Here is a 144,179-nt window from a genome sequence, read left to right as displayed (position 1 = left end):
GATGCGTCTGTGTTTTCTGCGGGCTGCCTACCCGCACAGGGATGCGTCCGTGTTTTCTGCGGGCTGCCTACCCGCACAGGGATGCGTCTGTGTTTTCTGCGGGCTGCCTACCCGCACTGGGATGCGTCTGTGTTTTCTTCGGGCTGACTACCCGCACAGGGATGCATCTGTGTTTTCTGCGGGATGCCTACCCGCACAGTGATGCGTCTGTGTTTTCTGCGGGCTGCCTACCCGCACAGGGATGCATCTGTGTTTTCTGCGGGCTGCATACCCGCACAGGGATGCATCTGTGTTTTCTGCGGGCTGCATACCCGCACAGGGATGCGTCTGTGTTTTCTGCGGGCTGCCTACCCGCACAGTGATGCGTGTGTGTTTTCTTCGGGCTGCCTACCCGCACAGGGATGCGTCTGTGTTTTCTGCGGGCTGCCTACCCGCACAGACACGCATCTGTGGTTTCTGCGGGCTGCCTACCCGCACAGGGATGCGTCTGTGTTTTCTTCGGGCTGCCTACCCGCACAGGGATGCGTCTGTGTTTTCTGCTGGCTGCCTACCCGCACAGGGATGCGTCTGTGTTTTCTGCGGGCTGCCTACCCGCACAGGGATGCGTCTGTGTTTTCTGCGGGCTGCCTACCCGCACAGGGATGCGTCTGTGTTTTCTTCGGGCTGCCTACCCGCACAGGGATGCATCTGTGTTTTCTGCGGGCTGCCTACCCGCACAGGGATTCGTCTGTGTTTTCTGCGGGCTGCCTACCCGCTCAGGGATGCGTCTATGTTTTCTGCGGGCTGCCTACCCGCACAGGGATGCGTCTGTGTTTTCTGCGGGCTGCCTACCCGCACAGGAATGCGTCTGTGTTTTCTGCGGGCTGCCTACCCGCACAGGGATGCATCTGTGTTTTCTGCGGGCTGCCTACCCGCACAGAGATGCGTCTGAGTTTTCTTCGGGCTGCCTACCCGCACAGGGATGCGTCTGTGTTTTCTGCGGGCTGCCTACCCGCACAGGGATGCGTCTGTGTTTTCTGCGGGCTGTCTACCCGCACAGGGATGCGTCTGTGTTTTCTGCGGGCTGCCTACCCGCACAGGGATGCGTCTGTGTTTTCTGCGGGCTTCCTACCCGCACAGGGATGCGTCTGTGTTTTCTGCGGGCTGCCTACCCGCACAGGGATGCGTCTGTGTTTTCTGCGGGCTGCCTACCCGCACAGAGATGCGTCTGTGTTTTCTTCGGGCTGCCTACCCGCACAGGGATGCATCTGTGTTTTCAGCGGGCTGCCTACCATCACAGTGATGCGTCTGTGTTTTCTGCTGGCTGCCTACCCGCACAGGGATGCATCTGTGTTTTCTGCGGGCTGCCTACCCGCACAGGGATGCATCTGTGTTTTCTGCGGGCTGCCTACCCGCACAGGGATGCGTCTGTGTTTTCTTCGGGCTGCCTACCCGCACAGGGATTTATCTGTGTTTTCTGCGGGCTGCCTACCCGCACAGGGATGCGTCTGTGTTTTCTGCGGGCTGCCTACCCGCACAAGGATGCGTCTGTGTTTTCTGCGGGCTGCCTACCCGCACAGGGATGCGTCTGTATTTTCTGCGGGCTGCCTACCCGCACAGGGATGCATCTGTGTTTTCTGCGGGCTGCCTACCCGCACAGGGATGCGTCTGTGTTTTCTTCGGGCTGCCTACCCGCACAGGGATGCATCTGTGTTTTCTGCGGGCTGCCTACCCGCACAGGGATGCGTCTGTGTTTTCTGCGGGCTGCCTACCTGCACAGGGATGCGTCTGTGTTTTCTGCGGGCTGCCTACCCGCACAGGGATGCATCTGTGTTTTCTGCGGGCAGCCTACCCGCACAGGGATGCATCTGTGTTTTCTGCGGGCTGCCTACCCGCACAGGGATGCGTCTGTTTTTTCTTCGGGCTGCCTACCCGCACAGGGATGCGTCTGTGTTTTCTGCGGTCTGCCTACCCGCACAGGGATGCGTCTGTGTTTTCTGCGGGCTGCCTACCCGCATTGGGATGCGTCTGTGTCTTCTGCGGGCTGCCTACCCGCACAGGGATGCGTCTGTGTTTTCTGCGGGCTGCCTACCCGCACAGGGATGCATCTGTGTTTTCTGCGACCTGCCTACCCGCACAGAGATGCGTCTGTGTTTTCTTCGGGCTGCCTACCCGCACAGGGATGCATCTGTGTTTTCTGCGGGCTGCCTACCCGCACAGGGATGCATCTGTGTTTTCTGCGGGCTGCCTACCCGCACAATGATGCGTCTGTGTTTTCTTCGGGCTGCCTACCCGCACAGGGATTTATCTGTGTTTTCTGCGGGCTGCCTACCCGCACAGGGATGCGTCTGTGTTTTCTGCGGGCTGCCTACCCGCACAGGGATGCGTCTGTGTTTTCTGCGGGCTGCCTACCCGCGCAGGGATGCGTCTGTGTTTTCTGCGGGCTGCCTACCCGCACAGGGATGCATCTGTGTTTTCTGCGGGCTGCCTACCCGCACAGGGATGCGTCTGTGTGTTCTGCGGGCTGCCTTCCCGCACAGGATGCGTCTGTGTTTTCTGCGGGCTGCCTACCCGCATTGGGATGCGTCTGTGTCTTCTGCGGGCTGCCTACCCGCACAGAGATGCGTTTGTGTTTTCTGCGGGCTGCCTACCCGCACAGGGATGCATCTGTGTTTTCTGCGGGCTGCCTACCCGCACAGAGATGCGTTTGTGTTTTCTTCGGGCTGCCTACCCGCACAGGGATGCGTCTGTGTTTTCTGCGGGCTGCCTACCCGCACAGGGATGCGTCTGTGTTTTCTGCGGGCTGCCTACCCGCACAGGGATGCGTCTGTGTTTTCTGCGGGCTGCCTACCCGCACAGGGATGCGTCTGTGTTTTCTGCGGGCTGCCTACCCGCACAGGGATGCGTCTGTGTTTTCTGCGGGCTGCCTACCCGCACAGGGATGCGTCTGTGTTTTCTGCGGGCTGCCTACCCGCACAGGGATGCATCTGTGTTTTCTGCGGGCTGCCTACCCGCACAGAGATGCGTCTGTGTTTTCTTCGGGCTGCCTACCCGCACAGGGATGCATCTGTGTTTTCTGCGGGCTGCCTACCCGCACAGTGATGCGTCTGTGTTTTCTGCGGGCTGCCTACCCGCACAGGGATGCATCTGTGTTTTCTGCGGGCTGCCTACCCGCACAGGGATGCATCTGTGTTTTCTGCGGGCTGCCTACCCGCACAGGGATGCGTCTGTGTTTTCTTCGGGCTGCCTACCCGCACAGTGATGCGTCTGTGTTTTCTGCGGGCTGCCTACCCGCACAGGGATGCGTCTGTGTTTTCTTCGGGCTGCCTACCCGCACAGGGATGCATCTGTGTTTTCTGCGGGCTGCCTACCCGCACAGGGATGAGGCGCGTTAAGACACGAGTTTCGCGATAACACGTGTCTCTGTGACTGTTTTCAGAACTAGGGAACTTAACATCACAATCATCTGTCTTAGGAAATAATAAAGCTAAAATATTTAACTTGGTTTCTGCCTATATCTATCTTATCCGTATTGATGGTGAGGCTGGCTGCCTTGAGACATTGAAACATGTGTTTCAACCGTTCTAATTTTAGTGGAAGTATGATCTGTACACGATTATATCATCAATGTAATTTAAAAAATAATTTAAACTTGACGTCGCTCAAGGCATGCTACATCACTGTACTCTAAGCCCGCCTACCAAAAATCACACCCATGGGAATTATATTGAAATAAAAATTCCCCTATGGGGTGGAGAAGGCTCTGTGTGTTTATACACTTGTTATTTCCACCTCTTGCAGTAATGGTTTGTTATTATAAAAAATTGTTTCAGATAAAGGTTTTAGACAAAAATTATATGATTTACAAAATATCCGAACTAATTTGATATTGATTTATTTTGGACAAATGTTTAAGGTAACATTAAGATGGTTATTAATAAATTTCGACGAATTTGATAGCAAACAAGTTTTAATTATTTTTAAATTTAAAATTTTTTTTACGGTTATAGTTTGTTCAGTTAAAAATTGTTTAAGCCAAAGGTTTTAGATAAAGTTGGGGTATTTTACAATAAATTATAATGGATTCGATAGTTATTTTTTTAAAACTAATTACATTTAGTATTTCTACATTTATTTCCACCCCTTGTAGTAATGGTTTTTGTAATAAAAATAGTTTCAGGCATAACTTTTAGGTAAAAATTATAAGATTTACAAACAAATTGAACTGATTTGATAGTATACATACTAGGCTACTAAGCAAGTTATAATTTTTCTTTAAAATTCTACCCCTTATTTTTTAACCCATTGCAGCATTGGTTCGTTTAATCAAAAATTGTTTCAGACAAAAGTTTTAGATAAAAATTATACCATTAATACATAATTTGTACGAATTCGATGTTTTACTAAGGAAGGTATGATTGTTTTTTGTCCTCCAACCCTTGTTTTTTCCACCCCTTGCAGTTATGGTTGGTCGTATCAAAAAATTTTTTAGACAAAAGATTTTGTTATTACTCCTGCGAGTTATAATACGTTCAAACGGATGTGTTATTTTCCACATTATGGGAGTTTCACAAAAAAAAAAAACCTTTCTTTTTTCTTTGATCGGATAGTGACCATTAACGAACTCGACCGAAATGTTCCACTACTTGATTTTATGTATCAGTTTGGAAGTGATTTGTGAAATATTGCTACAGTTAATTTGTCCACAAAAATTGAACTTTTGAGTTGACTATGGTTTTGTGGTCTTTGGACCATGAAACAAAAATTATATAAAATTTTTCTGAAAGTCGCACCATGGTAACGGCTACAATAGGTAGTATTTCTTTGAAATCTATTAAACAGGACGCACATTTACACGAACATTCGAAAAAAAATGATGCATATTTGGACGAACATTTAACATGATAGGATACGATCAGTGGGATACGATCACAGGATACCATTGGCCAGATACTTTAGGATCTGGCTACAATAGTTTAAACTACTGCAACTGACTACAAATGCTCCAGTTGATTTAAATTGCATTTTGCTCTAACTGGTTCCAATGGCTCGAATCGCTTTATTATTACTCTCTATTTTGATAGTCATTGGCAATGATTTTTACTTCTTTAAGCTAGAAATTTCATACATGCAATCAGTCCTAAGATAGAAATTAAATTACATGAAATAATATGTAGTTGTTTGAAGCACATTTCATATTATTTCAAGGTCATGCTGGCTATTATTTCTCTCAGTTCTTATAAATGCATGAGCGCACTTATTTGTAAATGATCTCAAAATATTAGCTTGAATGAATCCTGCTGAGTAGTTTACAGGTGTATACTTAAAAAGAAAACCTATTTTGAAGAGAACGAAATAATTTTGTTACCTATAGTAATTAAAAAAAAATGTTTTCACTCAAACTGTTCTTGAGAACTTGTTTCCAATTCCACTTTCAGCCGATTATTATTCAGTAATATTCTCTGACTAACGAGCAGTTACAACGTGAACTGTGCAAATGAATAACCAGACTTGCACCACACCAAGCACAACACGCTGAACGATAAAACGAAAATTACTAAACGTCCTTGAGCTGAAGACTAATTGCGAACAACAAGCTAATCGCTGACATCCGCATCATTACTTGTGGAGACCTCGTCTAGAGCTGCTCGGCTGCGTCACTGCGCTGGTGTACTTATCAGTTTCCCGCGACGACCGCCGGCCTCTTCAAGCGCGCATCAGAAAAGCAAGGAAGATAAAGAGTCGCAACTCAGTGCTATGACCAGAGATCAGGGAAATATACAAATGGGGCACAAGGTCCGATCCTGGGCGTGGAGGGGTGTGAAGTCAAAAGGGGAGGGGGATTTCATTGTACTACACGTACCAATGTGGTGGCCGTTTGTTTACAAATGTAACAGCTCTACCCGACGAAGTAGAGATATAGAGACTGCTAGTGGGAAACCATCTTTGATCCCAACTGAACCATCCCTGGCAGCCATGTTGATGACGCAGTTTGACAAGACGATGCTCTGGCTTACGCATGTTGCTCACGTAAATATTAAACAGTACAGGGCCTAGAATGCTGCCTTCTGGCACGCCTACTTGTATAGGTTTCAGGTCGGATTTAGAGCCTTCTGTTGTGAATCTAAATGTTCCGTTAGTAATGAGATAACTAGCTTTATATAAAACTCAGGGATGCCTATTTGGTTCAGTTTATATAGTAAGTATGCATGACAAATTCTTTTGAAGGCCTTTTCTACCTCTAGGCATGTAGCCACTACATAATCCTGGACAACAAACACGCTCGTTGTTTCCTCTGTAGGGCGAACCAGCGATTGCATAGTGGTCAAACTACTCGTTAGGTAGATAATTGTGTTCTCATATGTGCCTGTTGTTCCAATGTAGCAGTATACCCTCAGCTACTTTAGAAATTATATTGAGTAGGCTGATCAGCCTATAGTTTTGTGGCAGTGTTTTATTTTCCCCTGGTTTTTGAAAGACTATGGCATTAGCTTCTTTCCACTGGGAAGGAAAGCAGTGAAGTGTTAGTATTGAATTAATAGAGACAGGTAATACTCCAGTGCTTCTTCTGGCAGTTGTTTGAGAAAGGCAGCCTGAATGCCATCGTTCCCTGGGGCCATTCTGGTCTTCATGTGTTCAATTACACGCTTTATTTCTTGTGCTTGTGTTGGGAACGGCTCTAACACGACTGGCTGGTGTAATTTAATACGCAATTTCCTGTATATATGTGTGCATGAATTGTCCGTCACGCGGCTGGTTGTTCGGCTGGAATGCAGTTTCTAGCGTGTTTTCGAAGGCTTGTGTCTTGTCGCGGGGCTGGAAAGATATTCCAGTGTCAGTTTGAAGTGCGGGAATTTTTCCCGACTTGTTCAGTAGACGTCTAGTCATGGTCCAGGCACTGTTGTCCTGGATCTTGAGTCTAGCTATTATTGACTCCCATGTGTTTGCTCACCAAAGCGCAAGTTGATTACAGACTGTAGTTCTTTAATTGGTCGCTTGGTGTCACCTTGCCTATGCCGTGTATATTCGCGGCGTAGGCGGGTTCTTTGTGTGATTTAACTACGTATCCAAGATAGCCGCCGTGACGTCACAATCCAAGATGGGGACACAATCCCAATCCTCAAGTCTGAAGCTTGGCGCAGACGAAACTATTATATACTACTCCTGTGTTGGTGGTGCATTACGGAGTAAGGGTGCATCAAATAATATAGACAATAGATATCCCTGTAACTTCTGTGAAAAGCCTTTTTGTGTTCTCTCGAGGTGCACGAAGGCATGAAAAAAGAGAATGTGCGAAGAACCCATTACGCTTAGCGTTTCGTTGTGATGAGTGTCATGCATGGTTTACTCGTATTGACAATTTAAGACGACATGCGAAAAACTGCAAAGGTGAAGTCCGCCCAGCTACTGCGGACCAGCTACTGTTGCAGTCTGCTCCGCAAGCTAAGGTTGAGACTCGTACGCGCAATGCCGCTAACAGTAATTTGGTTCCGCAACAATAAGCTCCAATATCAAGCCAGCATGCAACACAACCTACGATTCTTGGTGCATTCAGACCGAATGAAAATTGATTCTACTTGGCAAATTCAGCATTACGTGGAATGTGTAAAGATTTTTACTAATTGAACAGTTGTCTTGCACCAAGAGATGTTTATACATTTCTAATTGATTCCAAGACGGATGTTGTTAATCAGCTTGAAGAAGTATTGGAACACGATCGGTCAGTGAAGTCTAATTTGTGCCTGGAATGTACTTATGGTGTAACACCCCTCGTGCCTCAAAATTAAATTATTTTAGATTAATTAAAAAGAGCCTTGGAAACTTGCTGGGTAAGAATAATAAGAAAAATAAAGTTATTGACCAGAGGTGGCACGAGGTGGAGAACAAGACAATTCGGAACTCCCTGACACAAGCAACTTGGGAACTGATGGATCGTTTAAGGGAAGAAGGTATATCATAAATAAATTAACACTACACAAGTAGCTTGGTCTATAGGTTCCCTGTTTTATTTAAAAATGTAAATAATGAATTCTGTGTTCCATTTGATTTGGCATTTGAAAGTTTCCCATTTAATGATATTAACAATATATTTAAGTTTTCTGAGAATGGGCCGGCCCGATATTATTATAACAACACATACTCAACTTTAACAACAAACAATTACATAAACAAAATTTATAAGTATTACACCAAAATTTTATTCGTCCAATGATTACATCGATAATTAGTTTTATTCATTCTACATGTTCTTGAGGAAAGCACTGTTCGCTGGTAGGCTATTCATTCGATTAATGAAGTTCGTAGCTAGAAAGGGGGGGGGTGTGTGTTGATTTTACATTACCACCCGGGTCTTCAAAAGATAACGTCGGGTCGCGGAAACATCTCTTCTAACGTGACCCGCAGTGGAGGTGCAGGACCACGAGCTGGGAGCAATTTGTCTCTCCAGCACTTCGACCCTGTCTGAAACCCAAGTCAAATTCAAAACGAATTAGACCTGCTTCCAGACAGTCATACACCGTCGGCGCAAAAGGACAACGAACGGGAATGTGGGGGAAAAGGCCGGATTACTCACCAAACAGGGTGAGAGTTCGGAGCTCACTAGGTGTCTCGCGCCGACATCAGGATGCCGCGGACCGAGAAGTCGCGGATGCGCGAACGAAACCAAAAATTTAGGAAAAAAAAAAAAAATTCTTAAACTTTCAATAGAAACATAACTTGAACTAATTTCTACTACTGACCGACTACTGAACAAATGGGATCACATCCCTTAGAGAAACTGACTACATCTCTTCTGCACACGAATTCGCAATTCCCGCGAAAAGCCTCCTAGCGCAGAGGACGCCGAGAAGACGTGGTCAGTAGCCGAGGTCAGAGGACTGAGTGCCGCAATGGTGGACAAAGCTCCTAATTAAATCGGGCGGTGAGGCCTTAGGTCAAAGGAGGGGGAAGGTTCGGTTCTAGGCCGAAAATTTCCGAAGGTGCCCGAGTGATTGTACGCACGACTTCAGTAGTTCGCGCCAAAGAGCGACTGCTGCGGTCTCTACTGGCAGGTACAGGAAGCAACAAACAATCGACTTCTACAGGTCGCGAGGAAGAAGCATAGGGCCATAAGGCGTAGCGGCGCTGCGCTCTGGCGGCGTAAAGGGAAACTAACGGAGGTGGTGAACTGACTCGCCGCCAGGTGTCACGAGCGTAGTCTCAGCTCGCTGGCCACCATGGGTGAAGTTGTTTTTTTCTGCCGCTAGGTGTCGCGGAGGTATCTTTAGGACCAGGGAGAAGGTCCTTGAAATAGGCCATCGTCTTTGCTAAGTTCATGTCAGGTCACTGCTCCTGGATTTCTCAGTCAGAACTAAGGGGGTAGGGCGGGGGAAACATAAGGCGCAACGAAGCTGGGAACAACCGTCCATGGGATACCCATTCGTGACAAGACTTACTACTCTCAGCAGGTCTCTGAAAAGTAGCAGCTTGCAGCCCAGAAGCTGCTCTATGCAGTTTTGGTCATGAAGAGAAATAATAATTACAAACTCGGGACGTGACTGCAGGCGAGAGAAATTTTAAGCTGGTTGCCAGCCAAGTGTTAGATCTGCAAAATATCAGATACGTCTCTGGGAAAGGTGCTTCAGACTACTGGCACAAAGTTTAAACACGAGGCGTACACCGGCCTAACAAAAAGTAAATCGCCCCCTTGTAACCAAATAAATTTAGAAAAATAAATTTTCCAAAATTAATTTAAAATTATAGTAAAAATTTAAAAGGGTGTCGAAATGCCTAATTTCCGGCACAACGGTGAACATCAGCCATTTCAAGACGAGGCTTATAAAAGAGCATTCAAGACAATGAATACTGCTCTTTACCTTTCGCACGACGTAGAAGAGTCTGTAAATTATGCTATTTGATAAAATATGTCACGAAAAGGAAGAATATCAGGGAAAGGTAGCGGATGGACACTTAGCCACATGGATCGATTGCAACTGAAAACAGACTCTGCTCACTGAAAAAAAAAAAAAATTATTATTTGGTCGTATCTTGTAGGCAACTTGAAGTAGAGTATAAATTAAGTAATATTTTTATTTGCTATTCTGTTGTTTTATTTCTTGAACCTGTTACTTTTTTGGTAATTTTAGTTTTAAAAATTAAGTTATGTTTCAGTCAAGAATCTAACCGAGGACATGTATCAATCGCATAAATCATTATTTTGACAAGTGAATTATTTGACGATTTTTTGGAAATTTTTAGCTTAAAAATTACAGATTTTCAAGATGACGGACAAAGATGGCGGACGCCCTGGCAAAAAATAATTTCTGCACTCTAGTGGGAAAATAATAAACTAATATGATGACAGCGCCCTCTATAAGGCGAAAACCATATTCGGATCCAAGATGGTGGCCTCCAACAGACGAAAACAAGATGGCGGACGTGAAATCATACTATATGGCGATATATCTACTTGGCATTAGTGATGTGAGGTCAGTCTGCTGGTAGCTTCCATGGAGAAAGGATCCGTCGCCATTTTAAATCAAATAACCTCACATGGTTTGAGCCAAGTACGTTTTTAGAAATTTTATTTACAAAATTTAATTATTAATTTTTTATGAATTTAAAAAAAAAAATCTGATTTTTAGCATAAGATTTACGGATTTAGAATATGGTGGATGTGATGTCATCCAAGATGACTGGTGTGATGTAAAAATTGTTTTATTAAAATTTTACTTAAATTGTAATGAAGTATATTTTTATTTTTATAAATAAATTACATACTTACTTTTGCCGGGAATCGAGCAGAGGGACGAAATCTATTAAGTAACTAAACATTTGTATTCAGCAACGTTTTGATATTTATTGGAATTTTTCGGATTTTTTGGTCGATAATTAAAGCTTTCGTTTTTACGGTCAGGGTCATGACCTCTGATAGAGCTTGAGGAAGATTGCCCCTCTCCGAGGAATTTTGGCATATCTAGATTTTTGAAGGATAAAATGGGAAATATTCCCTAAAGAGGGAGAATTAGTCCCTCAAAAGAGGAAAATTTCTAGGAATTTTGAGTTATTTTGGAGAAATTTTGAGGAAATTTGACACCAAGATGGTATTTGCGACGTCACAATCCAAGATGGCGGCCGGCACCTCACGCACCTCAACCAGGAACCAGTGCCAGTACCTACCTATTATTATATACTACTCTTGAATAAAACTTTCTTTTTTTCAATTTGTACTGAAAATTAATTAGCTTTCACACATTTAAAAACAAGAAATTGAAATTATTTTTTTGTTGTATTCTAATTAAAGAATTATTTAAAGTAATTAAAATTAAATATCTAATATAAAACTAATGGACTACCAAAATAATTTGATTATTTATATTAAATAGTTTAGGACATACATCGCATATTCACGTCAAGTTTTTAACACGGCATCTGATAAATAATGTGAAACGAAAATACGCAAGTAATAATCTACAACCTAACTGTCCTTGTCTTTCACTAAAAAAAACGGAATCATTTATGTGCCTTGTGAACTGTTCCACGCATTCGGACAGCCCGTGTATGCACATTTCTTATCCTTTAAAATGTTTGACATTCTAAAATTAACAATGCTAAATGAAGTATGAATAAGTATTTCACTTTTAATAATTAAAACACATTTTAAACTCAAATTTGACATTTGGCTCGAAATAAAGTTTTTAGGAGCTAATTTTCACTTTAATCAGGTACAAAATCCTTCCATTCAAAGATTCCAGTGTCTGGCTTCTCCTGGTGTCTCATCTTACTCAAGACAGAGGTAAGGAAAGCTTCTATTAAAGGTCACATAACGGTGTGATTTTTTCTAAACTAACCAAAAATAAGTGTATTTGGGATGGGTGCGGGTTATGGGAGCCTGTACGCATAGTCATGCTGGGATTAACCATGCAGGGAAATGGTATCATGCATCGTGTGCCATGGCAGCGATTGATGCCATGACTAAACCCCTCACTTGTAATTCTAGACTATAACTACTAGATAGGGTGGGCCCAGGTAAAACCTGCATAAACACAAGGAAAACCCTGGGCACTGTCATGCGGAGTGCAAGTTTGCATGCATTAAGTGTAGGAGAATACAGGCGACAGGGGATGGTATGGATAAAGAGTTGGACACAGTAGAAAGAGTTTACCATGCGGAGGTTGGGCACTTGTACTCGTGGTTCGCTTTGATTTTCAATCCAGGAGTGGATTTGAAGCCAGGGACGCGAGCGCCTCTGGTGGTGAGTGGCTACACCAGGCCACCCACTCAGCTGCCAGACAGCACTTACAACTATAAAAGAAGAAAATTCGTCCAATTTACTAACTAATATTTTTTATAAATATGCAGTATATCCAGCAGAGGGATGGGTGTGCAGTGCTTAAGGTAAGGCTTAATATAGTAACTAAAACTATTATGTTTGTGTTTTGTTTTTATACATATTTTTGTTTATTTTGTATTTTATTCTTAAGCTTGGTGTACACTACCTATTCTAATACGCTACCAGTGCTCTCCTGCTGGCCGACTCCCTAAGGCCGGAGTTGTGACTCACCTGCATGAGCAGCATGTCATCTAGACTAAGTGGAAGTGCTTAATCTAATATGTCATACAGTACCTACCCATTTTTTACAGGGAGCACTGCACAACATATAATGTTAATAGCAATGCTGGTAAGCGCTGCCGGAATATTTGACACAGCGGGGTGTGGGGGGAGGAGAAGGATGGTGGCATGACTTGGCTGGTACCTAGTACGCCCTAAGACGCTAGGGGCCTACACTTCGATACCCAGCGATTGAAGCGATCACTGCGACGGAACTTCCTACTACAACAATTCTTCTGCGAAACCGACCAGAACATTTAACCTGGGCTCACGAATTCTATACATTATATATATTCAACGTCTGTACTGACTTCTTTAAATTTAATATCAGCAATTAAGTATCCCTCACCCCCCTCACCCAACCCTTTGCATACACAGTGCCTGCCACCATCTCCATTGCCTTCGTCGTAGTAAGATGTATATGCGGAGGCAGCCACTTAAAATTTAATATAATGTATCGTACTTCCGACGTCTACGCGTCAACACAAGAACATGTAACACTTGAATGTTCGCAAAGGTGAGGGGTTCGGTTGGACAGAAAATTGCGTCACCTCTTCGTTACGCGTATCGTGAGTGCGATGCGCACTCCCAAAACCACTCACACTCTTACCTCTTGCATTACGATAAGTGTTACGCACATTTATATAGAAGAAAAAACGTTGATTTGTCTCCTGCAAAAAATATTTTGGTCCGAAAAACGATGCAGAACCCTTATTCACATGCAAACGAATTTGTCGTAAACTGACTAATCACGATAGAGAAAGGTCACTAAGGGAACTGGCCAACGTATCTCTACCTTTAATACCACCGGTTTTTTCTCATTACGTTCCCCTATATACGATTACATTCGAGATAGTAGCTGGAAATAATAATAATAATCGTAAAGTGACGAGCTGTGGACCAAGATTTTTTTTTATAAAAGGGACAGAGGGTGAACGACCGGAGGGTTTTGGATGACATGGAATACTTCGCAATTAAATGGGAAGTCCGGGACTTCGCAGACGTCTTCACAAGGAATTATAAAAGTTTTGGTTTATAAAAATTGCATACATTATAGTAGCACTAAACTTAATACATTTTAACTAAACAAAATCGAATCAACTTCTAAGGCCAGGCGCAGCCTGTAGTTTTTTTGCTATCCCTCCAGTTTTGGGTAGATTTCAAATAAATACTACCTATTGTAGCCGTTACCATGGTGCGACTAGCGTTTTTTAATATATTTTTTCGTTTCATGTTCCAAAGACCCCAAAACGATCGTCAACTCAAAAGTATAGACATATATATATATATATATATATATATATATATATATATATATATATATATATCACAGTTTTGTGTACATGATAGCTGTCGCAAGTTTTCACAAATCACTTCCAAACAGATACAACAAATCTAGTAGTGGATAATCTCGGTCGAGTTCGTTAATGGGCAATATCCGACCAAAGGGGTAGAAATGGGGAAGATTTATGAAGAAAAAAAAACATAAAAATAACAGTAATTCCCATAATATGGAAAATATCACTTCCGTTTGACCGTATTATAGTCCAACCATAACTGCAAGGGGTTGAAAAAACAAGGGTTGGAGGACAAAAAAAAATCATAACTCCCTTCGTAGCTACAACGTACAATTCGTATGAATTGTGTATTAATCTTATAATTTTTATCTAAAACTTTTGTCTGAAACACATTTTGATAAGACGAACCATTGCTGCAGGGGTTTGAAAAAATAAAGGTGTAGAGTATTAAGAAAAATTCATAATTTACTCACAATGAACACTGTTAAATACTTTCTTTTTTATTGTAAAACCTTAAATTATCATCTACAACTTTCGTCTGAAATAATTATTTACACTTCCAACCATTACTGCAAAGGGGAGAAAAAACAAGGGTTGGAGGACAAAAAAAAGTCATAACTCCCTTCGTAGACACAACATCGAATTCGTTCGAATATTTTGTAAAGCTTATAATCTACACCCAAAACTTTTGTCTGAAACAATTTTTTACTATAAAAACCATTACTGCAAGGGGTGGAAACAAGGGCAGAAAGACAAAATGGCAATCCTTTTTTTAATAGATATACCATCAAATCAATTATAATTTATTTAAAACGCCTAAACTTTATCTAAAACCTTTGACCTAACCAATTTTTGATAAAAGGAACTATTGCCATAAAAACAGGGGTTTACTTTAAAAAAAAATTCCTTTCGGCACAGCCTACAGGCGTAGGTAGATTTAAAAGTACGTATTTCTTCTGGAATTGTTTTGGAAACTTCTTTAACCTCCTGGAACCTTTTAAGAACTTAATTTAGCCTACATAACATCCTATATGTTCGCCAGTATTTAAAAAAAATCGCAGACATTTGCACGTGTGTATTTTTTGCAATTAAAACTGAAGTTACTATTTTAAAACTATTGGTACTTTGAGGATATGAAGGTTCGAAAAAAAAAAAAAAAAAAAAAAAGAGAAAGCACTTTAACATTGTGCTTTGGTTTTTCCGTACTGGAAAATAGCAATGAAACATTTATGTGAATATTCCTAGCAACGAACGACTAATAAATAAATAAATAAATAAGGTAGCCAATATTTCTTTCCCGAAAAGTTTATGTTGTTAGTTTGCTTATAAATACCGCATATTTCGCTGATTTCCAAAGAAAATAAGTACGTTAGTTAAAGCCAGAGATTAGGAAAGGATACAGATGGAGCATTAGCCGTCAGACGTGAAGCCTTTTTATCTCCATTTTTTTCTCTGTTTTTCACATACCAGTATGGCCGACGTTTGTTTATATTTGTATAAGTTTTTCTAGCCTGCTTGAAAGTAGATCTCTAGGCAAACAAAATGCATGCTGCAGGACTCCTCGGCATTGACGATGGTGATGGTGAATCCCACCCACATCATGATAGTGTAGATAAGACTATCCAACTCAGGAGTACGAGGGGGTGGTGTCGACCTCTCCATCATTGGTGATGGAGGCATTCAACTCCTCGTAAGATTCATCAGTTCCATCAGCAGTCTCATCAATAGAGATGAAGCCAGAGGAGGTGACACCTTCAGTACTGCTGATGGTTGCTGCTGTCCAGCGATCAGCAATAGTGAAGAGGGGCAGCGGTGGTCCACATGCTGACTGTTAAAATGTTATCATTCCAAAAACTAGCGGAAACTCCAGGGGTGAATGGTCTCTCTCGGGAATTTGAACTCATGGCTGCTCCTTTTGCGTCGAACGGTGACCCTGATGTCTGCAGTGCTCTATTTCTGACCAGTTGTGAAGATATGTTTATCCACCCTTCTTATCAAATGATAAATGTATTGTGGATATAGTGCTCCCTCAAATATCAATGCTCAACCAACAATGAACGAAATCACCCTCCTGAAGATCACCCTTCAGGAAAAAAGACATGTTACTGTGGACAAAATTACATCCTGTATAGTTCTCAAGCCGTTACCATCAAACTGAAATTTTCTTTCAAACATCTGCGGTATTTATGGCACAGTACACCCTCCCCAATCCTCTACCCCCTCTGTACCAGTCTTGTAAGGAGTGATGAATCTGATGCTGTCAGCATACATACACCCTCTTCCACCTTGACTCTTCCCCAACCCTAATAGCTGTGTGATTTGGTTCTGTCACAACATTTTCCAAATTCCTGATAGAATTTTAAGTACCTTCGATGAGCATACTGGCCTTGTAATTAGCAAAAAATTTCAAACAGCGCAAGAATAAATAAAAACAATATATTATTTAAGATGCATTTATAACCATTTATAACATAAAAATTTACAATACATCACACATAATTAAAATTTATTTAACATCAGCAGTTTTAATCATCATTTTTGACGTGACAACGTCTAAAAATCGATGAACGCCGACTGCATGCACGAAAAAGTGTCCCATAACGCACATTGTCCCACTACGGATGTGTCCCGTTACGCTCATTGTACGCATGCGCGCCATCTATCTTCCACTCGATTGGAACAACCATCGATTTGACTTTTCAATCATGGTTTCGTTGTTTGAATTATTAATATTATGTAATTTAACGATCGTCCACCGATTTTCAGAACAACCGGTACGGTTATTTAAAATTAGGTAATGTTGAATTTTCAAATACTTTTTTTGTACAAACAATGGTGTTTTACAGTTACACATAATTAAAATTACACCCGGGACCTTTTGCTCAATGTTTAAAAAAAATATTGTAACACATTATAAATAAGTTTGGTGTATTTGGGATGTGTATTTGTTATAAAATCGTATTATAAAAACGAAATAATATAATTCCCTATGGTGCTGCCATCTACCGTGACGGACGCGAACCGAATGAATCGCGCTATCTATTAGCTGCCACGGCAACCAGGCACTCGTTAATCAGAGGTGCCCACCCCCCCCCCCCCAAACACTATGACTCACCCCCCTAACCTAATGATGCGCCCCCCCCCCCCCCCGGAATTTTTTATGCCATTTTCTGAATGATTTACTCAATTATTTTATAATATTATACTTTTTTAGTATTATATTTTATAACATTTTGCAATAATTAAAACTGATTTTCTAATAATAATTTAGGTCATATCAGGTAATATTTCCATCCTGAACCGACAGATGCCAAACTGCTTTTGTTGAGGAAAGTGCGGGGTTGCCAATTTGATTTACAAGATCCCTTTCAATTATCAAAGCACCATAAACGTATTTTCACATTAGAAGATATAATTATGTAAATAATATATACATTTTTCTCGTCTTTTAACCACCCCCCCCCCTGAAATTTTAATGACACAGTCCCCCTTGTGGGCACCCCTGCGTTAATACATATTTTCCTTTGTTTATCGCGAGGGGCGTTATTATTAATGAATTATAAATACAATTTCGTGCCCGGGGCCACAATTGCATATCATTTTGAGCACTGGACGACATAAAAACGTAAATAATTCTCGACGAATTTTAATCTGTGGTTTTCATTGCTTATTACAACAACAATTTCGGCAATAAAGGTTAATTATTCTTGCATTTTAAAAATCTGATTACTAGTATAATTTCAAGTATTTATTCTTTTATTATTAAAAAAAGTAGCATCTGTCGGCGAGAGCAGTAATAATAGTTTATGTTAGATATTTTATTACAGTTATTTTATATTAAAACTTGATCATTATTATATTTAAACAAAAAGTTAATGTGGTTTTCATTGCTTATTACAACAATTTCGGCAATAAAAGTTAATTATTCTTGCATTTGAAAAATCTGATTTCTAGTATAATTTCAAGTATTTATTCTTTTATTATTAAAAAAGTAGCATCTGTCGGCGAGTGCAGTAATAATAGGTTATGTTACAAGTAGTATACAAATGTATGTCCGGGGACAGGCTTTAAGGCTGAGAAGCCCGAGGAGCCGACCGCCATCTTAAATCCTGACGTCACGGCGGCCATCTTGGATGGTTGTGACCTTGACCTTTGACCTTGAATTTGATCCTCAAAATGTGCCAAAATCGTCCAAAATTGTGCAAAATTTGCCCAAAATTGGGCAAAATTTGCCCAAAATTCCTCAAAATCCGCCAAAATATCAATTTTTTTAGAAAAAAATTCCGCCAAAAAATCTCAAAAAATTCCACAATTCAAAAATTAGAATTTCGAAAATTCTCAAAAGTCGTTTTGCCCTAGAAAGAACCCAAATTCCTAAATGTGGCTTAAAAGCCCTAAGAGCTAGCCGCTTTAAGCCGCCGAGGTCATGACCTTGAAAATTAGGATGCCATGCCAGCCATCTTGGATTATGACCTCATCGTTGCAATTATCGTTACGTCCGCCATCTTTAAAATCTTTATTTATTATCCGATTTTAATGGAAAAAAATAAAAATTATAAAAAAAATCATTTAATAAAATTTTAATAAAAAATATTTAAAAAACAAACATTTACGACACGGAACTCGGAGTCCTCGGTTCGAACCCGGTGAGGGCAAAAAAATAAAAATGACAACAGATCCTTTCTCCACGGTAGCCATCGACAGACTGACCGCGCCACTTATGTCAAAGTATATATATATCGTCACCTAGTATGATGTCATGTCCGCCATCTTGTCTTCATATGCTGGAAGCCACAATCTTGTTATCGACTACTAGAGTGCGCTGACGCCATGTTAGTTTAATTCTTACCCGCTAGAGTGCAGTAATAATTTATTATAACTGTGACACCTGCCATCTTGTCATATAGACGCCATCTTGGAATTGTGTAATTATTTAGCTAGAAATTCGGGAAAAATTCCAAAATTCATTAAATAAATTGGCAATAAATATACTGATTGAAACGATCGATTCATGTCCTTGGTTCGATCCCTGGATGATGCAAAACCTTTAATTTTATGTAAAAAATAATAATTTCAATAAACCATGTTCACAACTCTTATAGAGACTTTAAATCCTCTACTACCATCATTCTATAATCCTTTACGACCGTCATCTTGAAAATTCATAATAATTAACCTAGAAATTCAGGAAAAAGTTCAAAATTCATTAAATAAATGTGCAAACAATATACCGATTAATTAATTAGATCGACTAAGGTCCTTGGTACGAACCTGGAAGAAGCTAAAAATAATCTTAATTTTTAGGTAAAAAAAAAATGCCTCAAAAAATGACAGGTTCGAAAATAAAACACAAGTTCTTTTACAAACATAAAATTTATTCCATAATTTCTATTCTACTACAGGATCACTTGCGAAAGCCAGCAATCTTATAATCATTTAGCCCTGCATAGAAGCGAAATGACTACTTCTTAGCTCCAATCGGTTTATACTAGACAGAGACCAACCAGAACCGTTACTAACATAGTCCTCCTCTTCTTGACAGAGTTTCTGGGCACCGTGTTTAACAGTTTGCTTCTCATCGTCAGAACTGTAAATTGTAACAGCCGATGTCTTGAGAGAATTTCTACTCTAGGTCCTCGGAATGGATACGATTTAGCATATAAACAGTTCAGTCACAAGTTATCATTTAATTTCCGTACGTTGTTACTTCATAAGTAAGCTGATTGATTATGTTCTACCTGATATCCTCAAGAAAAATAAAAATGTCTTTAGCTCCAAATGATCAATCGACTCCAAATGCTCCAACAGGACCAAATGCTCCAAATGGTACCAACAGCTTCAAATGCTCCAAATGGCTCTAACAGCTCCAAATGGCTCCAAATGCTCCAAACGGCCTCCAAATGCTTGACAGCTCCAAATGGCTCCAACAGCTCCAAATGCTCCAAATGGCTCCAACAGCTCCAACAACCTCCAAATACTTAAGACAGCTCCAAATGCTCCAAAAGGCTCCAAATGCTACAACAGCCTCCAAATGCACCAAAAGGCTCCAAATGCTTCAAAAGGCTCCAAATGCTCCAACAGCCTCCAAATGCTTAACACAGCTCCAAATGCTCCAAATAGCTCCAACAGCTTCAAATGGCTCCAAATGCTCCATAAGGCTCCAAAAGCTACAACAGCCTCCAAATGCTCCAAAGGCTCCAAATGCTCCAAAAGGCTCCAAATGCTACAACAGCCTCCAAATGCTCCAAAGGCTCCAAATGCTCCAAAAGGCTCCAAATGCTTCAAAAGGCTCCAAATGCTCCAACAGCTCCAACTTCAATTGGTTCCAACTGATTCCAATTACTTTTCTTATCGAACTTGGCATGATTACTGACATGTATTTATTAGTATACATTTTAACTGGTTGTGGTAACGTTTTTACACCTTTAAGTTATAAGTTTTATTTAGAAATCAGATTTCAATAAATGGTAGATACTATCTGGAAAAAAAATATATTAATTTATCTACAAGTTTATACACATACAATTAATTTAAGCCATTATTGTATGTAGCCAGCTTCCCTCAGTTCTTTGAGTATGAAGGATATTTCTTTAATGTTCGAATAGTTTCCTGCACAAAGCGATCCATGTATTAGTCGTAGCCTGTCAACCAATATGTTAGGATCTTCCCATGAGGTATAATCAATCTCTTCTGCTGCTTTCATCATCCTTGCATGTTTATAATAAATATTATTATCTCTGGTGTCTATCGTTTTAACACCAACCACAAGGTCACTTTCGTCATCGTGCCAGTGATTATCACAAGCTTGATCAGGATAATTTATTTTATTACGACGTTTCCATCGTTTTGGTCTCAAGCCACCATCACAGTCTTCGCTCTTGCATGATTTTGGTGCTTCAGCACAGTACTCAATCATGTCAGCCTTAGATGTGTCAGCACAGTCTTCGTTCATGCCAGCTTCTGATGTGTCACCACAGTCTTCAATCATGTCAGCATCACAAACTTGATCAGGATAATTTATTTTATTACATCGTTTCCATCGTTTTGGTCTCAGACAGCCATCACAGTCTTCGATCTTGTCTGCTTTAGGTGCTTCAGTACAGTACTCATTCATGTCAGCCTCAGATGTGTCACCACAATCTTCAATCATGCCAGCTTCAGATGCTTCATCAAAGTCTTCGACCTTGTAAGCTTCAGGTGGTTCTCATCTTTCGCATTTTAATGGAGACGACTAGATATTGGAGTAAATATATTTTCATTTCTAATGTGGTTACAACTTACTTCGTTTGTTTTACATTCTAAATTATTATCTTTATCTAGATCAGTAATTTTAGCATTAGCTTTTTCGCCTTCGTTCCTCTTCCGCGATGTTGTAGCCCAGTCTTCGTCATCTTTATTCATCTTAATTGTACAGGTCTTGCAATGTCTATCCAAGTAATATCTTCTACCAAAGGATTTCTGACACTGACTGCAATTAAATGGTTTTTGACAAGGACCCAAATTACACTCGCTTCTCTCATGTCGTTTAGCATTCTTTCTCAAGGTAAACACCTTGCTACAGTATCTACAGTGATGACTTTTGATACAGCAACAAATCCCGAATCAGGATTCATATTAGTTACTGAGACTAATACCAGATGCAAACTATGAGTTTTAAATTAGATATATTACTTAAATATAATTTTTTTATTATTTCATCAGCGAGAATTAATTTATCTCATTCAAAGATACTTGTTGCAAGTAGTTCTGCTTTTCAACATCAGATGTCGCCACATGTTACTTGCAGATAAATAATATTTAGTTCTTTTATGCGGGATGCGGGATTTTCACTAACGATCGCAAAAGAAGGATGGCTTCGCTAGACTCCAAGGAGATGGAAGTTCGTCCTTCCTGTTAGTGCTTCTTAGATTTCTCAGAGATTATTATTTTTTGACTGAGTAATGATATTTTTTTTTTAATTTCCACCTGATAAAAATATTACAAGTGTTGATTAAGTAGCAGAAATTCACTAATTACATGTAACCTTGAATAAAATGACATGCCTCATTAAGTAAAAAAATCCTTCATGCAGAGATCAATTTCTCATCTGTAACCAGAAGCACTCGGAGAAAACCATAAGATTTCGAGTCAGGAATAATCAGAAGCACTCGGAGAAAACCATCAGATGTCTTGTCAGGAATAATCAGAAGCACTCGGAGAAAACCATCAAAATATTGTCAAGAATAATAAGGAGCACACGGAGAAAACCACAATAACTTTGACAAGAATAATTCGAAAGCACACGGAGAAACCACCAAAAGTTTTCTTAGATATCATAAAATTACAAAAAGAAATAATAAAAAATTTAAAATAAAAACTAAAAATACAAAAACAAAATCTGGCTTGTACTAGAACTCTAACTTTGCACTACAATGAGATGTTCACAAGCTAGCCGATTTTGTTTTTGTTTTTTTTAGTTTTTATTTTAAATTTTTTATTATTTCTTTTTGTAATTTTATGATATCTAAGAAAACTTTTGGTGGTTTCTCCGTGTGCTTTCGAATTATTCTTGTCAAAGTTATTGTGGTTTTCTCCGTGTGCTCCTTATTATTCTTGACAATATTTTGATGGTTTTCTCCGAGTGCTTCTGATTATTCCTGACAAGACATCTGATGGTTTTCTCCGAGTGCTTCTGATTATTCCTGACTCGAAATCTTATGGTTTTCTCCGAGTGCTTCTGGTTACAGATGAGAAATTGATCTCTGCATGAAGGATTTTTTTACTTAATGAGGCATGTCATTTTATTCAAGGTTACATGTAATTAGTGAATTTCTGCTACTTAATCAACACTTGTAATATTTTTATCAGGTGGAAATTAAAAAAAAATATCATTACTCAGTAAAAAAATAATAATCTCTGAGAAATCTAAGAAGCACTAACAGGAAGGACGAACTTCCATCTCCTTGGAGTCTAGCGAAGCCATCCTTCTTTTGCGATCGTTAGTGAAAATCCCGCATCCCGCATAAAAGAACTAAATATTATTTATCTGCAAGTAACATGTGGCGACATCTGATGTTGAAAAGCAGAACTACTTGCAACAAGTATCTTTGAATGATATAAATTAATTCTCGCTGATGAAATAATAAAAAAATTATATTTAAGTAATATATCTAATTTAAAACTCATAGTTTGCATCTGGTATTAGTCTCAGTAACTAATATGAATCCTGATTCGGGATTTGTTGCTGTATCAAAACGTCATCACTGTATATACTGTAGCAAGGTGTTTACCTTGAGAAAGAATGCTAAACGACATGAGAGAAGCGAGTGTAATTTGGGTCCTTGTCAAAAACCATTTAATTGCAGTCAGTGTCAGAAATCCTTTGGTAGAAGATATTACTTGGATAGACATTGCAAGACCTGTACAATTAAGATGAATAAAGATGACGAAGACTGGGCTACAACATCGCGGAAGAGGAACGAAGGCGAAAAAGCTAATGCTAAAATTACTGATCTAGATCAAGATAATAATTTAGAATGTAAAACAAACGAAGTAAGTTGTAACCACATTAGAAATGAAAATATATTTACTCCAATATCTAGTCGTCTCCATGAAAATGCGAAAGATGAGAACCACCTGAAGCTTACAAGGTCGAAGACTTTGATGAAGCATCTGAAGCTGGCATGATTGAAGATTGTGGTGACACATCTGAGGCTGACATGAATGAGTACTGTACTGAAGCACCTAAAGCAGACAAGATCGAAGACTGTGATGGCTGTCTGAGACCAAAACGATGGAAACGACGTAATAAAATAAATTATCCTGATCAAGTTTGTGATGCTGACATTATTGAAGAATGTGGTGACACATCAGAAGCTGGCATGAACGAAGACTGTGCTGACACATCTAAGGCTGACATGATTGAGTACTGTGCTGAAGCACCAAAAGCATGCAAGGGCGAAGACTGTGATGGTGGCTTGAGACCAAAACGATGGAAACGTCGTAATAAAATAAATTATCCTGATCAAGCTTGTGATAATCACTGGCACGATGACGAAAGTGACCTTGTGGTTGGTGTTAAAACGATAGACACCAGAGATAATAATATTTATTATCAACATGCAAGGATGATGAACGCAGCAGAAGAGATTGATTATACCTCATGGGAAGATCCTAACATATTGGTTGACAGGCTACGACTACTACATGGATCGCTTTGTGCAGGAAACTATTCGAACATTAAAGAAATATCCTTCATACTCAAAGAACTGAGGGAAGCTGGCTACATACAATAATGGCTTAAATTAAATATTTGTGTATAAACTTGTAGATAAATTAATATATTTTTTTCCAGATGGTATCTACCATTTATTGAAATCTGATTTCTAAATAAAACTTATAACTTAGAGGTGTAAAAACGTTACCACTGCCAGTCAAAAAGTATACTAATAAAGACATGTTAGTGATCATGTCAATTTCGATAAGAAAAGTAATTGGAATCAGTTGGAACCAATTGAAGTTGGAGCTGTTGGAGCATTTGGAGCCTTTTGAAGCATTTGGAGCCTTTTGGAGCATTTGGAGCCTTTGGAGCATTTGGAGGCTGTTGTAGCATTTGGAGCCTTTTGGAGCATTTGGAGCCTTTGGAGCATTTGGAGGCTGTTGTAGCTTTTGGAGCCTTATGGAGCATTTGGAGCCATTTGGAGCTGTTGGAGCTATTTGGAGCATTTGGAGCTGTGTTAAGCATTTGGAGGCTGTTGGAGCATTTGGAGCCTTTTGAAGCATTTGGAGCCTTTTGGTGCATTTGGAGGCTGTTGTAGCATTTGGAGCCTTTTGGAGCATTTGGAGCTGTCTTAAGTATTTGGAGGCTGTTTGAGCTGTTTGAGCCTTTTGGAGCATTTGGAGCTGTTGGAGCCATTTGGAGCTGTCAAGCATTTGGAGGCCGTTTGGAGCATTTGGAGCCATTTGGAGCTGTTAGAGCCATTTGGAGCATTTGGAGCTGTTGGTACCATTTGGAGCATTTGGTCCTGTTGGAGAATTTGGAGTCGCTTGATCATTTGGAGCTAAAGACATTTTTATTTTTCTTGAGGATATCAGGTAGAACATAATCAATCAGCTTACTTATGAAGTAACAACGTACGGAAATTAAATGATAACTTGTGACTGAACTGTTTATATGCTAAATCGTATCCATTCCGAGGACCTAGAGAAGAAATTCTCTCAAGACATCGGTTGTTACAATTTACAGTTCTGACGATGAGAAGCAGACTGTTAAACACGGTGCCCAGAAACTCTGTCAAGAAGAGGAGGACTATGTTAGTAACGGTTCTGGTTGGTCTCTGTCTAGTATAAACCGATTGGAGCTAAGAAGTAGTCATTTCGCTTCTATGCAGGGCTAAATGATTATAAGATTGCTGGCTTTCGCAAGTGATCCTGTAGTAGAATAGAAATTATGGAATAAATTTTATGTTTGTAAAAGAACTTGTGTTTTATTTTCGAACCTGTCATTTTTGAGGCATTTTTTTTACCTAAAAATTAAGATTATTTTTAGCTTCTTCCAGGTTCGTACCAAGGACCTTAGTCGATCTAATTAATTAATCGGTATATTGTTTGCAAATTTATTTAATGAATTTTGAAGATTTTCCTGAATTTCTAGGTTAATTATTACGAATTTCCAAGATGACGGTCGTAAAGGATTATAGAATAATGGTAGTAGATGATTTAAAGTCTCTATAAGAGTTGTGAACATGGTTTATTGAAATTATTATTTTTTACATAAAATTAAAGGTTTTGCATCATCCAGGGATCGAACCAAGGACATGAATCGATCGTTTCAATCAGTATATTTATTGCCAATTTATTTAATGAATTTTGGAATTTTTCCCGAATTTCTAGCTAAATAATTACACAATTCCAAGATGGCGTCTATATGACAAGATGGCGGGTGTCAGTTATAATAAATTATTACTGCACTCTAGCGGGTAAGAATTAAACTAACATGGCGTCAGCGCACTCTAGTAGTCGATAACAAGATTGTGGCTTCCAGCATATGAGGACAAGATGGCGGACATGACGTCATACTAGGTGACGATATATATATACTTTGACATAAGTGGTGGTTGTCAGTCTGTCGATGGCTACCGTGGAGGAAGGATCTGTTGTCATTTATATTTTTTTGCCCTCACCGGGTTCTAACCGAGGACTCCGAGTTCCGTGTCGTAAATGTTTGTTTTTTAAATATTTTCTATTAAAATTTTATTAAATGATTTTTTTATAATTTATAATTTTTTTTCTTTAAAATCGGATAATAAATAAAGATTTTAAAGATGGCGGACGTAACGATAATTGCAACGATGAGGTCATAATCCAAGATGGCTGGCATGGCATCCTAATTTTCAAGGTCATGACCTCGGCGGCTTAAAGCAGCTAGTTCTTAGGACTTTGAAGCCACTTTTAGGAATTTGGGTTCTTTTTAGGGCAAAACGACTTTTGAGAATTTTCGAAATTCTAATTTTTGAATTGTGGAATTTTTTGAGATTTTATGGCGTAATTTTTTTCTAAAAAATTTGATATTTTTGCGGATTTTGAGGAATTTTGGGCAAATGTTGCCCAATTTTGAACGATTTTGGCACATTTTGAGGATCAAATTCAAGGTTAAGGTCAAAGGTCAAGGTCACAACCATCCAAGATGGCCGCCGTGACGTCACGATTCAAGATGGCGGTCGGCTCCTCGGGCTTCTCAGCCTTAAAGACCTGTCCCCGGACATACATTTGTATACTACTGTTACAATTGACTAAAAAATTATGGTGATTCATATAATTGATGATAGATATTTGATTACAGTTTATTTATATGAAAACTTGTTCATAATTATATTTAAACTTTATAGCTAAACGCCAGTTTTTAAAATTAATTACAAGTCATCTACACGTGAACTGTTTCGTCGACTATTTATTAAGTGAAGTAAAAAGTTGATGTGGTTTTCATTTCTTATTACAACAATTTCGGCAATAAAGGTTAATTATTCTTGCATTTTAAAAATCTGATTACTAGTATAACTTCAAGTATTTATTCTTTTATTATTAAAATAAAAATGATTCATATTTATTCATAAAAGTATGCAATCATTTCATCAATGTTTTGTTATGACGTTGTCACGTTAAACTATCTTCCGTAAACCGACTTTACTGACAACCAATTTTTTTTTCTTCAGATTTGTCAAATCCTAACAAGATACTTGAACCTGCTATTTAATTTAGAATAAGGGATCATTTCAACAAATCTGCCTGGAATAAGTCTAAAAGACCGAACGTTATTTCTAGGAAAAGTATGTCTCGCCGGCTTAGATCAGTGGTTCCCAATTTATTTTCGGCCAGGAAACCCTATGATCCAATTTTCTTTTGGCAGAACCCCAACTCCTTCAAAGAAAGTTATTTGACAATAATTGTGCCTGCTTTATATGACATTTGTCCTGACTCACGGAACCCCTGTGACCCTGCCACGGAACCTAGGGTTCCGTGGAACACCTTTTTGGAACCGCTGGCTTAGATAACTAATTTGTAATAGCTTGATGGTTCATTTCGAGATGTATCCATCTTCCTGTAACATGTACTCCAATTATGGATATTATTTTATTTTTAACTGAATGATTCTCTTTCTCTTTAGAAACCATCAGCAAGTGAAATAGTTCTACAAGTTTATTCAGGTCATTATATTATGTGTACGACAGGCCCTTAGTATCGATTAATTTACTAAATAAACCAGATACCTTTTCAACATACATATCGTGAGGGGTAAAATGGCAGAAAGAGAGAGAAATAAGGCAATTTTATAAATAAACATGAACTACAAAAATATTACTGACTTAAAAATAAGCTCAAACTCCGTTGTGTTTCCCTCTGCCCAAATACTCCCTTACTAGATGCCAGCAAGTCGGGGTGGCGTCAGGCGCAGGCAGGTCCCTACCGCCGCGACCCGCCTATCCCTGCAGCACGGCGGGGTTCAACCTGAGCCGCACGCCGCCACGTGGCTCAAGGCATCGGGGCCCAACAATTTCTCTGCACTCTCTGCAACCTCTTCTCCGTCCTTTTCGCGCCAAAAATATTTACTAGCAATGTTTCATGAAAACGTTGCATTGAAATTCGGACTTTCAATTTCACCCTGATTGCGCCCAAAGAAGCTTCACTTCAAAAAGGTCGACCCCGGAGATGGTTGCTCGCATGTGGCCTCGAAGAGCGGCTGGCGGAGGGAGGACGCAGATAAGCTTCGAGCCAGGGTGAGTCCGGCGCCCCTCTCCTCGGAGGAGGGGTGACCCCTGACCCATGTGACGGCCGGATAAAGGCCGCCCCGCGCGGGGTCCACCCACTCCTGCAGGGACCGCGGCGAGCAGCTGACATGGCGAACCTCAAGACGCTGATGGTGCTGGCCCTGGTGGCCGCGGTGAGTCCATCTCGCTCGCCATCTTGGATTACTAGGGCCACTATCTTCTGGCAAATATCGTAACAGGACAACATGGGAAACTCTGGCCAATTAGCATTGGCGAAGCGCGAGACAATTTACTGCATTGCTTTCAAGCTATTTTACACTCCATGCCTCTAGATGCCACTACTGTAAACGTAGGTACACTCCACGTCTTCAGGTTCGCTGGCATCACCTGTCTCGAGTTTTTCTTAATATTTGCTTCTGGTTAGTGACCATGACGCAGAAAGCCGGCCAATGATTTTGTTTGGAATCATTTTCCTCGCGTTTTAAAACTAGCAGATAACGTGTTAAAAACTTCCACACTTTATATGCAATATTCATATAATGAGACATCGGATAGGAATCGCACAATCCAAAATGATAGAGTGTAGAAGATGTGCTGCAATATGGCGGTCGCAGCTGAGCCACAGGCCACGACGCAAGGTTTTGTCCGGTCTGCGGGTTACGACAGAGACTTGCACCAGCGCCGCTGCGCGCCTCTGCGCACGCGCCTGTTGCGCTCTAAAGCCTAGCACTGATTCACGTCAGCGAAACTCTTCACGAACTATTACTGACTTGTATATCATCTGGGAATATGTATTTCATGTAGTGGAACTCACTGGAAAAAAAAATATTAAAATAACACTGAAATAAACTGCATGGGCTCGCACCCAGTTCCCGAAACGTCGCAGCTGTTTTCTCGTAGGAAACTAACTGTGTTCGTCGGTGTTATCGTATCGTGTTGTCCATAATATCTGTGTTGTGTTCGTATATTTGCTGCGTTATCCAGGGTTTGTGTCTGCCTGCATTTGCTGTTATTGTTGAAATTTTCTCGTCGTTGCTAGCCCACTGTGTTCATCTGTGCTGATATAATTTTTTTCGCTACTAAATTTCTTCCACAGAATTCTTGTGCTGTCTGATATTTAAGTTAAAATATGTGTTCGTCTGTGCTGCCGTCGTTGTGTTGTTCATAATACCTTTTTAGATTCATCTTTGGGTTTATTTGTTTGAAATCTGATTTAGACTTGTTTTTTGGTTGTTTTTTTTTTTAATTTTTATTTATTAATCTGCGTTCTTGAATTTTTTCCATCACAAACAGTGTTAAACTTCATCGGTATATGTCTAAGAAATTTTACTGAATCAAAATTCCCCATTGCATGAATCATTTAAAGAACTGTCACTCGTATCTGACTGCCCCGGGGCACTCGGCATCTACGACGGCCCTTACTGGCCGTCCCCAAAAAAAAATTTCAGCTGCGATGGCGCGTGCTCATAGTGCTGTGGAGTTTGTTACTGAACACAGAAAAAAGGAGGGGAGTAGCTCAGCATAAGAAGCATAAGCAATGGCAGTAACTTTGCAAGTCGTCAACTATCTTTGAGAATTAACATGTTTTGTTTTCCTATTTTTAGAAAAAATGTTGACTGTCTTTAAAAAAAATTCTGAGAAGTGAATCTTGCTAACCACATCTTGGCGTCGTAGAGATCATCTGCAGGCTAAACAACCGTTGAATAACGCTAACTTTGATGCACGTCATGTATTTTCTATTTTTTTTAAACAATATCTCAATATAACAATATCTAACAATATCTCAATTTTAGTAACGAACGAAAAGTTTGTACTATTTATGTATAAACAATTAAAATATAGAAAAAAATTTTAACGCACAGCTTTTGAATGAAAAGGTTCTTAATCTGACAATTTATTGTTGGGCCTTCTTGCCTCATCACTTATGAACACGAGTTACACCCGGGTATCGACCTTTCGCCTTCTTTCCCACCATCCTTAATAAGAGCAAGGCTGGCAAACGTGGTGACCTAACTACTCTGCACAGCAGGGACATTAATGTTTTCAACCCTTGTCTTTTACTCATGGAAAAATATTATATTACCTTTAGAACGTCCAGTTGGCAACAGTTACACTATATTTAGGGTCTGATGCTTGTTTTTGAAATATAATTTTGATATTATTTAATAGCGCCACTTAATGAGAACAAAATCTTTGAGTTTAACTATCTCCATATTTAATATCTGAAGAAATAAATATGGTTGAATATCGGTTAGAAGGCACCAGGGTGATTTAATAAACCAATATAGAAAATTAAAAACGACGCTGGTAACCAGATAATACAAAAATTTAAACCAAAGTCTGGTAATATGACAAGGGGGTAAAATTTATTTGTGCCAATAATTTAAAAAGAAAAATGAACTACCTACCATGAACAAATCCAAATAAAGATTATCTCAAATATTGACACCTTGAATGAGTTGAAAATCTAGAATTATATACTCAAATATACCTTTTATAAGATAGTGTCAGTTTGGTTATTATCGTATTGAAACATTTTAATAGAATCTACTAAATATGACAACTGTCATTTTAATGTTCTGGAAATAAATCAAATAATTAAATTAATTTGGTTACAACAATCAAATATTAAAATTATATTTAAATGTGTAATAAACAAAACTAAAACTAAATTGAGGTCTGAACTTAATTTCTTTATTCAGAAATTACGACTAATTCTTAGGGCAACATTATTACATCGCGAATTTTCACTAATAAAATAATAGAATTTCAAATATATATTTTTTGAAATCTAAACGCGTTCCTCTATTTACCCTGAATACAGCATTTCTAAATTCCTACTGGTTTCTGAGAAATGTTTATTTATAATTCACATTAGATAGCGTATGCCGTGAAGCGGCCGTATACATGTTGTGCTTTAATTGCGTTGCCAATCCTGTGGTTTTACATAAATATAAGAAAGTGAATATTTGGTATTAAAATATTGTGACTCAATGGAACGAAATGTGAGTCACTATTGTGCATCCAAACCCAAGCGTCAATCCTTGACAGATATTTTTAACAGTAGACGTACAAAAATTAGTTATTACGTTTGATACACGTAATGACAATTCCTTTTATACGTCAGGTTACGTGCTATTGAAGGTAACCAATCAACGCTTCGCGCCTCTATAGAGAATCACGCAATTTTTTAAAAATTATTTTTTACTTTTTATTATAGCGAGTTCCAGGTACCTCTGGAATTGCAAGCAATCACAACTATTAATATTACGAGGAAAGATTTGTCACCATAGTTAAGAAAATATGGGATTATTAAATGGGGAAGATTGATATTATAAGATGTAAAGAATTAATAAAGTAAAACATATAGCCAATTTGATACTAAGACAAATTTTTCACTAACATATAACAAATAACAAATCAGTTGAGTATTACATCCAATTTAACGTTACAAATCGTTCTGGTCAGGAAGACTTCTTCCAGAGCATATCTCCCTCTGGGCTCATTACGGTTCCAGACGTCTGTCCCCGGCAGTAGCCAACTGGCGAAACTTGTCGAAACTCGGACACGACTCCTCAGCTCAACCCTCGAGAGCGAAATACAGTTCTTGAAATCTGCTCTATAGTACTAAGGTCGTAGGACACTGAATCGCATTTTACTACCTTACAGCTTCTAAAACATACTGAATCATACTATCATTTTTCATTCCAACTCCACTTCGTAAGAGATATTCAATACGTCAAACAACTCTAAATTATGTCTGTGGCATTATTAACCCATGCGTACGACGTTCGCCTAATTCTATTTTCCTTGTCGAAAATATGTACTTATGTACTTAATTACTTCATTCAATGTACATTTTCGCTTATAATTCAGTATTCACGAAGTTTCGATGTATTTTAGAAGTAGCAATTTTACGACATTCGAAGACAATGTCAGTACTACATTAACTGCCTCTGGCTGTGGCTAAGCTTCAACTGTTCTTTTCTAACAGCTGTCCAGGGATATATGCCGCACATGTTAACCACCCCTGAACAATCAAAAATATTCTCACAGATTCACCAATTTCGAAACACCATTATGTCGTAAGAAATACATAATTTTTCAAGAAATAAAACCTATTCTATTTTATTGTGTACAAAATGAAACCTCTTTGAGAATTATTACATTAATTGCAAAATTAGAAACAAGGTATTTTACAAAAATTTAAAGCATACTTACTATTGGTCTGTAGGAAAAAAAGCTAAAAATATCCAAGATCCAAAGGATATATCTGAAGTTAATATAAAGCAAAAAAAAAAAGTAACTATAACAAATTCATTGAGATAAAAACACGGAAATACAAGGAAGAAATTTCGAATAAATAATAAAACTTTAAATTCTTGACTAAACCACTACATAATATGATATGAGGAAAAATATTCCTCACAGAATTAATTAAAACACTTAAACAAATCACTATAATTCAGACAAAGTAGGGATACATGTAAAAAATAAAATAATTAATACAAATAAAACTTTACTGTAAGGCTTGTGCACGCCGTGGTTGAAGCAATCTTGACCCATAAGACGTTTTCTGGTTTTTTTCTAGCACCTTCTGCCTAATCGATTGCTTTTTCCTTATGTTGTGCAGGTTCCTCTTCGATAGCGCTATCGTTTCACTTGTGAGGAAGCACAGCTCCGAGTCACACGCGAATATTTGTTGCAGGAAGAGATCCCAGGCCGAGCTGTACTCGTGCGCGCAGTAGTGGTGGTAACACTGCCGCTGTAGTAAAGAGATATGCGGTTGCAGTAAGAAGTTTATCGCCGAGCTCTTGTTGAAGGAAGCGATGGCGTTGCGGCAAAAGATAATGGCTTGCGCAATAAACCCCGAGGAATAGTTCCCGTCACGTTTATTCGTGACGTTGGTGTGAAACAGCAGTCCTGTTCCTTGCTTCACGCACGAACTACAGTATGTCGTGAAGTACTACGGGTAGAGGCAAAGATGTCACACATGAACGGTTTCATTGAAAGTTATTGTGACGTTTAATTAAAAAAAAAAACATGTGTCGGAGTTTCACGTTCAAACATCACTGTAAAAATAATCGTTAAAATGTATATAGAAACATTTAATAATTTTACTTTTTGGGCATGAAGTTTTAAAAAGAGTATACACAAATCTGGTAATTTTACACAAAAGTTCCTCGAAAACCAAATGTTACTACTGCACTATATTAAATAATACGATTTAATATTTTAAATTACAGCAACTTATGTGTTTAATAGCACATTTTTGTGTATATGTGAAAATATGCATGCAATAAAATGTTGAAATAATTAATGTCCTATTTTTATTAATACACTAACAAAAATGCTCGGCCTGCATTGCTATGCCTATTTCATAATTTTTTGTAATATTTTTGAAGTAGGTCACATATACAAAGCATCTCTCTATCTTTCTATATCTCTATATATGTCCCTCTGTAAATCTCACTATATGTCAATAAATAAAAATATATCTATCCATCACTCTATATATCTGTATATATAAGTATATCTATATATATCTAACCACATAGCTACATTTCACTCTATCTCTCTCTATATATTTATATTTATCTTTGTTCCTATCTATATCTCAATCTATCTACCTATCTACATCTCACTACATCGTTCTATATATATATATACATCCCTCGATATCTCTCTATATATATCTATCTCGCTATCTCTATTTATTCAATATCTCTCTCTATTTCTCTATCTCTCTCTGTCTTTATCTTCCTATCTATATATTTATCTTTACAAAATAGAAGACGAACACACAAACATTCATTTATATATATTTTTACATATCTATAATGAAAAGGAAGTAGATATTTAGAAATATAATCTATTTAGAAAAATATTTCAATAAAATATAATTGTTGAAAATAATTTCTTTTTTCAATCTTCATCGTCATCCGAGGGATTATCGTCGTACTGCAAATCTACTGATTAAATTGTGTCGTCGATATTAACTGCGGTTTCCGTATTTGTAACAAGAAATCGTTATAACACTTAACAATATTTTATTTATTCCACAAAAAGCGTGCTATTAAAGTATTGAAAAGAAATATACCTCAATCAGAAGTATCTCCTAGAATAACTGGTGTTATGACAACATCTTCACAGGCTTCTGGTAGGTGATTACCAACGAACCAGGTGCGAGAGAGTCAGAGATAAGGAAAAAGTGAAAGTGAGTCGTGGAGTGGGGAATACATGCTTTACCCCAGCTGCACACACTAACTTTTTTAGACGATTTTGGTTACTTCGGCTTGTGGAATCGGTAGATTTTATTTTTCCCGTTATTTTTGCATTATTTACTTCAAACCACGCTCGAGAATGTCAAGACGACCTTTTGTTTTGCAAGTTTGTGACCCTCCCACTTCCTTACGTTACGCTCAAATTGTCAGACTATTGAAAAACATTCTTTTCAGCTATTAATTAACCCACCTTACCTTAATCTGACGCGCTTGAGTATTTCTGACGATCGATATTTTTTTTACTATTCTGATGGGTTGCCCTAGACGCAAGTTCCTATATAAAGGGCTTATATATGGTGGAGGTAGTCAACAATGCAAGGTATCCTCCTTTATGTTCATCTGCCGCGCTCGAGTAAATCCCAAAATCCCCTATTGGGCTCCCCTACTATTTTCTTTCGTAATGTGAACCATTCGAGTTGGTTAACTTTTAAAGTTACTCTGAAACTGAAAATAGTATTGTCTGACAGGATATATAACGCTCTTTCAAATGATATAGTCGTATTTGTAGTTGCCTAAGTATACCTGAAATTTTTAGCGTTCTTATACAGTAAAATTATGAAAATGAAAATAAAAATTATGAAATATCTCCTAAACAAAGGATTATTTGAAAAAAAATTCAAAATGATTTTTTTAACTGTACAATTGATTTATAGAATTCGGCCACAAGGGACAGAGGAGTTTGCTGCAATAAGGGCCTATGAGACCATGGGCCCTTTATGGGGAGAATACAAAAATTAATTCTATATATCTTAATCTCTATGGTCACCAAGTATTATCCAAAAAAAATTAATTTGTTTTGTTGGTATGAAAAGTTTTATGTGATGATGTTATGAGTCTTTTTTTAAAGACAACCATTTTAATTGTTGAAAGTATTCAGATAATTAGATTACCTATTATTTTTATGTGTTTTAATATTGAGAGATTAGAAAAAAAACATTTATTTATTTAGTTACAGTACTGTAACTGTGCTCCGACTTCATGTGTGCCACCAAGAAAACATTGCACCTTGATATCTTAGAAAATTGCTTTGGAGCATGGCCCCTTATTGCAGCAACCTCCTCAATTGAGATTTCATTAAAATCACTTTTTAACACATGTTATGCTTGTATAGTTCCTATTATTGAGATTATTACTCTACCTATGGTAGAGCAGTCAAGACGTTAGATTGGCATTAAGCCTACTTGATCGTAGAGGTGACGCCATCATGAGGTGCAATTTAGGTATTTATTTAACTACTAAACAGTGATGAAAATAAACATATCTTTAAAGAACACGGATGGTGGATAAACATAATTAATCATCAAATCGTTCCAATTGTTTGTAAATCTTATAATATACAATTTAAAACCATATTTTTTTCACATTTAACATTATGTCATTTAATACTTTTACTTTAGTAAACATGCGAATGCTTTGAATTAATAAAATGCAGCGAATTAAACTAAATTGCTAATACAATAGAATTATGTAATAATATTTACTGGAGCTTTGAAACAAAGGTAACAAAACTAAATAAGGCTATTTTTATTCTTAAAATATATCTTTATTTTTATTACATATATGTATAGCACAAAAATATACAAAAATAAATAGGTAAGGCGTATGCTATAAAGCTTATTTTTACCTAATACTGTTGTTCGAAACAAAGTTTGATAGTAGAGTACAAACCATTACTGCAAGGGGTGGAAATATCAATCGCAGAAAGACAAAATGTCATTATGCACTTTTTTAAATAGGTATACTATCAAATCCATTATTTTTTATTGCAAAACGCCTACATTTTATCTAAAACCTTTGGCCGAAACAATTTTTGATGAAACGAACTGTTACCATGAAAATATGAGTTGAAATTAAACAAGATGAAAACTTTCTTAATATCAAATTCGCCGGAATTTATTAATAACCATCTTAATGTTACCTTAAAAATTTGACCAAAAAAATTAATACGACCACGTATTAGTGCAAGGGATAAATAAAAGTGTTTTAAGATCAAAACTTATTGTATAACTACCTTAGTAGGCAAAATAAAATTCGTTAAGGCATTCAATGCTGGATGCATTAAGTTAAAAACATTAAAAATATTTTCATGGCATGGAATATGAGAAAATTTTAAACCGATTTTTTTTAAAAATATTTATGAACATATATGATGGACATGAACATGTAGGCTACATTTAATTCTTAAAATGTTCCAGGAGTTTATAGAATTTACCAAAATATTTCCAGAAGACATAGGTACTTTGAAATCTATCTAGGGTGTGCCAAAAGGGATATATATATATAAAAATGAAACCCGTTTTCCTTGGTCACGGCATCACGCGTGAACGGCTGGACCGATTTCACTAATTTTTTTTGTTGTGTTTGCTATGGTCAGGAGAAGGTTCTTATGAAAGAAAAAATTAAGAAAATTGTGCGGAAAATTAGAAAATTTAAGAATAATGAATTCTTATTTCCCTTGGTCACGCCATCACGCGTAAATGACTGAACCGATTTAACTAATTCTTTTTTTGTTGTGTTTGTTATTGTCACGAGAAGGTTCTTATGAAAGAAAAAATTTAACGGAAAATTAGAAAATTTAAGAATACTGAACCACCATATATAAAATTATTTCCAAACTAACCCAACACTTTGTACAATATAAATATTTTTAAAGTAACCTTATGACATTCAGCTTTAAGCGTTTACAGTTTCCAGTGCGGCTTGAATTTGCAATGTCAATAAATAAATCGCAAGGGCAGTCGCTAAGTGTATGTGGCATCAACCTAGAAAATCCATGTTTTTCACATGGCCAATTATATGTCGCCTGTTCCCGTGTCGGAAAACCATCAACATTATTTATTTACGCGCCAGAACATAAAACTAAAAATATAGTTTATCAAAAAGCATTAGAGTAGAGAGAAGCAGTGAGGGGTACAGAGACTATTAGTTGATTTATAGAGCGCGCGTGGTATTGAGCTCATTGTTTACTTAAAAATGCCAAGTTGTTCAATAGCAATTTGTAAAAACATTAGTGGAATTATTGAATCATATGGAATAAACATTATTTTGACAATATATATTTTGTTTTTTATTTAATTAAATTAGTAAGGTCCTTTTCAGTTATAGTGATACCAGGGAATTATGGATTCATTTTTATATGGAGGATATTATAGATTCCAGTTCAAATTGAATAGGTACTCATACCTAAGATAGGTCAGCTATACAAAATAAAGTAGTGCATCATTGCTACGCTAAGGCGGTACGAAGTTCACCGGGTCAGCTAGTATATATATATATATATATATATATATATATATATATATATATATATATATATATATATTAGAAAGTTCGTATACCTAGATTTGAACCTAATACTCCGAAAGTCTATGGCATTTGTACTTTTTTATTTAAATATTTTTTATATTTTTATTGCTGTTTTATTATAATGGTCTCATTTTTGAACTGAGGCAACTTAATGGCGAAGTTATATTTTTATTGCATACCTATGTTTTATAATTTCCAAAAGTTTTTTTTTTAATATTTCTTATTTTTTGTGGATATTTTCTTTCAAATGCCGTCGGTGGGGTAAAAATCGTAGACTCTGGATGCAATGAGGTAAAACATGTTTTATTGTGTTATTATTATATTTTTTTAAATAATAATGTGATATTTATTAGTTTTTTTAGCTTCATTAAAAAAAAATTCAAGATGGTTGCCAAGATGATGTCAGTTGCTTACTGACGGCATTTGTGTGGATTTTTAAGCCATTTTATGGACTTTTGGAATTTTTTAGACTTTGGTGGGAAATGTTTCCTTTATAAATGGAATTCTTCCCTTGAAATTGGGGCATTATGAGCTTTTAAGGGTACTTTTTAACTTGTATTTTGGGGACTACTTAAAGTGAAGGTCATCCCTTGGGGTCTTTCTGGAGAATTTAAAAGCCTTTTTGAGGATTTTCTCTTGTGGTGGCTGGCAAGAGGAGTCTTAAGCCATTTTGTGTATTTTTCAAGCCATCAAACATTTTGGGAAAATAATGGAAGGGATTATTTTCCATCCAAAATGAACCATTTTAGCTTTTCGAATGGCTGTTCATCAGCTTTGGGTGTCTGTTTAGACGATTATTTTTCCCTCGCTTTACTAATTAGCATAATCCTGAATCTTGCGCTTGATGTTGAATCGGCATTTTAATTCTACTAGAATTTTAGTATTTAAGTTATAAGCTAATAAGTGTCAGCTTCAGGAATTAACATCGCCTAAATAAACATAACTACCAAACCTTTTATTATAGCAAAACCTTTGGAGAAAATATTTTAGTTTGTAAAATAATTTTAGTTAAATCCATCTTTCAAACATGTAAAGCAAATTTTAATATTTATATTGTTCTTTTTATGTAAGCCAATTGTGTAGTTTTAATTATAATTGCAATACTTCAATTTTTTATAAAGTTGTTAATTATTAAAATTAGGTAGATTTTTCAAAAACTATCATTACAATCCATCCACAGTAGGTTATAAATGAGTTAGGATGGGTAATGGTGAAATAAGCAATGTCTGTAGGAGCAGTAAAATAATTTACTTGTTTTTCGAACAAAAACTTACCCCATAAAACATTAGTTAGGTCCTCGCATTGAATTCATAGCATTTCTGAAAAATCTTTCTTTCTTTACAGTTTCTAGTGGATGTGTGCCATTACGTCACATATTTTCAACAAAACTGCAATGTAATGTTTTATGTAAACTATTTGATTATAAATACAAACAGAATTGAGGGCCCAATCAAATGAATATGTGAAGTGTTCACACTGATCATGGCGAAGCATTATTTTCAATCTTAAAAGCACGTCCCATCCCCCCTCCACACCAAACAATTGATGAAAATCGCTGTTTAATTTTGCACAGATACGTATAGATACACACATATTTTCACTACACGCAAATACTTATTGGCGACTTTACGTCTTTGCTTTTCCTTCACCAGATCATTTTCATTCTATTTTATACTAGCTGTCCGACCCGGCTTCGCACGGCTATACTAATGGAAAATATTTAAGCCACATCTCCCATTTACAGTAATGGTAAATAAAAAAAAATCAGTGAAAATTTATTACAATGCTGTATAATGTACCAGAGAGAAAATGAATAGCACCGATGGTTTCCCGACTCGTGCACGCAACGTACAACTGATGTACCCGTACTTCGCTACGGCAGTCTACAGGCAGATCACTCTTGCGCCGCTCATTATACATGCCCCTCCTTGTGGGTACGCCACTGCCGCGCGATGCCCGTTGCCATGGAGACGCAGAAGGCATGAACAATGCCAAATTCTGTTCTCATGCAGGCAAAGTACCCACTGCTGCCTGGTTTTAACCACCCATGGGATCTAATTTTCGGAAAATGTCATCCTGCATAACATAAGGAACATTACTGTGAAGTTTCAAGTCTGTAAAATATACATACTTGAAAAAAGGGCAATAAAAACAAATTAAACACAGAGAGAGGAAAAAAACCATAGTTTAGGTTTGCGATTTAAAGTGATAAAAAGTATTTAAATACTATTGAACTCTTATGAGGGTACTGATTGCTTCGTTGTTAATATCACACGGGTGTTTTTTACTTGTATGGGAAAAATTAAGAATGATAAGACATCTAGTGCGTGGCAACAATGTTAATAGGCAGTAGGAAATAAACTTCTAGCGCCTGCGGCATTGTCAACACACACTTCGTACGTGTACTGCATGTTGTATCTAACCCTCTCTAACGTATTTGATTCTAAATTGGACTTTTAGTAAGGATCCCAAATGTTATTGATAATATAATATAGCCTATAGCCTTCCTCGATAAATGTACTATCCAACACTGAAATAAATTTTCAAATCGGACCAGTGGTTCCTGAGATTAGCGCGTTCAAACAAACAAACAAACAAACTAACTAACTCTTCAGCTTTATAATATTAGTATAGATACACCTATGGCACGCCGTAAAAATGATTTTATGGTAGGGCATTCCAGGTTTTGAACTTAATCATGCGATTTTTTTATAATACTCCGGAAGAGCACCTGAAATTCAGGCGCATTACTAAGATAATAAGACCCAAACAAAATTTCTCATATTTTTAATTAATGTCAGTTGTAAATAGATTTGTACTGTGTATAAAACAAACGCTATGTAACTTATATGCAAAAAAAATGAATTAAAGACTAACAAATAATATTGGAACTATGTATCATGTTACAGCATGAATCACGATATCGCAGGCTATGCTCACAGTGCCGCACGCCAGAGCAGCGCAGACTTCAGCGCAGAAACATTTCGCAACTTTCTAATAACTGTTTAAATTATTGTCTGTGCCTTATTATTCAACTTGTGTTTTAAAAATCTCCGTTGTAATATTACTTAATTAGCTGCCAAAGTCATGATTGTATAGTTTTGGGAACCTACACATAAGGAAAAATAATAGGATTACAAAACCTACACTTTTCTTGTTCAAGGATATCATTATGATATCTCTCGACTTGCTTTACTCTATTTTAATGGACCTTGAAACTTCCATACATTGTAAAATTGTTTATTTATTTGTACTGTATATATAATACACACACATATATATATATATATATATATATGTATATATATATATACACACACACACATAGATGAAGCAGTTCATCAGCGGCTTCATGTACATAGGTGTCATTGGAAACACGTGAACTGATTCACTGCAGGACTTCCAACTTTTCAAAAATGAAGCAAAGTTTTTTGAGCCATCATGTTCCGTTTTCTCGGGAAAGAGGAAAAACATGTCACTCTGGGTTCATGTGTTAATTTTTTATAATTGGTTACTGGTAATTGACTTTGAAAACAATTGGCAAATGTACTGGTGTTGAAGCAAGCTTGTGCATATGACCTACAAGCTCAAATTTTTTATACATATAGCTATTTTACAGATATTCTCCTTATCATTTTTATGTGTTTCGCTTGGTCACGCATTGTTATTTACTTTTCAATAGAAAAGCACGAAATACAAAAGAAGTAAATATCTCCAACTTCTGGGTTAAGCTGTGAATGATGCTATGGCGATAGGACGGAGTGCCCTTCGCTGAACTGTTTCACGTACACATTGTGAGAACAGAGAAAACTGACGATGGTACTTAAGATAATTTGTTCTCTTGAATATTGTCTTCCAAGCCACTGCATTATCAGTGGACTCAGCTGTTACATTTTAATTATTTTTACTTTAGGTAGGGTGGGGCTATTTGAGTACCCTAACATTAAAATCAAAAATTTTATATCTTAAATCGAATTTAAAAATTTATTTTTGCTAAACATTGTAATTGAACTTATTGAATTACATGTATCTCAGTTATAGAAGTCGTATATATCAAAATGCATACTACAGAAATAAAAGTCGAACCCATTGTAAAATATGTCAATAATAGAATATGTGGGGCTATTTGGGTTTCGCAAGGGGCTATTTGAGTCGTTAAAATTATATTTAATTCTGGAGTAAATGAGCTGTTAAATAACATAAATTGTGCTTCGAAGTTATCTGCAAGTCCCTTTAGGCAATCTTTCGCGTACAAATGTTTCCTACTAAATAAAATGTCAACTAAGACCATGTTTAAAAAGTAAACAGAAACACGAGTTTCCATAGGCATTAAATGCATTTCCCACAAACAAACATTTTCTGACCAACACAAACTTCATGATACCAGCGAGCACATTGCTAACAAGCTATCCAGTCACCTTTCTTCAGCGATTACAAGGAGTTATAACGTAGGCTACAAAAACTACACGGTATGTTATCAGTTCCTTCGCAGTGCATTGATACTTCGTTTGGATCATCCTCAGAAGATGAATTTGTAGATATTTCACGTAAATCTTCAGCTGGACAGTGAACACTTCTTGCACTGGAATTTTTCTTTAGTTTCTTGCATGGTTGTCCTTTCAATAGTTTTATTTGCCTCTTTTCTCTACAGTCAGAAATATTATCTTTTGTTGTCAAAAGTCGAGATTTTTGTTTTCTGCTTCCTTGTTTTTTGTTACTACTTGTTTTAACTGACCTTGAGAGAATCTGTGAAAAATCTGGAGACTTTGAAGACAACTGCTTTGTGGTTAAAGTTACAGTAGATATCTAGGAGGAATCACGATCTTTTTGTGTTGAAGCTGATTCTCCAGAAAGTGGAGTCGATGGAATAGAGCTCTCTATCCCAAGTGGTCTTGCTGTGTGTAGAATAGTGTCGATGGCAAAAATTTCTCTTCAGGGACTATTTCAGGATTGTATGGATGTATTCCTGTACATTGAAAACCTTTTTCTGCAAGAGCTGGCGTTGCAGTTCTGAGCCAGGCCTTTTTGAACAGTTCCCCAAAATTGAACTTGCTGATTTTTCCACCTGGTTGGCTATGGATATACTGCGTGGCTTCAGCATGATAGTGTGTTTTGAGAGTCTTAAACACAGTTCTGTCCATGGGTTGAAGCACATGAGTTGTGTGTGGGGGCAGACAAAGAAGTTCAATGTCATTTTGTTCACAAAACTCCAAGCATTCGAGGGAGCAGTGAGAAGAATGTCAATCCAGCACGAGAATACATTTTCCGGGAACCCTAAAAACATTTAAATGTTTTAACCAAAAGAGAAATAATTCCTCGTTTGTGTACCCATCAGACTCCGACATTTTAACTACCATTACTGATGGCATGTGTTCGTTATACTCTTGTCGGAAACGAACACCCTTAAATATCACCATTGGTGGAATATACTGACCTCTTGCACTGCATGCTGCAACTATTGTAACATTTTCCCCATGTTCTAAACTGGTGATAGATGTTACTTCTCTTTTACCTTTTAGAGCTACAACTTTGACTGGTCTATTGTTCATAGGTAGGCTACTTTCATCAACATTATAAATGTTCTGAGGTTTACAGTTGATTCCAATTTTAAGAGATGTAGTTTGAAGCAAAGAATAAAAGTCATTAACCGAACCTTTATTCACCTCTGCAGCACGAGCCTTTGAAAATCCTTCGGGTTTTCTCAACGATAATTCAAGATGTCTTTTCATAAATGAGAGGAACCAATCTTTCCCTGCGATTCCAGATACTCCCCATGGATGTTTTATACTATTTGACACAACATACTTGTAAACAGCACGACGCACTCCTTTAGAATCACATCCTAATCCTCGGTTGGATAAGTTTATCAGTCTCAAAACAAGTTCCTTCTCTTGTTCGTCACTTAACACTGTTGGGTGGCCAATTTTTTTCTTTCTTGAAAGATATTCTTGGAGGTTATGCTCACTGTACGATTGTTGAAGTCTTTCTGTATTCACAATTCTCCTCAAAGTTTCATATGGTATGCTGAAATGACTGCTGTCGCTCTCACGCTTAAACGGCACTCCAAGACAGCTTTGGATGCTAAATTAAGCTGCTCACTTGTCCACTTTAAATATGCACCTGTCCTTTTGTAAGTGCGAACCATCTGAAAAAAAAAACAGTGAGATAAAATACATAATAGGGTGTGCAACAAAACTTTTTCATATAAATGTAATGTAATATAATAATATTAGCAAAAACCATCTTTACATTTAATAAATATATCCTTGGTATTACAACAATCACTTTTGTGTTAACCGAAATAGCCCCATTGTTGACCCAAATAGCCCCAGAAAAACTACTCAAATAGCCCCAATTACTTTAAATCACAAAATTAGCAAAATATTCAATTCATTAAAAATAATTCTTGCTGTGAATATACTAAGAGACTCACAAATTCTTCTTCTTTCGTTTGACATATAACACTTACGATAAAGTTTCACGTTACACTTGGATATCACTATTTCCCCGGGTATTAAAGTTAGAGTTTAATATTTCAAGACAGCGCCATTTGCCGCCCGTCCGTAGCCTACACAAAATATCACATAAAATCCGCACACAACATGTCCGTCTGCTCAGCACAACCTTCTTCTCGCTTCTGAAGTCCAATCCGTGCCGATGATGCGCGGAGTTATTGCGCAGTAGCCGAAAGTCTTATTTCGACTCAAATAGCCCCACGGCCCAAATAGCCCCACGACCCAAATAGCCCCACCCTACATCTGCTTTGATCAAGTATTTTTTAAAGTAGATTTAATAAATGTTATTCACCTCCTATACCATCGGGATGAACACATGCATGGGACACATTACACACCGTATAGGTTGGGGCAATTTTTTTTTCTGCCGACATCTGGATTTTTGCTGATTATGTTACAGTTACATGTCTGTGATATCATTTTAACATCTATTCTTTCATATATTAACTCTTCTTTAAAATAATACCAATATTCTTTAATTCAAATTACAGTTTAAGCAGAGTCATTCGAGAAATTTGCTATCACTTATGATGTATTATTTTATCTAGAACATGTTCAACCTGAAAAAAAAATTAATGAGATAAATGAAGAAACTACGTTAATATTTCTCGTAAATAGTCGCATGCATGTCTGATTGCTGGTGCGGTCATTGTTGCTATTTATGCACAGTCGGTAACTACAACGATGTGCGGTCAGCTGACAGAAAATTTTCCCCTGTAAAACCATCGGCGTTCAGCATTAAATTCATTTTTAGGAATGAACAAAATTCCGTAGATATTATTTATAGTCACTATTTCACATTCATGAGAAAAATAACATTTAACTCCGAATTATCTCTGCATTAAAGTAGGCAAATTTACAATAACGATCGATTAAAAAAATTCTTATGGCTTTAAAACATTTGGATCTAACCGCCCTTCATTAAGGGGGCTCATTTACAATCATCTTAAACTACTCAAAATTACCTACAATTTAAATTTTGAGTTATTCATCCACATATTTGGCCTGACATGAAATAAATATTGTTGCAATTTACCGCGGGTTCGTAAAGGATAGCCCAATTAAATATTTTATTACACTACACAGTTTTATTTATTGTCACTACTTACGTCACTTACAAAAATCTTCTAAAATGACAAATAATTAATTACACTTAAAGAAAGGTCTATTCTCCAGTCACTCGTTCCACACACCTCGCTGGACCGCACCTCTGGCGCAACTCTCGCCACAGTACCCCTCGTGGGTCTCCACCGCGGGACTCCATCGCCACATTCCGCCGCCGCCGACGCACTTCCCCTTCGCCGAGGATCCACTCGATTCCACGCTCGCAACTTCGCTCGGGACTCCGCCGCGCCAGCGACTCTATTGCCCAGAAACTCTGCCGCGGGAAAGCTCCCGACTCAACTGAACTCACTCACTCCCTGCCCTGGAACCTTCGTCCAAGGACTTCGCCACTCTGCCGCACCCGCGGCACTATCGCCCGGAAACTCCGCCGCGGGAGAACTCCCGACAAAACTCTCCGAACTGACTCCCTGCCCTGACGTCCTCGGGCATATATATAGGCTCCGGCGCAATTCCAGAACTCACGAGAGCGGCCGGGGCCAGTCGCGTCATCGCGAGCCATCCCGACGGCAGAAATCTCTCGAAAACACGTATCGGCGGCTCACGCAACTCCCAGCTGTCAGGTTTCAGTTACGTGTCAAAGGCATGGCGCCGCGCGGGGAGTGTTGGGAAGGAGGGGGGGAAAGCGACAATCTTTGTTATCTTCCAGGCGCACGCGGCGCATATCATATTGCGGCTGTCGCCAGCCAGCTCTGCACCTACACGTGTCCCGGCCAATGTCATGTTCGTAACAATATATATTCCTAAAGTTTTAAACCTTATAATGTATGGTATTATATTATAATATATTCTAACAGGCTCCAGCCTGATACCACTAGGAAGTCATAACTCACGGCGACTACAAATGTCACACAAATAACTCTAGTTCACGAATATAGCCTTCAAAAAGTCCCCAAATGCAGGTCCTATGCCACGTCGAGCCATGACACATACTTAATACGGAAACCATGTCTTAAGGACTTTTCACACAGTCAAATATTGCTTCAAATCAAATCTTTATTTTATAGAATTCAATACCTTAATTTGCACATGATGACACGTATACATAGATGATCACTGTCATATTGTCATTCTAGAAATGATGACATGTTTTATGATTTCAGAATGGAATTTGCCATCCATATTTTACAATAGTTTTACTACATACATATGATACAATGTAATATGTGCCGTAAAATGGATATATATTAAATTTTATATTCATATTAAAAAAGTCAGAGTTAATAACTTATGATAATAACATAAATAATAAAAAAAAATTCCAATGAGCAAGATGTAGCTTCAACGCAGTATTGATTCTCTGAGGCTTAAATAAATAAAAATAAATTCACCTGTGAAATAAAATGTGTATTTTAATATGTAGTGTTAAGTTATGCAGCTCAGGTACTATCTTGGAAGTGCAAGTGTTTGTAACTCGACCCACCTGCGGGACCCGCCAGACTGCGCAGGCCAGCGCCGACACGAGCCCCGGCCCGATGGAGCAGGCGGCGAGCCTCGCGGACGAGCTGGTGCGCAACATCTCGTCGTGGTGGGGCGTCGAGGCGCCCAGCAGCAACGACGTGATGCGCCACATCACCACGCTGTCGGACACCATCGCCACCAAGCTGTCGGGCGTCGTGCGGACCATGCAGGACGAGGTACCCGCCGCTCGCGCCGCCCTCTCTTCCTCGTCACGTACAGAACAACACATAACCATTTAGAGAAGTAAGGATGCGGTCGTGATCTCAAAAAAAATTTGGTTGTCTGTAAAGTCGGTTTACGGACGATAGTTTAACGTGACAACGTCATAACAAAACATTGATCAAATGATTGATCCAGAAGAAAAGGAAATATCATATTCGGCCTGAGACTGAGCCATCAAACCAGTTAGGCATTAAAAATATTATATTCTTTGAGGAATATATTTTTTTTAATTTTTCTATCTTTTGTATGATAAAATCTACCTCTGCAAATTTTTATGAATAAAATTGAATCATTTTTATTGAATTATCACTATTTTGTATGGATTCAAAGGAGGAGTGAAATGAAATCTACAATTTCATTGATACATTTACTTTTATTTGCATTCATTAATTCAAATATATTTATTACCTACTACCTACTTTTCTTTTCAACATTTTCTTTATTGTTTGGATGTGACGTTCAATCAACCCATTAGACTGCGCATATATGGGGCTGGAATTTTTATGTTATAAGTTCCACGCCGTGACAAACTGTGTGAACTCAGCTGACCGGAATTGTGTACCATTGTCAGTATACAATACCTCTGGAATGCCATGTCTGGCAAAAATGGACTTCAACTGTGTAACGGTGTGGGCACTACTGAGGTCTTTCAATTACTAGCTCTGGGTATTTATAATACGAATCTACTACCAGGAGATAGTCACCGCCACCATAATGCATTATATCGGCTCCTAGGATCTGCCATGGCCTCTGTGGAATTTCTTTATTCATATGACTTTCTTTACTGTTCATATTTTGTGTTGCTCTACAGGCACTACAGTTACTCACTAAATCAATTAATTCCTTCATTAGAAAAGGCCAGAACACACATTCTCTAGCGCCAAGCTTACACTTTTTAATTCCCATGTGGTTATAATGAATACGCTGCAGAATATCTTTCCTCATTAGTGTAGGGATGACTACTTGTTTGTTTTTGAAAACTAAGCTACCTTGTACTACAAGCTCGTCCCTATATGCCCAAAATGGCTTGACTGACTGAGGTAATTTTTCTTTGGAAGGTGGCCACCTCTTTAAAACTAACTCTTTTACCTGACTGAGCGTTTCATCCTGCTGGGTATGCAATTGTATTTTGTTCATAGTGTCCTGTGTTGCCTGTATGTGATGTACTACCAAACCCTCCTGAACAGCTATTTCCTGTTCCATGATATTACATTTTCTATCCTGCAAACTAGCTCGGGACAGAGCATCGGCAACAATTAGCTCTTTGCCAGGTACATACTTTAGTGTAATCTCATAATTTTGTAGCTTGATTCGCATTCGCTGAAGACGCAGGGGGCATTTGTCTAAGGGTTTATTGAATATCGCCTGGAGTGGTTTATGATCAGTTTCTACAACTACGGGATTGCCATAGATGTACTGGTGAAATCTCTCGCAACCATACAATACTGCTAGTAACTCCTTCTCGATTTGAGCATAATTTTGTTGTTGTACTAAGTGTTTTTGATGCATAGGCTACTGGTCCCTTTGGTTGTAGTAATACTGCTCCTAACCCCTTACTGGATGCATCGACCGACAGCGTAAGTGGTTCCTTGGGGTTGTAATATTGCAAAATGGGAGTCTGTGTTAGCATCAACTTTAGGTCTTGAAAGGCTAGCTGATGCTTTTGTGTCCAATTCCACTGGGTCTCTAGTTTGCATAATTCTCTCAGGTCAGCACTGTGCTGAGCTAGCCTAGGAACAAATTTCCCTATATAGGTTAACATTCCTAAAAAACCTATTCAACTCTTTCTTATTAGTTGGCTCTGGGAATTCCTGTACAGCCGTCACTTTCTCCTTATTAATTTTAATCCCATCCCTACTTACGACATGACCAATGTACTTGACTTCACTTACCCCAAACTGACATTTGCCTCTATTAAATGTTACGTTATTCTCCCTTGCCCTAGTGAAGACTCGTTGTAGGGTCTCATCGTGCTCTTGCAAAGTCGTACCATGCACAATGATATCATCAATGTAAATTTCTACTCCAGGGATGTCACTGAACAGATCACTAAATATTTTGTGAAAAATTTCTGGCACGCAATCGAGTAAATCACATCCTACCATATGCAGGTGTGTCAAAAGTAGTCAACTTTGAACTCTCCTCTGACAGTTGTATTTGCCAGAAACCCCTATTAGCATCTAGTGTGCTAAAATATTTAGCGTTCAGCAATTCTACTGACACTTCCTCAAAAGTGGGTAATCTCTGATATTCCCTTTGAATAGCCCTGTTCAGTGGTTGAGGATCTAGGCACAACCGTATGTTTCCATTGGGCTTTCTAACCAGCACTATGGGGTTGAGCCATTCCGTGGCTTCGTTGACTATCTTTAACACTCCCATTTCAAGCATCCTATCTAGTTCCTCTTTTAGCTTTGCATGCAATGAGAAGGGAATTCCTATAAACCTACATGCTTGTGGCTGACACTTAAGCTTTATCTTTAGTTCACAAGGCTTTACCTTAATATTTCCAAGTCCCTCAAATACATCGGCAAACTTCTGAACTACAGTCTGTGTAGTTGTTGGAGTTTTGTCCTAACTAACCTCATCGACCCTATTCAGTATCCCTAACTGTTGAATTGCTACTAACCCAATAATAGGTGGAGAATTATTTACATTAGTAACATGAAATTCCAAGACTTTTGGAGCACTGTTTTCTGTTTTACAATACAAATAACATTTACCCAAAACTGTTATGTATGTCCCCGAATATGTTTTCAGTTTAGTGTTTGTTGCATGCAACGCATCTTTCTGTAAGTGTAACTTCCTATATATACACTCAGGAATTACATTCACCTGTGCTCCTGTGTCAATTTTAAATTTAATATAGCCATCCGGCTCTTTTAATTTAAGTTTACAAAACCATTCCGTATCCCAGAACCCTCTATCACTAGTTTCATTATTTTTTTTACATAGTGTACTGACTTCAGTTTCAGCTGTTTCACTAAGAACATTTGCAACACATTTGCATTCACAGTTTACATTATTGCAGGAGCATTTGCCATTAAGGACATCACAACTGATTGGGTTAACCGCTTGGGGTTTGTTTACTATGGGACGGTCCATGATGCTAGTTTCCTCTCCTGTAATACAACCCAACACTAGGTCTTGTGACCCAGTAACACTTGTTTCATTATGTGACTCTCCTACTTTTGAGACTAGTTGTACATTCTGTCTAGACTTACACATTCGAGCATAATGGTTTAATTTGTGACACTTGTGACACTCTACTTTGTAGGCAGGACACTTAAATTTATCATGGGTTAATCCACATTTACCACATGTATGTTCTGGAACGCGGCGTTGAAACTTAGTCTGATTATTAGAATGTTGGCCCATACCTTGCGTTTGGTGACTATTTTGATACCTATAATCCATTTTACCCTCGAACTGTTTTCTGCCTGGAGTCTTCTGCTGTGGCACTTGAAGTGCCGGTCCTCGTTCCGTAGTGTAGGTCTGCTTCGGTTTGCGGTAATCACTTCTTTCTTGACGCCACCCAAGCCTACCACTTGTTTCTTGCCGTGAAGCACTGCCTCTTGTTACCGCACCACCAGGTCTGTTCGAAGTGCAGTGCATTTCATGTACGACGTGTTCCCCTTCGATGGACTTGAGTAGCTGATGTGTTTGTTCCGCCGCCTTGCATACTTGAATAGCTTTGGTTAGTGTTAGATCTGTCTCTCGCAACAACCTGTCTTTTAGCCTAGATCCTGTAATGCCACCGTCGAGCAGAGTCTTGGCTCGAGGTGCAAGTTTTGCGGACAGCAGTTTCAGCATAGGATGTTGAGGGCTTGATAAATTAACCACACACACCTGTAGATCCAGCCATCTTTATTGTGTACCGGAAATCGACCACCACTGTGTCTTCCATAGACATGATATCAAAGACATACATAACATACATAACATTCTCTACTGGTTCTCCCACCACGTACCCTCATGCGATCGGAATTTTCGTAACGCTCGATAATAGTAGCCCACTCAACAAAGAAGTTTCATTTCAAAGTTGCGTTTTCTGGGAAATACTGAGGAAACAATAATCTCCCAATACTTCCTCGTTCCCCCCTCCTTCCTTCTAGAGCTTCTGCATCCAAGATTGATGACACATGACTGTAGGGGACTGGTTTAAATACACGAAAAGCTTCAGCAACATTAGCCTACTAGTGTTCGAACTTTATGTTTAAATATTACTCTAGGTGACTCAGAATCTTTTTCCAGGAAATTCTTTTCTTACGACTTTTCTACTTTTATTTATTATTTACAATGAGTTAAAATGTTAAGTCTCATTTTTATTTTCTTGTAGCCAATACTTTCATTCATTCGTAGAAACATACAGTGCTTAATTTTAAAGGCTCACCTTACAAATGTTCAGAAGTGCAGTAATGTATTAAATATGTATATTTTGTGTCCTGCTTGAGACAGGGGTGAAATGACTGACATGAGTGCTGTCTCATTTTACGATTCTCTACCGAAGAAACAAAAAGACTTGAGTAAAATTTTTATTCTAACACGTTTATTTCTTGTAACTATTTATGTTCAGATTTATTTAAGATGTTCAGAAATGTTTTGGATTCTCAAACATATATTTGCCTGTAGATGAGTCAGTAAATTAAAAAAAATCTTAATAAGTTATACATATCGAAAATATTAAAAATATGCAACCTTAGGTACACTCTTCTGCTCCTCAGATTCTCTCTGGAGCCTCAGAAATGGAGTGAACATGTATGACCGTGACACGCTGACGTGAATGGCAAGGCATGAATGTGCGCAGCGTTTTTAACTGCAAGGTCAGTTTAGGAATATTGGCTCAGAAACATCGCGCAGTGACGTAACCCCAGGCAATCAATGTCTGACCATCTTACCGGGTCATGAATATCGCCATAGCGAGCCACGCGGCTCGCATGCCGCATGTTGGCATCGACCCGAGGGCTCGCGAAGAGCCACTCACTACCTCTAGTAACAAGCTGCCTGATGAGGGTGTGCATGTGCAGTGTTTGCTGTTAGCCTACATGTGGGTGTTACATCTGAGGTTCCATCGGGGTTGGTGTAGGTTCTTTGTCATGGAATTGTTGATATGAATGAGAGTGCTTTGAGGCCCTCGCTCTTCCACCAGGGTACCAGGGGACCCGGCGCGCGCGACGGTCTCACGGCTGTGTGTTGCGGCTGACTTGCACTCATGGCGGGGGGAGGGGGTCGCCACTCACCTCTCGGGACAGCAGCGCTTCGGTCGGTCACACGGGTCACTCGCTCTCCGGTGGCTTCCCCTGCCCGCCATGCCCGATTGTCGAGTTTTCATATTCGCCCCTATGGGAGACGCAGTGCCTGTCCTGTTGTAATAATTTCTGGGTTGCTTCATTTCACCAAACCTGCAGCCCAGCTGGTGGTCGTTCTGATTAGATGTTGCTTGTGGTGTCCCCGACATTTTCCCTTAGGCCTGTATTCAGAGAGCGTGTTGGGATCCCACTCAGTCCGCTCTCACTGCTATGTCGTGTCGCTCAGGCGCTTGTTCTGAGCCAGTGGCGTGGCTTGACGGTCTGGTGCACGCATGGCAGGCATAGTTTTGAAGTGGCTGGCGGCTGGGGCTGTCTGTGGCATGTGTGTGTGTGTTGGAGGCAGGGGGTTGGGCGCACGCCTCCCTAGTGCACTCCCGTCCCGGGGTTATTGATCCGTAGGCATGGTCGGTGGTAGCTGATCCTCTGCTCCGGATTTTAGTCCCTCAGGGCGTTTGCATGTGTTCTGGAGGTTGCATAGAACTTAATGTTCGTACGTAGGATTAGTGTTGGAATGTTTTGGCAATGAGTGATTAGAGGGAGTGTGGTGATGCGTGTAAAGGTGTCTGTGCCGGTGATGATTCTCATAACTCTATTTCGGGCTGCTTGTAGCTTGCGGATCAGTTTGGCCCCAGACTTCAATTGCATGAAGCATGGCAGGCTAAATGACTGCCTTATAAATATGTACTCCGACTATGTGGGGGGCACTCGCCCCTTAAGAGGGGGTAGAGCATCACTACCCGGTTTCTGCAAGGGACAGTTCTGTCCTCTATTTGCTGCTGCCATTTGAGGGCAGTCTGTGGCTGCTTCTTTGTTAGCCTCTCAGCGTACAAGCGGAGGCATAGATGAACTCGAGAGGTCGTAGTTTAACGTCACGATCACACGTCTGAAAGACTGGAAACTCAGCGATGTGTTTATATACCTGCTTAAAATCACCGACTACACTGCAATAAATGAATCTACAAATTAAGTAATGTGGTCGAATGTGCTTGATGGTAGAATGTATTGAAAAAATCAATTGTCAGCTGTGTTTTTAAACTCTAACGGCGGCACTAGATAACTATCAGTCTCGCAAGGTAGAATATTAAGAAAAATAACATTAAAATCCTCAAAAAAAAAATTTTAATCGCCAGGATGCTCGATACACGTTCACTTTACATAATAGTCCACATTCTACCTGCTAATTTCATTTTCTTCAGTTATTATAGAAGCGATCAGGTGGTAACACATTAATGTATTCCTATGTTACACATAGTAATAACAGAGTAAAAAGTAAACCCAAGCTCTGTTACCATTTTGTCACACTCCACTCTCTCTTGATGACTTGTGTAACTGGTGGATCTTTTAATTTCAAAAGGCTAAAATATTGTTTATTTAACTTTTAATTACTTTCACATAGAATTATAATACTTGATAAATTGACTGACAAATATATTAAAATTATTAAATTATATTAACATGGATTTAAAATTACATTATCTAAAGAATGGTGAGGCCGTGATTAGAAAATTACCATTAATCATTGTACATAATTTAAATAGAATCAGAAACAATAAACAGGTTAAGTCCATGCAATCCCAGTGCTCTTAGAGCGATTAAAGTCACGAAAAAAACATTTCCGGTGTTCCGATCTTTTCAAAGTCGTGATTTAATGTTTATACCGAAGACATAAAAAAAAACTGGAGTACTGGAGGTTTGACGTTCGCTGGCCGAAGTTGAGCTGCTAACGAGACGTCTGGCTACCTTAGTAGTCCTGCTTGCTGGAGGAAGGGCTCGAGGGTGGTGTTATTAGGCCCGCATCCTGCCCTTGGACCCTGTCTGTAAACAGGTCCGAATAAAACATGATCAGAACATGATCACAGACAGTTAGCAAAATAGGCAGAACATCCCTACTATTAAAGGTGATTGTGGTCGGGGAATAAGGTTTGTCAAAAAAACTCACCATACAGGGAGATGGCTTCTAGTATCAGCCAGGGTGCCGAGCTCGCGAACACGTGGTTGTCGCGAACGTTTCCATGATTCAAAAAGATAGAAAATATTATGAAGTATTATTAACGAAGCTTGAATACTTCTGCGAGGTACGCAGACTGACTAATTACTAATTACTAAAGTTGTAGGGACCACATCCCTTGACTAGCTGATTACATCTTTAAACAACGACCGGAGTGAAGTCTTGATGTGCGGCTCGCCAACGATGCGGTGTGGTCAGTCTGCTGTCGCGGCGCGAAGTAAGTTTGGGGCGGCAGAAAGTTTGGGGCGGCAGTGACTCGTAATTAAAAGAAGAAGTCAAAATAAAAGGGGGAGGCTTCGGCTTCTGGACCGAAAGGTTCCGAAGATTTCCGAGGGAGTGGTCGAGAAATACTAACTTCGATATCTCGAAGTTGGTGGTACTGTGCGATGTCAGCGCGACCTACTGAGGGGTGTCCGAAACAAGGAGAGATAGACTAACACGAGGCGACAGCTAAATCATTGGGCTTATGGAGGGGACTAGTGCAGCGCTCTGGTGGCTTGGAAATGAACTACGGGGCACTGTTTGTTGCGTGAGGCGCCTGGGGGCAGGCGTTTAGCAGGCATTCAAACACCCAGGACAAATAACTCGCAACTCTGTCACGAGAGGTCAGGTGCGATACATTCTGAGACTGGTGTCGTGGCCTTGAAATTGGCTCGGGGTTGACGCCCGGCCATTGCACTGGCCCTGGCTCCCTGGAAAGGCCGTAGAGGGGTGAGGGGGGGGGGGTTTATAAGAAATGTGCTGCTGCCAGTGGGAAACTCTCTCAGCAGCGGCCGGCGACGTGTCGAGGGCTCGAGCAAAATGACCCGTGCTCGTGCCTGAAATCGCTCGCGTAAGGCTGGCTCTCAGAACCTAGCTGCTCTAATAGCTTGCAGGACATAGCACTTCTTGTCACGGCTCGGAGAAGAATTACAGGCGACGGACGTGTGCCAAAGCGGGGATAAGACGATAGCACTTGCTGGGTCATTCGATGGTAGGCAAAATTATAATTATGCTGGGAACGATTGAGGAGACAGGTGCATGGAAAATATTACGACAAAACTAATTTAACTGTACATATTTATATTTTATGCTTCTTTTTAAGACATAATATACCTAGGATATTTTTAATAAACTTTTTTTTACTGAGTTATGTCATTTTAAATGCATTTATTTTTATTCCAAGCCAGAATTATTTAGAAAACACATAATTATGTTAAACGTAAGTAAAGTTCAAGAAATGAGTGTACGAATAGGTTTCTGCACCTATAAAAGTAAAAAATTTTTTTTTTCATCGACAAAATTACAGTTTAATATTGACAATTTCCATTGATCACTGCTGGACTACTTCAGGAGCGATTTAAAGAATAAATTTAAATGAAAATGAAAACATAATTGGCAGAACACAATTGAGTTATGTATATATTTTCATATCCTTTTGTTTTTGATACGATCCGACTCAAAACACGCCCTCTGGAGTGACAGTTCTAGTGCTGCGTGGAAAACTCTCGCCGCCGGGAAGAATGTCCCCGCGACGTGGCGCTGAGGGCGGCGCTTGTCGGAACCAGGTAGTTCGGCGGAGCTCCGGCCGGCTGGCCCCAAGACTGGTAGAGGAGGAGGTTGGCCCGAGAGGGCCGGTTTGAGTAACGGTACTTCCAAGGGCTGCTCGTGACGTCACTGCGGCGCAGGAACCGGCCAGCTGAGCTCTCAGCTAAGGGCAAAACCTACATCTTTCACTCGTTTTCACGCCGATACAGCTACTGTGTTGGAACATATATCAAACAGTTTCTTTATATCTCACACAGTTATGTGGCTGTCACAATTTGGAGAGGAAAAATAAATAACTTTGTTACGAGTATATATACATAATAACAGTTTCATGCGCATCGTGTTTCATGCTCGTGCAAGCGATTCGTCGGACAAATTCTAATAATACCTACTCGTATTTGTTTTTTTGTTTGCAAGGTAATTATATTATATTATAATTATACTATGTATGTTTGAAACTTATTTTAAGGATACTCCTAAAGTGACTAAGTGAGCATTTCTGAAGACGGTCATACAAATACCAATAATCTAATAATTTACTATATTGTAGACTAAGACGTTCATTTTTAAGTAGTGTAGAAACTACACGCTGTGTTTATTACCAATTCGGCCTTACTGATATGAACACGAGACGGGAGTGCATAAATTGACTAGAAAAAGAAATAAACCATGGCTCGAAAAATGCGCATACCATTGTATATTGCTCATATGCATGCAGTTATAACATTTTGTCACTCAAACAAGCACATTGACGAATATTAATATATCAGTTACCTTAATTTCTGGTTTTCTGAACAAGCTGTGCAAGCTTCTTCTGCCTTTTCTTTTCCGTGCTTGCAATTTTTGCTTGACGATTTAAATGCCGAAGTCTAATAAAAGTTCTGGTTCTTGCAAACTTCATTAAAACTTTTTTGTTAACATCTGGAAAATGTTCTACTAGTTTCACGAAAAAGTTTCGCACAACACCTTTTCCGTTCTGTAATCCTAACCCGTGATGTGTTTTAAATATTTCTTCAGCATGCTGTACAGTTTTCACAAATTTTGATGACGGGACAGTCAATTTACCGCGACTCAGTATTTCTATCCATCCATCTATAAAAATCAAAACACACAATCCTACAGTAAACAGAGAATAAAATAAAATAAATCATAGCAACAAATAAAATTATGATAATTACCTTTGTTTTCTGTTTCTTCAATACTTTTTAGATTAGCGTCCTCGCTTGCATGAATCAAATATCCAGCTACATATCTTAATGCTTCATTCTCTTCCCATGACGTAGTCAAGGGCGTGAACAAATCATCTTGAACCGCCTCGTTTTCTTCGTTCTTGTTTTCTGGAATGTTTAAATTCAATTCGGTGAACATCTGGCTGGTCAGATATGGTTTTTGCTTCAAACTATCGTCTTCAACACATGCGCCTTGTGGCAGAGGAAGTTCAGATCCTAGTAACATTTGTCTGAACCTGTACTTGAAATCTGTTGGTGTAGGGTTATCGTAAGTACCGCCGATGCTTCTGAGGCGCGAAAAAAAACTTTCAAGTAAGTCCTGGTTTAAGCGACAAGTTATGATGTATTTCAGTGAGTTATTTTTCTGAAGATAATTGTGTAGACCAATTACAGATCGCACAGAAATTAATAAACCTTTCTGAAATGGCATCAATGTTTTGTGACCTACGATTCTCATGTTAAGAACCATCGCCTCCATTTCTGTAATTATTGACAATTGTTCTTCAATTCGAAAACCAAAAGCACTGTGCCACGGCTTACATTTATCGTGAATAAATCTTGAATTCATAACATCAAAAAACTTGTCAACTAATTCAAAGAAGTTACAGATTTCTGGATGTTCAGGATATTTCAAGGAAAGCCGTGTCGCTGTGTGATGCGAAAACAGCTGAACAGCAAATTTTACTTTCTGGCGAGTGTTCCCTTTTAGCTGAATATGAAGAGGAGTAAGTTTTGGAGACAATTTCAATTCTGTGTTTTCAATTATGGCTTGCACATGATCTTTCCTAATAACTGTTCCACAAGGGAGCTGTATTCCATAATCCAAAAAATTATTTCTCAACAACTTAATGGCATGTGGCATGTCTGCAAAAACCCACACAGGGTGGCTACTATGGGGATTTTCAAACGTTGTACTAGCTGGTGTTATATTTAGTTCTTTCCACAAGCCTATATTACTTCCGCCCATGTCACTGACCATCGCAACGACACAAAATGACCGTTCCTCGAGCGCTCTTATAACATCGAAAAGAAGATCTTTTGTTATCTTTCTATCGAAGTCGTAAAATATTGGCTGTTTCCACTTTGAAGCTAGTCCTCGAGCCATTATTACTTGTGCGTTTATATTTGGCCCAAGTATTCTATCGTCACTTTGGTCGTAACATAATCTTGAATCTACACTCATCTCGTCAAATGACAGAATTGTTATGCGCTCTGTTTCAGTCATGATTTTAGTCGTAGCTTCAAGGACTGCTAACACTTCAGTTTGAATTCCTGGCATACATTTTAAATTCCTGGTCCATTTTCGAAGAGTTGACAATCCCGGAAGTGGCAAGCCTACTTTATTTTTCATGTAAAGATAGGCTTTCCGAGAAATTGATCTTAGAGTAATTGCTGCTGCTATGTCTTCTTTTCCCCAGCAGCATTTCTTTTTGGTTATGAATCTTTCAATTTGTTTTGGCGTGAAAACATTTTTCAAAATATTCCGCAATTCAGTTTTAACTAATTTTGGACATCGCTTATGCAGAATTTTAATTTTCAATAACTGTTGTTTCAACATTTTTTTTTTCCATTTCCAAGCGCTTTTCAGATTCTCGCCTCCGTATTATTTCATTTTCCAGGTCAGATACTTTCATTTTTAATATCATTATTTCATTTTCCATGGCTTGCATTTTCGCTGACAAATAAGCCTCTGAGTTCACATCGTCTTCTGCAACTAACTGACAATTCGGAGTTTTTTGTTCATCATGTACAGTGTTACAATGCACCGAATCGTCCGATTTTCGTGCCTTTACAGATTTGTGTAATTCTTCCACAAGCTTCCTCTTCACGCTTCGCGAACGAAGACGTTTTCCTCTATAGTCTGAAGTGCATTCAGTTTTATTAGGTATGTTTGCATGTGGCACAGAACATTTTTTCAAGACTTTTCTTCTCTTCTGACCGGTCAGTTCCGCTTGTAAGTCTCTTTCAAAGTCCTCGGAAACGAAGTGATCCGAACAAATGCTAACATTCCTCGGATTGAACTTGTCTTTTCTCTTGCAAGCTAACACCCACTTTATTGAAATGTCTGGATCTTCAGGAAATCTATAAAAACATAACGCACTGTCACCACGACCTGAAACGTTTCTGCAGGTCGCAACTGCACAAGCGGGCATTTTTATTACACAGTCACATCCACGACGAAGCACGAAAAAAATCCACTACGGCGTGCGACTACTGATCGCAGCAACAAAAAACTCGCAGCTCTCCCGTTTGTGCGGTTGTAATACCATTAAACTCCGAAACATAAGTAGGATAAGGAAACTACTATAAATAAATATAATTTTAAACCACTCCGACCTAACTACGAACTCATGCCGAAGTAAGGCGGGTAAAAATCGCGGTCTGGAACTGGCAATGCGTGGCAGTCAGCCCTAGACTCGGAGAGGGATGCGCCGCGGTGACGTCACGCGCGACCCTCCGGGGTACCGTTACTCAAAACAGGCGAGACGGCCCAACCTTCTTCTCTACCAGTCTTGGGCTGGCCCTGCCTGCGGGAGGGGAGGGGGAAGAATGAGGTGTAGAGGGAGGACGAGAGAGGAGGCTGAAGAAACGAAGGGTCTGTCAAGGTCGCGCTTCATAGTGGAGTCTATCTTCGCTCAAGCAAGGAAATTGTCTCTGTACGGAAAAATTCGTACAGCGAAATTCTTTTTAGCGGTTATGTTTTGACTTGAAGTTGAATATTGACACGGTGATTATTCTTTGTGGTGGTTGTTTACACATATGAATAAATTTTTATCCTCCAGATTAATATGTTTTGACAACATAGAACATCAGTTGTGTATTCCGGTTAGTTAGGGTATACTATATGCACACTAGAATGACAGATCTAAATTTAACCAAAAAAATAGATTTTATATTTATTAAAATTTATTTAGAGCATCAAATCAACACTAGGCTATTCCAGTTATATGAAATAAAAAAAAAATTGGAAAGGTTAGCTAGCGATGCCAGAATGTCGGGCACACTAATTACAAATGTCCTTTTGTAATATTACATTGCACAGAACACTGAAACACTAATACTTACAGTTTAATTATTCTGTGCTACGTTATTTAAAATTATATGTTTAATTTATTTTGGGTTTTGAACTATATTTCTGACATTGTTACAGACATTTGGGCTTTTCTCTATGTAATTATTAAGTAATTGCGGCTTTTGGAATTACGTTTTTCACGGCCAGAAATTGCCCGAGGTTTCGGCGGAACTTTCAAAAAGTGCCTCGAGCCTATTGTTGTAAAAGTTACGCTACTAAAAGGAAGCTTGGTTTTGGCCGTTTTGGTGCGTGCAGCTCCGCGTCAGGACGTTCCTGACGCGGGCCTACCATAAGTTATGTTACATGTGCGGTAATAATAGTATGTATAAAAAGGTTATCATCAGACTGCTGATTGTATGTTAAGTTGCGAACGGGAATACGCGATTTTAAAGTTATTAACGTCAGAAGATATCATTAGTCCAGGTATGGCCATATTGTTATTACTCTATCACTAACGCTGTACTGACGCCCTGCAACTTTTTAACATTGCCGATTGATATTATGACTTTGTTGATGTTGCTGGGATAAACTAAAACCAGCCGCTATTAAATATTATATTTACTAAATTAATTAGCCTCTCAGTATTATTAATGGCACGATCATATGAACATACAATGCACAACTATCTTAGTGGTCTTGAGTATATAGGTCTTATGTTTTATCGGACAATTGATTTAATTTATGAGTTAGTGAATTTTTCGAACCGTAAATCGATTTTTTAACTCTACGTGAAACATTGACATTTGCGAAGTCGTGCCCATGTACCTGGCAACGATAGTTAAAAAAAATCGGAGTGATATTTTGGTCAAATGGAATTACTGTATTGAGGGATACGTGGTACATATTTGTTTATTCGTGTGTAAGTAATAAATCAGTCTTAAAATCAGTTAATTATTTTGTCTTCCTATTTCGTATTCTAATTGAGATAAATATCAGATAAGCATGTGTTACTTGTATCACGACATCTAGGCATTATTTATCAGTAATTAATATTTTATTTTATTTTTTTGTTAACTAATGTGCATAGGGCAGTGCACTAGACATCACTACCTGTGTGTAGCGTTGCGTTACACTTTTTAACGCATTAGAGTTCACATCAATAAATGCGAAAGTAACTCTGTCTGTCTGTCTGTCTGTCTGTCTGTCTGTCTGTATGTCTGTTTGTTTGTTACCTTTTCCCGGCTGAACGGCTGAATGGATCGTTATGAAATTTGGCAAGAAGATAGATTATATCCTGAGGATGGACATAGGCTATCTTTAGTCTAAAAAAATAATCTTTAAACGGTTTAAAAAAATATATCTTAATTTTATGTAATGTGTGTCATATATTTACAAACTGTTAGTGTCATTCCTCTATGCCTGCCGAGCAATAGCTTTCAAGCCATTACGTTACGTTTTTCTATTGTAAGGAACTAAGTAGAGTGTAAGAAAAATATAAAGATCTTGACAGTTTGTAGTGTCGCCATATTTGTTTCAACTTTCAATTCCGTTTTTGTATATTACAATTTAAATTGCAGAAAAAAATTATTATTCATCGGTAGGTAATAAGTTTTTCTATTTGTCAATATTGTTATTATGGTAGATAGGAGTACAGTAAATGCCTATATTCTTATTTTCCTTTATATCTCTTTCAATTTGGAGTGTTTCCGTGCCATTCGCCCCCCCCCCCCCCCCAGGTGGTTAAAGCCCAAAATTTCGAAAGTTTAAAAATTTTTAAAAATCTTTCTCTTTCGATTTTAAGTGTTTTCGAACCATTCAGGGTCCTCGAATCCCCCGCCCCCCTCTGGGAAAAAGCCCTAAATTTCGATAATTTTAGGAATTTCAAATATCATAAAATTTCGAAAAATTGGAGGAAATTGTATTAAAATTAAGTCATTATGAACTAAAGTGTCTGGGGCATGGTGGAACTTTTACACCAAAGTCGATTTCCCACCCAATTTTGAGGGAGGGGGGGAGTGCAAAACCCCAAAATAACGAAAAATTCAAAAATTTCTTAAATTTAAGTATACTTTTTTACTATTTGGAGTGTTTCATTCGGGGTCCTCAAACTACCCTCCCCCCACAAGGAGTCAATGACCCAATAATAAAAAAATTTCCCAAAACCTATTCTCTTTCGATTTGGAGTGTTTACGAGCCATTCAGGGTCCTCAACATAACCCCCTCCCCCCTTCACTGGGTTCAAAGCCCCAAAATTTAGAAAATTTCAAAAATAATTCTCTTTCGATTTTTAGTGTTTCCCTGCCATTCAGGGTCCTCAAAATCACCCCTCCCCCTCTGGGTACAAAGCCCCAAAATCTCAAAAATTTCAGGAATTTCAAATATCATTTCTTTCCAGATGGAGTGTTCCAAACCATTCGAGGTCCTGAACATCCACTTTCCGCAAAAGTGAATGCCCCAAAATTTCGAAATATTAGAATATATATAATTGGATGTTGGCATGTATGACGTCGATAAACTCTTACACCGTTTGACCGATCGCCATGAAAGTTGGCACATGGAATGTTTTTATCATGAAGAAGGTTTTTATGCTATCCATTTTTTTTTGTAACTCGCCGCTGTATGGCGCTGTAGCGCATCAACTTCTAAACCTTTCAACCGATCGCCATGGGTAAACAGAAAATCATAGGTCGCAGATACACAAACAGTAATTATGTGTCATTTCTTAATGTCCAACACACTGGACATATCGCTATCCATTTTGCTGTAACTCGCGGACAATATATCACCCGGTGTTCAGCCCGGGCAAAGCCGGGTACTGCAGCTAGTAAAATGATAAATCCAAAATTTCGTTTAAAAGTATAAATATCAGCGATCAATTTAATTAATGTTCAGTATAACTCAGTCAGTAAAACACTCGGAAATATGTATAGGACCTGTTAACCTAAATATTTGTTAACAGTTAAACTGAACTAAGATGTGTTAGAGTGGTCCCCCCCCCCCCCCTCGTATATTAGAGGTATGGGGCATCAAAATACGCATCTGTCGCCCATTGACTTTAAATACAGAATTATAAACTACATATTGTGAAAACATTCTGCAGCAGTTTTTGCTGAACGGAAAAACACGGATGAGAAGACAGACGAAATGTGTTTGGTAAGTGATTTTTCGTCAAATGAAATGGAACAGGGCAGTGCTTATTAGAATGAAAGTACAGAACTACTTTTGTGCAAGGAAATGTGTTTTACAAAGACATTTCAAGAGAAATCACCTTTAAATGAAATAGATCTTGCTGACATGGAAGAAATAGACTTAGATTTAGAGGCCAGGCCCCTTTCAAGTGACGAAATTTCTCTTGAAGGGCTGCAATATGTTTCTGGCTATATAGCTCACCGTTTCAGAAATAAATATCCTGACCTTGGCACTACGGATTTCAATTCGGAGGAAGATAGCTGGATGCATGTACAATCAAAGGGTAACTTAAAATGTCCCACTAATGAATTTTTTGAATTAATAAAGATCGCTGAAATGTGTTTTGATAATGTTCATGGCAACAATTTGTGCAAAAAAGAGCGGATTTTTGAATCACTGACTAAAATTATTTGCGGAACTACTGAAAATAAATATCCAGAAGAAGTTATAAACTGTTTTGTCAGGACAAGAACGTATATGCGTATCAAGTATTTGAACATGAAATATTTTAACGAACAAGACCAAAAACGCAAAGAAAGAAATAAGATGAGGAAAACTACCCTCTAAGATTTTTCAGTGTGATAGTGTCCACTTTCCTTCACCATAATATGTATGTTCGTAATTTATTTACGATGTTTTTTAATTACTATATTAAAGAAAAGCATTTATTGTGAATATCGCAGCAAGTATGTAGGGCTTAAGGTATTTATTGTATTCCAAATATTGAGTTTGTCATTTTTATTGCCTTTATTAAAAATAATATATACATTAACAATGTAACAAAATTGCGATATTTTTGTATTGCTATTGCAATTTCGTTTCTTGTAAACATTATTGTAGACTTTTTCATATTGATATTAAATTTGCTATAGGGTTGTTTGTATTTTAATTTTACAGTTATAAGATTTTTTATATGTTGTTTACTGTTTACAAACATTTGAAAAATATTTCCTTAACCATATTTCCATTTCCATGGCAATAGTCTTGTTAGCTTTTCGGGTAACTCTTCTACATGGATGATAAGATGGTGCGACATCTAAAACATATCACACCACCTTTACATAAATATTAAACTAAGAGGTGTTTTCTTTACATAATATTAAAGTACAATGTTTCCTTGTGGCGTAGGTGATTTAGAATTTCCATTTATCTAGAAAAATTCGCTTTCAGAATGTTTTTAACACACAGTGTTTCGGAAGGTTTTTGAAGAAAAAAATTGACTACCCGTTTTATTTTTTTGCAGCTGAATTCGGGCATGTGCATGAAATATAATTAATCAGTAGGAAGCGCAATGGTTTAAAGTATTGATCTTGAAGATTTGAAAATATTTATTGAAATAGTGTGAGAGAACGAGCGAGTTGAGTGAGAAGATGTGCGGGAGTGGCAGAGGTTAGCTCTCAGCCACATGTGCGCAGTTGCAGACAAAAAAATAATCCATTCCGCCTCCCCATGGCGAAGGATGAGTGAAAGAGAAACCTGCTAAACCTTCCCCTCCTCCGGGCACGATAGAACCATATCGGCTGTGTGTTAGAGGGAGAGCGAGATACAAACTTCGAGGTTCTGTTAGTTACCGCTAGATGGCAGGCCACAGAGCGACCACCAGCGACACCCTTCCCGTCTGAAGGCCATCTCGCCACTGACGAGCTGGAACTAAGCTCCTGACCTCCCTACATAGTAACGGTCACCCACATTGGCATCTAGACTCTTTAGTGATCATATGATACAAAATTCATTGTTTTCGGGCCTGTGACCGTTTTTTATCGTGCACCAATCGCCTTAAACGGGAGTGTACAGGAGGAGGAAAAAGTTTCTGTTGTTGCAGCAAAAGAATGACTGGCGACATTATTTTTCAAAAATTCAAATTTAGAATTGTGCCAAAAATACTAATTGGCGGCACAATAAAAACCCACATTTAACAAACAATAATATTAAATAAAAGAATTTATTTTATTTATTATTAAATCCATACATTCATTTCCAACTATAATGAAATGCTAGGTATAATAATAGAATGGTCATGGCGTGTGGCGTGGCTGCGCAGATCCAGGCGCACTCGGGCCAGATGTCGCAGGCGATGCAGACGGCGTCCACCAACCTGAACCGCACGATCGCGGCGCTGCGGTCGCCGGAGAACCAGCAGCGCGTGGAGGACCTGCGCGCGCACGTGTCGTCGGGCCTGCAGACCATGGCGCGCGAGGCGGCGCGCGTGAAGGAGGCCGTGGCCGAGGACACGCAGGGCGTGCGCAGCGAGGTGCACGAGGTGTGGCAGGAGGCGGTGCGGGCGGCGGAGCGCCTGAGCCAGCGCGTGCAGGACGCCATCCAGCAGCACCGCGCCGAGCACGGCGAGCCCCAGGCCTAGCCCTATACCCCCTTCCTCGAGGGGAGTTGCACTCACAACACTGGCAGACACGCAGTTCCTGACTGCAGGCCGTCGTGCTTGCGGGCGTGACGGGAACCAATATTCCAAAATAATTACACAAATACATTACAAATTTGTTATAATACTAGTAAGTATATGTGTTTAGAAATCATAGCTGTCGTATTGATAATTAAGATGATCTATGAAAATATTGTAAGAAAATGGATTGACTGTCCTTGCGGTATGTTGCATATATTTTATACTTGTGATTATATCGAATTTAATGTGTTTTATTTGAAAATTTAAAATATACATGATGAGTACATCATTATATGTGACCCCGCCTTAAGAGCGTTTCTCTAAGAATAAATTACCATATAAAAGCCAACAAAATGTTAATATGTTAATGTAATATATGATCACGTTAACAATGAGTCAAAGGAAAAGGGTTATTCGAACATGGATTATCTCCGAGCTCTAATCTGAATTTTGCAAACACAAATGAGTTTTATAGTAAGCTCCTTACCTATTCCTTTTTTTTTTGTGCCATACATATATGTAATAGAAAATAAAGTTATATTTTATGAATAAAAATAGCCTTATTTCATTTTTTTTACCTTTGTTTCAAATCTCAAATAATATTATTTAATAATTCGATTGTATTAGCAATTTCGTTTAATTCTCTGTATTTTATTAATTGAAAGCATTCGCATGTTTACTAAAGTAAGAGTATTAAATGAAATAATGATACCTGTGAAAAATATAGTTTTAGTTGTTTTCATGAATTCACAAAATAACTTTTATAGTACGTAGATTTCCTGTTAACAGACTATATTAATGAAATATGACAACTAATAATTTAATTTATAGGATAGTAATTTTAAAAACTCAAGTGCTGTTACAGGGACGTAGCCGTGGGATCCAGACCCCTCCCTTCCAGATAATAATTTAAAAAATAGCAAAACAAATAGCCTATATATTTTGGAAGGACTTTTTTTTTATCCTCGATGGGCTACAATAACGTATATCCTCCCCATTATAGCCCAACATGCCCCCCCCCCCCCTTTTTTCTCTCTCTCGCTCACACACACACACACAAGGGCAGGGATTGTGTTTCCTAGTTGTCTATATTTAATTCCGGGCTGCACACGTATTTTCGTAAGCATTTCTTTCAAATAATTTGACACGAGTGTTTAATGTATTTAGTATATATATGAATTTCTTAAGTGAATTCTTCAAATAATTGACTTAAGAACAAAGTAAAAAAAATTAAAAAAAAAATTATATGTTCAGTTTTCTTTTCTCAAACCAGATCATTGCTTAATTTCTGTATGCAAACGATATAGTTCTAAAAGTACAATATCCAACCAGGATATTAGTCTGACAATCAATTTTCTTTTGAAATGCAATTTTAAAGAAAACTTATAAGAAATGATATAATGGTTAAACCGGACACCCCCTCTCCCTCACTAAATCCTGGCTACGGCCCCGGCTGCTGTTAGAAGGGCACAAATGGATGAGCTCGAGTGTGTCTGGTCTAGGGGCAGCCCGTCGACATTCAGCTGGCCCAACCAGGCCCACCTGATCTTTCCCTGACTATCTCCTGGCATATAGAGAGGCTGATCAGTAACTTGCGTCAGTAAAATTAAAGCACGGGAAAAAGTGCCTGTGGCTTTTACTCGCACGCTTATGCGCGGACACTCGGGAGGAACGTCCATGTTTATAACGATGATGGACTTTGAACACCCGAGTCTCCGTCGTAATGGATTTTTCTATTTTGTTTTCTATTATTTCAATTATTAACTATCTATCCAAAAATTTTGTAATGATAAGGCATACACCGTGTCTGCAAGCGCCGCGAGGAAACTACTTCTTATCTCACGCGGACGACTACAACTGTCATCATAATCAACCCAGGCCACGAGTGTCGACTTCATAAAGTGCCCCCGGCCAGGTCGCGTGCCAGGTCAAGCCGACCAATTACTTACGGCAGCAGTATTGCAAGCTGAGGCAGAATATCCGCACATCCAAGATGGCGGGGACTTGGTGCTCACAGACTGAGACATGCGGTGGGTCGGTGATGTCTCCTCACGCGTGGGCCCCGACACTCGCAGCCACCGACGATAATTTCAATATAATGCAAATAAATAATACCTTTTCATGTCAACATGTAGCAACTGACGAGGTTTCTTCAGGAATACGTGTTCCCAGATTAAGTTATGAAGTAAGACTGAGCTAAAGTAGCTTAAGTTGGACTCACAAAGATCCGTCTCATCAGTCCGTCAATCACGTGACATTCAGCCAATCAGATGAACTGAAAAATTCTATCCATCAAAACATTGCCAAGGTTTAACTTTCGACGGACGGATGAAATTATAACCTCAAATATGTCTGAAAAGCATTGTCTTTATTTTAAAAAAAAGGTTTTATGTTTTGTTGACTGGTTAAGCTGCTTCAGTATTATGCTTTTAACTTGTCTATGAAGATGTTTTGATGATATTTTAAACAAAAATTATCTGAGACAAAATTAATTAATAATGCATGGTAAAGAAAATATATTTATATATCATTTTAGAGTTGGTTTAATCATTTATAATTTCTTGGCGTACATTATCGTCACAACTGGTAAACCTTTAAAACGAGAAATTTCCTCAAAAGCTTAAGTCTTAATAGTTGTTGGCAGCCGCCAAGTAGAAAAATGTAATGACAGACGTGAGGACCATTGTGAATCGCCCGGCTTTTTGACGGATGGATGAGACGGGTCTTTGTGAGTCCAACTTTAGGAATTCGGCTACAAAGGAATGTGGAACTACAGGAGAAAACCCACTGTCCTTCGTCGACGTCCACAACACTATCCGTATTTGGAATCCCGATTTGATTGGACCGCCCTGGCACCAGTGTGCAAGTCCACGGGGGAAAAATAATTAGAATATTAAAACTTTCACTGAACAAAAACTACGTATCACTTAATCTGCCGTTGGTGGTGTTGGAAATTTTTGAGCTAGCCTTAGCGAAGCGCCAGCATGAAGCTATCTACAATTTCTCCACACGTTCAACACGCTTTCATCACTTGCATCGACGAGTTGACACAGTAGGGTCAAGCTGTGTAAACATTCCGAAACTTAGATAAAAGGGACCGTAGTTCACAAGATACGACAGTGACTGCTGTGTTTCATGTGTAAATATATCGTTGACTTTATCACACAGTGAAGTCTGGTTAAGATATGGTGTTGGTTCCACGTAGTTCAGTGTACTGCCGCTCTCAGCACTTGACGACACCGTTCAGAGAGCCCGAATACTTCCTGCACATTATACTCTGATGGGGACGAATGTTTTCTCGACAGACACCAAGGCGCTCCACGTACTATTCACGACGGAGTCAAAACTGGATTTTTCGCAAGCGGGAAACTTGACGGATGTTGTCGAGAGCATGTGGCTGTCCCGGGATATCCCTCCTCCTTACCAACATCACACCGACTCTGCGCCATTTTAATATGAACGTCCCTCATCGTCTCTAATGACCTTATGTCGAGACGTAAGCCATATTAACATATTTACCATCGTCACACACACACCCAGCAATAGCGCTTGTGATGGAACAAGAATGCAAGCGTGGTCACTTTTTTGTCGTCTCGCAATTAAATATTGTTCTGCCATTAAGATGTATCTTTACAAGAGAAATTTTAATGACTATAGGCTAAGCTTAAAACATTTTTACTTGGAAAAGAGCCCTTTCCACAGGATGGATTTGGTCGCACAATTCTTGTCGTTACTGTGCGTTTCAACGTTTTCGTGTCGCTAATGTAAATGTAGGGTTTTAAAGAGAATAATAATTGCATTTTTTTTATTAAAAATCATTTTGAGAAACTATTTTTTCCAAATCAGTATTTTAAAATCATGCTTTTGTTGCTAAAGTGCATACATTAGAAACAATTGTTTATGTTAAGAAAGTAACGAGATATTTAGCAAAGTTATAGTCATTATTAAAAAAAATTTCACTATTTAACTCGAATAATTAAAAATTGTAAATATCAATAATTGTATTAAGGCACTCAATTATATTCAGTAAAATACCTTATCAAAGTAAAATATTTAATAATAAACAAAAAATACTATGACTAAAAATTTTTAATCACGATGATGTGGTAATTCCCATATCTCTTCTCTGAAACAATGTTTTACGTCTTGCAGCTAGGCACAGAAAGGCTAAATGACTCTGTTATTTAATAGTGGGCTTCGGACATATTGGTAACAGTAAATCTGTGCTCGTAAACCATAACGAGTCACACCAAAGGTTAAGTGCCTGGCCACGTGATCCTAGCAATCACACAGAGCGAGGTGGCGTGGCGCCACGGTGACACGTTGCACTCGCATTCCGGAGAAACTGGGTTCAAACCCGCTCCAACAGGCGCTGGGATGATGCCTTACAACAGGCCACAGCTGACTCCTGCCTTGTATCTGGGTGTGTTCGTCTCTAATGACCTCACTATAGTTGAGACTTTCGATGTCACATGTGGTACCGTGTCATTAAGCTCAGTTTATGATACGTATCGAAATCAATCTGGCCTTAACATGTTTTTATCCACGTAATATTAACTAATAATTTTTTGGAAATGTTTTCGCAAGAATTGAAAGGAAGAGGAAGCACAATAAATTCGAAAATATTTATATCTATTTTTATAATATCTCACCAAAGAAATATCATTGATGTACATATTAGGAAATGCGATATTTCAATCACAAATAGAGGAAAACATACTGTTGCTGGTAGACTGCAAAGAAAGTAAGACTAATGATCGTTAGTTTTCGTAATAGTGAATATATTCATGAATGCACAAAGCTTAAGTTTATTAACAAAATAAAAGGTCATTTTGGACATTGTGTACCTTAAAATATCACTGATAAAAATAATAAATGTTATACGGTTTCGTACTAGTTTTGATTATTACATTGTGATTATTTACAACTCTATAGTAGCATATAGCACCTTTTACATTACTTCAACACTAGACATCCCTGCTGGCTGAAATACGGAACCCACTTCGTACAAACACTCATCGTGATCATAGAGGTTATCATTGCCACGTCATCAAAAGGTAATTATATTTACAAACACTTATATGAAACCGTTTACAGTATATATTTTTTATTTTACTTATGATTACATTAATGTAACATGCAGAATGAAAATCCACGATTCATATGGAAAAATCTTCTGAAACAACCTCATTTCCATATTTGGCAGTCACCCAATTTCTCTCATGGCATTACGTGACTGTTAGAACATACAACTTTTCATGTTTATGACTCAGCTTCTAGTAGCTTGAGGTTACATGCAGTTTTCTATCTATCTCCGTTTTAGTATATTTTAGGAGTAAACATAATAACGTTAACACTTTATTTTCAAAACCAATCACTTCAGCTTGTGAGAAAAATGTCGAACTAAATTTAAATCAAGTCATAATATCTAATAGCGTATTTAACTGTGAAACCTATATTAAAAACCAATACTATAAAAAAATAACCGGAAGGCATGAAACTTCAAGTCAACTAATTATAATAAAACTCGTAGATAAAATATTAATCATGTATATGATATACTGGTTTTATTTGAATCATAGGAGGGATTCACCCCAATTATACATAGATATATACAGTTTTTGTTTCCTGTACTCCAATTTTTTCCCCTTGTAAAATACAAACAATTATTATAAGTTTTGTAAATATTCTACGCTTATCTTTGTGTGTAAAATAAAATAATTTTTTTGAGAGTAATACATATTCCTGATTGTGTAAAATACCTGGATATATGTTTCAAAATAACAACTTAATTGGATTTATTACTTGAATAAATCATTTAATTTTCGCTCATGTTTTTCAGAAGATTTAAAATCTGCAAAAATGAGCTTGAAAATTTTGAGAAAACATTTATGAGCCTGAATAGGTGATTATTACTCAGTGCCAAATCTAATACTATTAAAACTAGCCATTCTTGTGTGTATATATACATATTAGCATACCTACACACACACACACACACACACACACACATATATATATATATATATATATATATATATATATATATATATATATATATACATTGGCATCTCGGAAATGACTCGACGATTTGAATGAAAATTTGTAGTTTGATAAAGATTTACTTTTGAAGTTTATCAATATAGGTGTCGTCCCTGGAAAAACAAGATTTTACACAAAAAAAAATTAACGTTGCTTTATTGCTCGTTTGCATTGACTTCAGTATTAACATGGCTAAGATAGCTCACATCAACTCCCTTACTTCTAATTCCATGGTTTTAAAACGTTTCTGCCGCCAAAAGATATAAAGAGACCACTTACGAGTCAAAGTTTTAATTACCAAAAATGTTTCCCTTCTATAACTTGTACTGAGCTACAGCCGCGCTCATTTTTTATTAATTTTGTATTTATTGATTTTAATATATTATAAAAACACGCGCATATACGAAATTGTGTCAAAATATCAAAGCACTCTGTGAAGCTATTTTGAAAGAAAAAAATTTACCTTTTATGTAGATTTCAAATAAATACTTTCTATTGTAGCCGTTACCATGGTGTGACTATCGAAAATTTTTTATATAGTTTTTCGTTTCATGGTCCGTTGACCCCAAAACCATCATCGACTCAATTTTGTGGACACGATAATTGTCGCAATTTTTCACAAATCACTTACAAACTGATAAATAAAATCTAGTAGTGGAAAATCTCAGTCGAGTTCGTTAATGGGTAATATCCGACGAAACAGGTGGAAATGGGGAAGGTTTTTTGAAAAACAGACAAATCGCGTTAACTCCCATAATATGAAAAAAAAAATCCGGTTAAACGTATTATAATTCGTAGAAGTAGTACCTAAATCTTTTATCTAAATACGTTTTCGATACAACCAACCATAACTGCAAGAGGTTTGATAAAACAAGGGTTGGAGGACAAAACATATTATACCTCCCTTCGTAGGCACATCAAATTCGTATAAATTATCTAATACCTTTTTCTAAAAAATAAATTTTTGATTAGACGAACAATGGCTGCAAGGGGTTGAAAAAATAATAAGTAGAATGAAAAAGAAAACCATTCAAATTGTTTGTACATCTTATAATTTAAAATCTACAATTTTTGTCTGAATTGTTTTTTGATAAAACGAACTACTGTTGCAGGGAGTTAAAAATATAAAGGGGAGAATTTAAAAAAAAATTCTTAATTGACGTATTATTTACACTGTTAAATCCGATCTGTTTTTATTGTAAAACCTATCTACATTTTTCATCTGAAATAATTTTTTATACATCTAACCATATCTGCAAGGGGTAGAATAAACAAGGGTTGGAAGACAAAAATAAATTCATAACTCCTTTCGGATATTTAGTAAATCTTATAATTTGTATCTAAAACTTTTGTCTGAAACAATCTTTGATTAACGAACCATTGCTGCAAGGAGTTAAAAAAATGAGGGGTGGAATTTAAAATAAAATTCATACCATTCTTAATAGGTACACAATCAAATCAGTTCAAATTGTTTGTAAGTATTACAATTTTACCTAAAACTTATGTCTGAAACAATTTTTGATAATACATTCTATTACTGCAAAGGGGTGGAAATAACAAGGGTAGAAAAACAAAAATCATAACTTTTGTTAAATATATATACTATCGAATTCACTATAATTTATTTTAAAACACCTAAAAATTATATAAAACCTTTGTCTGAGACAATTTTTTATTAACGAACTATTAACGTTGAAAAAGGGGGTGTACTGCAACAAAATTGACACTTTCTTAGTAACAATTTCGTCGGATTTTATTAGTAACCATCTTAATGTAATCTTAAACCTTTGTCCAAAAAAATTTATACGACCACGTAAGTAGTATGTATTGGCCGGTCCGGGGACAGTCTTCAGGCTGTGGTGGGTGATGGGGTCAATGACCGACCAACCTCTGACGTCACGGAAGCCATCTTGTACTACAAAATTCCTCAAAATTCCTCAAAAATGACTCAAAAAGACTCAAAATTTCCCATTTTCGAGGGAAAAATTCCCATTTTTGTCCTGAAAAATTCAACAATTAGGATTTCGAAAAACATGAAACGACTTTTGCCTTAGAAAGAACACATAATCCTAAAAGTGGCTTAAAATTCCTAAGAGCTAGCCACTCTAAGCCGCTGACGTAATCTAGAATTATAACGCCATCGTTGCAACTTCCCTTACGCCCGCCATCTTGAAAATCTTTATTTATTATACGATTTTTTTTAAAAAATAAAATTTATAAAAAAATATTTAATTAAATTTTAATAAAAAATATTTTTAAAAACGCATTTTCGACATGGAGCTCGGAGTACTCGGTTCGAACCTAGTGAGGACAGAAAATGGCGACCGATTTTTTTTCCATGGAAGCCACCGGCAGACTGACCTCCAAATTAAATAAATAACAGCTCATTCCGTACTGTGTGTTCATTCCATTTCCTGTGTGTACCGTGCGTACTGTAAGTTCAGTGTGAATGTGTGACGTTTCGTTAAATGCGTGTATTCAAATCTGTAGTATCTCTGAATGTTTACTAGTCCAAAACCTCTTTGTCTTGATAAATCTTTTTTTCAGGGATTCTTGGTCCTCTTGTAAGCGTAAAACATGTTACGTTGGTTTAATTGATTCAATGTGTAAATTAATGAGTGAACTTTTCGGTGGATTTTGGAATGTTTTCCCGAATTTCTAGGTCAATAAAAAAAATTCCAAGATGGCGGTCACAAAGGCTTACTGGAGGCTGGTAATAGAGGATTTAAAGCCTCTTTTATGTCTTACCACCTTATTTATTGAAAGTGGTATTTTTTTTATACATAGAATTCAATTTTTTGCGTCTCCCAGATATCGAACCAAGGACAGGAATTGATCGAATCAATCAGTATATTGATTGGAAATTTATTTAATGAATTTTGGAATTTTTCCTGGATTTCTAGCTGAATAATTACACAATTCCAAGATGGCACCCAAATTTCAAGATGGCATGCATCTCAGTAATAATAAATGATTAATGCACTCTAGCGGGTAAAACTTAAACTAATATGATGGTAATGCACTCTATCAGACGAGTACAAATACAAGATAGTGTCCTCCAGCAGACGAAAACTAGATGGTGGCAATGTCCTCTAGCTGGTGATATACGTTAACTAACGCTCCTGGTAGCGCGTACTGAACACAAAATGGTGGATCCAAGATGGCAGTCAAGGTCAAGGGCCAAGGTCAAAGTTGAAGATCAAGGTCAAAGTTCAGTGCCAACAGTTGAGGTCAAAGGTATGGTGAACAAAAAATTAAACTAACATGATTTCAGCAGACTCTAGTAAATAAAAACAAGATGGCGGCCCTGAAGTCATACCAGCTGACGATATATACCTTGGTATTGGTGATGGTGGGAGGTCAGTCTGCAGGTGGCTTCCGTGGAGGAAGGATCCATCAACATTTTTTATTAGTTTTGTTCTTACCGGATTCGCACTGAGAACTTCCCGGCGTGCGTTTCTAAATAGTATTTTATTAAAATTTGATTAATAATATTTAATTATAAGTTTTGAAATTTAATTCAAATTTCTAGCATAAAATTTACGGATTTCCGAGATGGTGTCGTGGCCGTAACGGAACGTTTTACGATCTAAAATCCAATATGGCGGTCATAACAAAAAGTGTAGCGATAGCATCATACTTAACCAAGATGGTGAACATAAAAACATGCTAAATTTATAGAATTCAAGATGGCAGCCATAACGATATGTGCAACGGTGTTTTTTAAAGATTTTTTATTAATATTTAATTAATTTTTTTATAATTTTTAAAATTTTTCCACATTTTCTAGCATTGAAATTACGGATTTTCAAGATGGCGGACATAACATCATACTAACTGTATATATATACTTTGACATAAGTGGTGGGAGGTCAGTCTGCCGGCGGTTTCCATAGAGGAAGGATCGGTCGCAATTTTTTTTACCTCGCTGGGTTCGAACCAAGGACTCCGAGCTCCATGGTGTAAGTGTACTTTAAAAAAATTATTTTAAAAAAATTTAAATTGAAATCGGATGATAAATAAAGATTTTCAAGATGGCGGCCGTAAAGGAAATTGCAACGGTCACGTCATAATCCTAGATGACATGAGAGGCTTATCGGAGGCTGTAGACATGGATGCTTAAGCCATTTTTAGGAATTTGTGTTCTTTCTAAGGCAAAAAATATTTTGAGGTTTTCGAAATCCTAATTTTCGAATGAACATATTTTTTGAGATTTTTATGCGAAATGTTTTCCAAAAAAACTGAACATTTTGGCGGATTTTGGCGAATTTTGGAAAATTTTGAAGGTCAAAGGTCAAGGTCGAGGTCAAAGTTCAAGGTCTATGTCATCCAAGATGGCCGCCATGACGTCACAATCCAAGATGGCGGACCGGCTCCCGGCTCCGCCGCCTGGCGCGTGTGCCCGGACCGTCATTAACATACTACTATCGTGTCTACGTTTCGCCGCTATCTAATGATTTGCCAGAGTTGAGACACAGAATTGAAGATGCTATTACTTCCATTACTTCGAACGTGTTAACCAAAGAATGGAAAGAAATGGATTTTAGATTGTATGTGTACTGTAAAATGAAAGGTGCACATGTTGAACATTTGTAAGAAAAACTAGATTATTTTACCATCAATTTTATGTATGAATTGTTGTAAATAGTCTAAATTAAACTGTTATAATATACCATTTAAAGTGGGACATTCTTTTATGGACACCCTATAATTTCGAAGCTTGGTTCTGTGGCATGTGATTGGCAGTTCGTAATTCAAGTGAAACATTGCGTGCAAACCGCACGTCATGAAAGACTTTGGCCTGCCGTTCCAATTAATCGACACCATTCGTAAGAGTGGAGTTCTCATTAATGATCGATAGCTTCAATGCGTACAAACACTGCTTGAACTAATGACATTATATAATCTGTCAAAAAAACTTATGAGGGCATTTTTTTCCTTAAGCGATAAGTTGCTGCAATTAAAAGAGTATAAATTGATGTTGAAAAACTATTTTTTGTAAGTAGATAGCAGGTTTTCAAGATGGATTATATTTCCTCTAGTTTGAGCCACATCGCGGTGGTTATGTGGGCTAACGTTTCACTCTGCATTGCAGCTGGCATCTTCACCAAAGGCACATACTGCCACTGCGACGATGCAGCTCAACCTCAAAGTCCAAGCTAGTTTATTATGTGTGTGTAGCTTTGAAAAATGTTGTATGGCTATAAATATTTCAGCTTAATTTAAAACCATTTTTAGCCTGACGGCATTTGTTGCCAAGTGAGATTATATTTCAAATTTTATAAATTATATGAATAACAAATTTGGATAGAGAGTAGAGCCGAATGTCCGCCATCTTGTATCATGACTTCAAGGCTGAAATTTTGGATGGCTTTGACCATGAACTTTAACCTTGACCCCGGCTGCAATTTGAGATGGCCTCGAACACGGCCACCAACTTTGATTACACCATCTTAGATTATGCTGTTACAGCAGCCATTATGTTTTCTAGAAATTTCCACCATTTTAAATTCCGCCTTTTGAATGATGACGTCACGTCGGCTATTTAAATTTAGTAATTATTATCCATATAATCACAATGTGTCATGTGTTTTAAATAAATAACGTAGTATTTATTAACCTGAATGGTATCAAAATTATTTACTATCCGTGTTAAAAATCAGCTAATACATGTAAAAAGATTTATAGGCTTTCCAATTTATTGAAGAAAATTGCAATTTAAAAGATTTTAGTCGCTTTTTCTCGTACATTTATTTCAATGTTGGATATAAAATTACGAAAGAACTGGTGAAAAATTATATAGTAAATTTAAGAACATAATTTTAGAAAATTTTGGAAAATGCTTTTTGTATACAGTCGTACCATTGGATCATATAGCTAAATGCGTATTTTATCCATCAGTAAAAGTCAACCTTATTAATCGGCTGCTCGAATACAAAAACGAGGGTAATTCGGAAAAAAATCCTCTACTTGGACAGGAAAGATGATTAAAAACATCCCAACGGAACTGCTGTACAAGTTGTTGGGTGCGTTTAGCGCTGAGCTAAACGGCCGAGCATTATCGTAAAACAGTACGCTCTGACAACATGCTCTAACGATGACAATCAGGGACGCAAATCTGCAGGATTCGCAAGGGGGGCCCGCAGAAATTAGTATTTGGGGGGGGGGGGGGAGGGGGGGAGTTTTGTGCGCTTGGGTTTTAACCGACACGAGTCATCTCTGGATAGGGCTTGTATGTTGTAGACTGTCCGTGATTTGGCCTATATACATACAATAATCAGATCAATTAAAAATATATACAGAAAGTTTTGCAATAAATACTAGTTTTGACCTTCAAGTATATTCACCCCGTTTCAAAGTCATGATTTTGCAAGCGCAATTGCCCCCTTAAATCCAGGGAGGTGGGGCCTATCTGTCCCCTCCTGGATAATACACTTCACGATGCTATTTCAGAGTGACTTCATTGCTGCCCAACAGAGTTTTTGAAGTATTTCATAACACGTTATTCGTTGTGACAAGTGCCTCAACTTATATTCCTGTTATATGCCTACTTGTGTGTAATTAAAAAAAAATTCCTGTGTGTCTGTCATTGACCACCAAACAGAAGGGTTATTTTTCCGGATGCTCCTCGTATGTCACCTTCTAAATAAAGTTAGACAACGAGAGCTGTAAGGTGGGAAGTGCTGCTTTATTGCCCCGAGTGAGCGTCAGTGGTCTGCGCCCAGCTGCTCTCGTCCGGCGCGCGGGGTCGCGGCGCCCAGCGCTGCAGCTCGCCCGAGCCCAGCAGCCCGTACAGCGCTGCGCCCAGCAGGCCGACGCCGCTGCTGATGTCGAACACCGTGCGCCACTCCTCGTCCGTCTGCGGTCAGCAGCCGAGCCGGGCCGGTCTGGGCTCACAGTTCCACACACAGCATCCCGGCCCCACATTCTCCGGGTGTCAAGTTCCTGAACCCGGCATTTTCGGCATTCACAACTTGTTTTTCATACAACTTACGTACAACTTATATTTCTAATGCTGGAATTTCCTGAGCCTCAAACATTTCTTGCAACCATACAATGGCTAAATACAAAATTTCCCAACTATGCGTCCGTAACAGAAATATAATATATTAATTTCCTACCTACGTACTCTGCCCTTCTTCAATGCACATGATTGTACTATACGTATTTGTGAATCAGTAGGCTCGAAATCATGGTTGTAAAATCTTGTGCACGTGACGCACGTTCTATGTTGCTGCTATTTTTTTTTTTCAATTGTGTATCACCTTTAAACAGTAACACCCAGAGGCGGGACTATTGCGTGATTTCATTTGGAAACCCAGACTGAAAGAACGGTCTTGTGGCCGTCGACTTACGCCCATATCAGTCCAACCTGCAGGCTCGGTGGTCACAGCTCCCGGCTGAAGAACTAGAAGTACTGGGTTCGCCTCCTGGCTGCGTCAGTTTCCATTCCAGGTTCAGGACTGGATGCTGTCATACTGCGAAGGCAATTTCTGACCCTCCATTATTTCGTCATTAATGATAATTTTTAGTAAAAATTTTATTATAAATGTATAGGGTTGAAAAAATGTGATATCAACGACCCTTGCCTCAGACTTCGCAGTTATCTTCAGGCTCGAAGCGATAGCATTTGTTCGTTGGCTGCTGATTTTGTGACACGTGCTCTGGATGTGGTAATATCCTACTGGTGTTACCAAAAGAAATAGTTATGTAGCAATACTACAAAAAATATATAAATATACGTCCTAAAAAATTGTTAAGGTGACAACAAACATTTTTTTTTAGTTTACAGAAAGTACATACCTAGATATTATCGAGATAAAACAATACTTTGATTTTGCAAAAAAAAAAAAAAAAAAACTACTTTAATGAGACTAAAATTATATTGTAATCACCACTTTAATATGCATTCTACAAAGAGAACGGATTGGGCAGCCATCTATTGAAAAGGCATTATCGGCCCATACTTCTTTGAAAATGCACGCGGTTATTGTGTGACAGTTAATTCTGCAGAATATGTGAAACTTCTACGAGAATAGTGGACCGGGAATGCCCTATCTTGACAGTGTTAAAATTAGCATCTTAATGTCCCATTTTCTCAGGATCCTTTTGTCACAGCATGTTGAAATTTTTTTTACGTATTCATGAAGCCTTATTTATGGAATAGACATAAGGAAATTGTATTGTGTTGTGGTATAATTGGGGGGGGGGGGGGGGGGGGGGAAATATTTAGCATTTTAAATTTTTTTTACAAAATTTTATCAAAATTTTTTGCAATAACATTTTTTCTAATTAATTTAGAAAAATAATCTTGTGTTAAAAGTCGCATAATCATACTAGCAATTTATGTTCCAAGTTTCATTATTCTATCTCGAATAGTTCCTGAGAAAAAGGGGCATTTGCAGAGAAAATTTTTATTTTGAGAAAAATGCATTTAAAGTAAATACTGTATACAATACAATCTCACTTAACATTCTAATACATTCCAGCTCCATATGATGGCTCATCCGGGTCTTCTTGCTGCTCATACAGATCCTCCAACTTCCGTTTTGCTGCATTCGTCTTCTGCCTAGCTTTCATTTCAATATTTTTCACCACACGCTTTGCTTCGTCTATTCTGTAGCTGTCTAGTCTCTTCATTGCTTCCACACAATTTTTACCAGGAGGGAAACCCAATCTTTCATACACATGACACACCACCAAATTTCCATCATTGAATGATGCAACAGCATCCCACACTCCAAAATGCAAGGTACGGAAACCAACAAATGTAGTTTTGGGAAGTCTGTTCCAGATAACACTGTTTACACTCTCATTTGGATTTTGTGTCCTTTCATGTAAACATTTCTTCAGCAACTCGGGCTCACTTAGGTCTCTAAATATGGGTTTCATTTCTTCAACCACGACACGAGGAAGGTGAAAGTGATCAGCATGTTTATAACATTCTCCTTTACTCTTTGCACGCTGATATTTACACCAACTTTCTTAACCCTTAGGACAGAGTCCATGCTGGGGGTCTTCATCCGATGATAGTAAATGGAAATACTCTGCCCATACACTCTCTCTCATTCCTTGAAGATTATTTGAATTTATTTTTATTGCCGAACCATAATATTTTTGAATGTCCGCTATGGCTGAATCAGTAACTCGTCCTCGGCAACCAAAAACTTTGCCATATTCTAGTTTCTTTCCCTGCAATTTGATTTTCAAATATTTCAACCTAGTACCCATCATCCTCTTTTGTACATGCCCTAAGAATTCTAATTTTGATACTGTTTTATCGCCATAAGGGGCAGCCTGAAGAACAGCTTTGTGTCCCTTGCAATCACCATCACCTAAATAGTTTGTATATCGTACATTGTACTGTGATATTGATCGATTGAAAATGTTTACAACACCAGAAACCTCCATGCCACCACTAGTGCCTTTGTAGTTTGCAGTGCATGCTTCTTCATGCTGACCTTTTAGTTTATCCTTGCATGTACAGTGCTTTGATAAAATGTCTAAATCTATAACTTTACCAGTATCAACACTCGTACATGTTACAACACCATGCAGTGAAACATGCCCTCTACGAGCTGGAAAAATACCAACATCGAAAGAGGGAAAAAATATCTTTCTAACTATAAAAGTCCCAATATAATAGCATTTTAAAATAAATAGTTATTTAACATTGAATTTTGTAATTGTTTTCGTACTTTGATGGTTTTTCCTGAAAATCACAACTTTTAAATTATTATTTTTAACTAAATTATTTTAGTATTTACCCTTAGTGTAATATGTCATTTTAAAGCTAACATTCTGAAGAAAAATAATCTGCAAAAACATAAAAAATGGTTTTTTTAAACAATTTCATAATTCCCAGTCCCCTTCCACAGTTGCAGCGGTTCGTTGGTTACAACAATAAAACTTGGATGCAGCAAAGATGGCGCAACCTGCTACATATCCAACGAGAGTATTTCGAAAATCTAAGGGCCAGATTTGAGTAATGTCAGCGGTGAGATTGCGGCCATTTTTGGACCATAAGGTTTTTAAGAAACGATTTTCCAGTTGTGGCCAGTCCCCTGGCCTGAATAGGGGGGAAAAACCCTTGTTGTTAAAGTTTCCTCTTAAAAATTATTATTGCATTTTATATTTTAGTAATTTTTGTTGTATACTTTGGTATAGTTTTTATTTTAGTGTATTTGTAGGTTTTAAGATACAAAGTAATGTTTTTTGCTATGCAGGTGGAACTTTGCTAAGGAACATCGTTGGCCATTATTAGACGGCGGTGTTTGCTGTGGAAAGACATAGAAATGCTTTAGTGAACTTGTGCGCGATGTACGATGGGCCGCGCTAAGTGAAGTTGGGAGTCCGGATGTACAAGATTGGTAAAGTGCGGCGGCGAGCACTGCGATGACTCGCGCTAAGCACTGCCAAGCGACAACACTCACGCACGCGGTGTAGCGGTGTCCGCGTGCGTACAAGAACGTCTCGAGTGCATGCTTTGTGACGTCAGAAAGTGTAGGGGGTGGGCTTGCGATTAGACAGGCAAGCGCTCAGCTAAGATACTCGCTAATCGGCCGCTGCGGAAGTCGGACTAGCAGTCCGCGAGAATGTTTGTGAACGAGGAAGAGACCTGGGAGCCCAAGGCTTGGCCTGTAGGACAAGAACTTTGGCTGTGTGTTTTTAAAAAGATTTAGAAAGTTTCCGAATGAATTTCGCAAACTGCGACGCAGTAATTTGTGAGTACATTCTGGTTCGGTATTGTTTGTGGGACTCGGCCGGTGTTGGTGTTTGCAAGGTATGAAGTAGCTCCGGAATTATATCACTGTAGACTTTGGAAAGAAGAATCGTTGGTCTGAATACGTTTCGTTCATACTCACAGAACAAGTCGTCAAGTAATTTTGCTTTTCTTTCGCGCGAAGAAACAGATAATGTGTTAGTTAACGACACCGCTTGTTAAATGAGTAATTTTAAAGGAGCCCCATAGAAAATAAACTATGAACTTAAGTTTTGATGTACTAATTTAAAAAAAAATAGCTGTCTGTAAAGTCGGTTTACGGACGATAGTTTAACGTGACGTCATAACAAAACATTGATGAAATGATTGCATACTTTTATGAATAAAATTGAATCATTTTTATTGAATTATCACTATTTTGTATGGATACAAGAAGGAGTGAAATGAAATCTACAATTCAATTGATAAATTTACTTTTATTTTCACTCATTAATTCAAATATGTTTATTTCTTTAACGAAGAGATTATTTTAACTATAACTTTTATACATGTTTGCTATTTAACTTCAAGATCGTCGAGAATGTTTTACGCTTTTTTGCAATTACACATTTAACGACGAAGTTTGTTCGTCGTGAAATTAAACGTATAATTTAATAAAATGCCCTTGTTAATAAAATAAATATTAGTAAGTTTAAGAAAGAATTTCGGCTTTAATCTCCAACCCAGACGCCCGTGGTGCGCTGGTGCCGAGATTAAAATTCGTCGAGATTATTTAACGTTTTTATGTCTTCCAGTGCTCAAAATGATATGCAATTGTGGCCTCGGGCATGAAATTTTATTTATAATTCATTAATAATAACTCCCCTCGCGATAAACAAGTGCCTGGTTGCCGCGGCAGCTAATAGATAGCGCGATTCGTTCGGTTCGCGTCCGTCACCGTAGATGGGAGAACCGTAGGGGAATAATATTATTATTTCGTTTTTATAATAGGATTTTATTACAAATACGCATCCCAAATACACGATAATTATTTATTATGTGTTACAATATTTTTTAAAACATTGTGCAAAAGATCCCGGGTGTAATTTGAATTATGTGTAACTGTAAAACACCATTGTTCGTACAAAAAAAAACGTATTTGAAAATTCAACATTAGTCCTACTTTTAAATAACCGTACCGATTGGCTGAAAATCGGTGGACGATCGTTAAATTACCTAATATTAATAATTCAAACGAAGAAAACATGATTGAAAAGTCAAACCGATGGTTGTTCCAATCGAGTGGAAGATAGATGCGGCGCAAGCGTTCAATGAGCGTAACGGGACACATCGTAGTGGGACAATATGCGTTACGGGACACTTTTTCGTGCGTGCAGCCGGCGTTCATCGATTTATTAGACATGTCACGTCAATAAATTATTATTTTTTAACTTTGGTAATTTTTATAGTATCTATAAATATTGGCTTATAATGATTTATTTTAATCGCTTGTTAGTTAAGTTGCTATGGATCCATTTTGTTATATACGAAATTATTTTAAAAATCTGGTGCCAGGTAATTTTTTGTAACATCGTAAAAATGTGTACCAGAATAATGAATAGTTATTTAATAATATTTTACCAGTGTATAGTCTTGTTAGGGAATGCTATTAGTCAAGTATCTTATTCACAGCTTGATGGTTTTGAGTACGATAATTTGTATTTTACGATCGTACTTTTAAAATAAACAGTTGATGGCAATTGTTTACCACGATTTCTTTGTACAGTCGGCCCAATCCGAATGCATAGCTTTTGTTTGATACTTTCAGCTCTGCTTTTTGACCCGAGATATTTTCTTGAAAAAGATGTTATACAAAATTGGTAAAATAATTGATGATATTTGTGATGCTTCGCGCGGGGTGTACGGATTGTGTGTTCGTCCCCTAAGAAGTAGGAAAGCACACACAATATATTTTTGTTCTTATAAATAAACATTTATTTGAATAAAATCTGTATTTTTTTCATGGTTATTTCAAAAGTGCAAATTAATATGGGCCACCCGTAATTTGGTAGGTGCACAAAGATGATTGGTTTTTCTTCCCTGACGGTAACTGTAATCCCCAGTCATCGCCATGGGAATAAGCATGACGTGACTGAGGCCTACTATGCGAGATGATTCTGCGGGGGTGAGAAATTGCCTTCGCAGTATGACAGCATCCAGTCCTGAACCTGGAATGGAAACTGACGCAGCCAGGAGGCGAACCCAGTACCTCTAGTTCTTCAGCCGGGAGCTGTGACCACCGAGCCTGCAGGTTGGACTGATATGGGCGTAAGTCGACGGCCACAAGACCGTTCTTTCAGTCTGGGTTTCCAAATGAAATCACGCAATAGTCCCGCCTCTGGGTGTTACTGTTTAAAGGTGATACACAATTGAAAAAAATAGCAGCAACATAGAACGTGCGTCACGTGGACAAGATTTAACAACCATGATTTCGAGCCTACTGATTCACAAATACGTATAGTACAATCATGTGCATGGAAGAATAATAAAAAAATAGATTAAATATATTCAATAAAAAGTAAGTCATCACAAACTGGTGTCCATTAAATTAAGTTTATTATAGTCAACAAAATAATATCCTCAATTACGTGTACCTGGCAGTTTGAACTAGTAGCAGGGTGTCAACAAAATTATTTGTTCGTTTATAAAAAATAGTACGTATTTAAGAGTTTTACGTGATGGAACCTAATATAACAATTCTGTAATGTTCTTCTTAAAACGTAGTGCTTCTTATTACTTAAATTTCTAAAGCCTTTGAATCAACTTTACAAACTGTAGTGAGGAGCATTCCCAACCCACGGATCATCGATTCATTAAGTTTCGCTGGAAGACTGGTTAGAGTCCGTCTACTGGTAAATCGATTTATTGCAGATAGTTAAATTATTTTCGTACTTTTAAAACTTTTATACCATGTTTTAGTACATTCACTAAACACAAAACCCGTTTCGCTTTCCGTAGTCGGCGTAAACATGTAAAAACGTTAACACCAACAACGATTGATTTAATGCAAACAAATTTAACTATATATCACATCATGGGGCCGACAAAAAAATGTAATTTCCAAAATATACAATTTTTTTGTACACAAAATATTACGACACTGTAGTTTGAAGTAAATACGAGGCCTATTCGTAAAATAATCTCTGTTAGGTCACTTAAAAAAAACTCCCTAGAAAAAGTTTTTATCGACAGTTTTAGTTGACTACATATCTGCTTCGCATTTTCATAATCGCCCTTCAGTTCCAAGCACATTTCGTAACGCCGCACCAGTTTCTTTAACCCATCTGCTTAGAAGTTGGTCGCCTGGGAATGGAACGGACGCCTTGGCTATAGGCATCATAGACTTCGAATAAACTATGCGTGTAGCCTAAGTACAGGCGTTTTCTAAAAATCTCCGAAAAACGTACTCGGGTAGAACAATTATGGCCAGCATTTTTGGGGAGACGAAAAGGGCGTAATTTTGGTTAATTTAATGAAACGTGGGTGAACAATTCACATCACGATTGTTTACAGGTTGAATTTCCAGGCAGCGAACTTCTATGCAGAGGGGATTAATGGTGCTGCATTGTGAAAAGTGCTTGGAACTGAATGGCGATTATGTGAAAATGTGAAGTAGGTACGTAGCAAACTAAAACTCTAAATAATATTTTTTTCTCGCGAGTTTTTCTTAATTACCAAATTACGTTTATTTAAGAATAGCCCTCGTACAAGTGTCAAGCCTATCTGAGGCACACCAGCTGAGACCAGAAGGTTCACCTGCCGTTTGACTTACAGCTGACTTGAAATACCATGAATACTAGGACTCAATTTAATCTTTCAGGTTTAAGGTGGTTATTTCTAGAAATTAACTGCAAAAATAAATATGGCAATAATACTGGTTATAACACCAACTTATTTTTAAACAGGATAGTCCTATACATAAATTTAGTTTTAAGAAAAACACAATGTGAACACAAATAAAATTTAAAAAAAAATTGTGAGCGTGGAGTCTACGCATGGTAGAAGTGAAACTTCTTGCTTATTATGTATAGATAGAGATAAATTATTAGTATTATTTTATTGAAAAAGATATAATAATTGAGAATATAAAGGATGTGGGTATGATCTCAATGAAAAAATAAACTGAAGAGTAGACAAACAAAAGCAGCGTTACGAAAATTCCGTAGCATCGCTGCTGCGTCATTTATACCTCTCCCCTGCCGTCTCCCCTTGCGGCCGTTTCATCTAGTATGTAGCATACTACGCTACGTACCTATCCCCACTCCCCTTGCCATCTTACTTTTCAACTGCTTGTGCGTGCATCGAAGTAGCGTCTCATTCTCTTCTACCGGTTCCCCCCACCACGTACCTAACTATTCCCCTCATGCGATCGGAATTTCCGTAACGCTCGAAGATTGTAACCCCTTTAGCAAAGAAGTTTCACTTGAAAAAGTAATTTAAGTATAACAACCCAAAACCAAAGAGCTTATTACCAAATCTCTTGGGGGGAAAGCAACTGCCTGCAGCAGTGAAGTGGTGACCAACCCCCGCCCACCTTGTTGGTGACGACGTGGCCGGTGACCTCGGTGGTGAGCGCCGCGCCGCAGCTGCTCACCACGTGCGCCATCCCAGTCATGATGCTGGCGAACTGCGGCGCCAGGTCGAGGAAGTTCAGGCTGCGGCAGTGAAGCGCGGGCTGCACGCACTCGCCCGCACAGGGCTCCACAAGCACCGGGACCGGAGCCGGGAGTTTGTGGAGGATGGGATCCAGCATAACTATTCAAACTGGTTTTATTGAGTTTATAAAGAAAATTGTCACATTAAAATTTCAGAGAACAGCAGTCGTTTAGATGTCTAACGTTTACACAGAGAAATTTAATCAATGATTTTGATTGAGAAAAGAAAACTGAAAATTATGTATATATATATTTATTTATATTTGTTTTAATACTTTTTCTTTCTTAAGTTAAGTGTTTGATATTTTCATTAAAAAAAGTTTAAATACATATGTATTAATGTTATTTAATACATGAAACACACATGTCAAGTTTGTATGAAAGATTTACAACTAACACGTGTGCAAACCGGCATTAAATATAGACTTTTTGCGAACACAATTTCCGCCGCTTATGTATGTGAGCCATGTTGGGCTTGATGTGGGAAGAAATACATTTATTGTAGCCAACTATGAGGTTTTCAATCATTCTTCCGAATAAAGCTCTCTGTAAGCTAAGTTTTAGTTAAGTTGTTGTAAATTCCTTATCCTGTCTCAATTTTTTTTTCCATTTAAATCCAGGAAGGGAGGGGTCCTGACCCTTTGACCTCCCCCCTCCCCCCCAGGGTTTCGCACTCTACATGCACACAAATGTCTCTGCACGCCCACACATGACTACACGCCCACACATGACTCACCCCGCGTGCACAAGCCTCTGCACGCATACGTTTTCACATGAAATAAACGATTTTCGTTTTTGCCAGGGATATTTGAAAATTATTCATGTCCACCCATACGGCACGAATTAAGGGCCCCACCTACGCGGGAACACACACGGTGTGCAAAGCTTCAGTTAAAACAACGAGATTTGAAAACTTCTCAAGATATCAGAGGTGGTATTGTTTACGAAAAGATTTTAAGAATTCGACGAAGGCTGTTAAGTAGTAAAAGTTTCCGGATTAAGTTTTCAAACTGTATTTTTAGAAGAGATGAAATAACTAAAATGAGTTTTTTTTTCAGGGCAATTTTTAGGCATAAAACAACCGGTAAAGATCCTTGAAAGCTCTTAAGGACCTTGCATTACACCTTAATATACATTTCTCCGTTCTATAATGCTACGGCCACCGCTAAAATTTCACAGTTGTCCTGTGCACAACGAGAAGACTGCGCACCAGTCCACAGCCTTGCGCTTAGAGGCGACACCGCGCTAGAAATACCAGCGAGCGTCGCGCTTATCATCCCGCCTCACTAACACACATACATCTCTAACGAGGCGGGCCCCTTAAGGTATTACTTAATACACCGTGCGCCTGCTGGACAGTTAGACACTGAGCCCAAAGCACAATATCGTCCGCGCAGCTAATATTGCGCATATTAATACCCTGGGAATATAGTAAGAATAGCAAAGGACTTAATGTACTTCCCTGAGTTAGTTCCTCATTCACCATTCGCTGCGAGGGATATATTTACGCATACAAAATAGGGCGTGGATACATTTGACTACCAGCAGTGAAATACCCAGTTTGTATAATTTGACCTATAGGATCTTTGTATGGACGTTATCAAGTGCGAAAACTAGGTCGAGGAATAGGGTGGCACAAATGCTGTTGGTTGATAGCGCTTCCTGTATTCGCGAGTACAACTTCACAACCGAGTCCACAGTGCCCACTCCCGAACGGAACCCGAATTTTTCAGGTCATATTAGGTCATTATTATCTAGCCACAAATATAGTCTATTTATGAGCAATTTCTGAAAGGTCTTAGCTATGCAAGATTGCAGCGCTATAGGACAGTAGGATGCTGTATCAAAGTCTGATTTACCGTGTTTTAGTATAGGTACAATTAAAAATACAGACCAGTCTTCCAGAATTAACCATATTCGTTTTATCATATTGAATATTTCAACATATTGCATACCGGGCCGAGGTACGAGCTGGAGCATACTATAAGCTACTCCATAAATACCTGCTGCCGTATCCGACGAATGATAGAGGCATTTATGTAATTCAGATAAGTTATAGCTCCGGCGAAAGAACTGAGTCAGTTCGGGATAAATGTGTTAGATCCTCTAAGTAGGACAAAGAGGGATCGTCAGGGACCGATTCGTGCGTGATGTGAGACATGAAGTGTGTGAGAATGTCAACCGGAATGCCATGGCGGATAGGTTCGTATTGGCTGTGTGCATAGTGTCTGAAGTGTTTCCATATGGTGGTCGCAGGCATGGAGCGGGACATGTTACTGAAAACAATTTTCCCATCCTTATTTCTTTTTTTTCCCTTCCAAGTCATTTCAGCATTAGATTGAGCCTTCTTAAGGCTTATATATGTAGTTATGTAACGTGGTTTGTGATTTATATTTCCGAAATGTGCGACCTGACATTCAGCATCCCACCACGATGCTCTACATTTTCGGTTAGTTTTCGCACGCGAACCAAAGGAATAAACGAAGCAAGTAAAATTTGGTGTAGGACTCCAAAAGATTCTCAGAAGTAACCACGGGTAGGACTTTAAGGCAGAATGCCTAGTGTTACCCATATTTATCCCACTCGGCCTTCCGAAAATTATATTGGATAATCTCCGGTCTCAAATATGAACATGGTGCAGTGCATGTTGTGGAAGATATCATCACCAGGTAATGGTCCCTACCCCATGTATCATCGTGAACACTCCAATTCAACTCTCCGGCGAAAGTATTCGAAACGAGTTTGATATCTATCGCGGTCGTGCGGGAATGGAATTACCAATCCTGGTAACAGTTTTAATGTGAATTGAGACATTACATGGTAAAAGCGAAGGTATTCAATTAATGTTAGCGGGAATTTCAGCCCATACGTCTATTGCATTTATTGTGTCCGGATTGCCTTTGAACTACTATGTTGCGAGATAGAACTCCTGGAAAGCAATTTTTATTTTTAAAGGTCACATAGCAGACATGTCTTCTCCTCCACCCACTACTAGCCCACAGGAATTAAAACCAGTAACTATATTCTAAAAATAATTCTGGATTTTAACCTACTGCTGGTGCATAAAGTAACATGTGTATTACTGTTAACAGGCAGGACTGTTGCCCACTTGCCTTGTGTAATACCATACTTACTAGATAGCAAGGGAAGTGTAATAGTCGCAAGCCACAGCCACGGATGTGCATAAGACCACCGGTAAAGGCGATTTCATTTCCACGTGACCCAAGATGAGCAGCGTGCAGGCAGTGCCTACCAGTGCCGTACAGACGGTCAGCTTCCGTAGCTGTGGAATAGAACACCCTCATATAGCAAGCTAGTTGTCTTCTGTAGCTGTGGATTAAACCACTCACATGCAGCCACTTAGATGTCGTCCGTAACTATGAAACAGACCACCCATGTACAGCAAGCTGTCTTCCATGGCAGTGGAATATACCCCTCACATACAGAATGCTAGGTGTTTTTCGTAACTGTGGAATAGAACACCCACATACAGAAGGCTAGGTTTCTTCCGTAGCTGTGAAACAGACCATCTACTTGCAGCAAGTTAGGTTTCTTCCGTAGTTGTAGAATAGAACACCCACGTGCAGCAAGCTAGATGTATTCGGTAGCTGAGGAAATACCACCCACACACATAAATCTATACGTCTTCAGTAGCTATGGAACATACTATCCACATGCAGAAAGTTAGATTTTCGGCGAATAAAACTTAAAGGTTAAGGATACCGTCTAATAAGTATCACATTAATGCACGATACTGATTATTAAAATTATCTCCAAAGATTATTTGAAGTTTAAAATTACTTAATGATGACAGTGTATGTGTAAATTATAGTTCATCTAGGTATTTTCCGGTAAACTCGACCTCTTCACCAAATTGATATAGTATCTTAGATAGCGTGGACAAAGAGGGACCCAAGGATTGGGAGTTGGTTGAAGATGGGGGGATCATCATACATACAACTTTCCACCCTTAAAAACACGTAATTTCATGTCTGGCGCACGCACGCACTTAAGGAACTCACTTGTGTGGCCGTGAGCCATTTCTTGGCCAGCGCGAGATCCAGCAGGTAGCCATTCACAAGAGACACCAAGGTGACGAACACATACGGTATCGCAGAGAAGAGGCCAGCTTTTTGGAGCTTGATGTGAAGTTTTTCTGGAACAAATGACATACTGAGGCACGTAAATATGGACGTCTTTAAATCACTTCTATTTAGAGAGCTTATTAACGTCTCCGTTTTATATTTACCCTTTTTTAAGGTACAAATGTGTGTAATTACACAAACACACCGGTGCGTTCTGTACTATTACAAGAAAAGTAACAATGGCACTATAAAATATTTGATACTCAAACAGACATGCACTTTTGTTAAAAGCATAAAATTTTAAGTTGTAATTCTACGTAATTTGTGATTTAATTTACGAGCCACGAAATATCAAACACTTGCTGCTTGAAACTCGGACATAAAAAGTGCTACAAGATTTTAAAACCTCGAAAATGTGTCAACTTTGCAAGTCCTAGTCGTATTTCTGACAGTTCTATTGACAAGTAAGCCATCGAAAATTGTACCGAAAACGTAACTGCGTAGCTTCTGTACGAGCTCTAAAAGCGTGGGTCACTAAGGTCGTCATTGGCTCGTGCATCCAATAACTCAGTGGAACAGGCTAACACTTAGTGTTGTAATTAGGAGTGTAATATGCGAAAGTAAAGTGTCGCATAATAAATAATACCGATCTAGAGACGTAAAGGAAAATCTAGAGCAGTACCCATTTTTATCATAAGTGAAGTATTTGCTTGTAAAATTACATATCGAACTGAAATGACTCTCATGATCAGTGATCTTGTGAGATCGTTTCCAAGCTCACCACTGATCTCTTCTAGCCGTAGTGAACCACATAATAAATCAGTGAATTAACTAATGTGCTGTGCTAAGACTATTTTAAATTTTATGAAATACACTTTTGGTAAATAAATGTGCCCAACACATATCCTGTAGAGTAACAGGTTTAATAGGTATCAAAGCTATTATATGTGGTTTGGAACTGTTTACACAGTATTTGTAATCTATAATATAAAAATGAATCGCAAAATGTGTTGGTAAGCGCATAACTCAACAACGCCTGGACCAATTTGGCCAATTTTTTTTTAAATGTTCGTTGAAGTTCAAAGATGGTTTTTACGGCGAGAAAAATTCGAATAATTGCCGGGAAAACCCTAAAACCAGCCCTTTTATTTTTCCCATACAAACGTTTTCTAACTAAAACGAACACTCATTGTTGTTTAAACAATGTAGGTATGTTCCTAACGTCAAAGAGTCAATTTTATTTGGTCGGCTTCGCGATATTATTTCATTTGTTTTACTTTAAAATGCATCAGTTTTCAAGTCATTACATCAGTCAAACAAAACCAGCGTTACCAAAAGAATTTCATAAGTTTAAGTTTTTATTATTTCATTTCCCTATTTTAAATACGGCTTGAAGGATTTGACTCCAAGTCATATCAAATTAAAAAAAAAAGTTGAAACAACAACAAACTGTCAATGTCAGTGTTTTTTTTCTTGGATTTTAGGTTACCTACCCTAATGAGTTTGCTTTTGTCAACTTATACACGAAACAAATTCTTACCTATATAGTGTTTTGTGCAGTGTTCATTTACCTATGATCGATAATTATTGCATGTGACAAAATAATCTATAATATAGATATGCCACCTATTAGACGAATCAATTTAGGTAGAAGAACCCGAAATGCTACAAACCAAGCCAATTACCGATCTAATCATGCACTACAATGAATATAAAAATTATTATGTTTCACATGATTAACAATAAAGAGATTATTTATTTTTTTATTTATCTTTTTATTTATATTTTTTATTTAATTATATTTCTTATTCACAACACCCTATCACCAGGGTGACGGTTCTGTTCAGGAGAATTTTTTGCCCCGACTATAAAATATGTAGGAAAAAAAAAAGTCACATTACAAATCATTTTGACAAGACTTTATTGCAATTTAATTAGGCAGTACGAAGTCTGCCGGGTCATCTAGTACTAAATAAATATAAATCTGAGTTGTCAAAAACACAGATAGTGTTGGGTATCATACTAATTTTTGTTGCTGTCTACACAACGGATGTAGATACCTGTAAAGGTAGGGGAGAGACGGGGAAAAGTGGCCAAGCTAAGGTTCGCTCATTTTTAAAATGACTTGCGACCGATGTAAAGTCATCAAAATTAGTGGTAACTATACTTAAAATATTCCAGTACATAATATAATAATTCATTCACTTTAGAATGATTTAAGTACCTAAAAATTTAATTTTACAAACATTACCCAATGGCCTCTTTGCCCGACACGGCCAAAGTAAAAAATAAGGTATAAAAATAGTTTAAACTTATAAAATAATGTATTTTAACTAAAGAAAAGTTACGGAAATCCACAACAATTGTCAAAATAACATGAAAAAAATTAAGTCTTTCTGAAATGCTATGGAAGAAGACGAAAAATTTAAAAAGATAATTAAGGCAGCCTAAGTAAGAATATTTCAAATTTACAAACATGTTATGAAAGTTATAAAACTTTATATAATGTGCTATAATTTAAATAAGAAATAGCTACTTGTATTTTTTTTTTCAAATTAAAGAAAGTCCGTGGGCCCAAAAAACACATTTGAAACTAGATCCATCGTTCTTGTGACCTTGAATCTGAAAATCTTTCGTTTCAGTAGAGGCACTCTACGTCTTCTTGTTCATCATCATCATAATCTTCAAATAACACTATTATTTTGTTAGTTTTCCTGCACATGGTAATTTTCTTTCTATTCTTGTTTTCCTTTTTTTCTCTTCATCTGATACTTTACTTTTTCAGCCTTTTTTTCTCTCTCTTGCTTCTCTTTCATCTTTTGCAGATTAAATTATATTTTTATATGGACTTGATGACAATAAAGCCAATATCTCTCCGGAGCCTTTCTTTTGGCCGTTTTTCTTTTGCTGCTGTTAGGTCTACACAAGGCACAGTAACAATGTTCGTATGGTTCACTTAAAATAAAGTTCCCGGTCGTTGGTTTGTGGAGCCGGAAGGGGTGGGGGGAGAGTGCTTACATGGGATGAGCTGACGGCCCAGGTATAGCTGATGATAGTGCAACATATAGAGGGAGGGGAAAGTTTCTCACCTCAGCAGCAACAAAATCTTTTTGTTTGAAGATGTCTGTGCGAAGTGGCTCAATGTATTTTACAGTATGAATAGTACTTTAAATGATCATGAATTATTATTATTATTGATATTGTCACTTAATCGTCAAATGATGGTAAAACATGTATTAATTGTTTTTAAATCTGGAGTGGTTATAATAGGTATACAAAAGAAAAATAATTGGTGCTCGGCGGGGTAAGTGGCCAACAGACACTACCAGCTTGGCCATTTTTCCCGATTTTTTTGCCAATACGCAACAGCTGTTTTCCATAACCACTTGATGGAACTATGGTATCACCAATAGGGGATTCTGTAGCCAAGATACACCATTTTTAAAACAATTTACTTGAGAAACGGTAAGTGACTTGGTTTCATAGTAAGAAATACACTGAGTACTTACCTTACATCAGGATGATCAAAAACAACAATTGTAATAACTTGGAGAAACGAGACGCTAACAGGATAGACCTTCTCGAAGTGACTGATAGCAATGAGAAGAGCACACAGGACAATTCTGTGTACTGTTACTATCACTACAACAACACAGTAGGTTGTGTAAATACAACAAAGGGTGTTGGATCAGAAACACAAGTACCCAGTTTCGTAGCTTCACAGTGTGTTGAGCAGGACAATAATTTTCTTACGTCGTGGCTTTTTCGCAAATAAATTAATAGAATTCTGAAAATGCAATTTTTCAGAATTACAGCCATTCCTAGTTTTACCTTGAATATGGCATTTATAAATTCCTACTGATTTCCGAGAAATTACTGTTTATTATTTACATTCAAAAGCCTGTGCATTGACGCGGCCGCCACAATTTTGTGCTTTAATTGCTTTCCCGATCCTGTGGTTTTCCATATGTAAGAATGTTTATATTTTTCATTTACATTCCATTGAGTCACAATATCCAAATACCTACATAATATACACATTCTTATACATGGAGAACCACTGGATCAGCAATGCAATTAAAGCACAAAATGGCGGAGGCCACGTCAATGCACAGGCTTTGTAATGTAAATACTTAATAAACAGTAATTTCTCGGAAATCAGCAAGAAATTATGAACGCCGTTTGCAAGGTAAAACAAGGAACGTCTTTAGTTCTGAAAGACACCTTTTTCAGAATTTTAATATTTTATGTACGGAAAAGCCGTGACGTAAGAATATTACTAGTAAGACAAAACACGTATTAAATTTAAAATAAAACAAGTTATAAATAATGGCCCATAGATAAATAAAGAATATATTAATGCATGAGCAACAGCATGAAAATATTAGCAAAATAATCTAAGATCAAGCTATGATGGCCACTGATATCATCCTTTTCGTGAGGATGATGAAGAATATGTAGATATGTTCCGACAGCTGCTGCAGCACGAATGCTCTCTGGGAATGTGCTAGACACCTCACCTTTGAAGTAGGAAGGCATCTGAATGGACAGCACGTTGAAGTTCCAGCTCGTGACGAAGATCACGAACACCGCCGACCACATCGGCACCGACGACAGCAGCCGCAGCCAGGGCACGCTGTGCGCCTGGGACAAGAGACCAGCCTTTCAGCCGGCTTCACCCAGGGCCGTAGCCAGGATCTTGTGAAGAACCTTCATAGCTTATTTCCTGAGTAAGTTCTCTTTATAGTCGAATTTTAAAAAGAAAATTGATTTTAACACTAAAACCTTGAGGAATAGTGGACTTTGAGAACTCCAACGTATACTCATATAAATTTAAGCAATGATTTGACATCCCCCCTCCCCCCCCCCCAACCCCACTTCTTCCCTAGGCTTCGACTCTGCTTTGCCCGTCACCGTTTACTTCAAGTCAACAGTTTGGTACAACTGACAACTGGCTGAATGAAGTTTTATTGCTAACTATTGAATAAACCCAATGAGTTCCATAATGCATGGAAAAGGGCGTGGGTAGAGTATTGGTATTTTATAATTAAAATTTGTCTATTTTACATTTCAGCGGAAAATTTTTCTCAAACCGATATTTTTAATTAAAGTAATATCGTAATATAAGTTCTTATAGAAAATCAGCTTATAAAAAAGTCGTCTGGTTTTGGCGTGTATTGAAAATTCGAGAAAAGGGAAACACTCAATTTAAACACATATAAAACGAATATTTAATATGATTAATTATTCTCTGAAGCTGTTGATAGAACAAATATAATTTAAATTTTTGTTTCGTTATATTAGGCCTATTTAGTTTTAAAAGAGTTTTTTACAAGATCACCTATAAGTTTTGAATTACAAAATACCGCATTAATATATATACTTGAAGCATGTGTCTTTCTGCATAAAAAAATTATACGTGGCACATTTAAGATTCTTTGCCTGATCACGAGTGAAATAGGATGATAGCAACTTCCTACCAACGATAATTAAGTTTAAATGCTAAGGTAGAAACACGGTTCTTATATATATTTTTTACTTTATGTATAAAAAATTTAACTTCTAAAATAAAATTGGATACCGTGATTTGAGTATTAGTGTTTACTTTTTTAGGAAATAATTACAGTGACTTTAAATACTCAAATCGGCCAGTATTTTGGAACTACTTATTTACTGTAAAACATAAATATTCTATGACTTTAACAGTAGGTAAGCTAAGTATTAAATAATGTATGCACATATTTCATTTATTTGCAACGAAAAATGTATTTTGGTGGTAATTCCGATAGTTTCAAAACATTGCCTTTTGTAAATCTGTACATTTTCTTTCTTCGAAATTCAAAAAAGACAAATGTGTGAAGTAAACAATAAGGTACCAAGATTCACGCATAACATAATTCAGAACATAACAAAATGAGTATTTTAATTAGTTAAAAAAATTATTTATGACTTACCATTTTCTTGTACTCGATAGTTGTGGCATGCTTCCGAATATAATTCATTTCAGATAAGGTAATCCTTGGATCAGTCTGGGGACTCTCACTTGTTAGAAACCACCAGCAAATCACCCATACTGTACACATTGCACCTTAAGACAAATCGAACACACATTAATACATAATATGGACCTCACTTATGCACACAGACCAACTTAAAACGCAACGATCAATTGTATGCAAATTAAATATGGAAAGAGTCGCTTCCTCACACCAAGGTAACGGAACCTGATGTACCTTAGCCTAGAACGAATTTTGTAAGATTTTACATGTTAAAAGTATGTAATAAATTGCTACCAACTTTATTGTTTGCAAGTATGATGAAAGAAATGACCTGCCCGTTAGGCCGTGGGCAGTGGTTCAGAGTAGCTAATGTGTTCAAGTAAAATTAACCAGTAAAATAACTATCAGCTTTAGCATTAGTATACTGTAAAAAATCATTTTCATTAATACACACTTCTTTTGGAACTATTTTTTTACGATTGCTTAAATGAACATAATCTCCATACGTACCAGCCTTTGTACTCCTTCGTGAATTACTACAAGGTTATTACCGTGATTATTAAAGTACTATTTTTTTGAAGATAATTAAAAGTGTTTTGTAGAATTCCTCCCTTATGTGGCGTCACTCAAGTAGTTGCCAGCTCTCTATGGCAACGCCAACAAATACTTATACCATGCAAATCTACGTTTTTTGAATGGGGAAGATTGATTTAAGATTTTTTTAAGACATACGTCATTGCTGGTTACACTGTATGTCATAAGAAACATCAATAACGGGAAAAAATATATATAAATAAGCAAACACACGGAAAACAAGCCAAAATCAGCCGAGGTCAAAAATTAATATCCTAGCACCGAAGATTCCTAAAACAAATTAGTCAAAAATATCACATCACACGACAAACAGTTGCGAAGTTTCAGGAAATGAGATCTGTTTTTCGTCCACAGGTATAAGCTGACTGATAAAAGGTTTTTATTACGTAATTTGACAACTTATATAGATGTTTGACTAAACTTAGGTGGACAAATTATTTTATTATTTAATGCTGAAAATATACATTCCGACAATGATAATTGTTGCAGGAAAGGTTACAAGCTTAATTGACGTTGCTTAACTTAAATATGCATTTCTTAGCATAATAGTTAATGGCTTTTTAGATAAAATATAATGTAATATAAAACAGAGACTAATCTAATTATATAGAAACCAATAAACTAGAAAAACGTTTACCAATAAAATTTAAAATCAGATAAGACTTCTTTGACCCAACGTTTGTGACAAACTTGTAGATTAGTTCTTGAACCGACTTCTTTTTTTTTTCAGTTAGGTAATTTTATAGAGTACGTGGAATTTAACTCACCACTGTGTGTTAAAAATTTTAAATAATTAACTGCAATGAAATAATAACTTTTAAATGATGTGCTTGGGTCTGTTATTTTTCTCTTACTATTTTTTTTTCGCCCGCGCGGCAATCGACCCAAATTTGTAACTGTACTTAGTATTTGTAACCTATGTAATGTACGAAATAGTACAAAATATTTCAACTGCATTAATTTTATGTTTATAAGTAACAACTTTCTGGATTAGCGCGACTAGGCTGGGAACGTGTCCTGGTTGACATTTACGCGGGAACCGGGCCGGCGAGGCACGCACGCTGCACGCTGCACGCTGCACGCTCCACGGTCTCGGTTAGTTCCAGCCCCGTGAAACTTATATGTGCAATTTGTGCACGATGTTGTGTTTCCTTGAGTGACAACTTGGAGCGCTTACTGTCAACGATTTATTATTATTATTATTATTATTATTATTATTATTATTATTATTATTATTATTATTATTTCTGTTGATATTTGAAAATGGCGGGTTTTCATGTTAGGTTAGGTTAAGTTAAAAAGGGTTAACCTTATTTTCTATTTAAGCGAAATGGAAAAGAATTATTTGGATGGTAGGAAGTGTGCTGCTTTGGGATGTCCATCCACTTTCATGAATTCGAAATTATTTCGTTTTCCTAGGAATTCGAAAGAGAGGTAACAAAACTAAATATTTTGTCGTGAAACTCATGATTGTATGTTCAAGAGGGTATAGAGAATAAGTTTACGCATGTGAAAAGTGAATTAATGTTGATTTTAAACCAACTTCGGGGGAAATATTTCCAAAAAATCTGAAAACTGTTTACGTACGGAAACGTATGAGATTCGAATCTAACTTCACCCCAGTTATGTTTCTGTACTTATCGTCAATGCGTTTTGTCGGAGGGTAACACAATATTTCACAGTACTTCTTTACTTGACGTACATTTTATTTCCGGCATAACAATTCTTTGATAGTTATATTTTTTTATTTACATTAGAGATAAAGGTTTGGTTATGTACGGTCAGTTACATTAAGAATGCTGTTGTCTTAAGGTTCGATGAAAAGGAAAAATTGGTGGGTTACATGGAAATTAAAAATTGTCGGGTTGGGTGAAATCTTCTATTTTCTAGCGTAAGCATTTTATTTCACCTAACTTAAGCATTTTTCCGTTATGTCTAGCATAAAACAATAGCATTCAAATGTAACTGACACTGACTGTACCTAATCAAACTCTTCACTTTAAATACATTAATAAACATGCCACTTAGCAATCAACATCACTTTTACATAAAAAAAAGTTCTTTAATTAATGAAGTACTCTAAATATTGCAATGTCCTTTCACCAGCACATTAAACATTTCTGAGAATTTTTTAAAACTTTTATGCTGAAAGTTTCATTCATGAAATTTTACCCCTGTAAATTATGTTTTATGACAAAATTGTAATCATTTAACAATGTATAAATATATATTTTTAGGTACCAGAAATGGGCTGGCATTGCAAAGAATCCTATACTTGATGTACAAAGTATGACATCTTCGTACCTTTGTGGGAACCACTTTGCAAGGAATCAGTTTCGAGACGAGAACCAGACAACTCTGATTTTTGGAGCAGTACCTGTAGCAAAGGACAATTCTGGCTACTTGGATGATGATTTTCTCCCTGCAAATAGTGTCGTCTCTGACTCGTGGAAACATTCAACGCCAAGAAACAAGCAAAGTTGTGCTACAAAATTGAAGTGAAAGGTTGGTTATGTTAGGTCAGCTACATTTTAAATGCTTTGGCATTGTGATAGGAAAACAATATTGGCCAAAAATGGCATTCTTTATGGGTTACAGTCTTAATTTCAAAATGCCATTTTAAAATTTTATTTATTTTTAGAAAAGCCACATTTGTAATGTTTTAGCAATTCCAAACATATATTATGTGTTGACCAAAGATTAGTGTTGTCTAAAACAAGTACTAAATCCTTACAATCATTTCTGCTGCCACCAGCTGATTAAAAGACATGGTTTACGTTAATGATATTAGTTACGATTCTCACAAAGTAATTTAGAGTTGATGGAGGTTTTGCATTTCAAGTCTTATCTTCTTTTACTTTATTATTATTTAATAATTTTCACATCATAAACTTAAGCACTGTTCACAAGGATTGATATTTAATTTTTTGTGTCTCTTATGTGATTATTTAAAGATGCTGAACAGCAATGATGGGTATTGTAAATTATAATTAAAATATTACAGCAGTGCAATGTACGTGATAACTCAGAAGTCATAATCACAATGAAGAGTTAATTTAATTTTACTAGGCGTATGAAAACTTAATACTTTGAAAAAATTTACAGTAGATGGGAATTGTACAAATTGAATACCTATGTAACATCCCACAATATTATAGTGAAACACTTATTAATCCTATGTTGCAAAAACTCATTTTTTTATCTGCTTTTATAGAATTTTAGAACATGAGAATCATAATTCTATGTTTTGTGTGTGAAATAGGTTAGGAAAGATTCGCGTTTTAAATTGTTTTTAAATGTTTTAGCATTAAAAATCTATTTGTAAAGCAGGGGTTATATTAGTGATTAGAAGCCATCACACCATACATTTGCCATTGCTTCAAATGATATATGTGTGTGTGAGAAAAAACATGTTTTTTATAATAATTTAGTAATAACAGAATGGTGGATACTTTAGACTTTAGAGCTATAAATGAAATAACCATATACTAGTGCTTTTGAAGCAGCTAGTTTGATTTAGTAATACTTCTTCAAATTGTTATTTGAATGCAAAGAATTTGCATACCCTTGTATTTTGGCTGTTTTTGTTATGTTTATGCACATTGTATTTTTATTTTTTTAGAATACCTACATTTATATTTCTACTATATCATGTAAACCAGGATGAGTAACAAGGTATTTCAGCACTGTCGCTGATGGGATTATTATGTTATTAGCCGATGTCAGGGTCTGCACTAAATGATGCTTCCAAATGTAGCCAATAAGCACACATGATAAATAAACTTAAAGTATCCAATATAACCACAAACACAGATTGCCATAATGTATCTAGTCATTATTTTTGAAAACATTATTGTGGTGGGACAGAACAAACAAATGCCTGTCTTTACAAGTTGTTCTTACTTTAGTTACCATCCTTGATACCACTATTTTAATTTGAATGAAAACAATGTTTGAATAAAACTATACATTTTTTTTATTACCTACCATCAGAATTCAGGATGCACCTGCAGGCACTCAGTTTTTGATTTTGGTTTTGTTTGAGGAATTAACTCAGAACCAATTTATATATACATATATTTTTTAATGTATACTTGTAAGAACCATGTATTATATCACTTGCTATATATCATTATACCATTCTTGTTGAATAAGTCATGCCTAGGAAAACTAACTCTATATCTATTATGAGAGTGTATAACATACCTGTTTAGGGAGTGTTTAGCAATAAACACTCAGCAATGCTACTTCCCTGTTAATTTAGTGGGTAATTTTCTAGAGTAGGTGCTCAACCTAGGAAAAATATTGAAAATTCTGAAAATGGTGTTTTTGTTAACAACTAATGTTCCTTAAGATATTCTGAATCAGGTGTTCTCAAATTTTAAATAGGATACGCAAGAAAGTAATATTGGAGACTGGAGAGAATTATGAAGTCCGAGTAAATTGTGGTGTTAAACATGCACAAATGTTTCTTTTGTATTTTCTTTCCCTTAGCAAATGATAAAGCTGTAAATAAATAAAGATTCAAAACTTGTGTTTTTTATTCAATTTAAGTTGTAATAAAAATTGAACGCATTGCTCTTATATTTTTAATTTGTCCAATTTTGAAGATGCAATACATTGACAACATATTCCTGTGATTCATCTGTTTGCCTAGCATAGAAACAATGGACTTGATACTGGTATATTTTTATCAGTGCTTTCATTTTGTAAAAACAAATTTCCATATGATTTAACCTAGTTATAACCCAGTAATACACAATTTTTTGTTTTTCACAACAATTAATGTAAAGTTTTAATTCAAAATCTTAATTTTTTATGAGGTAAGCTAATAGTAGGTGGCAATTTTTTTATTTGATATTTTTTTCATTTGGTTTATTTACTGTAATTAAAAAGAGTATATATTATAAATTTATAAATTGAATTAAATGTATGTGTGTATACACATTTTTATATCCCACACAGACTGTGTTACAAAGCAAAACTTTTAGAGGAAATAAAACTAACAATTTTACTTTTACAGTTGAATATTCATATAAATAACTATACAAATAGTTCTACTTGTAGAATTGCTTGTTTAGTTTCCTTTGTAAAAGATATTCATCTGTCAAAGTAAATATGTTAGTTGAAATATTTCCATAAAAATTTTTTTAAATAGACCACACATATGTCCACATTCAAATTTCCCGCCGCCGGTTTTTTTTTGTTAGTTCCGCGAGTGACAACTTGGAGCGCTAGGGTATAACTAGTAGCATAATAAATAGCATTGAGTTTCCCATCTTTCCGTAGGTGGATAATCTTTGGTTAGTTCGCCTTCGCCTCTCGCCCGGGCCAGTCGGGGCCCTTCAATCTCCCTGCGGCATTGACCACGTTACAGCAACAGCGAAAGTTCTTCTCAATCCTTTTCCATCGGCTCCGCGGTTAGCTTCCTACGGCTGGCTTTAACTCACCAGCCACGTAACTCAATAGAGGGTGACCACACGAGGGACATTTCGATTTGTTATGTAATTACTTTGTGTTTTATTGTCTGGGCGCGGGTTGCGACCCATAACTCATGTAACGGACTGTACTCGACAAGAGTTATTCAGCTTCGCCCGAACAGGGCCGCCATTTAGGTGAAATGTGCACCCTCTCCATCTTCGGTTAATGCTCACGGACGTTTGGACCCCGCCTTTTGTTTCGTCCACGTGAAGTCATACAAATTTAAGGCCGTATATAATAAGTAAGTGTACAATGCAATTCGTAATAAATTTCCCACGTGTTAAGTGGTTTCTTTGTAATTTCGCTACGCCGAGAATCAGGGTTCTTTGTCTTTGTTCCGTGTACGTGACCGTTGCGGGATGGCCACGCCACGCGTGTATAACAGGGTAACCGTTAGACATGTTTGTAAACCGTGTAGCATCTGTCTATGTTTAAATTCAATTGAAAGTAGTAAAAGTGCCTGCTCATCTCTAGTAATTAATCTACAGCATAACTCCGTAAGCGTAGTTACAACCATGCGACTAGTAAGACTTGCCGCCTCAAGCTTAGTCTCCAGACATAACAAAAGCCGTGTCGTCAGCAGCGCCGTGTACGAGTGATAAAAGCAGTCACGCCAGAGTTACCGTATTTCTATTTCAAGTTAGCCACATTAGCTTAGAATAGCGTCCCTGGCCGCTACCTCTGATTGTTCATCACCCTCCGTCTGCCGGCCTCGTGGCACGTCGCATCCTGGGACATGTCTCTGCTTGATCGGCGGACTAGCTTTCAGGACCGCTAGTTGGCGCCCTAACATCACCACTATCATCGCCAACCAACGGCAGAGGGCGGCAGGTCATCAGTTTATATTGCAGATTCAATGCAGTTAACGAGGATAATCTAAATTACATAGCTAGATTTAAAAAAAACCTATTTCTAGGTTGGGTTTCAATAGAAAATGACATTGTACCAGTGCAAAACAAGACAATTAGTGCTGATAATATATAAATATTTCAGAATACAGAAATAAATAAAATAAAAAAAAAACAATTTTTTTTGTAACTTAGCAAATGCTTTTTTTTTAAATCAATGTACATATAATATAAACCAAATAAAATTGGCATCGCAAACTGCTCAACCTTGTGGTAATGTTATGTACAATTATAAACAAGAGTCATACTAAAAATGATTATTTTTTTAAATCTACAAATCGTGAAAGTGGAGGCTCTAGGAGAATGAAGTGCTAAATAACTTACGTGAAAACTTTAGTAAGTCGGCTACATTAATAATTTGAAAAATCTGTGTTTCACTATTTATATATTTATAAAAAATGTTGTTTCTTAATCCCTTTAAAACCTTTCACTTTTGTTATAGTATTTGTCTTTTTAATCAGGAGCCTCTACTTTCTAAGTTTAGTACCTATACTGTCTTCAAGTGCTCTCATCCCACCCCCTTCTCCAAAGAGATTTCAAATAAGAAAGCCCTCCACTGAGCAAAGACAGCGAGAAGTACCTGTCATGTAGAAGATGTACTGCCAACCCAAGGAGCTGGCCACGTACCCCGACGTGGCCATGGACACGAAGATGCCGAGCGTGGAGCCCGTCATGAGCACTCCCACCAGGAGGTTCCTCTCGGGCGTCGGGAACCACTGCGCGATCAGGATCTCCAGGCCAGGGTGCGTGAGTCCCTGCCAGCACGGGTATGTAGAGGGGTTTCTTCTTCTTTCAGGCAGTAGGATGGTCCGGTTTTACTCAGTGGGCCAATTAATAAACCATTAATCATAATTAGTGACTACCCTTTCACACCCTCCAGCCACCAGTCGATTAAGAACCCATTAATCTCAATTACTCCTAATTGGCGGATGCATGACTCAACCCCTACCTACTCCCAACCATGATTCCCTACTATGCCTATCTGCCCCCTCCACACCTGTCACTAGTATCAATTAAGATCCATTAAATCCAATTATTGATCCCATCAATCCCACTTAATACTTTGTTTAACTCACCACCCCCTTTCCTCCCATACTCCTTATGTCTAACCACCCTAGCCCTCTGCCCCAAACACCCTCTCCAACAGCCAGACAACTCTGTCAAGAATTGATTTTTTTTTATTAAGACTATTTTCTTGGGGGTGGTTACTGATTGGTGTTTGTAGGGTGGTCAACTCCAACCCCAAAACTCCCCCAGCCCTCTGCCACCCAACTTAGTTGTAAACTAAGTTGGTAGATGTCATCCATGTTGATTCTGAAGTTCTCTGCCAGGAACGCTGATGTCCTCGTGATGATGTCACAGCAGGTTGAAGTTGTAACCGTTGGATGGCGCCACTGCTGTCGTTGATTTTCATATTTTTTTTTATTAAAATGTTATTGTGGCGGGTGGCTTTTTAACCGCGAGAACAGTATGATCTCTGGCTCGTGTGTAATTCCCTCTGACCACTAGACCATGACCATAATTGAGAATGAGAGGATGAAATAAGGTATACATGGTGCGTGAAGGATGAGGTGGGGTAAAGAGCGGGGTAGGAGAGTGTTGGCCAACGTCTTGGTCAACATCTTGGAGGAAGCTAAGAATATATCAATCTAAGACAGTAATGCCTCTTGAGCTATAAAAGAGTAGCGATGGAGTGAGGGTGATGAAATGTGTTACGGCCATCTCGGCCGATGACTCTGTCGAAGATTGTGTAGGCACTTAGGTTCAGATCTCGTTGTTCCGGCGCAGGTATCGTGTTGCCTTAAGCAGTAGTTTAAAATTGAATATGTTTCTTGCAAACTGAAAATAAAGAGTTTATTATGAAATAAAAAACACACACTAGTCGTGTAAGTCTAAGCTGTGTGTAATTTTGTGTTAATATTACATTATAAACAAATATGATTAAGTAGTCATAATTTCAGACCTTTGGATGTGTTCCCTCATTGCAAGAGAAGAGACCAAATTCAACATGTAAATAAAACATTATGCAAATTTTTCAAAATAAAAGACATGAAGTCTAATCGTGTTAATCTAAGCCATGATTATTTTCCATAAAATATTACTTTTGAATAAAAATAAATATGATTAGCAATTTTTTAAGTATTGGATATGCTGCCTCCATATGTCATCACGGGAGCAGACACCAAATCCAACACCATTAATATATGCAAATTTTTAATATTGTTACGATTTATAATATGTGGGGGGAAAACTACTGGGTTCGTAAGGGATAGCCCAATTAATTTTTTTTCGTAGTTTTATTGATCAATAATATTTAGATAAATAATAAATCATTGTAATTAAATATTTCTAATCACCAAATTACTCGCACGTTAAAATGTTTATTTTGAAGTCACTCAGTGTCTGTCAAGTTACACAGTTCACACTCCTCACTGGGCCGCACTTCTCGCGGGACTCTGTCGCGGAACTCTCGCCGCACTCGCAGCACTCACCGGTCCTCATCGTCGCGAGAATCTGTCACCCCAAAAACACCGTCGCCGATTTCTCGCCGTACCCGCGGCACTCTCGCCACTCACCGTCACCTCAAAATTTTCCGCGGAGGCCGGCGTACCTGCTTAGGTAGTCTGTGACGCCCTTCCAGAACTGACTGAACACAATTCTGTCCAGCTCCGAACTAAATGAGATTAATTTTTTTCCTTTCCCACATATAAAACTATTATAATAAGTATACAAGAGAAATTGCGTTTGATTAAACTTAGTAAACTTGTGATACATACCTAATCATTAAATAACATGCATTTAAATCATCGAGATAGTCCACGTCCACAGTAATAAATGTGTTCAATTTAATATTTCAAATTTCCAACGAGTCATACTTTTAAATAGGTTATTTTAATTTTAAAATATTACTTTCTTGTTTAACTTATTATACCTTTTTAAGTGATTGTAAAAAAAACATTGTTTTTGAGGTCATACCATGGAAACAAGCAGAGTTTAAGATAACTGAAGTCCCCATCATTAACTAAAACCCTAAGTGAAAGAAAAACACATCGCATTCCTATAAATTGTTCGTTTGAACATCAATAATATATGTACATTCACTTAATTGTAAGAATATTTCAGTAAAAATTTTATTATAAATTTATAAATATATATTACTTGATTTTTATTGTTTTATTTTAATTAAAGCTTAAAAGTTTTTGTAGACCTAATTAGTATGAAATAACGGAATAAACGGGCAGAAATATATATTAAATTTATAACAGTAATTAGATAAATAATAACCACTAACAATAACATTTTTGTATAAGGTACAGGATACATAATGCAATAAAGAAGTATATAAAAATTAAAACATGCAATGTAATGACAAGATTTGACCCACGTCTTATAATAGGGTAGGCCTCAAGTTTCGTTCGTAGTCACCATGCCCTTTACCGTTATGCTACTGACACATGTAATTTACATCATCGAGACGTTACAACATAAATGTATTAAAGCTAGTTTAATCAAGAAATCTTAAAGTTGTGATTATTTCCATTTTTAAATTATTTAAGTTTACAAAATATATTCCAGGGTAGTTTCACAATAACAAAGTTTAATATGACACAATATTTTTGGCACGTATCCCGATGTCCACAAACGCGAACATCCGCAGGTGCTAGCTGTAACACGCCTGAGTCCTCCATCTTGACAGCTTCGGTTCGTGGGTAAAGCAGAAAAGAATCCGCTATTTCCCAGCATCCAGCACTAGTCTTACCGCCTGGTAGTCCGCAGTGCTCGGAGGCTACGACAAGTAGGCGGGAGTCTTGATGTCGCCTGCCCATGTTTTAGTAATGTGAGAATACGGATATTGACGGAAGGTGGGTAGCGTGAGCGGGAGTCACGAGACGAGGCTAGTGCATGTGAGAACCGTGTCCTTTCATTAGCATAGCACCTGTAACGTGAATTGATTGTCATTCTATTAAAGAAACCTTTTGTAATAACGGTATAATCAACTATTGTTCTGATTGTTAATTTGATGTACATGCAATTGTATTAGTAAAACTATCGTCGCAATTTAAGCTCCTGGTTGGCTTAAAAATTTTGTTTTAAAGAGTTTAACTACAAAATTTTCTGTGTAGAGGGGGGGGGGGGGGTTGTCACACTCCCCTCGGTAAGGGTAATCTACAAAATATTAGAGCCCTGCAAAATTAAATGGCCGAGGGTCCCGCTAAGTATAGTGTCACCACTGACAATTGGCTCGCCGTGTTTAGACGTGACTGTCACGGTCGAACATTGACTGCAGCAGAATCTTTTACAATAGAATGAGCTGATCTCCGTAGCGCAGTCGGATGCACGCCGGTTTCCGGTGCGAGGAGTTCTGGGTTTGAGTCCCGTGTAAGGCATGGGTGTAGAATTTATACTGCTTGAAGATTATTTTCGTCTCAAAGCTAAACGAGCAGCTACACCTGTGTCTGGTTTCTCCGACACCAAACTTTAACGGAATGCATAAAATATTATTTTAAAGTTTAATTTCAAATGCGTGGCAACCACACAAAAACTTAATACTTAAAAACTGCGCCATTGCACAGCTTTTGAGTTGTACATACTCAACTTGTTTAACTTTTAGTTCTATATTTTTTTTTGCAAACTGGGCATCATATAGGCTCTATTTTTTGTAGTAATTTCTTTATATTTAACTTATATATTTGTATTTAAGGTAAGGTGCCTTAGTCTTAAAGTTGTTTAAACAGACTGTAACTATCAATTAATGCAAAGTTGTGAATTTGGCTACTAACATAAAACGTAAATAATGATTGTAAATTAACGTAAATAATTATCACTCAATAAAGCTTACTTCTCTCGGACCAAGGGGTGGCCACGTCTGCATGATTACATGGTAAGTGTGTGAAACCTTATTTTCCCTTCAGCCCATTGTGTCATATTGGTTAGACGCCCAAAACATTAACTAAAGTGTAGTGTTTGCATTGTGGAAACAGTTTTAAACGAATCTTTCTTATGAAATTGAAGGTTTTTAACAAGGAAGCTTTTAGTTCATACTTGTCAAAAAACATCATCAGACGTTATCAAGCACCATTCTTGCCATTATGGGCTGAAAAATATGGCGATGGCGAGGTTAAAAAGTGACTTCAACTATACGTCACAGCATGCCCTCTCCTGGCAATCCCCAACTCTGTGTCTCGTATAAGAATTTAAAATTAATAATTCATTATTTTAATGACGTAGATAAAAATACATTGAATTGCCCTCTCCTGGCAATCCCCAACTCTGTGTCTCGTATAAGAATTTAAAATTAATAATTCCTTATTTTAATGACGTAGATAAAAATACATTGAATTTTAGTGATATTCGTAATCTTTTCTACAGTACGTGATTGGGACTCAAGTGATTTTCAGACTTAATAGACATCCTGTAAAATGCAGTCCATCGTGGCGAAGCAGAGGTGGATCCAGCGACATCTAGGAACTAGAACATTTCGCGGGTTAAAATTCATCCAGGATAGACTCCACAGTTCTCTGCATACTCGCGTAAAGTGTCGCTTGTTCATTGGTTGCTGACATATCTCAAGTTTATACTTTTTTGACTTAAGGTTTCTTAATTTCCTCTACATAAATAATGAGTATCGAGACCCGGAAATTTTGCGTATCCGTTTGGCCACAGGAGAGAATTCAAAAAGCCTTACGTGATCTACACTAATACGTTATTACAAATTTTCAGGGACTGGATGACCATCAGGGTACAGGTTGCGCCCAGCCCAGCTGCCCGCACGTGTGACACGGGAGACGGGAGAGCGCGCTCACCTCGCTGAGCCCCACGACGACGCGGGCGGCCACCAGCAGGTGCACGTGCGCGGCGGCCAGCAGCGGGGTGAGCGCCGTGGCAACAGCCGTCACGAGCATGCCGGCGCCGTACGTGCGGTGGCCGCCGAACCTGATGGCCAGCCAGCCGCCGGGCACCTGCGTCGCGGCGTAGCCGTAGAAGAAGGCGCTGAGCACGTGGCCGCGCGTCGCCGCGTCCCAGTCGAAGTCCCTCCTCGCCTGCGGACAATGCCCCGCGCAGCCCCTCAGCCAGCTCCTGCATTGCGTGGCCAGGCGGGCCAGTTCTTTACGAACATGAACATTTTACAACGGTTTCAGATAAAGCGAACCATTCTCAGACGAAAGTTCGTCTTGGCGAAATCGCGTAAAACACATAGTTTTGCCAGACATCAAATTTTTTGATATGGTCCATTTTCACGAAACTAAAATTAATTAACATTTTACGTCGTTTTTAGATAAAGTGGACCTTTCTAAGACGAAAGTGCGTTTTGGTAAAATTGCGTAAAACATATAATTTGGTCAGTCATCTAGTTTGAAACGGTACATTTTATATATTTTTTTAAAAAAGATAATTTTACATAAAAAAGTTTTCAAAGGAAAAAAAAACTACAGAAGTATTTACGATAGTCGGCTTGCACAGTTGTGACTTGAGGCAAAGTAAAGTATTCCCACATTCGATAAATCTGCAAAGCTTTTGCTTAGACTTTACTTGCCCGACTCTGCAAATCTGCAAGTGGCCCTAGGCGTCACGATTATGTTTAGTTAAACAAACTCCTACTACCCACTAACATTCGCCGCTGGCGTATTACGATTTTATTGAAATAACTATCTGATAAACTGCGGCTTCACTCGCGAAATTTCAGGGTATTTCTGATATCTTACCATTGAAAGAAAAGTATGTGATTTATTCCAAAAATGTTTACTAAAGAAATAGACAAAATACATTTGTTAGGTCCATAAAAGATTTCATTCTTAAAAAATCGTTTAACAAAGATAATTTTAAAGTGATTATGCGTAGGCTTTTTTTTATATTAAGTATATGATTTTAAAATTTCTGTTTTGGTGTTCTAGAATTTTTACCTTGATGGAATAACACTTAATTCCTTTTCTTTTCATAGGGTAGACAAATTTAAAAATTGTTGATCACGCAGCTATTTCATTTTAACTACGTTTATGATATTTTTTAAACTAAAACATTCATTTACTATGTTTAAAGCTTTGCTGAGAATAATTAAACAATTTAACGTTATTACATACCTATACTACCTACCAATTATATAAGGATATTTGATACAATCGCATCCTTATTCGAAATGTAGAATACAGATATCCAATATCTTATACAACGTATTAGTTGATTCTTAGATTGCTTAGTTTTACGTAAAAAAAATACCCAAACATTTTACCCCTCTCCTCTTTTTCCACACGGATACCAATGTAAAAATTCAGAAATAAGTAAATATGGCAATATCCGCTAGCAAAACAAAAAACAAACTCATCCCGATTTTTTTACTTTTACAGCAGATGTAAACTCTAAAATAATTACAATAAACTTATATTTATATTGAGTTCAAATTTATCTTGCCAATACTGATTTAATAGATTACATAACTTTTTATTTTTTAAAATAATGCTGACCCTTGTTACAACATTAGACGTGATATTTCGGAGAACGTTGAATAAGAAAAGGTAGCGTAAAGTATTTTTATTTATAATCTCCAATGTCTTAAATTAAGATGTTTTTGATCAGAAGAAATTGTTTTTAACGTTAAACCATATTTACAATATTTCACATTTTAAAAGGTAGACTTCAGAAAATTGCAAAAAAGAGTTGTTAGATTTCGCATGGGTAATTATTTTACCCCATAGCTTAAATCCTATTTATTAGCTTCAGAGATACGACTTTTATAATAATAAAATTTACCGCCTTTTTACCTCTTTTGCGATCAAATGTATAAAAATAGCAAAGGTTAAAATATGATTTTAAATAATATTTTTTACGTTAAACTAGCTCAGTTTTTAACCTTCATCTTAATTTTCTTGACTATATGATTTATTTTAATAATTTAACGTGCCCCAGTTTCACTGCCTTTGGAGTCAAATATCGAAAAGTGGTAAGTGCTCTGCGTAATAAATTATTTACGTTATTCGTGGTAAGTTTCTTACATCTAGCTTTATTTGCCACGGGGATATGAATTTTTTTATGATAAAGCAAAACTTACTCCCGTTTCACAACCTTGAAAGAAGAAACCCAGAAAAAAGAAACAAAAATACAATTCATAACTCGATGTGCTTGTTGTTTATTCTTAATTTCTAACCCTTAGAACTAGTAGATTCTGAAATATGCATTTTTTTCTTTAAACCAAACGTAAAACCTTTACAATACTTAGAGGCTAAATCTTGCAAATAAGTAAATTAATAAGTTTTAGTTTATTACATTTACTATTTAATTTATGTCTTTCTTAATAAGTTGTTATGGTAGGATACCCCTACCTAACGATTTTTCCCCTAAACGGCAGGACATCTGCGAAACTGTCAAGTCAAGAGAGTAGTATAACACTCAGTTATTGACAACTCCTATATCTACAAGAGAATCGCTGGTGGCCACGTGCTTAGTAACAGATATGCGAACGGCTATTGGGCGCTGATGAGGTCAACCGCGAGGTCCGCGATTGGATACGAATGATGTCATTTTCATTTCCCCGAGTATAAGTAGGCGAAAGCTTATACCACCGCTCCGAAGATACAAACACGTCACGCTGCCACAATCCGCTCCGTCACACGACAACACCACGACGCCCGAGGACGAGTCGGGACTTAGAAGATTCCGGGACCGCCGCGAAACAAGAACAACTACGAGGGAGGGCCGAGATGTGGAAGCGTGCTGGGCCCATAACCCAGAGGTCCGTGGATCGAAACCACGCTCTGCTACCAACCCTTCCTTGGAAAATTTGTGACTAATTACATGGATGATGTAATTATTTACAGGCGTACACAGGAGGAACATATGAGACATGTGAGGATAGTACTAGAGGCCTTGCGTGAATCAGGGCTAACTGTAAATCCCAACAAAGTTTCCAAGACACGATTTTTAGAAATAAATTAAATCTTGCCCCTTTTCACCTCCATTAAAAGACAAATTTTAATAAACGAAAATAAAAAGAAAACAGCAATACGTAACTCTAGATGCAAGTTTTATTTAGTTTCTTACATCTATTTCGAACTGAATTGGAAGTGTTATTTTTATTTGTTTTAAATGACACCTACCCACCCACCCCTTTTACTAATCTTAGAGTTCAAATTTCGCAAAATGGTAACATTGTGGTTGGTAGTTTTCGTATGTTTATTTTGGTACCCATTTTTTATTATACTTATTTAAATTCTAAGTTGAAATAATTTGTCTTCAAACCATATTCACCCTTTTTTTCACCCCTTAGGGCTAGAATTTCGCAAAATGGTAAAATTATGGTTGATAGCTTTCGTGTGTTTATTATTGGTCCCTAGTATATTTTGTTATGCTTGGTTAGTTTTGGAGACATAATTATCTTCAAATCATTTTACCTCTTTTTCACCCCTTAGGGGTTTAATTTTGCAAAATAGTAAAATTTTGGTAAATAGTTTTCGTATATTTATTATTGGTACCCAAAATAATTGACTATGTTTAATTTAATTCGGAGATATAATTATTAATCTTAAAACCATGCTTACTTTTTCATCCCTTAGGGGTTTCGGTTTTGCAAAATGTAAACATTTTGACTGGTAATGGTACCCTAATTCATTTATTACACTTAATTAAATCCGGAGATATAATTATTACTCTTAAAAACATACTTATCACTTTTTCAGCCCTTAGGGGTTGATTTTGCAAAATTAAAAAAAAATGTGTTTCGTATTTTTCTAATGTTTATTATTGGCAATCAAAATAATTTATCACGCTTAATCAAATTTGGAGATATAATAATTAATCTTATAAACATACCCCTTATTTTTACCTCTTAGGGGTTTAATTTCTCAAATTATAAAAATTGTGGTTGGTAGTTTTCATATGTTAATTATTGGCACCCAATATATTTTTTTAGCTTTATTAGTTTCATAGATATAATTAAGAATCTTAAAACAATATTTACACATTTTTCACCGCCTTAGGTGTAGAATTCTGTAATTATATCTAGCCTATTTTTTACGTTAGCCAAAGAGCTTTCTTTAAAAAAATCATAATCCCTCAAGTAATTTTTGAGTAATGCTGGAACAAACACAGACAAAAATTTTGAAAACAATATTTTTGAGCTCTCAATAATGTAAATAGCCAATTGACATTTTTTTATAGTTTCTTCTAGTGTACAGCCTTTTTGCCTCGAACAGTTTTATTATTTGTACAGATTTCTCTAATACGGGAGAAATATGTGATTTTAAAAGCAGATTATTATTTTACATGTTCAAATAAACGAAATTAGGTACTGTCCTTAACCCTTCCGTTTTAGAGAAATGCTGGTGTTAAATTCAGAACAAAGAAACTTCAACGGCTGGGAGATGTGCACTACGCACAAAATCCAGTATGCTAGGGCTGTTGCAAATCAGAGGCACTAGTTGTTAAGTGATTACACTTCTATGAAGATATTTGGAGGTAAATATGTCATTATTAATAAAATTAGTCAACTGCAGACGGAACTAAATGCACAAAAACGTGAATTCTAATCGCGATGTCAAGCACCACAAATGAGATAAATGATCTGTAAGGGAAATGTTTTCTGTTGCTTAGCTACATGCTTTCGTTGATTAGCTTCTTTTCCTTCGCTGCTCCAGAAACTAGTTGCATGTCTGCAAATTCTGGCCACGAGAAACGTTCTATCATGTTTGTTCACAGCAGGCACTTTCCTAACATAAACAGAACCATTGAGTCATGCCACCGCTGCGACACACGTACGTGTTCCGGCAGTGAATGGAGCGCCCTATTCACAGCGTTGTGTTCTAGTGGCGTGGTGTGCCTAACTTACAGACTTCAAACTTCAAACAACATTATATGATTTTACGTGTTAAGTTTTGTAGAATGTGGCATGGGAAATTAATACTATCCTTTAATTATTTAATTTTCTTTTAGAAAAAGTTATTTCTTAAGACGTGGCCTTTTATTTATCATGTGATTAATGTCACGTGTGGTTTGTTTAGTATTCACATATTTATGCATTAAGTTCCACATGCAGTTGTTTTAGTTTCATTATAAATTATATTTTATATTATAAATTACTTTTTTTTCCCTCCGAAATAACTTCATAGACGTAAACTTCACCAAACAATAAGTGTCACTGAATTAATATTGTAGTAACTCTAGCATGCTGAGTGTTGTGCGTTGTAATAAATTGTTCTAAATATAATAAGGCTAAAAAAGTGTCCTTTTTGTAAGTTTTGACTTGCAAATTATTAATCTGACTTTAAAAACTACTTAATTCGTCAGTGTTACAAAAAAAAGTATTATTTGATGTTAAAGATAGGGTGAATTTTGTAGTGCCTGTTTAAACGGTTGGCCATATATATGATACCGTAAATGATGGATAAAATAAGTTACTATGTTTATATTGTCTAAATATTATAACCAAACCTAAAACAGTAGGTTGTATAAGTCCCCATTATTTTTGTGAATTTGTGTAATGAATTTATGGCCGAAAAATGTCTTAAAATATAAATTTAAATACAAAATACAACGTGATTCAAATCATTATTTTAATTGATGGAGATGTTGTTTTAAAACTGTTTCTAAACTACATAATAACTCACAAGTATCACTGTTCCATTACTCAGTGTAACACGGCGGTCTGATGTCATTGCCACGATCGCCACACTGAGGTTTGAACGCAGCATTGAAACATTCATGAGGCCAAAAACTGCTAAAAGGCAGAAGACATCCCTTCTTCTGCGCCATATCATCCAACGAGGACCAATATTGTCTGTGGATTTGTATCTGGAAACGAAATCATATTTCAGCTGTACGAATTATATGCAGTAAGCTAGGTGTACACAATAAATTATTGCGAATCAGTTATCGCCAATGATGATAAAACCCTGCCATAAAACTCAAGCACCATCTTAAACCAACCTAAGCACCATCTCTTTTTGAAACCAATCTTTTAAAAATCTTCCTGGAAAATCCCGGAAATACAAAAATATAGATATATAACTTTATAGGATTCACCACTCTGAACGGGAGCAGAGTTAAGTGCAACCAATACCTTTGCCTGTGAAAGTAAAATTTATATAAAAAATGATGAAAAATAACAATGAAATGTAGCCTAAAAAACTCTCGAAAATTTACAAAAACATTTACCAAATTGAAAATATTAAAATCAATAGAAATTAAATTAATAAACAATATAAGTTATACAAGGGTAGTTTTATAGCTTTAAAATATCAGAAAAAGTTAAAACACGGTATTTTAAAAATTATTCAGCTATGTAAAAAAATATTAATCTTTAGGACAACTAAAAGAGAAATAACAGACAAAAAGTTTCCTTCTTGTGAATATACAAATTTTATTTCAGTAAAACATATTAACTTAGTACTGTACATAAAATTTTCTTTTTTCCTTTTATTTTCTCCGCTTTACACAGTTAGGTTAACCAAGAGGACCTTCACTGACCTTTCATCCCGAGCACTCGAGTTAAGGCACTCTTCCTCCGCAGGAACCATCTCCATATGAAGGTTACGGCAAGATCCTGAAATCGACAGGGAATTACTCAAGCCTTTTAATTCAATCTGGCATTCAAAATTACAATACACATACTGATATAGTGGACTGAGAATTATTGAAAATTAATTTTGAATTCAGTTCAACCCACAAGTTGCATAATATTAAACTTAAATAATTCTTTAAATTACATTCAGTAACGTTACTGGCAGATCACGAAAGCTGTTCCGTGTCTAAACGTTCTATAATTTTTTTAATAATAGTGGTCTCTGAAATCGGTTTACCTTTTACCTGTTGTATGTTGGTGTAGCAGAGTAAGAAAGGTACAAAATGTGGTTGTGCAATGGTAAACCGTCAGACTCGCATTCGGTTAAGAAAATCTGAACTCTAATCCATATTCAGCCAAACCTATTTTATGTTTTCTAAGATTTCCTAAAATCCCTACAGACACATGTTGAGATGGTTTCTTACCACAGGCCGTTATCTATTGTTTCCCTACATTCCTACATTGTGTTGTACGTTTCCAACTTAAAAAACCATGATATCGACAAAACGTTTAGTTCCAACTCACTGCATTAAAAAGGTAAACATATGGCTTTACGTCACACCGTTAAGCACACAGGCTTAGTCAACAGGACCTCGAAGAACATAGCGGGTTCCGAACGACTTGTGTATCGACACGGTCATAAGTTTGAGTGATAACGGAAGTAGTGATCGAATGTCATGTGTGCATGGTGCGATGAGGGCGCCCGAGGATAAGGAACTGCTACTGGCACTCACACGGTGTTGTGAGATGCCTACGTTGGAGCGCCCGTCCCTTACTTTCCCTATTCATTCTGCTTTCACGGAGGGCGCTGATGAAGGACCTTCATAAATCACATCAATTATGTTCCATTTAGTCATTTTACTGCATAAGTAGGTATATTTGGTTCCTATGGGGACACAGGCAGCAAGCTGGGTATCCGGGATCCAAGGCGGCCATTTTAGATTACATAATTTACAGCAGTCATCTTGGTTAACGTCATTTCCGGTGCCATCTTTGATTACGTCATTTCCGGAAGCCATCTTGGATGACCTTGACCTTGACCTCGTCGGCCATCTTGAATTATTCAATTTTGTTTTCTATAACCTTCCTCCATTTTGAATAATGACTTCATGTTCGCCATTTTGTTTTCTAGAACTTTCTACCATTTATAAATCGCGAGCCCCACTCATATGCATTGCAATTTTCTTTACGATATCATCATCGAGAGTCCTACTCCTGTGTGTTGCACCTTTCGTTTCAATGGTGCAGCCATGTTGTTTTTGTCTTCTAGATGCAGCTAACTTTATTTCATATTCTGAAGACCACCATCTTGGTTTCATCTGATGGATGTCGCTATCTTTGTTTCTGGTGTTGGTTCCTAAAGAACGTCAGTGTCGCTTTTTCTTATACATTTGGGTCGATTTTTTATATACTTCCAGCATTTTCATGAACCTTATACGCAAATATAAGCTAAGACTTTTAAAAATCCTCAGACTTTTCAAAATCTTATGCCATTTTTGTTTATGTTGATGGTTGTAACATTTTGTCTTAAATAAATTACATTTTTCTTAAAGACATTCCATTTTTTTAAGACATTCCATTTTTTCTTGAAGACATTCCTTCTTTTCTTAAAGACATATAATGTTTTCTTAAAGGCATATAATGTTTTCTTAAAGACATACAATGTTTTCTTAAAGACATACAATTTTTTCTTAAATACATAATAGTGTAACGTGCGTGCTAGTAGGCACGGCCGCGACGCGTGCCAGGTACCTGAGTGGGCCTTCCAGCGAGTCTGGCCAGCGGCTCCGCACGGGCGCTGACATCACGCATACCAAGCGTGCCCGGCCGGATTGCAAGGGTCACTGCTCGACGTTGCGCCTCGGACTATTGCCAATGATACTTTAAGCGGCCTGGGAATTCAGCGGGTTTCCCGAGACCGCTGCGTGGAGTGGCACGACTAAACGTCGCCTTTCTTAACTTTTCGGGCGTCGAGTCGGCCAAGGACGACGCGACACATTACAACCGCTCTCGTCCCTTCAAGAAGGACGCCTCGGGGATATAAGCGACGATGCCGGCCTCCACGGGAATTCTGCGGGTTCGGAGAGTTCCGCGAGTGAAGGGAAGTGCAACACCGACGAAGAGGGCGATAGACCACCTCGAGAGCGGCGCGACGAGGATCGAGACTGTGTGTGTGGACAGGCGTGAGGTAAGGGGCGAATAACTGTCGAGCCTAGCTCCAGTGAGGAGTGCGAACTGGAACTTGACAGACATTGAGTGACTGACGAATAAACTTTTTTTAAGTGTATGTGATTGGTGATCAGACATTTTCAAGTACTTTTATTTATTAGTACGGTAATGCCACACTGGCTCCTGTCACCACCTTTGTTCGGTTGGTTGAAGTGCCAGGCTTGGGATTGGCTGCAGGCTTGAGCGCCGCCATCCTCTGTTTCTTGGTCGGAGGTGGAGCTGGTCTCTTGCACACTTTAGCATGGGCTCTCGTATTGTCAGCCATGGCGTATTCCTTAGCGTAGTTCTCACAAGAATGCAATTTGCGGTTAGGGTTGAGGCCGAGAGCCGACTTCTAATGTCGCCTGGCATGGCTGGAGTTCTCAAATGTTTTGTAACAAAAGTTAAACCCGATGGTAGATGTCGTGTGGTCAGCACTGGTACATAATGCAAGATGCTCCTGTGTCTTGTCGCTGTGAGCAATCATCTTGCCACATAGGTAACACAGTTGGAGGTCGCATTGTAGGTTCTCGACACACTGACGTTTGTGATGGTAATAGTTGTGGCTCAGCGAAAACATAACAAGGCAGAAATAGTAGGTATTTATGTACGGTTGATGCATCACAACAATCGTGAGTCTGAACTCAATGCACGGAACATGCGAAGGAAGCTTGACATACTGACCACTATAACAAAAGAATTAAAAAATATTTATAGCTAGGTTTTACATGAAAATCGTTTATTTACATTACCTCAAACCTACTACATAACTACATAGTCATCAAACCAATCCCCAAGTTAGCATAAGGTAGTATCTGCTTTAAACTCATTTAAATATCACCTAAATGTTAACAAACAACATGATTCATGTTCAGGTGTTCAATACAGCACGCAAGTTGTAGCAGTTCTGTGATGTGTGAAGAGTTATGAAGTAAAAATGTGTTAGCGGCCTGGTAACAAGGATTACCGTAAGATTTCGTAATCTTTGACATCAAAGCTTTGTCTTTGTCTCTAAGCATCTTTTCTAAGTGTCCATTTTTTTTTCAAAATTCGAAGGATATACTAGAAATGGGCTAAAATGTATTCTCACTTTTCACTCTAATGATACTTCCATTGCCTTCAGTCTTCCTTCAACCTTCAACATAATTCATTTCAAAATTTCAAGTTCTTTGTCGAAATCAGGAGAGCTATGAACTTAAAAAACATTCAAGACAAGGAAAATAATTTTCTTCAATCAGCATAATCTTTTTCTTGTATTATAACTACATCATTGTAATTTATCTTGAAAAGAGGATGGCTTTACAAGTCTTGCCATATTTTTTAAAGCTATCTGTCACACTGATCACAACCTAACAATTTATGTAGTCGGCTTTTGAAATTATCATTCTTTCTCAAGGTAAAACTCTTGCCACAAAAACTACACCAGTTGCCTTTTCATAAAGTTAACAGCATCAATCCAGAACTATGTTAGTTTCAACAACAAATTCCATAAGCAACCTAAGAGTTTATAATGAAATACAAACCTTGAAAAGAAATTTAAAATAAACTATTAAAGAAAGTTATTTATGAATTTGAAATAGTATATGGTCTATGTGTTTCTGCTTTTCACCAACATACCTATTTCGTGACATGCTGATTTACGTAAGTGTTTAAGTTTTATTTTTTAAAGTAAACTATTTTTTAAGTACATAATATTAGTCAATCATAAATAAATGTTGCTACAAAATGGCGCCAGCACCCTCTAGCAAACGATGTGTGCACTTCGTGACACTAGCGCTCCTAGTATCAAGTATTGAAAACGAAGATGGTGGCAGTGCGCTCATAGTAGCAAGTATTGAAAAAAAAAAGATGGCAACTTAGCCTCCAAAAGGTGATACTTATATTCGTTCATAACAAAACATAACAAGTCCGATTATGTGTTATTTTTTATATATAAACCTTGTTTGATTCTGTGTGTTAATGTCTCGATGGAAGTGTGGTCAAAGGCATATGTTTTTCATACCACGGGTCAGAGCTGGCATGGTTCGAATCATCCAGCTTTCAATGTATTTTGAATATAAAATTTAATTTAATATTGCTCTATGGAACATAACAACACAGGTAGGTAATGGAACATCGACCTTATGTGCATGAGAGAGAGAGCGATTCTGATGGATCCTAGGAACAAACATCAGAAAAAAAGATGGCAAACATTACTTTTTACAAGATGGCGACTTCCAGCAAAAAAAAAAAAACGAGATAGCGACTGTGATGTCGGAATTCAATATGGTGACGCCTAGTAGACGAAAACATTATGGTGAGCATTATGTAAACCAATATGGCGACCTCCAGCAGACGAAAACAAAAAGGCTGACATGACATCATAATCCAAAATGGCATGGAATGCAAGATGGAATGCAAGATGGCGGAAATTTCTAAATAAAAAAATGGAGGAAGGATCTAGGCGAAAAAATGGTGGCAGTGATGTCATAATTCTAAATGGCGGAATCTAAGATCGCGACCATGGTCAAGGTCACCAAAAATGGCGGGTGGGTTCAAGGTCAAGGTCAAGGGTCACAATGTCATCCAAGCTTGCCACCAGAATCGAAGATGGCTACTGGCAGCTCTGCACCACAATCATGAACCTGTAGCAGGATGCCCTTTTATATACTAATTTATGGTTCCCGCTCAGAACCCCTCGTCACCCTTTGCACGACGAGAAGACTTCGCGCCAGTTTCAAACTTTGCGCGCTTAGAGGCAATACTGCGCTTTATGCACCATCGTGCGTCGCACTTATCATTCTGTCTCGCTAAAACAAAATCACCCTTGACTAGAAGGCCCCTTAATTTCACTGAAATTGCCATATTGTTATTTTTTAAGTTCAAAATAATACAATAATACAAAGAATCATGTCCATGCAGCAAATCACTACAAAATGTAGGTTGTGCATTTTTCCCATCTTATTTACGGTCGTCTCATCAGGGACAGACATCCAGCGCTACTCCTCAGGGCTATTAGGAAGGAATCGGCCACGGCCTGTGGTTAGGCACCGTCCAGCATGCAGGGACGTAACTAGACTAGTTTCCACCCGGGACAAGAACTCATCTGGGCACCCCATTTCAACTAAATCATAACCTTTCCCAACACCTCATGTTGCCATCACATATTAATTTCACTATCCAAGTATTTTTGATTAAACTTTTCATTTTTAATGCATTGCAAGTTGGGCGATTCGCAAAATTGCAGTTTTTTAAATATTTGACGATATACATGTATGTAGGCTATCTTTCAATACAAATAATTCAGTTATCTGTCCTCCAATTTTTTTTTTTAAACACTTCGACATTCAAGTTAATACTTAAATTTATCTGAAAGTTTAGCCACCCCCTCCTCCCAAATGCATGCCATGGGCACAAATTAGACCCTGGAGAGATACAGCAAGATGGCCGGACCCAGTCTCCTTTTAATTGAATTAATCTTAAGGTTCCTCCCACACCAACGTCCCCCCTCCTCTCATACCACGTATCCCACAGCACACACACTCCGGAGCCGACGATGCGTAAAGGTTGAGGCTGGAGCCTCGCGATGAAGGACTGGATAATTTCCCTAACCGACGAACCAAATCACGACAAACAAATTAATTAAATAACTCGTGCTTCGAGATTTATCAATGTAACCGAACAAAAACATTTTTAAAAGAATGTTTATTTATATAAATTAATTTATAGGCGTACACAAATACCTTTTTTCCTTCTAATTTAGTAAAGGCTGGCTGGCAGCCTGGCGGGAAACGACACAAAGTCGCCCCCGAAAGAACCAACGCCCCCAAACCCAATGCAGACATAACGTCCAAGCGCCCAACCCCCGCATTACATACTCTTTATACTCTGTCCAACACTTCTTCCTCAACCATCCCTCTGTTTCCCGTAACCAATCTGCTTTAAATTAATGCATGCAATTGTGCATTTCGCATGTAAGTGCCCAGGGTTTTCCCTGTGTCTATGCAGGTTTTCCCTATGTCTATGCAGGTTTTACCTGGGTCCAACTTATATAGTTTTTAGTCTAGAGTTAAGAAGTAAGGGGAGTTAGTCATGGCGCCAATCGCAGCCATGGCTGGCCAATCCCCTCCTAACACATGATGCATGCTACCTCTCCTGCATGGCTTAAACCCAGCATGAGTAAAGCGTATAGGCTTCGACCTGAGTCTCCTCCCTAGCCCGGACCCCTTCCAAATATACTAAGCTTTAGTTAGGTAAGAAAAAAAGTCCCGGTCTCTAACTCGGGTCCTCCGGAATGCGAGTGCAGTGTGTTACCACTGCGCCAGCTCGGTGTACACATTTAGGCGAATCTATGTCCTACTAAAGCAGTATGGTTATGGTAGGCTTAGAGTGCTTTCTGAAGTGTCTATATTCTAATACAACACATACAACCTGGGCATAGTGTTCCACGTGGCAGTCTGACTTACACAGCCACGCAAGTCGAGAAGTCCGTTCCCGAATGCCTTGTTCTTCCTGATACGTCCTGGTGCCATAGGCCCCAAATCCCGCTGCTTAAATTATGCATAGCCTTGCCTTGTCGGATTTTGTGACAAACTGCAAGCTGAGATTAACCGTCAGCAGCAAGCCCAGTGAGGCCTTATCGCGTTCATTTGTCCCCGACACTAACCTACCGGTAAATTATAGCTCTTGTAGTCAGTGTGTGCTATGGCGAAGAGCATGCATATTTCATTGTGATAAACTATTTTTATAAACTCTCTTTGCAAGAAAACGTTTATCACAGCTTTACTGCCTCACATTTGCTTTGTTAAAATAATCTTAACATAGCATAGTTCAACTTATATCTCAGTCTTTATAACAGCCTTTATACGCGGCCACTTTGAAGCACCACGAAATCCTCAATTACCTTGAGTGAATTTTCCTGCTAATCGTTGGCGAAAAACCTTTTGTGTGTTTTAGCGTGTTGCCACAAGCTCAGCGAGGGCACACTACACCGTTAAAACTGGTTAATTGCTCGTAAAGTTTTCACGTAATGTTATATATTTTTACCCTTTTATCACAAGGTTTTCTGTTTGTTTTAATTTGCCTTAATATTTTCTCTACTTAAATACAAATTTAAATGTTCGTTCGTTGAAAAATGTTTATCTCCGAAAGTTCTCAAGCGATTGCTGTGAAATTTTGATACAATGTTACATTCGATTACGCGCGTGTTTTTACATACCTATGTCACACCTGTGACAGGTAAAAAGCTAGCTAAAAATATAGATAGGTATATATTTTAATGAATGTTTGTGTGTTCATATTCTGTTTTGTAAAGATAAAGATATAGATAGGAAGATATAGAGAGATAGAGACAGAGAGGTATAGAGAAGTACAGAGAGATAGAGAGAATGAGATATAGCTATATAGAGCAAGGAATATATAGATATATTGAGAGATACAATGAGGTATAGATAGGGAGATGGATTGAGATATAGATAGATACATAGATACATACTTAGAAAGATACATAGAGTAATAGAGTGATATATATATAAAGAGATTTTTGTATAGAGAGATAAATATAGTAAATATAATCAGATCTATAGAGAGACATATATAGAGATAGAGATGCTTTGTATATGTGTACCTATTTCAATTAAATTACAAAAAAAAAAGCATGCCGGGCATTAGCTAGTTTAAAATAAAACGAAAAAATATCATCACTGTATATTGTTTTTAGTGATTCCATATTTCAGTCATTATCGATATTTCAAAGACCAATAAAAACACAACAACGGATAACGTGTAAGGATAAAACTTCACTAGTCGGAACAAAGCGAGCGGTGAGTCAGTGAGATAACACTGAGCGAGTTTGTTCGCAGCGATTGTATTCGCGGGCGAGTAGCTGGTAAACACGCTCACAGTGGTCGGGGCTGCTGGTAGCGACTCCTGCTGACATGCAGCCAAGGCAAGGGAGCGGAACCCGCGCCACTCTTTCAACATTCCGTGGTCGACGGCGGTCGGTCGCGCTGCAGACAAGACATTTTGACGTGACACGTCTTTAAAATCACACAAAAACATGCGGGCACCAGAACAGAAATTTGCACCGTAACGAAAAGGCCTGTATCGTCTTGCCTCAATAATTCCCTAACTATTAGTCTTAGAGACGTGTCATGTAACGTATATGGTCAGCTCGCTGATACCACCTAGAGTTTGCGTCGCTGACGGACGGGGTGGCGGGGAAGGGGAACCGCGCAGATTGGTCAAAACCGGCGGTCTCGCTCCTTTCTATTCAGTGCAGCTCACGACTCAGAAGTGATAGCGCAGTGATTCGTGTGTTGTGTGTACAGAGTTTATTTAGATCGATCCATTTAAGCAAAAAATTGTGTATTTTTGTCAATCTTTATATGTAAAAATGTAAAGAAAGCCTATAAAAAGTATTAAAACACAATATGCCAGCCTGAGCCCGTGCAAGAGCCAGCAGGAATATCGCTGGCAAGAGCAGGCTGCAGGCCAGGCATAGTGACCGGCACAGAGACTGTCTCTGGAGCGGCGCAGAGACCGCGAGTACCTCCACCGCTGCACCAGGGGACATGTGCACCATTCTGTGTCTGTTTTGTATTAAAGGTTATAGTGCGCAGTCAGTGTCTCGTTTTCATTTGAATCCATTACACTAAAAGCGACTCGCTGACATAGCAGTTTCACTTTAAACCAACGGCCGTGTGTCCGACACAGCCCCATCCAAATTGTTCTTTACACTCTGCTGCTAGTCGTCAGAAGTTGCTTGAAACTCTTCGTTATTTGGTCTTTCCTAGCGTAGAATGTTAATTCCCAGTTTCAGGCAGTCACTGGTTAAAACGTATGAAGGTCTTCGTATTCGGTACAGGTCTTTTGTGAAAGAGTCTTTGGTAAATGCACTCTGCTTCTCTACCATTTCTCTCGGCTTCCCGTACGACGTGTACCTTTTGGCCATCACTGCGAATGTAAAGTCTATCATGCCGTTGTAGTTCGTAAATTCAGTCATCACAGCCAAACGTGTAAACAGACCACAACCAACCATGTAATGAGTGGTTATGACTAATTCTAACAACTGCGCCCCGCTTGTTGCCTGCTACCCACGAAGCATCTAAAAGGCACGGAGCTGTGATCTCGCGTCCTCTTAACCATTGGCGTGGCCCTAGCAGCTCGCGAAATTCAAATTTGCGTGATACTGTCTGCGCCTGTAACTTTGCAGGGTTGCGCATTTCAGACATAGGTTTCTTAGCAAAAATTTCTTCTTTTGGAGTTCCTAACCCTCCATTAAATTTATGCCCGGCAATTTCCTTATATAATATATAATCGTCTTCCTAAACACATTAATGTAATTAGGAAGATGATTTAACCAGCTTTAACGATAACTTATAATTTGCCATATAATATAAACATTAATTTGACAGCTGTTTGAGAGGATTTTTCATACTTTTTCACTGAGGTATTGAGTATTGTTGTAAAGTAAATATTACGTCATTTCACCAGGAAGATTTTTTTTTTTACCATTTTCGTTTAAATATCTTAATACGTTTGTGTTAAAACGAGCAAGGACACTTTCGCACTCGATCATTCGGAACAGTACTCTATGACGTCACTTCCAAGGGCGAGTGCAAGAGTGTGAATATTTCGCTATTTGGAATACAGCCAACGTTCGTCGTCATGAGCTAACAAGTCATTCACGCAAATTCTCTCACAGCAATGAATATAAACACTGGAAATAAAACTGTGTGATTTTACACAAAATGTATGTGGCAGCAGTCTCTATTGACGTTAGTCTAATTTTACAACTACATGTGGTGTTGATCTTTTTTACTCTAGGGTTTAAGTAAAAATACTATACTATATAAATTTACATATTCATGCAAGTATATTTTCACAACGGTCAGTTGATTTTACTGCATAGTTGAGTAAATTCATATTAATAATGAACATGTTAACTTTTACTAGGTACCTACTTCCCAAAATATTTTATTTTCTGTATCTTTCAGCTTATCACTACACTTTAATGGTTTGAGTGTACACTTCTAACAATCTTGGTGATCAATCTTACGACCTTTTGGTTGTATACTAACGTCTTAACTACTTGACTATCGTGCACACTAATGAATCTTTTAAGTAATGGGAATACACCTTTCGTAACCTAATATACGTGGATTAAATGGGGTTTTCTAAATACAAATTGCAAAATATATTTATTTTACAGTTCCTTGGTATTTGTAAATTTACCCTGACAAAAACATGTACTTTCACAATGACATATGCGTGTACTGCAGTGGAAAATACAGAAAAAAAAACCTAGGAAAAAAAGGGGGGGGGGGGGGGGGCCGCTAAAAGACATCTTGAGCTATGGGTGTAGTAACAAATCATCAAGTCATTTCGAGCAAAATATTTAGTTTTTATCTATAATAATGAAGTCATTCTGGGTAAGTGTATGAACGCGTTCGAATGTGCATTGTGTAACATGTGCAGCGGCGGCGCGCCCTCCCCTTGTCCTGAACCGCGCTTGTGCTGGTCCACTCGCGTCGAGGGGGGGGGAGGGGGTCCGCCACACCCATATTTATCCGCCATTGGTGTAGGTACTGTACCTACAAGAACAGTGTACTGACCAAACAATAAGGACACTGATTAATTTAACACTTGATGTATGATTTCATCTACACAAATTAGTTTTCAAGAAAAATTTGTGTAAAATTACCCTAATTTTAGTTAGTATATTTTTTTTTTTCAAAATTACATGACAAATGTAAACTGTATATGTCAGTAGTAGGAAATAGCCGAGCCTGGGAAAGGGTCCAAGGCAAAGACTGAGTATGGGTCAATTACCGACCGGCATCTTGGATTGTGACATTACGGCAGCCATCTTGGATGAAATTGAACTTTAACATTTGAACTTGACATCTCCCGCCATCTTGGGATCAGCCATATAGAAATCGAGCTCCTCAAATGTTGCACTTTTGATTATGGTAGAACATTCTGCCAAAGCCATTTTGAATTATGACATCATGTATACCAATTACGTCGCTGTTGTTATTTTCGTTGCGACCATCCTCTTAAAAACCCGTTATTATTAAGAAAATTTTAAGAAATAAAAATAAACAACAAATCTTCAGCAAGCCATCTTTTGGTATAACACTCATAATACTTGAGCTGAATGAGCCAGATGTTAAAATCAAAGTGCGAACACAAATGAAATTTTTAGCAACAGTTTTTTTTTTCATAATAATTTTGACAGCCACACGAATCATTCTCACTGCAACCAAGGACACAATACAAGATACCTGTCCGGCTGAATAAATATGTTACTCAATATCGCTACGCCAACCAAGGATGTCAAGGATGTCAGGCATATAGGTCAAGTGAATCCGAATCACGAGACATTTTTTTTTGATACTTGTCATATCTCTCAAACCGGTCATATTCAATGTAAGACACGTAGACCAAGCATCTCCGAAACAAGAGTTATTTTTCGTCGATACTTGACGTATCTTTTAACCAGTCCACGTACAATGTCACGCGTATAGACCAAGAAATCCGAACTGCGAGGCATTCTTGGACGATACCTGCAAAATGCTTTATGCTTACAACAGGACCAAGTGGTGCTGGACCATTAAACATCAGTCCTGAGTACACACTTGACTATGCACATTTAACGAAAAGGAAGCACATTTAACTAATAGTGTTACACATACTCTCTCTTGATGACTTGTGTAACTTAAATTTCCCCTTAAAATGACTTTGGGAGACTAGTGGATCTTTTATTTTCAAAAGGCTGAACAAAAAAAAAAAGGCGTGATTTCGTCTCGATATAAGTACCGCTATGTTTATTTAACTCTTAATTACTTTCACATTAAAATTATAGCTAACATTTGATAAATTGATTGACAAATATCTATATTAAAATTACATCATTTAAGAATGGGCCAGCCCTAATTCGAAAATTACCATTAAGTTTCATTGGACATAATTAAAACAGAATCAGAAACAAAAAACAAATTAAGGTTTACAATCCCAGCGTTAGCGCTTAGAGCAATTAAAGTCCCGAAAGAAAAATTTCTGGTGTTCCGATATTTTCATCTTCGTGATCTAATAGTTATTCTGGAAAAAAAAAGAAAGAAAAAAAAATTGAAGACTGGAGGTTTGACGTTCACTGGCCGAAGTTGAACTGTTAATATGGCATCAGGGCGCCTTAGTCGTCCTGTCTGCTGGAGAAAGGACTCGAGGGTGGTGGTGTTAGGTCCTCATCCGGCCCTTGGACCCTGTCTGCGAACAAGCCCCAAATCGAACATGATCAGAATTGGTTCACAGACAGCAAAATAGGCAGAGAATGCCCACTAAAAACGATGATGGTCGGGGAATAATGTTTGTCAAAAACTCACCATACAGGGAGGTGACTAATCGCATCGGCCAGGATGCGAAGCTCGCGAACATGCGGTTGTCGCGGAATTTTCCATAATTTAAAATGATTAGAAAATATTATTACCTAAGTATTATTAACGAAGCATGACTATTTATACGAGGTACGGAGACTGACTATTTACTAATTACGAAAAGAGTTGTAGGGACAACATCCCTTGCCTAGCTGATTGCATATTTGAACAACGACTGCAGTGAAGTCTTGTTGTGCGTCTCGCCGACGATACGATGTTGTCAGTCTGCTCTCGCGGCGCGAAGTATCTTGGGGGCGGCAGCGACTCGTAATTAAAAAGGCGAAGTCAATCAAAAGAAAGGGGGGGAGACTTCGGCTTCAGGACCAAAAGGTTCCGAAGATTTCCGAGGGGGGTGGTCGAGAAATACTGACTTCGATATCTCGAAGTTGATGGTACTGGCCGATGTCAGCGCGACCCACTGAGGGGTATCCGAAACAAGGAGCGATCGACTCGCGTATCTCTCGCACGAGATGCATAGAGCTTATGGAGGGGACTAGTGCAGCGCTCTGGTGGCTTGGAAATGAACTACGGGGCACTGTTTGCTGCGTGAGGCGCCAGGGGGCAGGCATTTAGCATGCATTCAAACACCCAGGGGAAATAACTTCTAAATATACCACGAGAGGACAGAGACAGTGCCTTCGAAGCCTGATGGGTGTCCTCGAGGTTAGGTCGGGGTTGGTGACCGGCCAGTGAACTGGGCATGGTTCCCTGGAAAGGCTGTAAGGGGGGGATGGAAAATGTACTGGAGCCAGTGGGAAACTCTCTCGGCAGGGGCCCGAGGTGTGCCTAGGGCTTGAGCAAAACGACCCATGCTAGTGCCTGAAATCGCTCATGTAAGGCTGGCTCTCAGAAGAGCTCCGAGAACAGTGCTCTGAGACTGGCTCGGCAAAAATCAGATTTATTGCTGAGAAAAGATCGAGGAGACTAGCCTGACAAAGATTAGACGGGAGTATACAAGAGGCGGAAAAGTTTAAGGTTTTTTTTTATCTGCAAAGTTGACTGGCGAAATAATTTTTAAAAATTCAAATTTAGAATTGTGCCAAAAATACTAATTGGCGGCACAATAGGACAAACATTTGTACAAAAATTCAACTCGATATGACATGATACCATCAAAGGAATACGATCCAATCAAAGGGATACATTCTCATCAGTAGGATACGATCCCATCAAAAGTATGCGTTCTCGTCTGTAGGATATGATACCATCAATAGGATGGAATCGTATCTTACCATCAGTAAGATACGATCTCATCAGAAGGGAAACGATCCCTTCAATAGTTTTCGAAGATGACAAAGGGGACGAGCAAGTCCAACGAAGAGTGCAAGCCGATCCAGTTCATCCAGTGTCATGGTTTCATGTATTGTACTGGGATCTGAGCTTGAATCTATTTGTCAGTAACCCACAGTGAAAGTGGAACAGCTGATTAGTTTTGTATCAGTTAGGAAATTGATGTCCCTTTTAAATTCACAGTAGGTACTGGTATTGTAAGTAAAACATAGAAATCAGCAATAATCATTCATGGCATAACACATGAACTAAGTACATATAGTTCGATCTGATGGATCATCGTAGGTACGGAGCTTCTAGTAAGTGAACCATGGTTCCAAGTTCGATTCCCGGCTGGGTCGGAGACTTTACATTTGTGTAAGTTTTCCTACCTGAGACTGCCAAGACTAGGGGATTGCTTTGGTCCTTCACCTCCAAACCGTAGAAGGCATGGGTAAACCATCGCCTTTGAATATATATACTGTATAGAAGTCGCGAGTGGATAGGATTTACTCTACGTTTTTCAGAAGCGTATGATGAGCAGCTTGGGAACTTCACCGCTGCAGTGCGCTGCCGTAACGCCCTGTATCGTCTTAGTTGTTATTTACACGTTAGAGCGCAGCACTGTCGCCGGCTGTCATTCCCCGCACCCCTCATCCATCATTCACTGCAGCTGAAGGTCGTTCAACAGGAGGGGGAAGGGGTGTTTGAAGAGTTCCACACTTGTCCGCTAGGGACCACCACAAGTCGATGCCCTAGAGATGGTGGCGATTGCGGCGGTGAATTAACCAACTACCTCAAAACCGTATTAGAAATTTTAACCTGGGCTGGCGACTTCTATACAGTATATATATTCAAAGCCATCGCGGAATCACCTCTCCTGGTCCACCCGTCACGCCGCAGACATCTCCCCGTGGCAATGACTGGGGATTCGACCGAGCCCCCGGACCGATTACTACCTCCTGCCGTGCATCAGTAGGAAGAGGGCAGATGGAGAGGGCGGGGGGGGGGGGGGGGGGGGGGGCGGCAAGAAATAATGCTATCAATGCAGATCAGATTCCGTTGGCCTGTGGTTTCAGTAACGTCAGCTACAGCCACGACAGTGCTGACGAGCGCGGTTGAGCACTAGAGCGGGTGATCGAGCAATATCCTGTGCGAGGTCAACCATTTTTTAAATCGAGGTCAGCAGCTTTATGGCAACGACAGGCCATGCTCTTCTTCATCGATATCATATTAAGTATTCATCATATCTTCTTTAACCTTGTCAATATTATTTATACTATACATTAAAACTTATCAAAAAACATATTTCTTATCACAGCCCAGATTTTTCACAAAAAAAAAAAAAAACATGCTTGGTACCGCACTCATGAGCCAGCTCACAGCTAAGTATTTAAACTGTAAACAAACATGGCTACAACACGGCCAAATACTCGGCTTCTATTGGTCGCGCGCAATAACGTAAATAAAGAGATGAACATTGCCAAGCTAATCCTAGCACCATGCTTGCATGTGTCAGCTGGTACTCGCTGCGACAGTTCGTACAGCTTCACATTACACTTTTTTAACGAATGTAACTGGGTCACTTTCAATACACAGCACATGCCTATAAATTACAACATGACACGTACATCACACCAGCCAGCCTGATTTCTTGGGAGTTCACTCACGTGACTTCTGAAAAGAGCAACAAACCCGACAGCTTGTACCCAGCCCGTGTTGCCAACTCCCCACACCTAAATACCGCCTTGCACCGTCGAATCCAATGATTCAAAATCGTGTCAGGGTAAATGTAACAAACAGGACTGATTTGTGGAAGCTCTGCTTCTGGCATTACGGCACACAAAGCCTGCGAGGGCATATGAGGATTCGGCGGCCAAGCTAATCCGTACAGGTCAGAGTACGCATGCTGGCCATCGTGGATACTGTGTTACGTGAGATCCGCCTCCTTTACGCATCATTGTAGAATGGGCCCCTGTGGTGGTTTTTGATAGTTTGGGGAGGTACAAGATTTAGATAAAAAGATGTGTATTTCATAAAAGTATTAGAGTAAAGGTTATGCATTTTTGACGTGACGTCTAATAAATATATGAACGCCAGCTGCACGCACGAAAAAGTGTCCCGTAACGCACATTGTCCCACTACGATGTGACCCGTTACGCTCATTGTACGCTTGCGCTGCATCTATCTCTCTTCCACTCGATTTGACTTTTCAATCATGTTTTCGTCGTTTGAATTATTAATATTATGCAATTTAACGATCGTCCACCGATTTTCAGCACAATCGGTATGGTTATTTAAAAGTAATGTTGAATTTTCAAATACGTTTTTGTACGAACAATGGTGTTTCACAGTTACACATAATAATTCAAATTACACCCAGGATCTTTTGCACAATGTTTTAAAAAATATTATAACACATTATAAATAAGTTTGGTGTATTTGAGATGCGTATTTATTATAAAATCGTATTATAAAAACGAAATATTATTATTCCCCTATGGTGCTGTCATCTATGGTGACGGACGCGAACCGAAAGAATCGCGCAATGTATCTGCTTCCGCGGCAACCAGGCACTCGTTAATACATATTTTCCTTTGTTTATCGTAAGGGGCGTTATTATTAATGAATTATAAATAAAATTTCGTGCCCGGGGCCACAATTGCATATCATTTTGAGCACTGGAAGACATAAAAACGTAAAATATTCTCGACGAATTTTAATCTCGGCCCCAGCGCACCACGAGCGTCTGGGTTGGAGATTAAAGCCGAAATTCTTTCTTAAACTTACTAATACTTATTTTATTAACTGCAAGGGCATTTTTATTAAATTTTACGTTTAATTTCACGACGAACAAACTTCGTCGTTAAATGTGTAATTGCGAAAAAGCGTAAAACATCATTCTCGACGATCTTGAAGTTAAATAGCAAACATGTATAAAAGTTATAGTTAAAATAATCTCTTCGTTAAAGTAATAAACATATTTGAATTAATGAGTACAAATAAAAGTAAATTTATCAATTAAATTGTAGACTTCATTTCACTCCTTCTTTGTATCCCTACAAAATAGTAATAATTCAATTTTAAAAATTGGTTGTCTGTAAAGTCGGTTTACGGATGATAGTTTAACGTGACGTCATAACAAAACATTGATGAAATGATTGCATACTTTTATGAATAAAATTGAATCATTTTTATTGAATTATCACTATTTTGTACGGATACAAATGAGTGAAATGAAATATACAATTTAATTGATACATTTACTTTTATTTACACTCATTAATTCAAATATGTTTATTATTTTAACGAGGAGATTATTTAAACTATAACTTTTATACATGTTTGTTATTTAACTTCTTCCAATTTGTGTTAATCTGTTAAGGATAGGACTTTGATAGGAAACGTAGGAAACCAATGGGAGTGTTTCAAGGATGATGTGATGGAAAATGGCTTACCCAACATCAAGATGCAATCAAAAATAATATATTTGCATAACGGACTCTGCAGCAATGCTAGGAGGTTCAGGTTAGCAAAGAGCAATATAAAATGAGTGTAGTGGGGTAGTTTACATTTTTAAAGTAAGATTCAATTGAAAAAAAAATAATATATATATATATATATATATATATATATATATACACACACACACACACACACACACACACACACACGTGGCCTTTTGAATTCCGTAGCAAAGCAAAGCAAAGGTACATCAGCTAGTTAACATAGATTTTTAAAGCGCTAGCTAAAATTGTACATTCACTTCAAGCATGCAACTTCAGCTTGTGCATGAGATTCTGCACTCATGCACTCCTTGCCAAGCTGACCTCTACATTTTTTGCCATTTTGTATCCCAATTTGACTGGATGCTGTGTAGAGTAGGCCTACATGTGCTGCACACACTGTGGCTTTCTTCTTGTTGTTCTGATCCACATCAGGCCTCATACCAAGGAGTTAAGTAGGGAATAAATTTCTATACTACTTCTCCTGCAGAGCTTCCTCTCTCATAGATGTGTGTTTGTTGTGTTATCTGTGCGCTATAAAGTTTTCAGGATATGTTGATCTCCTTTGGCATCAAGTTGTATAGTGCTGAGGTTGTGTTTGAATTTACTTATCTTGTTGATAAAATAGCCACAAGACTCGCTAGTTTGTAGACTACTTAAGTAATTTCCAGTACACCACCACTGTTTCATAACAATAATCAATAATGTAATTGCTATTAACGTAACAAAAAAATCACATTTGTTTACATTAGAAATGCTGAAATGTACTGGAACCAGAGTAATTAAAATTTAAACTAAAACATGTATCTTGCACCGTTAAAAATAACATGCCTTGAACTATATCAATAATTTTTCTTACGTAATCGAGTGGGAAAAAAAAAATGTTCTGCTGCAGAAAGTCATCATCATTATTATTATTATTACATTTTGACAATAATAATTTCAATACTTAGAAATGACCTTGTCCTGTGTTTCTCTCCAAATGTGATGGGGCCACAGTGGGTAAATGACCAGACATCTGAACCTCCCACCACGTGATTCAGATTTGATTCTCAGTGGGATCACACCAAGATTTGTATGCAGCAGGGACGCAGACAAAAAAAAAGAGGGGGGGAGGAGGGAAGTCCGTGGGGTCTGGATTCCTCCCTTCATGGATTTAAATTTAAAAAAAAAAAACTAGTTAAGACAGAATCAGAAAATTACAGTAAGTTAACTACAGCTTAGCTTAGAGAGAATTTTATTTGGAAGGATTATTGTAAACCTCATAGTTGGCTACAATAAATGCATTTTCTCCTACATCTAGCCCAACATAGCTCATACACACAAGTGGCGGAGATTGTGTTTGCAATAAGTCAATATTTAATGCTGGTTTGCACACGTTAGCTGTAAGCACGTCTTGAAATGTGTGTTTCATGTATTTCATGATATACATATATATGTATTTATAACTTGTTTTAACGAAAACATTAAAGAACTGACTTAAAAAAAATATATTAAAAACAATTAAATAAACACCAAAATATAAAATGTTCAGTTTTCTTTTCTCAAGCAAAATCATTACTTAAATTTACATGTGCAAACATTGGACATTTAAAAGTCTGCTGTACCTTCAGACTTTAGTGTAAAAATTATCTTTTAAAACTTAATTAAAAAGAAAACTAGCTACAAAAAAAACAGTGCGTGTAACTCGGTACACATGATAAAAGTGAATATTCTTTGAAAATTCAAACCTCGTATAGTAAGTATAAAATGAGTGTTAAAATGGCAGAAATACTGTGCGTGTTACTGCTTTTTCAAACAATTTCGCCAAATCTCTGAACGAAATACAAAATTTATGACAGGTAGCCCTATCTATGCGGGAATTACACCAACTGTCTCAACAGCGCTCTCTGCGCTGCTGGTTGAACAAGGAGGAATGCGAGCACTGGTAAAAAATATAAACTTCAAGGCACTCACAGCTGACTGTATAGGACACCTATATATATTTTCTGAAACAAGCACAAGCACACAATGTCTTATTCTTTCTTTCATCTATTTCTCTCTCTGTTTTATTATTTTTGAAGTGAAATGTCTTTGGGTGCGACGGGAGTAAAATTTCAAGGCCAAATTTGAATGCAATGTTTTCGTGAAACATTGTTGTGAAACAATTTCTGTCGCTAAACTGTTGCAGACAGTGCAGAACTTGGCGTGCCGCGGGCTCCACGTGGCGGCGTGCGGCTCAGGTTTAGCCCTGCCATGCTGCAGGGATAGGCGGGTCACAGCGGTAGGGACCAGCCTGCGCCTGATGCCACCCCGACTTGCGCAGAGGACAACACTACGGGGTTTGAGGTTATTGTGCACGTCACTGGCCATCTTCGTAAGAAAGTTGTGTTGTTATAAGTACCTACATATTTTTTTTAAATTACTTGTGTAAAACCGTTATTGTTAAATGGTGTCATATAAGTATTGTTTTAGGTGTGTAACTAAATATTTTTTCTGATATAATCCTTTTTACGCTTTAGTTTGACTTTGGTAATTATTTGTCATGTATTATTATTTGATTAACTATATCACACACCATATCAGGGGCGAATATTCTACGTAAGCATTGTAAGCAGTGCTTACAGTTTGAAAAAGTCCTACATATGTGGTAATGCATTCTGAAGTGGCATCTATCAATGATAAACGCTTGAATAACTAACACACAGTCTGTTATCATACCGCCTCATTGACGCCTCGTTGTTTGTAATTGTTAGACAGTGGACACCCCTCCCTAACCGCACGTCATCCCTACAGGCTGGCTGAAGCTGTCCGAGCTGCCTACTCGCCCTCTCCCCTCTACGGCAGCGCGACACCCCTCTGTAAGCACTTCTCCCCTTGAATACAGGCAGCTGTGAGCTCTTATTGGCCAGACCGTCACCCCCTCCCACGAATGTGCGTGCCAGAGGGAGGGCGGTGGTCCGCTCAGCTGGGCATCCCGTTACCATCCGCCTGTAAGTTGACAACCCAGCCGTTCACGCTGTAAGCAGATAGCTTCCTGCTTGCAGCCACTATCAGCCGACTGGAAATTCAGACACCTCTTATCGAAGCGGGGAAAGGGGAAACTTTCCTCTACGACGATCTTAGCGCCATGATTGGCCTGTCAACAGCTTTCTTGTTTTAATCATGTAACGTACAGCGATTATCAATAATTGAAACGTGGTTAAAGTGCGAGATATTATAAACGCATCAAGAACAAGGTTTAGAAATTTTTTTATTTTATGTGGTGTTAAAAATACATTGAAAGGGTAGAACAATTTCAGCAATATCTTGAGAAACTACGTGATAGTTTCGATGATTTCTGGTGCAAAATTGAGGATAATTTGGTAGCTTGACAGAAGATAGTCAGCCTAAAAAAAGGATAGATAACATTTCGGATGACAAGAATACTTGTTACAGACGATTATATTTTGAAATCATAGACACAATTAAAGAAAAAATAAGTCAAAGATTTGGTGATATTGGCAGTCTCTTCTTCATCGGTTTGCTCAAATTCATTTCGTTTTCTGTTTATTCATGATCATTTCCCGAAAAACTATTCCAGTCCTTAAAATTTTCTTATGGACAATTCTTCGATTTTGCCAGATTGAGAAGCGAACTTTCCGTGGTTTATTCTTCAAAAGAATTTCACAAGAACAGTGTGGCCGAGTTACATAAATATTTGTACTTGAATGATTTACACGAAACTCTTCTCGAAGCATAGAAACTTATTTGTTTGGTGTTGACGATTCCGACCACTAGTTCATCTGCAGAAAGATCCTTCTGTCCTGAAGAGAATAAAATATACAGGCATTTTCGTAACTCTCAAGAGCAATCGTGGGTCTCAGCACTGTCTTTGTTATCAATTGAAAAAAAAAAAGGTATTGCAAGACCTAAAAAAAAAAAATACGTTTTACGATGATGTGATCAACATGTTTGCGAAGCAGGGCCGTCGAAATCAGCTTATGTATAAGTAGTGACTGAACACTTGGGTTACGTTTGGTATTTTTAGAACTAAAAACATTAGTGCACAGCTTTCCTTTCATGACACAGAGAATTAAGTTCATGAGTGTCGTCCATATTGGCGGAGCGAGTCACCACCAGTACCAGGCTCATCAAATCTGAGGGTGAGTTTACATCTACTAAGGCAGGGATTTACATCCACTTGTGATAAATTAGTAAATAAACATTATAAACATTTTACTAAAAAAAAATTCTCTATTCCTTAGGCATGTTAGTTTTCTGAACTGTCTCCTAGAAGTAAGTTTGTAATGATTTAGTAATTTAAGTTAAAATGCAATGTTTAATGCATTGCTTACACATGCAATCAACCCACGCCTCGACACTGCACCATATTAAAATTATAAGCCCACGAGCGCGAGCATGTAAATATGTAGAGTCCAACTAAGAATAAGCTAATTAAAAAAAAAGTTTAAACAAATCCCGTGTGTAGAATATTGTTTTTTATTTAAACTTTGTGGCAACATGGTTATAATGTAAAGAATTACATACTGTGAGGAAGGTCCGTGACGTTTAGTTTTCGCTTGGCGGAGAGGCGGACATGTTAAATCATTTTTCATTCATTCGACAGCAGAACATTATCAATGACTATGAATAGATTGCAGTATGTCTATGTACCCTATGGGCAAAATCTTTTGCACTATAACTCAATAATATTTGCAGAACTACAAAATCAGACTAGAAACACAAACGATCACACCTAATCTATACATAATATAAACATAAATTAAAAACTAATTTATTATAATAATTCATGTTTATTTATTTATATTTAAAACAAATTAATAATAATTACAAAAAAGTGAGGATTCCTAAATACTGAAAAAGAAATAAAAGCCAAAATTCCTGCGCTGTTATAATTATTATTAAATTGTATAAATTGTTTTGCTGACTAATACTAAGTAATATTATGAATGTAGTTGAGAATTAAATTTATTGAAGTTGAGTTACTTTTTAAAATGTGTATAAATTGTAGTTAGAATTGTTTTCGTGCTATATTTGGGTGCTAAAAATCTTTTGTAACATTTTATGATGTGATTATTTCAACAGTGAGTAATATATATTTTAATTAATCATTATTGATTGATTTATAATTATTGATATCCTGAGCAGTTGTTTTGAAATGAGTAATAATTTTATTTATTCATTTTTACTTAGAAAAATGGTTTTCTCTCTATTCTTCTCTCGCTGCCGTTTTAGTGCTTACAATATACTTACGAGTCGAAGTTTGAATTGCCAAAGAAGTTTCACTTCTATCACACGTAGTGAGTTGCACATGCTCTTTTTTTGTTTTTGGGAGTGAGGGACAAATCAGTGTAAAAACAGGAGAAGGAAAACAAGCTCAGCAATGTAACATAGCATAGTGCTCTCTTTATATCTTTGGCCAAGTACCTATTGTCCATCCTTTTTGCGTCAGAACGTTTCACAACAATGTTTTACAAAAACGTTGCATTAAAATTTGGTCTTGAAATTTTAGTTTCATCGCGTCCAAACAAGTTTCACTTCAAAGAATGATATAATGGTCATATTGGACCTCCTACTTCACAAAATCCTCGCTACCGCCCTACCGCAAGTGGAAGAAATGGCAGACATTTCTGTGAACAATTGTTTTTGTTTTGGATACTCCAGTTTTTCCCGCCCAACAATTCCAGCAATCCTCTATTCTCATGTAATCCCCCTTTGTCCTCTCTAATGACCTCACTGTTGACAAAACATTAAGCTCTAATTTGTTAGATCCAAAAGTCATGCTGAAAGATTTAAAAAAAAAAAATAAATAAATAAATAAATAGAGAATACATAAATCTTAGATGAGGTTAGCTTCAGTAATTAATATCCAGACAATTTTAGAATGCTGCTTATCCAAATACCATCTAAAAATATTTTAATGCCTTTCATGAGGAAATTATCTGAGCAAAGAGTAGATATTAAAACACGCTGCTTTGGTTCTGCCTCCTGCTCACTCTCAGACAATAATAATCAACTTTACACCCATGATGGACGGGGAAGGATGGAGAGGTGAGATGCCTGGAACTTATCAACCACAGTTCTGTAAAACATCAAGGGGCACTCAGTTTTACAGCCATGATTTATATTCTGCAGCAAATAAAGAAAGACTACATCAGAAAGTAAAGTGTGACAGATAACACAACACATGGAAATTGTAGGTGTGAATACAAAGTTAAAAAAACATCTTTAAACTAGTCAATTCATTATTTTACCATTCTCAGGCATGCAAAAGTGACATAAGGAACATTACCTAAGGCAAATTATTATAGGAGACAAGTAGCAGCTTTTAGCTCTTTAAATTTGAATAAACCTTTTGTATTTTACACCAGAAAATACAATAATTATCAGACCAAATAAAAAATTTCAAAAATTGGGAAATAAATATGTTATGAAATTTTATCCCTAAGTTGGCCAAAAAATGGTTAATTTTTTTTATGAAAGTCAAGAAAGTTTGAATTCACCACAAACGTGGGTGTAAAATTCCTAAATATTCAATAAAAAACACAAACACATGTCCCAGCCTTTCTAACAGATAGAAAAGTGGGTGATTTTGGTTTTAAAAGGCCAAGCATATCTCTGAATTTAATGAAATAAAGTGTGGTAATGCTATAATTATAACTCCAGAGTTATTATTCCAGTTCGTTTGCCACTTGACCATTCTCTAAATTACTGAATTTCTTTACTGAATTAAGGGATGTAAAATGTTATTACTTCAAAAACATAATGCTGCACCTGATACAGCCACTAAAATATTTAAGTAAAAGCTCTTTAATCTGGCACGTTTGGGAGCATGGCCATTCTGGATTAGCAATTTTACCAGATTATTGAACGCTAATACAGCTCTAATGGGAATACCGTAGATAATTCAATATCATCAATAATCTGAAATTTTAAAGAATCTGCAATAGACAGACCAAAAAAGTATTTAACCTCACACTGCTGAAATATTTATTATGATTATTTTGGTGGTTTCTTACTGATGTGTTAGATGATTTGTTAGTTAAACATTAATTTAATTAAATACAATAGTTATTTAAAATAAATCAATACTTTAGAAGAGCATATGCAACATCTCTTACCACTAAATAAAGCATCAACACAGTGTCATGTCTAGATTTAGCAAGCGACCAGTACAAATTCTATTTTTCATAGCTTGTTGCTATAAATGATTTTATTGCTAAAATTATAATTAATTTTTCTGCCACATATCTTTTGGTCAAAAAGCTTTACATCAGATTTGTACCGCAGCAGACTATAAAAAGAAAATATTTTAATGTCTCGAAAATACTTTTTTTCTACTCCGCGGCAAGCGCAGTCATATAGTTAGGTCTGGCAACTTCCTATACATTGCCTTGACATATCTTGTAGGCTTAATGAAGCTCACGGTAGCCTGGGAACTAACGGCGCTAATAGTAGTGGAACTCATTATAAACATGGTGTTAAATGAGAGTATTGTATAAAATAATTCCATTTCAATTTTTGAAATTTTTTCCCAGGTTACTATTTTTTTTATTTTTTGGGTGCTTGGTGAATGCCTAATCTGCACCAATGCCTTAAAATTAATCCGCATTTGTCAGTTATGTTGAAGTGATGAAAAAGAATGCCTCGCTTTTGTATAACGCCTGGCTGTAATCAAGATTCCGGCTTGAAACCATCAAGTTTTTTTTTTTTTCATTTTTATACCTACGTAATGACCTAGTTAAAAGCAAAAAATAACAAGCTGCAATAACAGGAAAGTTAAGAGTTGAAATCTTACATTGATTAAAAAGTATTACCGGATTAAGAATCACACTCGAAAAAATGACACTTGCTTTAAGATTAAAATGTATAGCAAACAAATATTCTTGATTTAAATAGGCAATTAACATTTCAAACATCCTTTCTTATAGGAGATCCCAGTTTAATTGGGTTCCGCATTCTCAACACTCCAACGTTTAACTGATAATTGCGGCAAAGTTATGGCTGTTCATTTAACACCTAATAAGCTCCCAAATAAATTAAAAAACCTAAACTGTAACAAAAGTTTAAAACTAAATAGTTTTAAAAAAAATTTCCACTTTTATATGAAACTTCCATTTAACACAATGTTAATAATGGGTTCCATACTATAAGCACCAATAGTTCGCAGGCTGCCGTGAGCTTCACTTAGCGAACGGAAAATGAAGGTAAATAGCTAGATCTGTCTATATGACCGTAGGCAAGCGATAGTATCTCTGTTTAACACAAACACAAAAGTGTTACAAACTGTATCTGTAACTATCCAGTAAAATGGTGGATGCTTAAACTTTATGCGTGGACCGATAAATTTACTTATTTCACTTTTTTTTTTAAAGAAATTTATAATGTGAAGTTTGAAAATGCTTATGTATTGCTATTATTGTAGTTGGAACATTCATTTATAAACAGAAAATGGCATAAAAAAAAAAAAAAACAAATACTAATACGTACAGAGTTAATTATCTGTTTAGATTTTTGTTTCAGTAAGGTTATACTTTATGTGCATGAGTTGGCATATCTATTTAATGACTTAAAAAAAAAACTTGAAACAGATAGCTGTTTTATGGGAAAAAAATTTAAGAAAATTTCTAAAAAAAGGTATATTTGCAAATGTTGCTAGACTATGCTGCAAAGGGATTATTTTTTTTATAAAACCGGACATGTTTCTTAAAACTTCATAGTATATAGGGCAATGAAGTCAGGAAGAAAATCCTGAGAGCCATTATAAATACAGAATTATTTTTTTACTTCATTACATTTTTAGTCTCTTTCTCTAAGAGGGTGTGAGATACTTCATGTAGTTTATCAGTAGTCCAGCTTTTTAACATGTGATTAGATTAGGTACATGAAAAGTTGCATGAAATGTGAGAACAATTCTGTTAGGTTGGGATAGCAGCGTAAAGAATACTGTGAAATATTAATTTAAAAGGTAGCTATTTTAACCTCACCTACTACTATTTTATAATATTTTTAATATAGCTAAACATTCAAACAATTTTTCAGTATTTATATTGTAGCTAATTTAACGTACAAACCATTTGAAAAATTTTACAGAATTTTAATGTAGCTATCCTAGCCAACCATTCCAACAATTTGTAATGTAGATAACCTAAGCCATTATTTAAATAGCTGAACTACTGGTAAACTACTTCATGTATCACAACACTCTCTTAAAAAACAATTGTAAACCATGTTAGAAAGTTTTAAAAATTAATTTTAGTTTTTTCTTTCTTTCTAGAAAAGTCATACTCCTCCAGAATTAAGTAATTTTAGGGTTAAAATCACTTAAAATAACAAAAATTTGTTTCAGCAAAAATTATTATTTTCTATTATTTATTCAATTAACAACACAATTCTTCTTGCCTTCAAAGGTCTTCACATCTACTGAGTTTTTCAGAATCCAGTGGGAATAAAATAATTTTGAAAGAAATCATAAATTAAGTATGAGTTACTTATTGACATGACGCAAATTACACCCGTTGAAGACATTTTGGAACTTTATGGTACATTAACATAAACACCGGGAATATAAAATTATTCTCTACAATTTCTGCAATTACTCAAGCTTGGCTTGATTTTTAAGAACTTGACACGACTAAAAGAATTATCAAGTGTGGATTTGACTTGACTGTATTATTACTGAACTTGGCTCGATTCAACACAAAAATTTGCAGACTCGTCCATCTCTAAATCAAAGTATTATTTTTGCAAAAAACTAAGCATAAGCACCAAGTGACAATTAAGTTTTAGCAAAATGCATGTACAAAAGAGGCTTATAATTTAAACTTTAACATCAGTTTTACTGAAACATAAATTTATTAGTTTATAGATGTCTCTGAACAAAAGAAATACCATACAAAGGCAAACACGACCTCTAATTTTTAATAAAGATAAAGCATAAAAATGGAACTACGCTTTTAGCAAGTGGTCACTTCGAAGTACATTTTCAGTGGCTTGTTGCTATAAAATAAAAAGTTTTACGATTAGAACATAAAATA

The 144,179-nt window shown here is 37.6% G+C and overlaps 2 protein-coding genes across 2 annotated transcripts; one reads left to right on the top strand and one right to left on the bottom strand.

Moving 5' to 3' along the window:
• The first annotated feature begins 28,193 nt into the window (after positions 1-28,193).
• On the top strand, positions 28,194-65,929 carry LOC134530985 (uncharacterized). The gene is made up of 3 exons (XM_063366390.1): positions 28,194-28,282; positions 46,776-46,973; positions 65,333-65,929. Exons 1-3 carry the CDS (start codon positions 28,238-28,240, stop codon positions 65,648-65,650), a joined length of 561 nt encoding a protein of 186 aa, XP_063222460.1. The 5' UTR covers positions 28,194-28,237; the 3' UTR covers positions 65,651-65,929.
• Positions 65,930-78,419: 12,490 nt separating this feature from the next.
• Positions 78,420-119,256, bottom strand: LOC134531335 (sialin-like). The gene is made up of 11 exons (XM_063367031.1): positions 119,109-119,256; positions 116,669-116,744; positions 115,810-115,993; positions 109,988-110,256; positions 104,796-105,004; positions 97,188-97,321; positions 95,754-95,877; positions 91,171-91,304; positions 90,283-90,431; positions 87,028-87,148; positions 78,420-78,590 (listed from the first exon to the last, which is right to left on the bottom strand). The coding sequence occupies exons 1-11, from the start codon at positions 119,254-119,256 to the stop codon at positions 78,420-78,422; spliced, it is 1,719 nt and encodes a 572-aa protein (XP_063223101.1).
• Between the last annotated feature and the right edge of the window lie 24,923 nt (positions 119,257-144,179).

The sequence above is a fragment of the Bacillus rossius genome, chromosome 3 (assembly GCF_032445375.1).
Source record: "Bacillus rossius redtenbacheri isolate Brsri chromosome 3, Brsri_v3, whole genome shotgun sequence".
NCBI lineage: Eukaryota > Metazoa > Arthropoda > Insecta > Phasmatodea > Bacillidae > Bacillus > Bacillus rossius.
Note: the sequence above shows the minus strand (reverse complement) of the source record. Positions and strands in the feature narration are given on the sequence as shown.

Bases quoted from the DNA above. Each gene is read 5' to 3' on its own strand.
- LOC134530985 (XM_063366390.1), top strand. From the start codon at position 28,238: ATGGCGAACCTCAAGACGCTGATGGTGCTGGCCCTGGTGGCCGCG. The intron at 28,283-46,775 runs GTGAGTCCATCT...GGGACCCGCCAG, and splicing joins TGCTGGCCCTGGTGGCCGCG to ACTGCGCAGGCCAGCGCCGA. The intron at 46,974-65,332 runs GTACCCGCCGCT...GTGGCTGCGCAG, and splicing joins TGCGGACCATGCAGGACGAG to ATCCAGGCGCACTCGGGCCA.
- LOC134531335 (XM_063367031.1), bottom strand. From the start codon at position 119,256: ATGGCTGACAATACGAGAGCCCATGCTAAAGTGTGCAAGAGACCAGCT. The intron at 115,994-116,668 runs GTCAGTGAAGGT...TTTCGTTTCCAG, and splicing joins TCGAGTGCTCGGGATGAAAG to ATACAAATCCACAGACAATA. The intron at 110,257-115,809 runs GTGAGTTATTAT...CATTGTCCGCAG, and splicing joins GTAATGGAACAGTGATACTT to GCGAGGAGGGACTTCGACTG.